The sequence below is a fragment of the Apteryx rowi genome, unplaced genomic scaffold (genome assembly GCF_003343035.1).
Source record: "Apteryx rowi isolate R43461 unplaced genomic scaffold, aptRow1 scaffold_37, whole genome shotgun sequence".
NCBI lineage: Eukaryota > Metazoa > Chordata > Aves > Apterygiformes > Apterygidae > Apteryx > Apteryx rowi.
In genome coordinates, this window is record NW_020450196.1 from 2,546,337 (window position 1) to 2,690,515 (window position 144,179).

The following is a 144,179-nucleotide window of genomic DNA, read 5'->3' on the forward strand; positions in this document are numbered from 1 at the left end:
GATGGATAGCTCATAATTGCTAATGCTTTATACAGCTCTGCATGTCAGCTGCAGACAACAGCTTGGGAATCATAGATTTAATCTTTCTCTTCATCCTCTTGTTTAGAAGTATATGTGTATTTATCAATAGTGTTAATTATTAACTGTCAAATGCAGCTTTTATTGGTGGAAATTAAAACAAAGAAGTTGTCAAATACTTTAGTTTGCAAAAAAAAAAAAAAAAAAAGGTGGGCAGAGATGGTCAGCTGTCCTTTTTCTATTGCTCTGACACATTTCTCACTCTGGAACGATATTGGTTTATTGTCATTTTCACCTAAACTACTCTTCACTATCTCCAACCAACTCTTTTCAGTTGATCAGAATCAAATCTAAAAGAGTTGTACATAATAATTTTCCCCAAATTTTGAAATACAATCGCCACTAATGCATTTCAATAGTACATAACCAACATATTATTTATCCAGATTTGGATGGAAAAAGCAAAGTCCCACCAAGTCCTCTCCCGATTATGATAATTATTTTTGTCCTCCCCTGCCTCTTCAGAGAGATACAGTCAATTAATCTGCTGCCATTTTACATTTCAGGGCAAAATTGTACATGGAGCCGTCAACACAACAGTACATTTTAGTTTCCATCTGTCAGTCTGAGAAGCAAATAGGGTGCTGAGCCTCAGCTTTCCTTTGGTGGTCAGCGATGAAGAGTGAGACTAGGAAGTCCATGAAACCACACACTCCAGCCTTTTTTTTTGGCCAGTGTTGTATGAAATCTGGAAGAGGCTGTACTGAGCCATCCACAGCATTTTGGGGGTCTGAGGCAGCAAGGCTGAAAGTACACAAGTGCCTTTGAATTACAGAAGTACCACAGCAGGGTCCATCTGGAAGAGTTTTTCCAATGGAAAAACAAAGCAAAACTGAGCACAAAGTAGCTCATGAAACATAGTAAAACTGGTTTGTGAACAGCAAATCCTCACTGATCAGGCTCTGTACACTATCTCATGCTCGTATAACAAGAGCTTTGTGCAGGAAGAAACAAGGTTAGCACAACATAAAATAGCTTCTCACCATTAAAAAAAAAACAACCCAAAGAAACAAAAAATGAAAAAAATCATCAAATTGTAAGTGCTATTAGTAGAGATACTGAGAGTGAAGCCTATGCCCTGTCACTGAAGTGGAATATAGCTGACAGCATAAATTCATGAATGAAAGTGTGAAAGTTGAAATATTTTCTGCCAACACCGCCAAATATAACCACAAAAACAGCCAGATAATTGGTTACTCACAAGAATCTGATGTACTGATGAAACATTACCACCACAACCTCTTTCCAAAGAGAAACTCCGTCCAATCATGCTCTCATGCTCCTTCCACACTCCCTCTAAAACAAGTGCCTCCGTCAGCAAGAAGGACATCTTTTGAGGAACAAGAGCACCACATTTCTAAAGGCCAAATTCTTCTGCATATCGTGTCAGTGAAGCTACTCCTGCACAAACACAAAGCTTACATGACAAAAGCAACCCCGGTACCACAAAATGCTTGACCAGAGGCCACAGTCTTGGTCTGCAGAATTGTTCCACACTTTCCCCAGACACACAAGCCCCCTTTCCTGGTACCAGCCAAAAGACTGGGCACTTAGACAAACCTCTCAGAGTTCAGAAATACACAGGATGGGGYCTCACCTGAAGGGAGCCCGAGACTGGAGACCCTCCTGTACAGCCAAAGCAAGCACTCTGCAGCCAAGGAGGAGGGAGGTAAATTAGCCACCTGTGCACAGGCTGAGGTTTATAACACCCCAATAACAAGGGCTCGTTAGCTAAAACCATGAACAAACTGCATGCCACTTGTCTGTGTTGCAGTTATCTATCCTTCCTGCTAACACACTGCACCCATATTGGAAGGAAAAAAAAAACAGTAGTGTTCCCTAAGCCTTTAAGCCCCTTGCAAAGAAATGCTTTGAATCTATGTAGACATAAATAAAAGTGTTCAGCTTTATGTGGCTAAAGGGAAAGGTGGCACTGGAGGGTTGTATTCTGGCTACACATAAATACTGTTTGCTTAGGCAGTGGCAGGACGTGAATGACTGTATAGTCAGCATTTACTTATCCACACATGGTTAGGATGACATGGGCATGGGAAACCACTCTCCGCTACCACCCTTCTTAACACTATAAAACAGTCTGCTGCTTCTAGATCTCACGTTAGGTTTGGGTCTACTTCTTTTACAAACCCCGTAGGGCCAATGGCAAAGCACAAAAATAAAACTTGAACCGGAAGGATCATGCTAGACAAGCCGTGAACAACTTAATGTCCAAGTGAGGAGCCAGGACAGGTTTCTTTTCTTTTAAGGAAATTCCTAATGGTTGTGCTGAGGAGAAGTTTGGTTTTGGCTGTAGAGAGAGTTCCCCCCATCCTTTTCTCAATATACTGTTTTTTTAAGGCAGAAATTATTGATTTAAATAAATAGTCCGCGAGATTGATGGATGCTTGTTAAAACACTTCGCCTATTGAAACACTGATGGAGTCAGTTTTCAACTAACAGAATACAATCTAGTGATTTTATTACCAAAAAAAGAAAAAAAATCTCACTGTTGACCCACTACATACAAATCACAGCAAATCAAATCCAGCTGTGCACAGGGAGGATACCACAGGCGGTGGGAAAGCAGACCAGGGCCTGCAGAGCAGCATCTTTGATCCCACTTGCTGCTGCTGGGCAGGATCCCACAGGTATGCGCCTCTCTCAACTGTGAATTAGAAGTCCGGGGCAGTTCTTTGCACCAGAAAACAGAGTGCTGGTGAGTTGGATGAGAGTATAAAGCCAAACACACTGTTGGCACTTTAAGAGCTACCCTTTTCCTTCCCTGCCGAATGCAGCCTAAAACATATGTAGGACAGATCCAGAGCCAGATGGAGAGATGAAAAAAATCAGGTTACTCCAAAGCAGCATTTCTCAACAAAGACAATAAGAGGGGCACAGATCAACAAATTATGGTTTCTAATGTGGGAAAGAGGCAGAGAGAYGCTAGCACAACGCAGGGAAGAGGGTTTTATAAAAGATGTTACTCAGTTCAGCAAAAAGCAAACTCCACTCATAATACCTCAGAAAATTCTGTAAAGAAAGCTTCCCATCTCAATGCACTCACTTTATAATTCTGCCCCAGGTGGCTCTTTCCAACTGACATGACATTGGTTACATCAGGGCGATCCACTCCATGTCTCAGGAAAGTCATTTTTGGTCTCATAAAGAAAGTGTTTGCTTTTTTGTACATTTTGAGTCCAGCTTACTTCTACCTCAGAAGTACCACGCCCAGGATCAGTATTGCTTCCGTCTGAGATACAAATGTCCTTAGTCCTTGCTGATGCATACCACTTATCTTTCAATACTTTCCTCATGGCTCTGAAATCCTTGAGGTGCTGACAAGTCTCTCCTCCTCTCTCTGTCAATCATCTGTTGCATTGGGTTGTGCTCTTTCAAGAGTTTGTACTGGTAAACTTTTTACAAATCTTCTGTCTATTCATATTCTGAAGCATAAATATTTAAGATACTAATTTTTTGACCTCTAACCTATTGCCAGCTTTCAATTCTCTAGAGAGGGAGTAACTCTGTCACCTAGAGATGTGAGGCCCTAGGCTTGTAGTCCCTGCAGACAGAGATAGTCTTGTGTGGTTGAACAGCTGATATCATGCAGCTCAAAACTGAACTGGTTGATAAACTCCCTCTTTATTCCAGCTTAATTTAGTCTCTGTTAGTGCTGTTTTATTTTGGTTCCCTCTGAGGACATGGGAATTAAGTATTTTTGCTTAACCTGTTCAAAGGCAGAAATGCCAGGCCTTCATGCCTTCTGGCTGACTGGAATTTTGGAACTTTGGACCTTCTGGGAAGTTGGTACCCTTCTAACATTTAATTTGGACATTTCTCCTTAATTCAGCTTTAGTTCTTCAGGTGGGTAACTGCCTAACAGATTTTGTTTTTCCTTGGAGATAGTAGGGCTAGTAAGTTCTCCTATTGCTTTGGTGTTTTCAGGGACACAAGGAGAAGCCCTCCCTCTGAGTGAGCTCTGTGGGGTGTGTATGGAGGACTTCTCCTGCACGCAGCTGATGGTTGTTGGCACTGACTACAGTAACTGACACTAGTGTAGTAACCTCTTTTGGCACTGATTGTTTTTGTCTATTATTGCTGAGTACAGTCTTCTCTGTTCTCTTCTGCATGCTTCACAGAACATACTAACTGCCCTACATGCCTTTCTCATCCCTGCCAAGGAAAAAGTCCCTTGCTGTCATCCTTGCATTTTGGCTTTTGAAATACTCTTTGATAATGGATTTTATACATAGGCCAATCTTTAGGTATTCATGACATTATCCATTCTTCAAATGAACAAGATGAATGAACAGGAGGTTCCTCAGTTCCTCACAGCTGATTCCCCTCTCCCACCCTTTTGTTCACCAAGTGAGAAATACCACCCCTGCGTCTCAAGGGCAAGTCTTACCAATTTCTCAGGGGTGCTCCCAACACCAGCATCTGTGCCAGGGGAGGTAGTCTCTTTTCATTCCCCTCATTATTTCCCCACAAAGCAGGCAGTTCCACTATACAGCACCTGAGAGGTTTCTGAACAAGTGCTAGTTCATCAATACTTCTGGTTCTGCCATACTCACAGGTACAATTTCACTTGCCTCCTCCTCCTGTACATAACTTCATGTAGTTCAGTGCCACTTTAAGCTCTTTTGCAGGCCTTATAACTCGTGTCTCCTTCCATCAGATAAGAAAAAGACAAATTTTACTATTACAGACCTAAGGAAGAACTAGTTTCCGCTCATTTTCATTCATAATCTCACTCTGCATGAAAACAGAGACCAAATCCTGTGTAATATGGTACAGCCCATCTTTATTTTCTGCATTAAGCTCCTAAAATCTCCCCCAAATTACAGTTTTCTCTTATCCTGATTTTATAAGGACACTGCTCATTTTAATCAAAATCAAACTGCAGAGATGGGAGAAGTGCAGCCCTCTCCCCTCACACTCAGACTAACACTGCGGTCGCTTCCCACTCCAGAGAAAAGGAGGAGTCCAGAGGGACACAGCTGGGCCAACCCCTGCCCCACGGAAGGCCAGGTAGCACACAGAGCCCCTGCTTCAGAGCAACACCACATCTGGGGAGATCGAATGAGGAGCTTGCAGGGGGAATGCCAATCCACTTAGCTCAGGGCTAAGACTAGACYGCCAGAGTCTGCGCCCTGCTTTTTCCCCACCACCTCCTGCATCAGTGTTGATGTTTGTGTCACTGCGTGGTGCACCAGTTCAGGGAACTGATGTTGATGAGTTTTTACCTTACTGAAACAACAATTTTCTTTCAGCCAAATCAGCTCCTTGATCTATTCCACCATGCAGTTAGACAAGCGCTAATGCACTAGAAAGAATGAGAATGGGGGAAACGCAACTGGGGTTGGAAAGAAAGGTGAAGCTGCAGCAGCCCAGGTTTTCAGCAGCTTAAATTTTTGTGGAACCACATCCTTAGTCATTCATGTGAAATAATTTTCACAGAACCACAGAATCACAGAATGGTTGAGGTTGGAAGGGACCTCTGGAGATCATCTAGTCCAACCCCACTGCTCAAGGAAGATCACCTAGAGCACATTGCACAGGATTGCGTCCAGGCAGATTCTGCATATCTCCAGCGAAGGAGACTCCACAGCCTCTCTGGACAACCTGTTCCAGTGCTCTGTCACCCTCACAGTAAAGAAGTTTTCATCATGTTCAGATGAAACTGTCTGTGTTTCAGTTTGTGCCCGTTGCCTCGCATCCTGTCGCTGGGCACCACTGAAAAGAGTCTGGTCCCATCCTCTCRACWCYCTCCCTTCAGATACTTGTACACATTGATAAGATCCCCCCTCAGTCTTCTCTTCTCCAGGCTAAACAGGCCCAGCTCTCTCAGCCTTTCCTCATAAGAGAGATGCTCCAGTCCCCTAAYCATCTTTGTAGCCCTTCRCTGCACYTGCTCCAGTAGTGCCACATCCCTCTTGTACTGGGGAGCCCAGAACTGGACACAGTACTCCAGATGTGGCCTCACCAGGGCTGAGTAGAGGGGGAGAATCACCTCCCTCAACCTGCTGGCAACACTCTTCTTCATGCACCCCAGGAGACCATTGGCCTTCTTGGCCACAAGGGCACATTGCTGCCTCATGGTCAACTTGGTGTCCACCAGCACTCCCAGGTCCTTCTCGGCAGAGCTGCTCTCCAGCAGGTCAACCCCCAACCTGTCCTGGTGCCGGGGGTTATTCCTCCCCAGGTGCAGGACCCTGCACTTGCCTTTGTTGAACTTCATGAGCTTCCTCTCTGCCCGCCTCTCCAGCCTGTTGAGRTCCCTCTCRGTGACAGCACAGCCCTTTGCTGTAGCGGCCACTCCTCCCAGTTTTGTATCATCAGCCAATTTGCTGAGGGTGCGCTCTGTCCCTTCATCCAGGTTAGTAATGAATAAGCTGAACAGTACTGGACCCAGTATTGGACCCTGGGGGACACTGCTAGCTACAGGCCTCCAACTAGACTTCATGCCACTGATCACAACCCTCTGAGCCTGACAGTATAGCCAGTTTTCAATCCACCTCACTGTCTGCTCATCTACCCTGCACTTCCTGAGCTTGTCTATGAGGATGTTATGGGAGACAGTGTCAAAAGCCTTCCTAGAGTTAGGGTTAAACAACACCCACTGCTCTCCCCTCTTCTATCCAGCCAGTCTTTCCATCATAGAAGGCTATCAACCAGGTTGGTGAGGCATGATTTCCCGTTTCTGAATCCACGCTGACTACTCCTGATCACCTTCTTATCATTCATGTGCTTGGAGATGGCCTCCAGGATGAGCTGCTCCATCACCTTTCCAGGGATGCAGGTGACGCTGACTGGCCTGTAGTTGCCTGGGTCCTCCTTCTTGCCCTTTTTGAAGGCTGCAGTGACACTGGCTTTCTTCCAGTTCTCAGGCACCTCTCCTGATCTCCAYGACCTTTCAAAGAYGATTGAGTGGCCTTACAATGACATTGGTCTGCTCCTGCAGCACTCATGGGTGCATCCCATCAGGGCCCATGGACTTGTGGATGTCCAGTTTGCTTAAGTGTTCCCTAACCTGATCCTCCTCCACCAAGGGAAAGTCTTCCTTTCTCCAGACTTTCTCCCTCGTCTCCAGCACCCAGCCAACATGAGGACTGGTCTTAGCAGTAAAGACTAAAGCAAAGAAGGCATTCAGTATCTCTGCCTTCTCTGTATCCTTGGTCACCAGGACACCCACCCCATTCAGTAGCAGGCTCACGTTCTCCGTAGTCTTCCTTTTGTTGCTGATGTATTTAAAGAAGCCCTTCCTGTTGTCCTTGACATCCCTTGCCAGGTTTAATTCCAAATGGGCCTTAGCCTTCCTTGTCACATCCCTGCATACTCTGACAACRTTCCTATATTCCTCCCAAATGATCAGTCCCACTTTCCACCTTCTGTACACTTCCTTCTTCTGTTTGAAATTTGCCAGGAGCTCCTTGCTCATCCATGCAGGTCTCCTGCCCCTTTGCTTGACTTCTTATTCACAGGGATGCTCCAATCTTGAGCTTGGAGGAAGTGATGTTTGAATATTAACCAGCTCTCTTGAACACTCCTTCCTTCTAGGGCCCTCACCCATGGGATTCCTCCAAGTAGGTCCCTGAAGCAGCCAAAGTTTGCTCTCCTGAAGTCTAGGGTTGCGATCCTACTTGGTGCCTTGCTGCCTCCTCGCAGGATCCTGAACTCCACCATCTCATGGTCACTGCAGCCAAGGCAGCCCCCAACCTTCACATCTTCAACCACTCCTTCTTTATTTGTTAGTACGAGGTCCAGCAGCACACCTCTGCTTGTTGGCTCCTCCACCACCTGTGTCAAGAAGTTGTCACCAATGCTCTGCAGGAACCTCCGGGACTGTTTGTGCCTAGCTGTGTTGTCTTTCCAGCAGACATCAGGGTGGTTGAAGTCCCCCATGAGAACCAGGGCCTGGGATCGTGAGGCTACTTCCAGCTGTCTGTAGAAGGCCTCATCGMCTTCCTCATCCTGATCAGGTGGCCTGTAGTAAACACCCACAACAGTGTCACCCATGCTAGCCTGCCCTTTGATCCTTACCCATAAGCTCTCGACTCGCTCTTCATCCACCCCTAGGCACAGCTCAATACATTCCAGTTGCTCTCTCACATAAAGAGCAACTCCACCACCTCGCTTTCCTGGCCTGTCTTTCCTAAAAAGCACGTAGCCATCCATGACAGCACTCCAGTCATGCGAGCTATCCCACCATGTCTCTGTAACTGCAATGAGATCAGGGCCCTGCAACTGCACACAGATTTCTAATTCTTCCTGTTTATTTCCCATGCTGCATGCATTGGTGTACAGGCATTTCAGAGAGGTTTTGTTCCTTAGTGTTATCATACATTGGTTTTAACAAGTTTTTATAGACCTTAGGTACAAGACAAGAAGAAAACGTGTGGTTTTATGCCATGAAAGGCTTTGAATCAAGTCAGTCACATCTACTTGATAAGATGCTGCTGTGAGCAGAAGCTGGTGCCCTGTTTGCAGAATCAGGACTTCTGTTACTAAACTTCAGAATCCAGCAATTGCTCATGCTCACTAACGTAGTATACTATTTTAAACAACATATTGATAAGAATGGTTTCCACCAACCAAAAAAAACTGTAATAAAGATTTACACCCTAGACTCTCCCAGCTCTGCTTTCACTGCCAGTCTCACATCAGAGAGTTGAAAGAACAGTCAAGGAGCCTTAATGCATAAAAGAACAATCCCTTTTCCTAATCACAAGCCCTGGTGGCTTCTTGCGTATAAACTCTACTGCAGAACTGACAGAATTACAGGCTAATAAATACAATCAGGAAAAATACTGAATGAAAAGAAATGTGGAATGAAACATATTCTTCTGTCAAAATTTGATGTTAAAGGCATAAAGACTCAAGATACAAATACRGAACATATCATATGTCATTGCCTCACTACAGTTGAGCAGATATTTTCTAGATTCCTGATTTCCTGAAGGCTGTGTGGAGCCATTAGTGATTATCTAGTTTGGCAGTTTTGTATAGCATAACCTGTAGAGATTTGCCCAGTTGTTCCTGCTGCAAGCCCATAATTTTTGGTTGAACTGGAGCATATGTTTAAAAGAGGCCTCTAGAGCTGATTTAAAGACTTCAAGTGATGCAGAACCACTGAGTCCCTAGGAACATTGTTCCAGTGGTTACCTGCCCTCAGGGTTAAACATTCACATTTCTGGATAGAATTTGTTTGGCTTTAGCTTGTGAACGTTTATGGAAGACTTCCATCCCAAAGGGTTTCAAAGCATTTCAAACATATTGAAATGCATTTACACAGAAGACTGAATTCCACCTGTTCTTTAAATGCAGACACTTTGAGTGGGAAACATCACCTTTTTCCCCAAACCCAACAGCTGTATCCAGCACTTGACCTAAAAACTCAGAATACAGCCACAGCTGACACATCATGATTAAGGTAGATTTAAGAAAACAGAATGCACTTAAGAAGCTCACAAGTATAACAGAGCTAACATAACACTTCTAAGCCTGCAGAAAAGCACCCTGGATGCAGAAATTAACAGCTCTTATCAGGAACTTAATATTGACCCTTATCCAAAAGATAATACAACTCCAGCTGCTGGCTGAACTTTTGCAACACATGACAGCTTTAATCCCACGACATTTCTGGTACTCTCACTGCATCCTGCAGTGAGGAACCTTTCCTCAAAGGTTTCCCATCGAAAGACTGAGCCTGTCTGCGATGTGAGTTGTCAGCCCAAGATGGCATGTTTAGAGTGACAGCTTCACATCTGATATCCTAGCTCTGGGCAGCAAAGGGGCATAATTAATGAAGGTGCGATCCAGAATAGTCTTTAGACAATAATTTGTACGTTTTGTACATGTCTGATGGAAGGGTCTAATAAGGCCAGCTCTCAGACTTCGTTTTGCAAGTGTTACTTTTACCTACAATTTCACGGCATGCAATTCATCTAACCAGGCTGTTATAAAATTGTCTTCATGGAAGTAGTATGAATTCCTGATATGGCTAATAATAATGTATGCCACTAGATCTCTGTCTCAGTATCTCAGAAGGAGATATCTCAATTAAAGAGCAGGAGTTAGGTGGGAAAAAGAAAAACAAATACAGATAACCAAACAATGAATGTGTTTTCTTTTTTGGTGTTATGCTTTTTATTTACAACTGATCCAGAAGAAGCCAGCACCTGGAGTGGAGATTATTTTTAAGATCCTTCTAATTATAAAATGAATTATTATTTTTAAAGGAGATTACAAACAAATTTTTAAAGGAGATTACAAACAAAATCAAGCTATCATTCATAGCTCACTGAGGCGCTGCGGTTTGAATCCCTTCCCAAGAAGGCTGCTTCCACTGTCTTTTTTCTTCAATGTCTATCCGCTGAGCATTCACCCTTGAAAACAGGTAGAAAGAATTTGTGACCAATTTCATCAGTTCCCTTAAACACAAAACCTGGTGGCTCTTTGTACGAAGCCAGGCATCTAGCAGTGCCCTTTGGTGTGTAACTGGTAGTGTAGGTGGTTTTCGCCTCTAGGGGAGTCCAAGGCCTGAGGCCTGGCCAGCGAGGCTTGCAGCTCTTGGTGATGGAGAGTGGATGAGGTGTGTAGTGGGTCTGAAAGGTGGTTGAGTAGTCTGTCGGCTCTGCTGGGCAAGTCAGGTCGGGAGCAGGAATGATAGGTTTTGTTCGCTTGCACTGCCAGGGCTTATAGTCTTCCTTCACTGTAGAAGAGCTGGTAAATGGTTCAGTACTTTTTTTAAACTGGACCAAAGACCGACACATCCTGGCTGGCTGGCCATTTGGATGCGTGTAATGTAACTGAGTAGTGGTGTGGAGGTCCATTTTCTCCACAGGAGGAACGTATACAGCAGGTTTTATGGTGAATAATGGAGGCAGTGGCCAAGTTTGGTATTTTTCCTGAAACTCTGTTGTAGAGGAAAATGGAAGATCATGATGAGGCTTTGCCTGGTATGGTTTTGCCAGCTTGGCTGGCTGACCAGCCAGCCCCTTGTAAGATATTTTGTGGGTAGTGAGGCCATCAAATGGGACCTCACTGGCCTTGTATTTCTCATATTTATGGACGTAGGGTTTCTCCAGAGGATGTAGCACATAATCCACTTTATAATTTGTTATAGTCTCAAAGGGATCCTTGCTTTTCTGGGCCAGATTCACAGGTTTGCGGCTTTTAGTGGCAACTGGCTCCCTGTAGAGATAGTCATCCTGGACACTGGTTCTGTAATCAAACTTTTCTTCTGATGGGTGATAAGTATCATCCGGTCTGATCATCTCTCTCTTTGGTTCATTCCATAGCACATAGTCACCTGAAACATAAGAGGAATCCTATCTGAGAGCTCAGTTGAAGCATAGGTTCTTTGGTGAGTTTAGGCATAAAACATGTTATGTTCTGATTATTACACTGGCTCCTTAAATATTTGTTGGTGTTGCTATGGTTGCCAAATCCTGTTGGTATCCTACTGAAAGACACACTGTAGAAAAAATGTTCTGCAAGAGAGTGCTAACCCCAGGAAAGCTTAGCATCTATAACAAAAAGACATCAAATGTCATGAAAAAAAGTTCTGCACTCACTTGCTACCTACAGARATGGTGAAATGCAATGTGGGGAGATCAGTTACACATTTGACATCTGGCAAATAAGATTTTTGTAGGTAGCTATGACTAAGTAAAATTATCTGTCTGCTGTTCCACCCCTAAAGACAGAGCTGCAGGGTAGCCCTTCCTCTTTGTACCTTCTCATATGATGATGACCTGCTTTCTTGGCTGTAAAGATGGGTTGCTGCCAGCCATTGGCTGAGTTCAGTATTTTGCAGTTCATCTGAGTGACAGCAACCTGTGCTGTGACATTTCCTCTGCTCTTGGCTTTGCTCTCTGCCATACTCCTGCTACCAGCACAAGCAGGAACCCAGAGAAAGCTTTTAACTCTGCGTGCAATTCTTCATTATTAATAACATTATGACAGAGCCTGCCGACCTGAAGCATTGTTTACATCACAGATGGTTCCTGCTCCAGAAATCTTACTATCTAAATTCACAACTAAGAAAACTCTGAGAAGCATTTTCAAAACATTCACATCCTCCTTTCTCTGTACGGTAGCGCAGGAAAGGAGGTGATGAGAGTTAAAAGATTTGCACTCAGTCACACTAGAAGTCTATGGCAAAGCTGCCTAACTCTCAGACCAGTGCTGCAGCCACAAGCCCAACTTTTTTTACTTCCCAGTAATCTTGTGCAACTTCCCCCTGGAGACCATTATGGTTACTAGTAGGAAGTTGAAATGAAACAGTCTTGGAGCTAACCCAAGTCTTTTTTTTTCCTTTTCCCTCCTTTCAACCACATTGGGAGTCATGAGGCAAATAAGCTTCCAGCTGACTCTGCACAGGAAGGAAGTCTGGATTTCAAAGTACTAGAGAGTAAATGATGCAATTAGGTATCAGGATATTTGAACTCTCCAATCCAAACAGTGTTATTCTTGTTGAATGGCTGTGGCTATAGTACTGCACAAACACAATTATACATAGGATGTGTCCATTAGAATGTGAAGTTGACAAATAAAAATGTCATTTTTTTCCCCCAATTAGGTGTCCATTTAAAATCCTTCTGGTTTAGATCAAGTCCCTTTGCCTTGGCACAAAGTAGCAGCCAAGATGAGCCCACACAGCCAAGGACTCCTTTGCAAGGTGGCAATAAGAAAGAAGAGGCCTGCAAGCCTGGGAGGGGTTCTGTGTGCTATGTCTAAAATCCTTACCCCACTGAAGTCAATGGAAACTCTTCCAGCACTGTTGGGGCCAAGACTTTGATGCTGCACAAGCAGAAGGACTGCCTCTTGTGGATACGTGCACTTGGACAGAGTGCTGCCTTCAGACCGATGATTGGTTTAGTTAGCCAAGATCATGGACAGGCATGTGTACAAAACCACAGAATAGCTGGGATGGAAGGGCCCTCTGGAGATCATCTAGTCCAACCCCCCTGCTCAAACAGGGTCACATAGAGCACGTTGACCAGGATCATGTACAGGCGGCTCCTGAATATCTCCAAGGATGAAGACTCCATAACCTCTCTGGGCAACCTGTTCCAGTGAGCATTCACCCTCATGGCAAAAAACTTTTGTCTTAGATTCAGACAAAACTTCCTCTGTTTCAGTTTGTGCCCATTGCCTCACATCCTGTTGCTGGGCACCACTGAAAAGAGTCTGGCTCCATCCTCTCRACACCCTCCCTTCAGATACTTGTACACATTGATAAGATCCCCCCTCAGTCTTCTCTTCTCCAGGCTAAACAGGCCCAGCTCTCTCAGCCTTTCCTCATAAGAGAGATGCTCCAGTCCCCTAACCATCTTTGTAGCCCTTCACTGCACCTGCTCCAGTAGTGCCACATCCCTCTTGTACTGGGGAGCCCAGAACTGGACGCAGTACTCCAGATGTGGCCTCACCAGGGCTGAGGAGAGGGGCAGGATCACCTCCCTCAACCTGCTGGCAACACTCTTCCTGATGCACCCCAGCATACCATTGGCCTTCTTGGCCACAAGGCCATATTGCTGCCTCATGCTTAACTTGGTATCCACCAGCACTCCCAGGTGCTTCTCGGCAGAGCTGCTCTCCAGCAGGTCAACCCCCAGCCTGTCCTGGTGCCGGGGGTTATTCCTCCCCAGGGGCAGGACCCTGCACTTGCCTTTGTTGAACTTCATGAGCTTCCTCTCTGCCCGCCTCTCCAGCCTGTTGAGGTCCCTCTCGGTGACAGCACAGCCCTTTGCTGTAGCGGCCACTCCTCCCAGTTTTGTATCATCAGCCAATTTGCTGAGGGTGCGCTCTGTCCCTTCATCCAGGTTAGTAATGAATAAGCTGAACAGTACTGGACCCAGTATTGGACCCTGGGGGACACTGCTAGCTACAGGCCTCCAACTAGACTTCATGCCACTGATCACAACCCTCTGAGCCTGACAGTATAGCCAGTTTTCAATCCACCTCACTGTCTGCTCATCTACCCTGCACTTCCTGAGCTTGTCTATGAGGATGTTATGGGAGACAGTGTCAAAAGCCTTCCTAGAGTTAGGGTTAAACAACACCCACTGCTCTCCCCTCTTCTATCCAGCCAGTCTTTCCATCATAGAAGGCTATCAACCAGGTTGGTGAGGCATGATTTCCCGTTTCTGAATCCACGCTGACTACTCCTGATCACCTTCTTATCATTCATGTGCTTGGAGATGGCCTCCAGGATGAGCTGCTCCATCACCTTTCCAGGGATGCAGGTGACGCTGACTGGCCTGTAGTTGCCTGGGTCCTCCTTCTTGCCCTTTTTGAAGGCTGCAGTGACACTGGCTTTCTTCCAGTTCTCAGGCACCTCTCCTGATCTCCAYGACCTTTCAAAGAYGATTGAGTGGCCTTACAATGACATTGGTCTGCTCCTGCAGCACTCATGGGTGCATCCCATCAGGGCCCATGGACTTGTGGATGTCCAGTTTGCTTAAGTGTTCCCTAACCTGATCCTCCTCCACCAAGGGAAAGTCTTCCTTTCTCCAGACTTTCTCCCTCGTCTCCAGCACCCAGCCAACATGAGGACTGGTCTTAGCAGTAAAGACTAAAGCAAAGAAGGCATTCAGTATCTCTGCCTTCTCTGTATCCTTGGTCACCAGGACACCCACCCCATTCAGTAGCAGGCTCACGTTCTCCGTAGTCTTCCTTTTGTTGCTGATGTATTTAAAGAAGCCCTTCYTGTTGTCCTTGACATCCCTTGCCAGGTTTAATTCCAAATGGGCCTTAGCCTTCCTTGTCACATCCCTGCATACTCTGACAATGTTCCTATATTCCTCTCAGGTTACCTATTCATTTTTATGTTTGAGTTTTGCCAGGAGCTCCTTGTTTATCCATACAGGTCTCAGGATCTTTGGGAAGGACCATTCTTGAGCTTGGAGGAGGTGATCCTTGAATATTAACCAGCTTTCCTGTACCCATCTTTTTTTCCATGGCTGTATCCCATGGGATTCTTTTAAGTCTGAACAGGCCAAAGTTTGCTCTCCTGAAGTCCAGTGTTGTTATCCTAATTTTTGCCCTGCTCCCTCCTCTCAGGAACCTGAGCTCCACCATCTCATGGTCTCAGTAGCCAGTGCTGTCCCAACTTTCACACCCCGAACCAGTTCTTTCTTGTTCATAAGCATGCGGTCCTTTCCTCAATGGCTCTTCTATCTCTTGTATGAGAAAGTTGTCACTGATGCTCTCCAGGAACCTCATGGATTACTTGTGCCTTGCTATGTTGTCCCTCCAGCAGATATCGGAAWGGTTAAAGTCTCCCATGAGGACCAGGGCCTGCAAACATGAGGCTACTCCTAGCTGTCTGTAGAAGTCCTCATCTACTTCTTGTTCCTGACTCTGTGGCCTATAGCAAACACCCCCAACAATGTCACCCATATTGCTCTGCCCCTTAATCCTTACCCATAAGCTCAGTTGACTCACTGAGCTCTCAGCTGGCTCATCACACCCTTGTGTAGATATTCATACACTTGTGTAGATATTCGCTTGTTGCTATTCTTGCCACTGAAACCCTCAGGCCACATACTGTGCTATTCCCAAGGACGTTTAACTCCCCTAGGTGCACACATTTCTGCTATAGGGAGTGGGAGCTGCCCAGGCGCTGCTGAGCTGGTGAGATCCTGACCTCATGCCTAGGCCCTGAACCAATTTTCTGATAGGGTACATCATTTTCCTGGAGAGATGGTCCAGCAAGGTGATCTAGGAGCATGCACGGAGATGTGTCATTACAGGGGATCTATTAATAAAGCATGTTAAAAAGAAACTAATGAGACTCAGTCCATCTCCAAGCAAGGATTGGTTCAGAGAYCTGGCATTTTAGATGCCAACCAGGAGTTATCAAAAACATGTTAGGTTTCCCACTGTCCTTGCTGGTAAACTAGTCTGTGCATTTTGGACATAACCACAGCTTTTGCAAAATATTCAAAATATGACAAGAAAGTCCATCTGTCTTCGATTTTAAAAATTTACCAGCTCCACAGATTTGGAGACCTCATAGGTATTATGAATTTATTTTACTTAGTGCAAGCCAGCAGTGCTTCTATCCCTTCAAAATACATTTCAATTTTATTGTAACTCTAATTCTTCTCCATAGATATTAATAGTTTCCCATGTAGCACAATCTTGGAAACATTAGGGGGTGCAGAAGGGAACAGAGGATACGAACCATATGTTATTGGAGGGTTAGGCACATTTCACTATAACCAAGCAAGACAGCACTAAAATTAGATTACATACCTGCAGATGGGTAAAAGCAGCTAAGTGTAGCTGGGAGATTAGGATTTTGAAACCTCAATTCTTTTGATAAAAAAAAATCAGGTTGCCAGGTCTTCTGACATTAATTGTGGTATGCAATAGCATCATCTTAAACCTACGGTGTAATTTGGGACATGGTGTGTGTAGTAGAAAGGAGTCTAACCATAGAGTAGGAGAGGTAATTTAATGCCAAAGCAGCACTCTTTTATATGCTGCTTAAATATTTGAATTATGCTTAATTGATTGAATAGTGTGTTATAAAATTGCACACTTTGAATGATGATCAGTAAAATCTAGCAATGCCTAGAGAGGAGTACATTGAAAACTTACACTTGAACCTGGGCCTTTAAAGACAAATTAACTCAATATGGAACTTGATCTTTGAGGAGTTTTGTATGGAGATTTCCATTTGCAGCATTTTGAAAAATACTACAAATTATAACCGAATGTGGTTGTGATATGTTTTATTAGAACTCTTGAGTAACAGTTAAAATGCTGACCTAAACACTGACAAAAGACAAGATGTGCATCTGGTTCAGATAGAGAGAACTTGAGCATATCTAAAGGCAGAAGATCCTCTGCCTGTRCAAAGCAGTTTTTCTTTATTGGCTTCAGGGAAGCTGTTCCAATGAACACCATCTGGTGACATAGCCCATGCAAAACAAAGTGTTCAAATTTGCGTAAATGAGAGTAGTTTGCACCTGAGGGTCACAGTCTTCACAACTCAAGTCATTCTAAATGGACAGTGTTTCCTGTACTCTTAATGTAAAAATTCCAGCTTATGCCATTGCAAACATGCAGCTGTACTGCTGTCTTTCAGTCTTTTCAGCTGGGTAATCTTAACACTACATTCAGACAGCTTTTATTTCCTTCCTTCCTTTATTATTCTGAGTTTAAAGAAGAAACTGTTTCTGTACATTGGGATAAATCTCAATGCCAGCACTGCATCATAAGCTTTTATATTTGCACAGCATAATGTAAATAAAGGATTAAAAATGATTTCAAATAATACACAAATGCTAGCTATCTGCTTAACAACATTATCTAGCTCGAAGCAATGTAAAAAAGTTAGGTAAGATCCTCTGATTTTCTACTTACGACTAACTACCAAAACTAGTACTCTTACTGTGACTGTATGACTGCAAGGTTTGTCCCCGTGCATTGAAAAGAGAAGTAGCGTTGATAGAGATGAAGGAACATAGTCCCCACAAAGCCAAATCACCTACAACAAACTACTGCTACTGAGAAATAAGGGCACAATTAGGTCCAGAGCTCATCTGTTTTTCCCARGGGTAGAGCCTGGTACTTCTGGATGTCCATAACTCCCAGGTATGTCTCTTGCACACCCACAGATTAACTCTGCAGCATGCACAAAACTGGTCCCACACTTCATGATCTGGTGTACATACACAGAAAGCATAATAACCACACACTTTTTTAATCTGTCGTCTTTGAAAGTGATGCTACCAGTGAAACCCCCAAAAAGCTGCAAGGGCACGTACCTTTGTAAGTGGTCCATGTGTCCACTTTGTCATTGTAGGTATRTTTGTTCTCACGGGGGAGACATGGAGGTACTTGACAGATAGGGTAGGGGTTATAATCTTGTCTATAAGTGGAGGTCAAATCCATACTCTCATCACTCTTGACAGTCTTTTCAGGTGATTTGAATTTCRGTGGGAACACTTCATGAGCTACGTAATCTCTCCTGCAAACAATAATGTCAATATGTCTTTTATCTGAAAGACAAAACTATGTTCCTTTTCCTGGACGCACAAATAAAAAACACTTTCCCTTACCTCCACAGCCTAGGAAAGTTTGGATAGGATACAAACGGTTATTGAAACACACAAGCCTTTTGCTTTTGAAAAAGGGACTTACACAGTTCTGTACAACCTCAGGCAGGCCAGGTTCTCCCTTCTCTCCACACAAAGCTATCTCTGTTCTACAGTGAAGTTACACCAGGGGACATAACTCCTTTTAAAAGTCCAATAGCACGTTTTTTATAATGTATGGAAAACATATGAGAGAGGGAACAATAGGCTTCCTAGACAATGCAATGTAGAGCAACTCAGCCAAGGATGGGGAGATACCAACAAAACAGTTTTACAGCACAACACTACATGAGGAAAGAAACATGAATGCAGCCAGAAAGTCAACTTCTTCTCATATAGCACTGTAAAAGAGCTATTTTAAGATAGTAAAATAGTTAAGTAGTGTTATTTAATTCCAACAAAACAAGATGGAGAAGAAAATAATATCACCATGCAAGATTCACTAACTTGAACCTATTTCACTTCCCAGATCCCTTGGCACAGGGCAGAGAGTCAGCTACCCGGCACCAGCAGGTTCAGTCTCTAATGTCAGAGTGCTTTTCCCCCAGCATGCTGATCTATTTGCAGCACTGGCAACTGGCCACGAGAAACCATCAGCTATTCCAATATTAACATGACACCTTGCACCTGGAGTGATGGTGGGTGGGCAAAAGACTCAGGCCTTTGACTTTAGTGTATTACATGTGTGTTTTAGCAAATAAACAAGGCTTTCAAACTCCTGTGTGTGAAGCAGAAGGGAGGAACATTAATGTTGCAAAGTATTGGGTAGAGGGGTAAAAAACAGAGATAAAGAAGTTTAAAAAAAAAGGAGCGTCAAGAAGTCTCACACGTCTTAGCCACTTGGCACCCTTTTTTCAGCAAAGTATAGCTTTGCCTAATAACAACATGTAGTTTTCAAGGGGGGGCTGGGAAAAGGCAAGCAGGAATACAACAGGCATGCAGCATCCTCAGTAGCAAGAAGGACTCAGCAGCAGAGAGGGCTCTTCCCAAGACTGACAGTATACTGCACAATCCCGTATTTGAAACAGTAGAGCCAGAGACATGTGACACATCACAGCCAGGCAATTCCTCACCAGTGTGTCCAAGGATTTTCTTGCAGTGGGAGTACCTTCTCATACTCTGGCCATTGCAATACAGCAGAACTTGCTTTGGCAATGATGGAGGATAAACTGATCTGCTGGTAAATCAGTGCAACCTGCATCCAAGACACCATGAAAAAYGGTCATGCCTGTATCTCCTGGACTTCATCAAGCAGGTTTGTTGCTGCAATATGACACCTGACATTCTGCAGAGGGCTGTTACAGAGGACTGGTGACCACTCAGTATTTGCTGACCTCACAGTCACCGCAGTTATTCTTTCTTACTCGTTCAGTCAAGTCATTTGGTCTGAGGAGAGTTTAATTACACAGAAGGAGAGCTTTTAGCCCTCTTTAGTGGGTGATGRCACTTTTCCACTGGGCCTTGGCACTTTCACATTGCATGTTTTTTCTAACCATAGTTCCTTGGAAAGGACAGTGAGACTTGCAATTTGTTGGCTAGCTTTTCAAGTTTGATACTTTCTCCTCTCATAAGTGTAGGTAAGTGTTAAGAATAGATGGAGCATATGCTTTGAAGAAGCAAATGTAAGCAGTTTCTATGCTTTTCTGCCAGTTTAATTTTTGGAAGCTGTACAACACTCCAGGAGTAGTAGTTACTATGAGCATCATTAGCCTTGTCTGAGCAAGGATAGTTTTGCTGTTTGAACAGGAAATTTCTAAGGACTTTTTGATAGACCTCTCATGGTTGCTGCCCATCCTCACTTTCCTGAAGATCATGCCAATGAGCCCAGGAGTCGGTCATAGGCAGACACAAAGACAGATATCTTTGTGGCTACTTCAGCTCATGCAGGAGATAGAAGACATATGTAGAAAACAAGTCTATGAAAGTCTCTTTGAATACCCCTGGGCCTTGCAGTAGTTGCTGAAATCTCCTGCATAGGCAGAGGCATCCCAAATGTAAATAGAAGTTAGGCATTTCAGCAACATTTGTGAGTTAGACTGACAATTCTTAAGAAGGCATTGGGAGGGGAAGCAGGTGGTAGTGCCTCCATGTCAAGACTAGGATGAGTATTTGTGGATGGTCTGAATACTAAGACTTACTAGTCCACTGACACTCACTAAAGCCACTGATATCTCCTGGATCTCTAACTAGCTGTAGCAAAGGCAGGAGTGGGGTTGTTCATGACTCTGCCTGGGATGACAGAGGAAGTAAATGAAGATCAGGCAGCAACCTTCGTTTGAGCAAAGGTCTCAGATTCAAATTGCAGAATCCAAGCCTTTTTCTCATGAGTTTTTCCTGTTGTCAAGTGCTTGGCACATCCCCTTACCAGCAGCAGGGAACAGGCTCAGCAGTTAATTCCATCAGTGAAAAGGGCACAATGCAAGTGTGAGGATTTATTTTGAATATTAACAGTCTGAGCAGCAATGTAGCTGAAAAGCAAAAATAGCTCAGCACTGGGCAGTGACTCCCTTGTGGGGCGCACTCACACTCCCTTTCCAGTCAACACAGTTTACCATACTCACATTTCCTTGGAAATCAGTCACTCGGGTCACACTGCACACAGTGCCGTACAAAACACAGAACATCAACAAAAAACCCTTCCAATATCATCCATATTTTCTCAGTCAACATTTCTATTGATTTCACAGAAGCCTTCCCAAAGCAGGAAGTGAATTAATGCCAAGACCATGATGTGCTCCCATGGCCCATGTGTTCTCTGGGCAGACCACACCTCCATCTCCAGGAAGCAAAAGAAAAATAACTGCTTGCCTCCACTATAACAACTGGCCTCAGACTCTGTTGTCCTTCATCACTTCTTTCGTGGAGCCCTCACGAGTGTCTGTACAACCCTGGCATTGTTCTCTTCAGGGTCCCCTTGTGAAAACAATGATTTTACTCCTCTCCATCACCCATCTCTCACACACACATTTTCTAGCTCACAGTCCTCACTCTCTTTCAYTTCTTTTCATACTTCACAGTCGAGATGCCTTCCATGGGTATCTGTGGCATCCTGTATTCTTCCTTGGGCTTGAATGAGTCTCTGGGATGACAGCTGCGATAAAAGGGGTATTTCTCCATGTACTCTGACAGAAAGCATGGCTTCTCATGGGTCCTGGAGGGCAGCTGTGGACAACGGTGGCATCTGCAAAGGAAAAAACATGGGAGTTAGAGACTCACAGGTCTTTAAGACAACTGATTAAAAATACCTAATTGTCCAATTCAGCTGCAGGATGCAACTACAAAATAGCAGATAAGTGAGCTTTGCAATGACTGCTACACCCTTGATTATTTAAAGTGCAAAAGCACAACCTGTACAAAGAATTGGTTGTTTCTGCCTACTACCGTAGCTTGCAGGCATGACAGCCAGTGAAGTCAATACAAAACAACCCAAGAAAAGTAGGTTTTCCCATGTGAAGAAAAAAGCAAGTTGATCCAAGATATAGCTTAGTACACTGAATTGTGCTGGACTGGAAATTCCATTTTATATAATTTTTCTTCAGGTTCTCACAAATTTATTATCCAGCATTGCCTACATATGGAGCAGTTATTGACAACTGAGCAAAAGGGTTACAGGTCGGGAGTCTCTATTCACTCATACTTGGGCAGCGCTGCTCTGACTTTAAATGGCCATATAAGTGCTGGACAATAGAGACATGAACCGTAATGGTGTAGGTGTGCTCCCACTAAAATCAGCAGCATTTGTTTTGAGATCAACAGGAGGAATGCCAAAGCTGCATCTCCCATGAAAGGCTGAGCATGCATGGTGAATGCAGATATTTGTACCTTGATAAATATAAAAAAACCTTTTACGATCAGGCTTCTAAACATCTAAAGAACCTCTCTGAAGATTTAAAGAATTAAATCAGTAATATCATGACTTTTTATTTGCTATTTATTGTTCTTTTAATACTTAATAGAATATTTCCTTTTAAGAAAAAGACACCTCTGTGGTGAGCTAGAGCCTTGTTATACAATTAGCTCCAGTGGCTTCAGTAGACCAACATGTATATGCGCCAGCCAAGGTCTTTGCTCCCAGTGAGAGGGCATATCTTCAAGGGGCAGCCCTAGCTACAGCGTGTTTTGAGATGTCAGAACCAGGAAAGGAGGCTGCCATTTGAGTGAACCAAAATAAGGGGGAATGACAGGATCCACACCTTTGGCCCTTTGAACATTTTCTGGAGGATGGTATCGAGAATGCTGAAAAGATAGCTTTTTACCTCCCAAAATAGCTACATAAGTTGTCGATCACTGGTGTTTACTTTCAAGGCATGGTTGTTTATGTCAGCTGGAGTTTCTAAAACTTCTGTATTAGTGTAARGATGTTGGTTCTGGAGACAGGCTGATATGAAACCAGATGATGACTATTAAAGCTGTGGTACTTTTGATTGTGCTCTCACCTATGGAGCTGTATATATTATGTATACCTGTGTGCTTTGCCAGGAGAGGACCAGTCTCTACCCTAACCTGCAGTGGCTTATGTAAATAGAATAGCTCCCAGGGATCAGTGGTGTTACTCTAGAGTGGCATTTTCCAAGCAACAGAAAGTATGGCATCCTCCTATCTATTTATGGATTTGAGTTGATATAGATCATTAGAAGGCTGTGATCACCTGACATGGTAAACAATAAACTCTTCAGTATGGACCCTGAGGTGATATATGAAATTAAAAATTCTTAAACTTAGCATTGATTTGTATAAGCTTCCTCTTTTAGGTAAACAAAACAAAACCAAAATTGCATCCTCTGTTTTTTGATCACAGTAAGTCATAGATGACATGGACATTATCAAAAAATGTAATCACTTCAGGGGGCTTGGCAAACTTCTTAATTAATACTGTCTGTAAATTCAAAGGATTGTTACCTGTTCAAAAGTTTCTTCTTCATCAATGTATTACCTCCAAGATTTCTGGTATTATCCAAAAGAAACAGGATGGAGTAGAGGGTTTTTTTGGTTTTCTTAATAAATGTAAGAGGGCTGTGCATAAAACCTTTTCTTTTTTTTTTCATTATAGAATCACTGTTTATTGTCTCCACCACTTCCTGTAGTAGATTCCCATAAAGCAAATCCTTTAGGCCATGCAGAACTCTCTAATATGATAGCTGGGCTACTGCTGGCATTTTTAGCCCAGAAATGATGTTGCCCTGCATGTAAAACCTGAAACACCTTTCAGAGACTTCGTAGGGCTGAAGCGATGGAGTTATCCTTCGTTGTTGAAGCAGAGACGATCTCATTATTCAATTCTGATCACTATTATTAATTACGGATGCTATCATAAGAGCAAAAATAAGTTGTCGTCAAGGTCCCTCAGTGCTGGACACTTTTCCAACACTCAAAAATCACTCTGGCCACAGAGTGACCAGGGCTCAATCCATTCCCCTAAGCACAGGTGCCCGGCACTGTCGAGGATGTCCTAGGTTGTGTGAGGCATCCGCAGCTGGCTGACAGAAATGACAGGACTTACAGCAGATCCATGTCCTGCTAAGGAACCACTGAAGTCAGGAGATCCTACAGAAATTTGAAGGCCCTAGATGCCTACTGTGAGATGACTGAATCCCATCCTTACAAAGAAAATGTATTAGGTAGGATTAAATTGAGTGTCACATCTGCCTATTGCATGCAGATGTCTCAGACACCCCAGAGTGCCTCAAATGGTACCAGACTCCTACAGACAGACAGCAAAATCAAGCCCTGGCAGCCCAGGCAATAGTGACCCAACAAACAGAAACTGTATTAATGCAAATGAATGAGATTGCCACACACATTCAAAAAAACTGTTCTGAGAAACTTCACTGGTAAATTTAATAGTATTTCTCCAAACACTATAAGTGGTTAACTGAAAGTAGATTTTTTTTTTTTAATGAGTTCAGTGACTTAGTTGTGTCTTCAAGCAAAGGGTGGAGAAAAAAGTTTGGTTATTTATACATTAGCAGTTAGAGCAGCCTAATAGGAGCAGAAACAGTGCTGAGGGCTAAGCAACCACAGTAGGCACATTTCAGCGTGGATTTACTTTAGACCAGCTCTAGTCTGGTCCTCTGTCAGAGGAGTCTGAGCTCATTTTTTCCATCTGAAAACAATCAGCCTGGGTGCTGCAAGACCTCTCCACAATGTGCACCAGCATGAAGACAGTGAGGACAAGCAGATTTATCTCAGAAGTTCACACCTGGTTGGAACTAAAACGCTACCATAGATTCACTTACTGCTGATGACCTCCTCCTGCTGACCTCAGCATGTACTTTTCCACATTCCAGCCTCATTTGGTCAAAGATAGGCTTTGGATCCTGCCCTCAGATTTCTGCCCAGAGACATAACAGTCTATATCACTTTCTGGTCTGATTCAAACCTGCTGACATCAATGTGAAGTCTGCCGATTAAGGACTTCAGGAGCCAGTCCACAGGAATTACAGAGAGAAGAGTCCTCTGTTTTTTGCTTCATACATCATTCCTGCCAAAGTAAGATTATTCCCTACAGGTCGTATGTTTTCCAGTGTTTTATTGAGTCCAAATTGTATTACTCAGTTGAAAGCGCTTCTATACTTAATGAAGTCACTATTAAATCAAATGTTGGACTATCAGTAGATGTCTGATTACCTAGATTTATATGGAGAGCCACTGATCTATGTTCAAAGTTACATGTACTTCTACTGGATTATTTTCCAAACTAGCACAAGAGTGGAGGAAAAGCTCAGAATGCTCAAATAAAATTCAGCATTTTTTTGACAAGCCTATTTTTCACTCTGATTATAAATCCTTCTGTGAAATCATGAATCAGGAGGACTCCTCTGAGTCCTAGTAGACTCATTTTTGCCGTAGAGAATTTTGGGGTTTGGACTTAGGGAGTAAGGCACACCATCCCTGCCAGTTACAATGCTTGAGGAACAAGATTCAGGATGAACATCTCAAAAAACAGTCTAAGGGAGTGGGGGCAGAGTACTGTTGAGTGCCCCACTTTCTTAGGAATCATGCAAAGTTCTAGCCTTCATATATCTTGAGGAGACACAACCAGGGAAATGAGGAAAGGATGAACCTGCTTGCTGTTGTTGGCCCATGAGACCTTGCCAGAATGGGTTTTGTGGAGAGGAGACAAAACCCTTCCAAGCACAGGCTGCACAGACACTTTCTGATCATGTTGTGGTCTTACAGCATTCTAGAAATTCCTCCCTTATCCTCCAAAGGAAAATGACAGGCCTGTTCTTTTACCTTCAAACCCGCTGGCCTCACTCAGTCATTAGGTGCACTTTCCTCCCCCTGCTCTCTTGAGCCCTATGACAGGGCAAGCTCCTCTTAAGCTTGGCTTCAGAGTGTGTCCGTGGGGCCTTACATTAGCCTTTAATGATAAAACTGAGCTCTGACTAGGTGGTAAGAACAGCTACACTGCCTCATGGTCCTGCAAACACTATGGATATTTTCAGTGGCCAAAGGAAGTGTTTCCCAGATGGGGAACGGCTGATGAGGAGTAAATGAACAACACCTCATTAATGTCATCAGGCAGCACCTGTCACAGCTCAGCTGCATGTGCGGGTGTGCAGGGGTCCCCTTGCAGCCCGGGTTTCCAAAGCGGCCGGCACAGAGGGTCGCGCAGCTCCGTCAGCATGAGGAGGACGGGCAGCCCTCCTGCCCCTCCTGACGATCCCATGGGAGTGACAGTTTGCAGAACCTGCATTTTTCCTCTTGCAGACGTGTAGTATTGCTAGGGAGCGTGAATGCTAGCGGACTCCTCAGGAGCCCAGGATGGGAAAACCTGAGCCTGGTGCAGATAGCCGTGGCCTCAGGCTGCCAAGTTCAGGGTCCCAGGAAAAAGCTAAGCCTTCAGCAGGGGCCACGCGACCTGGCAATACAAGTGGAAGGAAGAAGCAAAACAAATCATAATACCTGTTTTTTTGTCATAATAAAATTGCAGATACACCTGGTGAAGTCTGTGCACATGTAATGCTGAAAAATATTCAAACCTGGAGAAAAAGACACACAATACGGGAAAACCAGGAAATATAGCTAAGGCTGAAGTTTCAACAATGCAAAAACCTTAACCCTGCCTCACATCAGGGTCCCAAGAAGATCAGAAATTTTTCCCTATTATGAATATCCCAATCATGATTGACCAGGAATTCTGGCACCTTTCATTCCTTCATTCATGTCATTCACAGAGAAACAGCACCTCTCTGAAGCCTTCTTTGCATTCATATGCAGTATAAATGCAGTAGATTTATAATATAAGACATAGACAACAGCATTTTAAAGGCAAATAATTCCCAGTAAGAGAATTCCTGTTCTGAGTGAGGGATTTTGCCTCCTTTAGGAACATTTTCCACTATATGAACCTGCTGATTCCATGTGGCTGTACATGGTCCAGGTTTCCTATGGTGAATTAGCAACTATGTGGTGTGTGTAGACCCTTGATATGTAATGCCAAAGCTTATCACAGTAGTAAATCAGCCTGGCAAAACATTTAAAACTGAAATGAAAAAAATCTTTCTACAGAAGCCTGTGTAACTCGTTGCCATTGGTTGTCACGCGTTTCTGGGCTACAAACAGAAGGATGTTTGTCGGCTTCGCTGGTGGCTGCCTGCTCCACGCTTAAGCAGCTGCTTTGGCAGCTGTCACAAGGAGGATATTAGCCTGGATAGACCATAGACCAGATCTTGAATGGCAATTCCTATTTCTCCACAGGCTTTCACGGTGCCAACAAGCCACCTTCCTCRTGCCCAGCTCACACGGCAAGGACCTTCACCCCAGTTTTCACTCCCACCTCGCAAAGGGCCTTTGGTCACGCACGGTGTCGCACAAGAAGCTTTCTCAGCACCAGCCCCTCCAGCTCCCGATATACAACTGAGCAGCATCACTCCAGCCCTCTGTCACCATGTGGCACCAGCTGAAACACAGGCGGGTACAGGCTACAACAAACATTTCTTGCTACAGTTTGCACAGGGCACTTCAAATGTAAGAATAAAAGTATGAATGGCAGGTATTTCCCTTTCTGAGCTGATAGCACTGATTCCAGTCCCTTTAGTTTCATTAAATTGTGTCTGGATTGCACAGAGCATCTTTGGTAATAACACAAGAGTAAGTTTTTGAACCTTTCAAGAACTATAAACCAACATTTCAGTTGGTAGAAGAGACTGCAGCTCCCCCGCCTTCGAGGGAGCTGTGTTCATCTATACACGTCCTCACAAAATTATGAAGCTCTTTAGCCACTAAGAAGCTGTGATGAAACATGTAAAAAATGTATCAGCTCACATTAAATACTTGTTAAAGTCAAGTAGGATGATTTGGAGCCATGGCACAGGACTGGCATTCAGGATATCTGAATTTAATTCCCAGCGTTTACCACAGTCTCCCTAATTAGCTCAGTTCTCTGTCAGTCACAGTTAAAGTACAGCGTTCTCCTTCACAGGAAAAAAAACATGAATTTTATAAAATTTGTGAAAGTTTCAAGGTGACTCTCTCAGACTGATCTGATTTTTTCAAATGTCTGTGATTAATAATAAAAGATTACTATAGGGGGCTGAAAATGAAGATAGAATGGAAAGTTATTCTGTAAAAATCTTAATTTATTCCAGATATGTGTATTACTACTGCCAGTTATTGACTATAGAGGTAGAGGTCATGGGTGTGAAGATATTACTGCTTGAGAGAAAAAACATGAGGCCCAGGAATGGCTGAACTACGATTCAGGAGAATTAGTTTCCAATTTTAATTAACACCAGCCCTCAGACAACCACTAAAGTACTGCTCAGAGGGAAGAGCACTATATCTCCTTGATCACATAACCTACTTCTTGCAGCACTTCTAATTTCCACAGCTGATCACATCAAACCAATATTACAGAAATCTCTATTTTATGTGAGATGATGATGCTGTCCAAAGGAAAGTAGGAACGTAAAAATGTGCCAAAGAGCTGGGGCACACTCTATAGTGGGAATCCATTGCCAAGAGACAGACTACAAAGAAAATCACTGCAGGTGAGTCTTTATTCATGCAAACCTCTTCTCTTCCAAGCCAGAGGCAGCCTTACATGATTCAGTTCCATAAGGACAGACAGTGGATTAGATGGACGTGAAGCAGGAAGAATCTGTTTGCAAAGTATCAAAGTATATCGCATACAATTATTGGATACAGTAAAAATATCAGAAGAATGAAAACACCTTGTGGCTAAGTGCATACCAAAAGTACAAGCTTCTGCTTTTGGATGGTTTAGAAACAAAACTTAAATGCACAATAAAAGCAATGGATTCCTTGAGAGAGAAGTTTGAAGTCCTTCTGATCATAACAGTTCAAAGAAACTTTCATGTGAAACCTTTGTGAGGTTAATGTAATTCCCACCCAGATCAGAAACTTTTTTCTTTGTGTCATATTGGAACGTTACACTCTGGACCCCAAACCTCACTTTTTCCCCAACATGTAGATTTCCCAAGTGTTAGAATGGATGGATCAGTAATCACCTCAAAATAAATAAAATTGATAGTGGAGAAAGAGTTTTCACACATTTGCATGCACACAGTCTTAATTGTGAGTGCTGGTAAAATGTAACAACGGAGGAATACAAGTATATAGATGTACAGTGCTCATCAGTGACGAAGACTGAAACATACAATAGCCTAGTCCTCCAAATTCACACAAATTAGAAAACCTTTGCTAAGGATCCAGGGCATCTGGAAGGAGGCCAATACCCTGGAAAAGGACAAAAATCTGTGGCATGCTATTAAACATCATTGTGGTTGTCTCCCTCTTAAAAGATGCACAAAACCATCACGGTCACCCTTTCGTACTGACCAAGAGAACGCCAAGCAAGGTCTGTACTGAGCTCACTATGCTCCACATGGCTGCTCTCGCCTTCACTTACACCTCTTATATTGCTTTCTACAAACAAAACTGTTAAAAAGAATTTCTTTACTATCATCTTTCTACCAAATTCATCTCAAATATCCCTTCAGTGAGCAAGCATTTTACTGTTTCTTCAGTGCTCTCGCCACTATCATTTCGGGAACTTTGAATACATTTCAGAGCTCTCTGCTAGTTTATCTGAATTTCAATAACTGAAGGTTCATAAGAGATAATTTTCAGAAATAAATATTACTATCTTCATACCTATTTCATACACATCCTCTTTGAAATAAAATAAACAGAGATTAAGCATATTGACACATTTTAAAAATACATCAAGTAGAGAGGAAGTCTTAAAGAACCTGACTGTCATTAATCCAAACAACATCTGTGTAAAACCAGGCAATCGTGTACATTGAGTAATTCCTCTGCGTTGTCAGGGTTCGCTCATTCTAGCCAGATGCAGCAAAYGACCGAGGAACTGATGCCAAAGCTTCATTTCAGGAGCTATCTTAGCCAGAGTACACACTAAACATTTTTGGCTGTACTACTTTTGGCAGCTGGACCAAGACATTAGCAAAAGGAAGATCCAAGACAGTCCAATATTTTTTTGTTAATTACCTGTGGAAATAGTGCCCTTTAAAATTAGAATATGCTCTTGACAGGAGAGAGGTAGATAGATATCTCTGTCCATGGATAGTAAGTTTGGGTGAGTAATGGGTTTTACTTTCACAAGATGAATTCAGTGATTTATCTGTGCTCTCCAACTGGGACCTGAGCTTCACCCTCCGCTTCTACTTCAACTCCGCAAGACAGCAGTCAAAGTGTAATTAGACCTGTCATGAAGTACTATAACGCCATCCTTATTTCATGCTTGAGCACTCTCAGATTTCAGCACATTAACACATTACACATGCACGGCATATCACATTTTGCACAAACTCATTATGACAGATTTGCAAATTTCCAAAGCAAGACTAGTGAGGTCCTTTCCTGTATGTGTATAACCATGGCACCTAACCAGCAACAATGGAGCAAGAGCCATTTCTTTTACATCTTAATTTGTATAGCACTATCATAAATTAAGTAAAGGCACACACTTTACATTTATCAGAGATGAGACAGAAAACTTGAAAGATCAGGCACTCCGATATGAACGCCAGCAAACTCATGTGGTTTTACCTTCTGGAGTTGAACTGGCTAAAAAAGTGCTGTGCTTGCTTTCAGAACCGAAGTGGTAGCTGTCCAGTCATTAAAGATGCTGTGACCTTTGCTACTTGAAAGATGCATAAGTCTAAGAGAGAAATCACACTGTAAAACTATGCTTTTATGGCAGGTTTCTCCCACAAGGGTTAGAGTTAGGACAGAAACCGCTGCAAAATGATAGGATTCTCAGTCAGGATTATTCCTGAAGTCCTATGACCTTATTCTCATTTTGAACTGAGGCCACTTTACACTGTTCCGTGACAAGGAGAGAAAAGAAAACTTTTCTGAGCAAAGGATTGAATTTCTCGTGTCTAAAATAATAGGCTCACCATACTGAACTGTGTCTTCAAGTGTTTCTTTATTATAAATACAAGAAAAAAACTGTGCTATGCATGAAGACTTCTTTGATGCTTTCTAGAAGTATCTTATTTTAGAGCCTTTTAAGTCCAATGTGGGAAATATACTCTGTATTTTTTAAAGGACTGTCAGTTGCTGCAATACCAAATAGAGCAGAACAGATGAGTAAAAATCTTTGAAAAGGTTTTATCTGAATGTACGTATCAATAGAGATCATTGTAAACTGGAGTTTGGGACTGAAATTGCCAGAACTGACCTCAGAATTGGTGCAGAAATGCGGGTATTAGTACATACATGGTATTTCAATTACTGGTAAAAATGTAAGATGTGACGACCTAGCTGTCTGGATGCCGGAGAAAAACCCAACACTAAAGCAGGGACAAAATTTGTGTAGCTGAGTGTCATGGTAGTAGCCTGAATCCCTTTCCTTTCTTCGTGCACCCCACTCTTTCCCGTCTCCTCTCACTGTTACCTCACTATCTAGAAAGGATAAATTCTTCTTTCTAATTCTTAGCAGCCACCCTGTAGCCCCTGATCCTGCCCAGAATCTCAGCCAAAACCACATCTCGAAACCTGCCAGCCATGCATGCCTCCACACAACCTCCCCAGAGTCAGGGGAACTCTTTAATTTGCGCAGAGTGAAAATCCAGCCCCACAGCTTGCTCGCTTCGTCTATGCCTCTATCCTCCCCTCCCGTTTGTGGCTGTTTTAGCGTGTTGTGTAAACTCTGGTGATTCACCCAGCATGGTAACCAGGTGGCGTGCAGTCTGTACGCRTACGGACCAAAGCCTGGTCTCCTCAGCTCTGCCTAAGATTTAGAAATCTTATTTATAGAAAAGTAACTTTACCAATTTATGCATGCACTATAAAATTTAGGAATTAATTTCCATTGATTTTAGGGGAAAACAGTAGTTTTGTCAAAGAGGCAGCTGAAGTGGACTTCATAGAAATTGGGTCCATAGAAATTGGGGCAATACTTTCTAAATGTAACTTCTTTTTACAACAGTACAATGAGGGGCTATTCCACTGCCAGTACCACAGTCAGTATATTTAAAACAGTGTAAAACAGGAGAACTTGAGATGGGAATAAAATCCTGTGTTCTTTTAATAGGGCCCAACTAGCCTAATGCCATAGTAAAAATGAAGGCTTCTGCAAAACAATTTCCAAAAACATGCTTCAACCAACTGTTACAGCTTCCAAGAAGCATAAGAAAAGTGACGATAAAACCTTGCTGGAAGGTCTCCAGCATCTGCTTGCTGTGTGATTTATGTCATTTGTAACACATTCTGCAGAATTCAAGCCAAGAAGGTGGAAAATAGAGACTTACAAATGACTTCCTCATTTCTACATCAAATTTGTCCCTCTGATTGTAAAACAAAAGGCAGTTTTCTAATACCCTTACTTACTTTTTTACTAAATTTGCAATATGAAGCAATATGGAAAAGTCTGGGTAGCAACATGGCAATTCAGTCTGACAATATAAACAGTATGGAAAGTGTGAACAGATCATGCGGGGCTGTAGGAGTCCATCTGCCTTAGAGAACCACAGGGAAATTTCAGCTAACTGTTACAGAGACAGTCACCTTTCATATGTAAAAAAAGTTCAAATGGAGTAAGTCGAATGTCAGGAAAAATAAAGTTTTTTTCCTGTTGAACTATTCCCTGTCCAGAAGAATTCCAGCCATGAGGAAGCTGTCAGAAATGCTGAAATTTTTAACATCTTTCTGGAGCAACCAGTCATGTTTCACTACTGATGGGCTTCAATATTTCAAGAGTTATAAAATAAGAACACAGTCAGCCCTGTTGGGAGAGATTAATTTTCCAGTCCCATCCTTCCCTGTAGTAGAACAGCTTTTATACTTTCCTCTCTGTTTTACTATCCTAGAAGGCTTTCACCAGTATTAAATTAGGACTGGATCCTGAATTCGGTCAATTGTTTCAGCCCTGGCCTTTCTTGGTCAATATTCTCTCATCCTAAGAAAAGGGAAAAACAATAAGTACAGTGTCTACTCTGAACAGATTCTGTTAAATTCTCTTAGATAAAAGGCCATATTTCTGACGAAAACTCTGAGCAGTCTTCACTTTCTGCAAGCAGACACATAGYAGATATCAAATTGGACCTACTCGTAGTCATCATAGTGCCTTCTAAGCAACAGCCAAACAGTGTTGCATCTACCATTTCTTTTCATTGACTTGATTCTTTTGTGTGGGGGGGAATGGCAAGAGAAAAAGTAGGGATATATAAACCTTACATATAAATATATGATTTGTTTTCTACTATGATGCTTGCACTGGATATCTGTATCACTGTTGCATGTAGATATTTATTTCTAATTCTAAAGGCACACATAATAGCTGATAGTCACTGCTATTAAGCTCTTTATCACGAACACAGATGGACTAACAAAGTGCTGCTATTCATACTTCCCAGACAGAGAGCTAAGGCACAGAGAGATTTGGTAATATGCTGAAAATCCTGTGGAGAATATGTCAGGGTCAGGAACTCATTCCAGATCTCTAGAGGCTTCTAAAACCACAAGACTAAATTAATTTTTCAGCAGTAATGAAGCAGCAGAAAAGAAGAGATATTCTTTTCACTACAATCCTTGAAAAGGCCGTATCTTGTGGTATTCATGCTGTATGCCTAAAGGCCTTTAATAAGTCTAAATGCTGCTACTTCTGCTATGGGGACTGGAGCATGTGGAGTCTGGGAAGGTGGTGGACGGTGCCCCATTCCCACATCTGCAGATACAGTCTGTGGAAGGAAAAACTAAAAGCAAAGTCTCAAGGCTGTAAGAAGCTCTCGATAGCACCACCTTCTTCCTCCCCAGAGCACTGAACTAGCAGAATGTTATTAGTTACAATGAAGTGCTATAATCATAATATATCTGGTGTCGGGAGAAAAAGTATTATCATATATGGATGCCCCAAGAGTATGTGTCCTGAGTACATCAAGCTATTTCATGTGCTACGCACAGGGAGGAGGAGGAAATCAGGCGGAGGAAAAAATATCTGTCACTGTTATACTTCTAGGATTTACACTACCGAAACAAAAAAAAAAGTTATATATACCTTCCCACTTTCAGTGTTCCTCATAAAAAAATGAATTTCATAACATGCATTTAAAGGGAATTTTTGTAAGTGTACAATTCCTATTGAAAGCTAGCAGAATTCAGAGAGCTAAGCCCCTTTCAGACCTTTGACAATTATCCCACTTAAAACCCCAAACCTATATTTTTATTTACATACCTGTCCAATCAACAAAGAAAAACCTCCTCAAGCCAAACAAAAAAAATGTGTAATGGAAAGAGCTTAGTCTTGACAGAAAGACTAATACAACAATATAAGCATTTCTATACCTCTTCTTTAAATCTATTTAAATGTTAGTCAAATATTTAAATATGATTTATGTGGCACAAAAACCAGAATTTCAGAAATTCTTTGCGTGTGTCTCATCAAGTGGCTATGGAAATGTGTATGAAAATACTAATTAAAAAAAAAGTATTTCTTTTGGCAAGATATTTAGCAAAAACACAAGCTGCCATTTTATTCATTTTTGGAAATGTGGGACATTGAGTTTAGAATTCATAAAAAATACATTAAGACTATAAATTCTTCTTCAGTTACAAACCAGTACACTCAAGGCAAATACTGCACAAGAGTCGATACATTATGAAAGAGGTCAGACTAGATAATCACATGCATCCTTCTGGGCTGGAAATTTATTTACAAAACTACGTAAGGGATCTAGATACCCATCTTCCCACTAAAAACTATTGCTACTGATTATTTGCTTTCAGTGTTTAGAAGCATTTTAAAAGCAGGTCAGTGTATTTCTTGGAGGGTTGTTAATGCAATAAGAAGCAGGTTACACCCATTCAAAAGTCAGCCTCAACAGAGTATGTTCCCTTTGCCTTATTTCATTATCAGTAGGAGTACTCTTCCTGCCAACCTATGCTAGGCTGCAGCATGTCAAGTATTCAGTCACAAGGCCAAATTTTTTTGAATATATAAATAAACAATAGTAAGAATTACAGAGGGATCAGTGACATTTTATGCATAAGATTTGTGTGAGAATTCCACCAATACTTGCCCTTGCAGACAAAATGTTATTAAACGACCATTTACTTAGTTAAATGTTTCTGGCTTTGCCTTTTGCCAACCCCTTAGGGGGAAAGTAGGGAGACTACATTCTGCAAATCAATGTGCTAGAATGTAGTAAGATGTCTTGCTCATCTTGTTTACCCCAAAACTTTGGACAAACTCAGGATACTTTCAGATTACACAACTTCTAACAACGGTAACTTTGCACAGAGTGAATTTCACTGCTAATCAACAGCAGCTTGTAACAATTTGAATACTAGAACGCTGCCAGAAGGAAAACGAGGCCTTCACAGTGCAAACTGGGAATTTGCAAGATTAAAAAATAGAATTTGTCTCTCATAAATTTTAGGTAGGTTTTTAACTACCTGATTTTATTACAGTCAGGTTAATTACATCAGCAGGGTGGGTATGTCGCCCTGCACCGGCCAGGCACAGGGGCTCTGTGACGGCATGGTCCACCTCGCCCTGTTTCGCTTTTTCAGCACTGCTCCATGCCATCTACCAAGGCTGTAAGATGCTGAGGGCTGAAACCATCTCTTACTCTGTAATTTGGACAGGGCACTTGGAGTTTGACCCCGGTCAGTCGGGTTTTCTGCCACATAAACTGTGAATAGCAATAGACTGCAACTTTCTCATCAGTTTTATAGATGAAAGGAAACTTAAGGAGCACAACCACAGAGATCCACTGGCAGAGGCACCAGCGACCATATCACCAGTGTGGGGGACTGACATTTGCACAGTAAAACAATGCTGCTTTATGCCTGTTTGAAGCAACAAAAAGAAAGTCATGGTGGCGGTCATGGCTTCATCCCATCAGTGGGCTGCACAAGGAGAAGAAGAAGCAGCCAGACCAGAAATACTGTCCCTCTCCAGGCTTAAACCCCAGTCAAGCTGCAAAACACCCCAGACTGACTGCAGAATTACAATGCTTTCTGGTGGTTGGGTGAAATAAGCCTTGGTCTTCAGTAAGACATCTGAAGCACCAGCTGAGTCTTGTGCACCTGCTCCTGAGACATTGCCAGGGACTTGGACCAGAAAAACTGAAGGATCCTTTCTGCTCATCCCTTACGTTTTGCAGCCAGTGAGATCTGCAGGACAGTCCTATGATGTCTCCTCCCAACATAGATAGCAGCCTCCAAGAACAAACAAGGAGGGAGAAGTATCTGGAAGTAAAACTTCCCGGAGGTCCTTTCCCATTCATCCGTTGGAAGGGTTGTTGGAGACTGCTGTTACCAGCAGGAAACCACAGGACACATTCAATCAGAGATTAAATAAAACTAATGGTAACGAATTGCCCACATAAAGCCCAGGTTATTTTTCTCTTCCAAAATGAGCAGCCATTAATATAAACTAAAGTCTTGGTTCTTCTGTCCCTGTACTTGAAAAGGGAAAGTGGGCTGTCCTCCTATAGGTCTGTCATGCCCATATTTAACCCCAGACCAAGAGCCATGCATTTCTGAAAAAGTTCCTTGGCCATTTGAGAGCACCTTAAAGCAAATCAGGTAAGCAGTCTTCTCACGAAGTAGCAGTCCTTCAGCCAGCGGTTTGTACTTGCTGTTTGAAACCTTAGATAACCGTGATGCAATCGTTTCATAGACAAAAGCTGATGTCGCAGAGCAAAGACTACACAAAAGCACTGAAAGCTGGTATGAGCTGGAAAAAGGCAAAGAGGCAGTAGAGGTACTTTGTCTTTCAACCGCTGCTAACCTCACACTTTTTGTAACGCATTTGGGGCAGGAGACCAGCGGGTGAAAGAAACCCAGGTGGCACCTGCTTGCAGACGGTGGGGCAGGAGGTGGGACGTCCCCTGGTCAGGGCCAGGCAGCCCCCAGGGTGTCACCCTGCACAGGGCCAGCTAGCTGTGGCCGTGGCCATGGCCGGCATCTGCAGCGCATGTGTGTCACAGAGCAGAAAGCTCTGAAATCACTGTCCTGCTATACCCGTCCCACATGTAGCCAGTAAGTGTTAGCTCTGCCCTGGGGCAACCCACCCAGTTCCCCCATGGCAGCTGCCTATGATGCTTACCATAAATTACCTACTATTTTTGCTGAAAACTGGTGGGTATGTTAGGTTGTGCCTATCCTGGTGAAGGTACGTTCACTGCACTTTCATTTTCTCTGGATAGCCAAACTGAGTCTCTTTCTGATATATAACAGATTATGTTAAAATGGCCACACAATTTGGTGATTTTTTTTTTTTAAATGCATCTGGCCAACTTTCCAAATTACTTGTACACCCCACTGAGGGGAATTTAAATTACCCTTTTGCCTTTTATCCCAATCTAGACAATTGCTTCCCATGTGGTCATTTCTATGCATCAAAATGCAAATTCTTCTGAAAATTTAAATACTGTTATTGAAGAAGATTTATATAATCACAGATGTCTTGACACTGGCTTCACTAACTCCTGAATCAGAACCTCCAGCCCTCAGAGTGCACGGTGGTACTTTTCTGTTGATAAAACGCTTTGCACGCAAGGTTGGGAAACCCCGTAAGTGACAAAGCGCACCCATAGTTATATAGCTCTCATTCTGGAAGTGCAGGCAAGTATTAAAAGGTTTCTCTCAAAGATTTTGCAGTTCTGAAGAAGCAGGTTGTAAGTAGTTTGGGAGCACGGTAATGCCCTCCTCCAGCCCTTTTGCCAGCCAGTCAGCACGTCACAGGCAACATTTGGCTCATTTGGGTTGAAAACAGGGTCCCTGCAGACCTCCCGTCAGGACCATCTCTGCGGCAGCAGCCAGGCGTGCAGAGGGGGAGGCTGCAAGCCGCGAGCAAAGGCTCTCACGCCTGGCGGAGGGGTGGGAAAGACGTGGCGGGGGCCGGCAGCTGCAGAGCAGAGCAGCCGGGTGGGAAGGAGCCAGCGTGTGCGCGGGGAGGCGGCATGGGAAAACGCCTCCAGGCCTTGGGAAGGCCCGAGGAAAGGCAGCAAGGAGGGACGCCGACGGCCTGGGGCGACCGCAGAGACCCTGCGGAGGTGAGAGTTTGCCCACACACCAGGGGAAGGAAAAAGTGCGGGAGGACAGAGCAGCGGTGTGCAAGCGCTGGAAAGAGCAGCTAATTTGGAAATCAGGATTTTATTTGTAGGGAGCAATTGAATTCTATAACTCGGCAACTTGGCCTAGCTGTAAAATAACCTGGCAGAATATACAGCGTGCCTTTGGTGTGCTAAGGCCCCTTGTACCACTGCATTAACTTGCAGCTACATGAATTCATAATAGCCCTCTAAAAATAGGTGGTCTATTTAAAAAGCAAATATGACAGAGTGAAAGTGTTTGGAGGCTTTTAATGTTATGTAGTGCATATAATAACACTTACAATAAAAACATATGTGAATGCTTGAAATTTTTGACTCTGACATCCTTTTTTTTTTTCCTTGCTCTTGGCTTGTGCAAAGTTGTTTGTCAGACTGTCTTGAAAGCCCTTCAGTGGTGCTCACATGGAGTGCAAGTGCAAATCCTAAGCTAACTGAATGTCACACTTTAATGAACTTCTGCCACCTTGCACACTGAAAGAACCATTTTGAAACTAACATTGTGATTATTTTTTTCAAATAATTGTGCTGTTCTCACATTATGGAATTCAAAGTTTTCTGATATAGCACTTCTCTCGAGGAATATGTATCACATCCTATAACAATTAATGGAAACAAAGGTACAAAATTAAGCATTCAAAAGCTAGGAGACACCAGAATTATGGTTTCCCATGGAAGCTTAAGTCAGACCCTCAACCTATGTGCAATATGATACAGTTTAAATTATACAACCAAATACCAACTTTTACACAGGAAATCTATGGAAACACTGACTTGAGAATCAGTTTCAGTAATTTTATTTTTGTTTGTTTGTTTTGGGAATGTTTGCCTGTTTTGTTGCAACAGGTCAGTAAAAATAGCTGCTGGCATATCCCTGTTATGGATTTAAATTAGAAATCAGCATGTGAGAAGAAGTGGAAATAACACATAGTATTTATAGTTTGGCATATTGGACTCAGCCTAAAGTTTGCCACTGCGAGCTAACAGGGTGATGCGGGCAAACCTGTGAGACCTTGCCCGTACAGAAAACCTTTCAGGGTCAGCTTCACATACACATGGGAATCTGAGGGTTTGGCATCAGGTGTTATCAAACCATAGTGTAATGGATCACACGGGCTGTATGTTGTGTTTTATTTCTCATATAAGAAAAACATCTGCATTTTCCTTTCCTTATGTTCTTCAGAAGGAGATTTTTGCCAGTRACAAAGTTTTTCTGCACTATCTGAACACACTGCAAATAGACAGTTCATAAATGTATCTAGATTCTGACTCTATGTGCTGGGTAACATGATAAAAACTTACTATAATAAAGATTATGTCTTCAGGGTAAAAAACATCTCTGTTTCTCTGGATAACATAGCTTATTTTCCACTAAAGAGACGATAAAACATTTGTAAGAGCTGCTGAATGCCACGTTTGTTAATTAATATTTCCATAGGCTTTTCACTGAAAATAAGAAACCTTTCTGCATCATACAACATCAGACCTAATCCTCTCTCTACTTTTGTCGTCTTTGTCACAGCAGATGAACATCCACATTTAACTAACATTTATTGCCAGGAAAATTAACTCCAGGAAACAGAAGAAAATTTTTCGTGAACGGAAAGGCAATATGCAACAAATGCAAACTTATTTAAGCAACAGTTCTACTCCTTTGATTTTTCTTCTAACATAAATGCCCTCAAAAGAGCAAAGATTGTCAAATAAAAGCCTGTCACTGAAGTTCAGGAGCAAAGGCCAGGACTTGCAGAGAAGCCAGACAGACCTAAAACTATTTGACATGCCAGAGCTTTGCAGTTTCCTCTTTCTCACTGTGAGCTGTGGTAAACTACTCAGTTCAAAGTATTTAGCCCAGTACCTTCACATTTATCCATTTATCCAGCAGCAAGCAACAGAAAACTGTGACTAACATCAGCCTTCCCCTCTCTCACATGGTAAATAACATCAGAAACTGAGCAAGAAGTGCCTGGAGGGAGCGACAACGCGCGGTTCCTTGGTGGGATGCTGCCATCTCCTGGTCAAACGTTTGGGACACCGAAAAACCACGTGCAAAAACTTGGTGACAATCAATTCCTGCTCCCATTATCTTCGGTTTTATCTTACAGTAAGCCAGTAGGATATTACTTGGGGAGTAAAGACCCAGTGAGAAACAGGCTGATTAAAATTCTCTCCTGTGGGATCCTTTGCACAAATCTCTTAGCCCTGATTATTCTCTCCTCCCTGCACAGAGCTGAGCAGTCCTTACAAAATGACATGTGCTGGGATGTTAAAGACCCGTGAAAGTTCATCCTAAGGGGGATCTAGGATTCACATGCCTAAGGCACTTCTTCCCATATGCGTAATATAGAGCAGCAAATTCTTTATCTTTAAAGCTAAATTAGTGAAGAAGATAAAGTATACAGATGAGAAAGTTATCCAGAACAAAAGATGACCGCTATTTCCAATCCATTTAATCTAACTAGCTCTTGAACTCAGCTTGACTCACGTAACAAATTATTTTTGAGACAGCCACTACTTCAAATATTTAGACCAACATACTGATAGTAAGACTACTCAGAAGGCAAAGTCCTGCGGTTCAATTGAATGTCAAATATTGCGAGGGTACAAAATGCAGGCCTGCAAATTACTCTGGCAGACCATCCAAAGAAAAGTCAGATGCACAGTTTGCAGAATGCTTTACAAGGCTTACAAGAATAATACAGTGCATACACATGGTAGAGCCAGGCCTGTCCTTACAGGACAGGAAATAGTCCTCCTGGTGTGTTCAAATATAAGCTTCACCATAGCCTGAAGAGCAAAGATAAAATCCAAGGAAGGAAACTGAGAATAGATTGAAAGTCACAAGTTCCCAGGTGACTTTAGAAATCCAACATTTATGTCAGTAGCTATCTTCAAAACCCTGCCAAGAGCAATTATCTGTGCTGTCGTAGCACTGACCCTAATTTTATTAGAAAGAACCAATCATTTCTGACAGCTGTTTTCCATTAGAAGGTGCTGTTGTTCAATAGTCCATGAAAATAGATTGTTTAATCAAAATATTTTTACTGGGATGTTAAATGCTGGAGTGTATTTTTTTATTTCATTTTCAAATTTGCCCTTTTTAATAGTTTAAGGCTTTAATATTTTATTTCATGTTTCAGCATTTTATGCTCCTATAATACTCATCTTGATCCCCAGGAAGATGAAGGACCAAGTAATCCTGGAAGCCTTTTCCAAACACATGAAGGACAAGAAGGTGATCAGTAGTAGTCAGCATGGATTCAGACTGGCTGGATAGAAGAGGGGAGAGCAGTGGGTGTTGTTTAATCTCAACTCTAGGAAGGCTTTTGACACTGTCTCCCACAATATCCTCATAGGCAAGCTGATGAAGTGCAGGCTAGATGAGYAGACAATGAGGTGGACTGAAAACTGGGTGAGCTACCAAGTTCAAAGGGTTGTGATCAGAGGCACAGAGTCCAAATGGAGGCCAGTCACTGGTGGTGTCCCCCAGGGGTCAGTCCTTGGGCCAATACTGATTAATCTTTTCATTAATGATCTGGATGATGGGGCAGAGTGCACTCTCAACAAGTTTGCAGATGGTACAAAACTGGRAGAAGCAGCTGTTAGATGGCTGGTATACCAGAGGGCTCTGCTGCCATTGAGAGGGACCTCCACAGGCTGGAGAAATGGGCAGACAGGAGCCCCAAGAACTTAAACAAAGGGAAGTGCAGAGTCCTGCACCTGAGGAGGAATAAACCCATACATCATCATGGGCTGGAGACCAACTGGCTGGAAAGTGGCTTAGCAGAAAAGGTACTGGGTGTCTTGGTCAACAACAAGCTGACAACGAGCCAGCAACATGCCCTTGGAAAAAGGCCAGTGCTGCCAGGAGGCTGTTAGGCTGAGCGTTGCCAGCAGGTCAAGGTGATCCTTCCCCTCTGCACAGCACTGGTGAGGTCACATCTGGAGTATCGGATCCAGTTTTGAGCTCCTCAGTACAAGAGAGACTTGAACCTACTGGAGTGAAAACGATGAAGGGATTGAAGCACCTGTCGTATGAGGAGAGACTGAGAGAGTTGGGACTGTACATCCTGGRGGAGAGAAGACTCAGGGGGGATCTTATCCACATGTATAAGCACCTGATGCGGGGAGTAAAGAGCACAGAGCTAGACTCTTTGTCAGTTGTGCCCAGTGACAGGGCAAGAAGCAATGGGCACAAATACAGAAACTCCATTTAAACTTAAGAAAAAACTTCTTTACAATGAGGGTGATTGAATGCTGTAACAGGTTGTCCAGAGAGGTTGTGGAGTCTCCATCCTTGGAGATATTCAAAACCCGACTGGACGTTGTTGTGAACACCCTGTTCTAGCTGCCCCTGCTTAGAGCAGGGGGGGTAGACTAGACTGTCTCCAGAGGTGCCATCCAGCCTCAACTATTCTGTGATTCTGTGACTGTTAGAGTTGTGAATGATCTGCCTGCTATCCCTGCCACCACCAAGGACCCTAACTCACCTTTCCCTTCACCTACTTAACACTGGCTCTTTAGGGACCTTTTGGCCTGCCAGCAAATCAAGGACTGTGTAGATTGGTAAGAGCATGTGCTTGAGTGCATTTCTTATYATACATACTGCTCATTTCTCTACAGCTCTAGTCCCTCAATACAGCCTTATTGCATATAAATCCAGTTTGGCCACTTATTCATTTGGTCAACATGACATTAGCGTTTGGATCAGGACTGCACTTTTGAAGTGAGCTTTCTGGTCCTCTCCCCTTCTGCACTCTGGTTTGCATCACAGAGCACTTTTCAAGGGTGCATCCTGTCTTCTCTTCAGACTAAGCTAAATCATAAGGTGCACATGCATGCTTCAGGAGGGCACCTACCCTATCACACATAGGCATTCAGTACACAGAAGTATATTAGATGTAATCCAAAACAGCCCCTATCCTCCCCCTCCCAAAATATACACTGCATGCATGCCAGATCCTCAGCACTGACTGCTCTGCTCTGCAGATCTACTTTTGCAACACACTACTTTTTATCATATTGACATAAAAATGTGAGTTAAGCAGAACTGAGGAAGTTAGCAAGACTTCTAGGCAGAATAAGTGTATATATGTATTTTTCCTGGTGTTATATGATTTCTAAATAACTTGTGTTGTGCTGATGATGAAGCCTCTGAGCACTCTAGGTCTGACGTTTCAGAAGTGCTTAGTGCCTACATCACCTACTGGTTTAAATGGGATTTGCACATACCTGGCATTCTGCAGCATCAGGACCCTTTGCTGGCCCACCCCGTCCAGTTTTCATATTCTTCAAGTCAAGGTCTGAACAAGAATACTGTATTTTCCCAGACACCACCAAGAATAAACACCCCTCACTTCCCAGTCTTTAAGAAGCTGAGGGAAATTTTTTTCAGAAACAGATGAGACCCATTCTGCACGGGGTCCAAAAAGAGTTGAGTACCTGAAGTTTTTTTGTGCTTTTGAAAAGTCTCCCCTTAGAATGCTTAATATGAAGTAAACTTAAAACCTTTCCCATGTTCATGAACACCACAGGAATTTAGAAAATACCTCTAAGTCTTTCTTTGGACACCTCCACAATGATCATGTCGGCATTATACAAACTGAATATTGGAGTAAGCAATATAAAGCCAGTGGACCTATGTTGACTCATAGTACTATAAGGACTTATTTTAGTGATGGTATCTAATGACCTGATCCCATCATCTCTTCCTGCTTTTGGGAGATGAGATCAGTCTGAATCCTCTCTTTTCCCAGTTGAAGGAAAATACTTCATAAAAGAAAATACTTTTTCTATGAACACTGCACTGAAAGAGACGGGAACAAAAATAAAGGGTTAGGAAAACCATCCTGGAGAAACCAGAGAGCCTATGTTCCTGCAAATTCAAAGGACTGATGTCTATAATGCAGGATTAATTCTGTTGCACTTCATTCGTGCATTGTAGTGATGCACAGAACCAAGTAACGACCAGGTAGGAAATTGTCAGTCAGTATTAATAAGAGTGACAGAACTGAAATTAAAGCATTTAGGATTTCTGGCACTGGTTTTGCCTTAGTGTATTTATTTTTAGAACCAATTTGGTTCTAGGAATAAAGATCATTTTCTGCCAGGGTTAGAATTGTTTTTGTTGAATTAAATGAAACTCCAGCCTTTGCTAAAGCTGCTTCTAGACATGCAATTGCCAGTTTGTTAACAGTTTCCAATACAGCAAAAAATGATGAAGCCTTAAGTATCTTAGTATATGCTATTCTCACAATTAAAAAAAAATTGCTTAAAGCCAGAACTTCGTTAAAACTAATAAAAGAATCAGAGTTCTCTTGGAATAACTTCACTCAGTTCTGTACAATTTTTCCTGAGTTTGGCAACTGTCAGTCTGTTACTTAAGAGCAGGAAATTTGAGTGTACAAGTTTTAACCTCTGCTGTGAAAATGACATAATGAAACGGCTGAAAAGTGCGCCCTCAAGTGGAAGCAAGACTTCTCATCTCAGGGGACTTCCACAACTCCACACTTCAGGATATCATAATGAGATATGATATGATTAGATTCCCTCTAAGGTAGTTAAATCTCAGTGTTTCTATGGTGATGGACCTCATTTACAGAAGCTGTGTTTTGAAGAAGGAGGTCCATTCTGAATTAAAAACCTGTAAGCGTGACTATCAGTTTTGAATCAAACTAATCTCAGTAACTCCCACTGAAATTAACTGTCATTACAGTCAAGCAGCACCTAATTCAGTTTTGCTTCACTTTCCCCAGGAAAATCCCCAGAACAACAACAGCACACAATAATTAAGACCATTTTCTAACATCTTGAGAAGAGGACCTCAGAATAATAAGACAGAGATGAGTAGAACATGATACAATGTAAATAGATCCAATTTATCTAAAAAACAAAATCAAGAAGTCACACTCCAATTGCCAGCTCACTTAGGGAGCATTGCTACTCCTTAATACACTGATTTTGTAGAATTCCTACCCTCATACCTCCCTCCATATTCTCTCTCTCTCTCTCTCTCTCTCACACACACACACACACACACACACATATACACACCATACAAGAGAACAAAAGAAGCTTTGCTGTGGATTTGTCCAGTAAGGAATAATGATATATCTATTTATATATCTCTCCATACATATGTATACTCACACAAACACACCCGTAAATGCCATTTATAATCATTTGGCAGTTCCATGGTAAATATTCATAATGTGAAGTGGCAGAGCCTTGAGCATCTCTGAAATCATTAGAAGACTGATAGATCTCACCCAGGATTCATACCCCAGCAGCCTGCTCAGTATTGCATACACTGCACAAGCTAGAACAAAGTCAACAAGTCAAAAGAGAATCTTTTCCTTACTTCTCAAAGCTGTAAGAGAATAGGTAATCTTAACAAAAAATGATTTCATAGCCCCTACTTCTGCCTCCCCTAATGGTAAAAAAGAAATATTTTCCTTAGTCCACATCAACATAGACAAAACAGAAGACTATATAGATAGCTTTCTGTTAAAACTGTATCCTTCTGCTTTTATTCAAAATTAACATACACTTTATATTCATGATTATTCCTAGCACAACATAGGCATTTTATCTCTCAACTAGTGCTACCACTGACCACAATGAACATTTCTAAAAGCACCAGTTACAAGACTAACAGAGAGAACCTGTTGCTCATCAAGTCTTAATTGAGATTCAGGTTTCTCTTATTACTTGCAGAAATCATTGCAAGAACTACATTTGCATTTTCAGCACTCAGTGAACTAGTGACAGTCAATTAGATGTCATTGTAGCTTTACATTTCAATACAAATAGACTGCTATTGAAGTACAGATGTTTACAGAACATATACAAACTGTTATGTGCTATCCTGCATAAAGTTACAGCAGCCTATGGTTTGTTACAGCTACACCTATTTGATATGCTACTGCCCAATACTGTATCACTTGATATTATACTTGCAGGAAAGAGATACTCTGCACATTGGATTGTACCTTAATAAACAATGCTTACATTTTTTGGTAAGGAGAAAACATTTGTAAAAACTTCCAAAGTCAAGAAGATGACTAGGAGTATAACAGTTCATAAACTTGTCCTTTATGATCCTGCCCTACGTCCCAGCYTGGTAAGATGGACAAACCCGAACTGTGAAATAATGACTGTTCTGCAATGCTGCAGTAAATTATGGCATATACTACTAAGGAAGGGAAAGAGGGTATGTACTTCAGCTAGCTAATGATAATTCAGTGCTCCTAAATTTAGGAGCCAGAAGTTCTTATTCTTGGGAAATTACATAGCGGAATCTTATGCTCAGGATGTTAATCAAGAAATTAATTCCCCAAACTTAATGGGGAAGTACTCCTGGAGAGTATTTCAGGCTATGTATTTTGGATAAATTGATATGTATCTACAGGATATTTATCTATCTGATAGGATATGTATGTATCTTAGATACATTGTACATTATGAATACTGCCTTCCTCTTCACCAAATACACAGTTTTTAAGAAGTCACAAAAACATGCAGAATTTTATCAGTAGTTGTCAAATAACACCCTGCTGTCCCATTCCTGCAGCTCCACCTCATTAACTGGTAGATCACTGCTCTACAAGAGAATTTCACCCTAAAAATTCAACATAATTATGACAGCCTCCAAATAAAAGTTCAGCCAAAACCTGAGGAGCATTCACCACAAACAAGCGGGCAGCTGAGCTTCTGCTTACAGCACAGAAAACCATAATGCTCCACTTGTTTGCAAGGAGTAGGATTCCTAAGTGCACAGGTATTTTATCTCTGCTTGTAAATTATCATTGGAAACAGAGGCCCAGTCTCTGCAGGCAGTAAAAAAAAAAAAAAAAAAGTGTGAGCTCAAAACTCTCAGCTCTCATTTTTTAACACAGAACTGCTAATACAGCAGCAACCCAAAATGTAGTATAGGCTTTGATAAGATAGACTGTGATCTAGATATTATCCACATCCTTAAGCTTAGTTACACTAGTAGTTCATCCAGCTTCTGAAAGGTTACTGACAACCTCAAAGATAGCCCTTTACTTAAGTACTTCACTTGAGTAGAGCAACAGGATCCTCCCCAATACAGATTTTAGTGCTAGAAATTTAGGCCCTTGATAAAATAGTCCCATAACACAAAGGTCAAATAACTATTGCTTCTAGTTGCAACACATTTCCCAAAGTCAAATTAATTACTAACAAAAAAGGAATGACATATAGAGGAGGAGGAATGGAGAAAATAAATGCATTTGTATCTTAACAAAAAAAAGGTTTGATAAAAATACTTCAGCATGCAGATTATAATCTGCTTCATATAAACATTTCAATTACATTTATCCTTGAAATATATGTCATTGTTGCTCATGATGAATAACAATGCATAGGAGCCTGCTATGAACTCTGGATAGAAATTCTGTATTTCTTTTATCAGTTTGCTCTCTTCACAATTATTTAGTAACCTTAAAACAAAGGTCTGGTCTGTTTCACAGACTAAGGCATGTAATCTGAATTAGTCAAAGATAAAGGGTTTTTTCTAATCATAATTTTATTCTTAACCTGTAAATTTGGGAGAATGGACTTTATGCAAAAAGCCCTAAAGCTGACCATTTTTTTCAAGAAAACAGAGAAAAGGCATAGGCTCACAGGACTGAGACTGCCAAAGCTTCTAATGAAGCATGGTATTTTTAGTTGTCTTTTCCATATGTATAGCTCTCACCCTACATTTTTTCCCCACAGTCTGCACGTTTACAGAGGAAGTGTCACTTTGTACACAGTGACACAGACTCACCAAGCCAGTAACACCAGTTCAAAGGCAGATTTGACACAAGATTTGTGGCCAAAAAGTTGAAAGCTCTCCTCTTAGAGAGACAATTCACTTACATACAAAAAAAAAAAAAATTTGGAAGCCTCCCTACCACTTGTTTACTCCTATGACAAAAAAAAAAGAACATGGTTGAATATGAAGTGTGAAGAAAAATACCTCCTCTTTTTAAGAGATTTAAAACTGTTCTAAAATCCCTTATTTTTCATTTATAACATGCAAATATTAGCAGTGAACAGCAGCTGCAGCTCTAAGTATCAGTGCAGTCTGCCACCAAGGAACCACTACTCCAAGCTCCTCCTCCCAGCCTCTCCTTCTACATACCCACAGGAGCACAGCTGGCAAAGGCACTTCAAGGATGGGACTGCAGGTGAAGGCACAGGAGACATGTTTGCTGTGAAAACCAGTTATGTTTGAGGACTTTCCCCAGTAGATGCTCTATAGCAGAAAGCCTTTTCAGCAGTAGTCCCTGTAGACAATGTCAGAAATAGTTCTGAGGACCTGCAGAAGCAGGGTTGGAGCACATGACAGTGGTGCAGGGTGCACTAAACATTCCAGTTGATCAGATCCTTCCCTGGGGCAAAGTGCTGAAGTCCCTTAGGTGGCTTTCTGCACAGGGCTCTGTGGCTTTTGCTTTTAAGCTTCTCCTGACCAAGGCATGAAAGCTGCGAGATAATCACCCAGGGAACCTGTGTGAAGTCACAAGCTCCAGGCTCCGGAGCTCAAGTCAGCCTGGTTCACACAGCTGATAGCTGAGGTTAGACCTTCCAAGGCTTTGGCTGTTTGAGCAAGATTAGAGCAAAATTTAAAAGGGCTATTAAGAAACACTCTCATCTTAGCTATCCTGCTGCTAGTATTGCACTGGTATGAGCACAAAGTAGCAGCTAATGAGCAGAGCCTCTACTGCTGACATGCTAGCAGCTATGTTACAACTTCCATAATCAGCTGCATCAATCTCTTTTCATAAGATAGATGCCAAACCCTGCTTTATAAATAAGACGTCAAATACAGGTGGAGACTCTTCTTATGGAGACTTTTCTTACAAGCTATTGTAACTGACCAACAAACCCTTACAGKGGAAGAAGGCTCAGAAGAGATGGGCAAGGTACACATAAAGCTGAGGGTGTGACTTATTAACCACAGTTGCTGCACAGAAAGCTGACTTTATCTCAACACAAAGGAGACCAGAAGGTGACCTTTGTTTAGATAAGCAGCTATATCCATTGAGTGGATCCGCTGGTGTAAATGTTTCTCCCTGAGATATCCAGATCAAYGGGAGGGGAGAAAGCTCAGTCCGACATAGAGCTTAAAACCTGAACAACCACTAAATAATTTCAAAGACAGTAATGGGCTTGAGCTGGCTTCAATCCATGTATTCCTTCCCAGCAACTGGGGACAGCCAGCATTATGATGGTGAGCATATTACAAAGACTGGTAATAGGGATCACACCGATATTGTGTTAAACTGTATATTGCAATTGCTATATTTTACCAAGTGTGCACACACTTGTAATGTGATTTCAGTATATTGCTGTATCACTCTGCTAAATCCYGAATCCCGTGTAACATCAAATACTTTCTAAGTAAACTTTTATGTTAAGCATTACACTCTATATATGGAATATCTAAGAGAACCTGCTCAGAAAGTACTGGAATCTAACACCTATTTGCAACTGTTTTGGAAGAGACAAGGAGAAAGATATACAGGAAAAGAGCACTACTTAGAAACGCTTCAAAATTCCGTACACTGCAATTTCACTTCAACAGGACAAACAATTCATTTGTCACAGCCCTCCAGCCAGGAAATAGACCAAAGAAAATAATCATTGGATTATTAGTTGACAGATTTATTTAATGAAAGATGATGCAAATATCTGTCCTGGATCTACTACACAAAACTAACTGCTTTTCCCATAAAGATGCCATAACAGATGAGGCAACTCTTAGAGTCGGAAGTTTGTTTACTGGAACTTAGACTTTTACAACTTTTTTTGGTTATGGTATTAGTTAGTTCATAGCAAGATGTCATAAATATATACATAGATATGTATACATTTACATAATTCTATTAGCTAATATAAACTATGAGAAATTAAAATAGCATTAATACTACAAGTCACACACTTTTAGAATTTTAATTGAAAACTATCAACTTTATTCAGTAACAAAATATGCAAAGAAATATGCACTAAAGTGGAAGGTTAAGTGGTCCTTATCAAAGGGAAAACTGATGACAATATTTGACCAGAAGTCTCAGTGAGAAAGAATAATCCACACAATGAACTGCACCAAATAACATATTTTTAGAGGCAAGACAGACATTTAAAATTTCCCTGTTTCCCCATTTCTGAGACCTACTGTTTCCCCCTTAAAAAAAAAAAAAAGAAGAATTAGGCTGTGTTCAGTTAGTCCTTGACATGATATTTTTAAAAAGTTATATATATATACACACAGATGAAGGAATATACCATTCTGTATTCAAATAAGAGTCTACACACATAATGTTACTATGGATGAAATGAAATTGGAGGAACCAGAGCAGGCAACTGACATTCTTGAATGAGGAATCTGGAATAGAGTTTCCATAGGAAATGGGAAAGAATGCAACCTCCCTATCTGAGCAGCATTTGAAGAAGATGCTATATACTCAAGTGAACCATAATTCTACTACTTATGGTTCCGCTTCAGCTTTACAGATTCTGTGACGATGAGGGTTCCTTTCCGTCCAGCTTCTCATTCGACTGCTCTTTGTCTGGAAGAAAAGTGTACTAGTTATGACTCTAATACTCAATAAGTTGACAAAGAAATACTGTTTTGAAAGTATTTGGCACAAGTTACAAAATACTTTTAATTGTTGGTAACTGTTCCAAGTACAGCAAAATTATCCCCTATCAGCACCACCACTTCAAGCAAAAGCTAAGTGATTTCACTACATCTGTATATCAGAGTTAAGCGGAAAGCATTGTGTTTGCCTTCCATATCAAGAAAGAGTTTGGCAGACTAGTTCATGTTGCTTCCTATACTGTCTGTAGCTTAGTCCAAAATACCCATTCCACCCTTCTTTGAAGAGAAATTTTTTCTGTCACAGTCACTTTGACAATCTACTACTGCCACAGCCTTATCCAATGCCTCCACAAATACTGTGTCAAAATAGTACCAATAGAATGTTGTTACATATTACACAGAGGTAGAAAGGATTCTCTGTGTCTTGGGAAGTCAGTCTATGTTATTAAGAATAATGTCTTTTAAAGCTGTAATGAGCAGCCTTAGAGCAGCAGAATTAGGTTTTTTTCTTACTCCAGGTAAAATTACTTTAAGCCAGTATTAAGCAATCCAACCTAAAAAATCACTTACAACTAAGTTTATGTATGATCTGAGATATCACATGCAGCAAGTTTTACTCTTCAAACATTACTTGAAAAACCATTACCACCTTTTGCCTGATAATTTCAGATGGTAAACCTATGCATAAAATAGGATTAGATTCATGGTTCCTTACTGAGTTAAACGCCTAGTATTCCATTAAAAATATCTGCTTCAGTGATAAACTCTTCTGTACAGCCATTAATAGGTCATCTCTATTTACATATTTCAAAAATTAGTCTTGCATGAAACTAAACACTGCACTAATGGTTAAATAAACAAGACACTTAAGAGATTAGGGAGCAGGGAGAAAAATCAAGATATTTCATAATATAAGGTATCACAGACTAGGAACTGACTTTAATAGCAAAAGTTCCAATCTTCTACAGTGAAGGCAAGTTTGTTCAGAGCAAATGCACTATTCTGAATTTAAGCTGGAATTCTAGAAATGTATCTACAGGTGACTCCATTAAAAAAAGCTTGGAGATGCATTAAGGTTTTTTTTTTTTTTTTTTTTTAAACACACCCTAAATAACTGGAGGTAACATCAGAGTCAGATGAGCATTTTTTCTGCTACTTTCAAGATGTTCCTAGGACTAGGGGAAGGAAGCATATTTACTTTGCTTCTATGTCTTATTTTCTGTAAGGAATAAGCAGAGGAGTAATTCACCTTCCTACACATTCACAGCAGGGTTCATCTGCTCATACTAGGATATCTAGGGGAGTATATCTAGTGGACAAAATCCTGTTGTGAAAACACAGAAGACACTTACCCTTCAATTTATGCATGAATTCAAAAGGGGTTTTGTGTATCATTGATGCCTTTTCCTCCAGATCTTGAGAGAACATCAGTAAAGGTGACAGAGAATGTTTTCTTTCAGAAAAAGATAATGGCGATAGCATTTTGAGAAAGTCTTCATCCAAACAAAATAGTTTTTCTAGAGGAAGTTCATCTCTTTCTGCATTTTCTAGTGCAAGACCTAGCTCTGAGCTAGAACTCAGAGATTCATCTGCATTTTCTAGTGTAAGACTTAGCTCTGAGCTAGAACTCAGAGATTCATCTGCAATAAGTGTCTGAAGCAGTTCATCTTCATTTCCAGATAGAGTCTTTTTCAGTGCTTCATATCTGCTGAGAACAGACTGTAAATCTATCTGAGCAGCTCTTTTACTTTTTGTGCTACTGGATTTGTTGTCCAGTATATCAAAATCAGTCTCTGAGCTTGCAGATTCATCAGGATTTATGTTATCAAGTTCTGAGAGAGTCTCGTGCAATATCCCAAACTGGGCAGCTTCATGACTGTCAGAACTTACCACTGGAATTGAATCCCATAGCAGAGTTCTATCCACACAGGAATCCTGAAAGTGGTCTGGGGATAGAACAACTGTTCTCCTCTTGTTTTCTGAATAACTATCTCGAGTATTCATGCTTTTCTTTATATAGGGAGTTGCTTCTGGATTTTTCACAAAACTTTTGTTCAAAACAGTACTTTCTAACTCTTGTTTCTCAGTTCTCTCACTCTCTGGTATTCCAGTTGTTTCCTTAACTGGAGATTCATTGATATGATTTATCTTCATCTGCTTTTGAGGTGAAAAAGCTATACAGCGTAACTGTGACTTCCTTTCTGATGAAGGAGAATCAAGGTCAGATGCAGGAGATGAAGAGGTAAAACAGGCTAAGCTAGAGTCAACCTTATTCTGCATTACAGGACTAGCATGCTTTGGAGCTTCTGTCATCATTATTTCGGATGAGACTATGTCTGACGAGTCCTCAGTCTGAATAGCCTTTCTCCACGAGCTTCTAATTTCAGTAACTAAATGGTAAAAAACAAGGTCAAAATTTATTACTTTCATACCATCAAATCAATTCATCTTTCTTCTGTCACTCTAGTAACATTACATAAACACTCTTTCTGGATTACTTAACTGCTTTATATTGTTTATGCTTAGCTTTCCCAACCATTTCTCCCCTGAATGGAAAGGGGAATCCACACCAAGGGCTGATGGAGGTGGATGGAGGAAGGGAGTGGGAAATCTCTGCCAAGTCAAATTCACAGTATGCTGTGATACACCAAGTGAGCAATTAGGAAAACTTACAGCTTCACCAAACAAGTTTTTTCTTCTTGGGTGACATGTACTGTGGCAATAAACTGGTCACATTTTTTATTCAATCCCTGATTATTAAAAAAAAAATTCTAGACTCACGTAGATTTTCTGGAGTTCGGGGAATTTGTCTCCTTGTGATAAATGGGTTAGAAGCCAGTGAGCTAATGAGATCTTCCAGCTCCATTCCTTTATCTATACCACTCTGAGGTGAGTGAGATGTCACTGCTTTTGCAACCTATAAAATGTTAGGGAACAGTAAGTCCTGAAAAAGCATAACTATAACCTCTTTATTTCTGTCAACTACGGCTCCGAGCAAACCCCATTCTCCAGATGACTTGAGGTGTTCAGAACCTCCTGATTCTTCTGCAATTTAGAGTAGTGTTTGGGCTTACAATGGGCAGGGTGTACAGAACAGCATCCTACAAGCATATGATTAAGACATGGGATTGACAACAGAATTCTGTTTAAGTTTTCCTCATTTTCTATTAATCTATCTTTAAAATAAGAAAAATATACCTAGAAAGAACGTATGAGACACTAGTCAAAAACTCCATAGGCATAAAGACCAGAACTATAATTACATAAATGTGAACATTTCAGCAGCTGAAAGTTAACACCATTTCAGTGAAAGATGCAACTTATTTTCCAAACCAAGTTGTTGCACACTATATGAAAACTCTTGTAAAAGAATCTCAGTTAAATCTCAACTAAAGCAAAACACTTAAATCCTTGCTTAAAACTCACAAGGCACCTGCCAAATATCTTGATTATATAATTTCAGAAACAAAAATGACTGCTAAATTGTAAATATATGCAGTAGTTCATAGATTTAAAGATGAGAGCTGATAGAAGGCCTACCTAATTGGTTACAAAAATGATCTCTATTAAAAGTGGTATTCACTTCAAGATCATGTAAGACTACATTAACTACACAAGCTCCATGCTTTCAGGATCTACTTCATTGTGTAATCTTCCCCTAAAGTTATTAGCAATGAGTACCACCTAACAAAAATAATGGCTTTTTGATGCATGCGTATTAAAAGAGATATTTTGTGTTATCTTTTGTCATCTGTTCTCTGAACTTCTAGGCCATTTAAGTAACAAATAAACCCAAGAAAATTAATTAAAAAACAACTTTTCCTAACCTCTTCTGCCAGCTGTTCTCGGGCTTTCTCAAGAGAGTCTTCTTTTCTGAGAGGACTCTCTCTCTGTTCAACATGAGCATCTGTATTCTCCCATGCTTCTACAATGGTAGGCTCATCCTTTCCATGTTTTAAAGTATTTGGAGAGACAGGCTGTTCTTTCCAATTGCAAGTTTCAGTATGCAAGTCCTAGAAAAATACACAGGGATTATTAAACATTTTAAACTCAAGTGTCAAAACTAGCATGAAGGAACTACTATACAAAATCCAAAAAGCAATGGTCTYAGTACTTAATTAATTAAAATATTTCAAAATCTTAAATTCTAACTAAACATAAAATATTTTCACCCTCATTGTATTTAAAGTAGCACATGAGGAGTGCCTAGGATAGAGTACTGTACAGAACATGTATGACCCATCCTCTGCAACTACAGCGGACATGCTGCAGTACTAACAATTGTACATCCAAATTGCCTTTAGGCCACATTTATATCCCTTAATCTGACAACTATCAGAGGATTCATTAAGCTCTAGGAAAGAACAATAAGACAATGGTATTTGCTTCTGATTTCCAGTATAACACAGGTCTACAGAGCTTCATTGATCCCCAGTTGTTGAAACAGTCTCTAGTGTGAGCAGTGCTGCAGCTCAAATGATTCCTCTCTTACAATCTAGGACTGATTTGGATCCGTAGTAAAGTCAAGCTTCAATTAATGTAAGAAACACTATTTCCAAATTTAACTTCTTTGATAGGCAGGAAGCTACTAAAGAATAACCTTTTCAAGTAACTCGTTGCTGTTTTCAGATGTGCTTGTCAACTCCAAGGACACTGAGGAGAACCTAAAAACAAATTGCAATTTTAGAAACAAACAAAACARGTGGCATGCAAGTCCTAGAAGGAGCCAATTATGTATTGTGTGCCCCGTATCTGTCCGTTACGATTTCCCTCAGTTCGTCCCGGTCATCAGAAGGCAAATTTACTATAGGGAGAATATGTGACAATTAGAGCAGATTTAGCCCTAGTTGTGTATCATCCTCCCAAACTATTCAAGTTACAAAACTTCTCTCTTGATTTTCAAACAGAAAGGTTTTTCTGATACATTTCTGTAAACAAGTTTTCTGTATTCTGCAGGAAAGATTTCTGCAGACGTCATAATGTACTTTTCCTTGGCATTCTTCCTCTGAATCACCTCTGGCAGCCAAAGGCCTATTCACATATGCACTTATTAATCACAGAATCACAAAGGCTGAGGTTGGAAGGGCCTTATACATATTACACATATGCATACTTATACACATTGATAAGATTCCCCCCCCTCAATCTTCTCCACGCTAAACAGCGCTCTCAGCCTCTCCCCCTATGACAGATGCTCCAGCCTCTTCATCATCTTTGCATCCTTTCACTAGGCTCACTCCAGTAGCTCCATCTTTCTTGTACTGGGGAGCCCAGAACTGGATGCAGTACTCCAGATGCAGCCTCACCAGGGATGAGTAGAGGGGAAGGATCAAGTCCTGTGACCTGCTGGCAACACTCTTCCTGATGCACCCCAGGAGACCATTGGCCTTCTTGGCCACAAGGCCATATTGCTGGCCCATGTCCGACTTGTCCACCAGCACTCCCAGGTCCTTCTCCGCAGAACTCCTTTCCAGCAGGTCAGCACCCAGCCTGTACTGGTGCATGGGGTTATTCCTCCCCAGGGGCAGGACCCTGCACTTGCCTTTGTTGAACTTCATGAGCTTCCTCTCTGCCCGCCTCTCCAGCCTGTTGAGGTCCCTCTCGGTGACAGCACAGCCCTTTGCTGTAGCGGCCACTCCTCCCAGTTTTGTATCATCAGCCAATTTGCTGAGGGTGCGCTCTGTCCCTTCAATCAGGTTAATAATGAATAAGCTGAACAGTACTGGACCCAGTATTGACCCCTGGGGTACAACACCAACGACTGGCCTTCAACTAGACTTTGTGCCACTGATCACAACCCTCTGAGCTCTGCCATTCAGCCATTCTCAATCCACCTCAGCGTCTGCTCATCTAACCTGCACTTCATCAGCTTTCCTATGAGGATGTTGTGGAGACAGTGTTAAAAGCCTTACTCAAGACAACACCTGCTGCTCTCTCTGCTCTTCTATCCAGCCAGTCTTTCCATCATAGAAGGCTATTGGGTCAGTTAAGCATGATTTCCCCTTTCTGCATCCATGCTGACTACTCCTGATCACCTTCTTATCATTCATGTGCTTGGAGATGGCCTCCAGGATGAGCTGCTCCATCACCTTTCCAGGGATGCARGTGASGCTGACTGGCCTGTAGTTCCTCCTTCTTGCCCCTTTTTGAAGGCTGGAGGGACAGTTGCTTTCTTCCAGTTCTCAGGCACCTCTCCTGATCTCCATGACCTTTCAAAGACGAGTGGCCTTACAATGACATTGGTCTGCTCCTGCAGCACTCATGGGTGCATCCCATCAGGGCCCATGGACTTGTGGATGTCCAGTTTGCTTAAGTGTTCCCTAACCTGATCCTCCTCCACCAAGGGAAAGTCTTCCTTTCTCCAGACTTTCTCCCTCGTCTCCAGCACCCAGCCAACATGAGGRCTGGTCTTAGCAGTAAAGACTAAAGCAAAGAAGGCATTCAGTATCTCTGCCTTCTCTGTATCCTTGGTCACCAGGACACCCACCCCATTCAGTAGCAGGCTCACGTTCTCCGTAGTCTTCCTTTTGTTGCTGATGTATTTAAAGAAGCCCTTCYTGTTGTCCTTGACATCCTTTGCCAGATTAAACTCCAAATGGACCTTATCTTTCCTAGTCCTATTCCTGAATACTCAGACAACGTCCCTATATTCCTTCCAAGTGGTCTGTCCCTGCTTCCATCTTCTGTGCACTTCCTTCTGTTTGAAATTTGCCAGGAGCTTCTCATCCATCCATGCAGGTCCCCTGCCTCCTTTGCTCAACTTCTTGCTTATTGGGATGCATCATTTTTGAGTTTGGAGGATGTGATCCTTGAATACTAACCATCTCTGTTGGATCCCTCTTCCTTTTAGGGTCCTATGCCATGAGAATCTTCCAGGCAGGTCCCTGAAGAGGCAACCAGTTGGTCAGTCAGCCTGAAATTGACAAGGTGGTCCTGTACTAATTGCCACATCAGGTGGATGTGATATGTGAGCAGTGGACTACTGAAGTATTCTGACAAGCTTCCAGAGATGTATGATATTCATCTCTAACATAAAAATTTATATTATTTCCATCCCTATCTATTTCTTGTTAAAAATCATACCTYCTTTTTGGTGTTAGTGTTGACTTATCCGTCACATTTTTCAGCATCTCATCATCTTTCTCATAACTTATATCACAAATTGATTCAAAAATACCTAGAAAAGAAATGTCAGTTTTATTATTGCTTCCATTTTTTTAAACTGATGTTTCCTAGATGATCCAAATGACTCAGATTACTTTTGTAGAGCATCCATGATTACTTATGAACACCTCAAGAAAAACACATACATACACAAGCAGTGCAGGGAATTCTTTATTCCTCTGCTCAGGTACCACATGCAGCCATAGATGCCATTAGCAGCAGCACCTACTGAAAATGTTTCTGAATGCATGTTTTAGAGGCATGCCTCTATCTGCTCCCCTCATTCACCTTTTATCATGCAATCCACCTTCCCCCAAACTACAGTCCTAAACCCATGTCATCATTGCCCCCCTGCTCTCCACACACACAGGCACCTAAACCCTGCAAAGCAAAAGTCTACCCATTTATTTCCCCCATCTCCTGCAAATTGATAGTTACCTCCATGGAAATACTTATCCTTCAGAGTTTAGATTGGTGCCTCAGTCCAAAGACAAGACACACTATATACAAGTGTTTTGCACATTACCAGAGGTACATGTACCCCAGTTCAGGACTCTCTGGAACAATATATGTTGATTTTGGTGCAGATTTCTAGTAAAAAGACAAAGTTTTGCTACAGAAGTTCTTTAATAATGCAAATTTTGACTTCTGAAAACATAAATGGCATTCTCTTCTGCAATCATCTCAACAATACCTGCAAATCTAAACCAAGTTCAAGAAGATAGCTGAGGTTAACGTATTTTAAAAATGCTCACCATGCTAGTGAGCAGAAAGTGACATTAAATTACAAGTTCTTTTTGTAGTGGCTGGGTTCTCAGATCAAGCATCTTATCCACAGAGTAGAGAGAAAGCTACAGATACCAGTTTCTCTCAAGCCTGCTAGTATTACCGGAGTGTCACAGCATTATTGCACAGTGCTTTAATCTTCATAATTTGTAAGGCAAAGGGCCTTCCATTGTCAATTCTGCAGCCTTTCACTTGCAACTCCCAACCTTCTACCTGCATACCCTCAGGTTACTGGGGCAGTGTTTTTAACCTTTGTAGCCAAAGGGCTCTTATCCCTATCAAATTCCAATACTTCTGTCAGCTATGTCACTGTTCCCAAAAGGGACTGCAACTGATGTATGAATCACGCTTTCTGCCCTGCTCCTTTTCCACCCTTGCTTCGTAGCTTCTAGTTTAAAACTCTATGCTACAGACAGTAATGATTTAAATAGTAAGTACTACCCAACAATATACAAGCACAAGGCTTATAAGCCTATTAGCATGTGCAACATCTGATCAAAGTGTGCTTTGATCAGCACTATTAACCTAACGAGCAAAAGCAATGGGAGAACAAGAAAGGTCCTGATCAAACTGCACAGTTACTGTAGTAAAAGTATTTGTGAGAACACCCACAGCACTGAAAAGAGGAAGCCAGAGGAAGATTCTCACATGAGAAGACACCAGTCATTTCTTTTCCCATCTGACCACTGGAGACAGATTTTTCCTTTCTCTTTTTCCTATTATTCCCCCCACCTAAAACAACTTTTACAGTTAGAGTTTATGTATTCTCCGGACCCCATGAATAAGTCTTTGTACATGGAAACCTTGAATCTGCAACATCCTTTGTTATGTTGAACACCAACTACCAAACAGCACCAGCATTATCTTTTCGCTATTTCAAAAGCTTCAGAGAAACAGTTTTCACTATGTCTTATTTCAAAGTAAGGCTATTCTGGAAAGCAATCATTCAGCACTAGATTATCAAAGTTTATCAAAGAAACTTGCAAACATGAGCAGGGACTCTTCTGGTCTCCAAGGAACTTCTAAGAATGGTGGGGCCAAGAGAAGTTTCTACAGTTCACCAACCTGAAACTGATACTGGATGTTGACAGAAGACACTATTCTCATAAGCTTCTTCTGTTGCAGGATGAAAAGAAAGGGGTGCCATAGCTGGTAACAAATCGAGTTCCTTTCAGAAAAAAAGTTACACAAGAAGAAAAAAAATGCATCTCAACAGCAATTAACAGTTATTTGCATCAGTATTTCCCACTTATCAGTGGTCAAATTCAATGCCAAAGTTTTGCTGTCTCTGCTGCATATGCACGTATAGTTACAACCTTTGGTCTCAGTATTGATATGAGTGTTAGAAGGGAAGTTATTGTTCATTCATCAAGAACATTTTAAAAGGGGAAGCAAAGACTCTGCAGATGTTTATGACTGACAGCAAACAAAACCTCAGTTTCACAGGATGRAAAAAAAAAATCAGTGAGCTCTTATGCTGATCCACTATCATGACAAGATGGTTCTGTCTCCCATCACAAATTAGGAATCAACTGTCATTAAGATGAACATATCTTCAAGAGAAGCTACTTGACTTAATAAAGCAATTTCTACTCTATTTTGCTTAAGATACATTATCTGAAGATTTAAATATCAATTGTTGCAATGGAACAGACTAGCCTGCATGTACATCCTCTCTCAGATTCACCTCCTCCTCTTCCCAGAATTAGATTAAATGAACACTACTTACTGGGTCCTGATCTGTAGTTAAACAAAAAGGAGAGCGACCAAGACAGCTTTTCCACTTCATTTGCCACTCCTTCTGTTTTTCAGAAACAGATTCACTTACTGACAGACAATACTCCTGCTCTATCTTTCGGCTGTAACACAAGAGCAAGAAAAATGAATGATGAACATGAACACGAACACATCTATTGGCAGAGACATTTCTACATAAAAATGGAAAATGTGTGCTCCCCTTATCCTGAGAAACCTTAAGGATGTAATAACTTATTTGTGCATGTGGTAACAGACCAACTGAAATCCCAGCTCTTTAAAAAAAAAAAATGCTGCTTAGTTACCTTTGTATTTCTTATAGTAAAATGAGAATAACTATCCTAACACATACAAGCCATGAAATACAAGCTTAAACTTTCCTTAAACAAATCTCAGATTGAGTTCTAAAATCTCAGATTTGATTAATACACCAGGAAAAACAGGATCAGCTAGCAAACGCTATCCTCAGGAACAAAGCCTAAAATAGTCATGAAACATCAGGAAACAAGGGCAAAAAGCTAAAGTTATTCAGAGAAAACTTTCAAGTTGAAAATTATCTAAATGTGTAACCAAGACAAACATAAGTTTCTCAGCTTCAAAGTAAAGACTGAATTAGCTTATTCTCAGTATAAATTTCAGAAGGGCTCCAAGACAGGAAGACATGATCCTCAGACTAAAGAATAAGGAACTCCAGAAAATTACCTCATTGTTTTCAAATCCAACAGTATTTTATTTTGGAATTCAGTCTTATTCTCAATACTCTGAAGATATGGATTTGATTTAAGTTGATTAACTTCATCTCTAACGATCCTCAGGGCTTCATTTAATAATTGAATGACTGTTAAGAAATTCAGTTTTTCTGCTTCATGTATGTTTCCTATGCACAGCTTCAAGTATTGCAAGCAAGAGAAAAATGAATCAGCAAACAGATACAATGGATCAGTATCAGACAATTATATTTTCTGCATTTAGTGCAAGGTCAAAGTTTCACTTTGTGTTTCGATTCAGTTCCCAACTGTCTCATTTTTCAAAACACACTCCAAATATCAGTCTCAGCTTTTGTATTCCAGATTAGTATCAGTTACTTGAAAGCAGGCTATAAATGATACGAAATAACCTCACTTCAGCTAACCGGACAGTCTATTTAACCACTGCTCAAAATGGTACAGGTCTAAACAGCACCTTATGCTACACACTGGAAACAAACACCCATTAGGAGCAAAAGTCGGACTGGCTAACCTAGTTTTAACATCTGATCAACAAAAACTGAAGTACTACTCAAACTTATCAAAGCAGTTGCTGAATTCAGGGCTTTAAAAAAGTTCATAATTGAAGTAACTGAGACATCATAGCAGCATAATCATAACGAACTTCTTTATCTAACTGTATCTAACAAATTAAATATACCTTCTCCCTCCTTCAGCAATCACCTCTTATTTTATCATCCATGAAGTAAAACTAATCACCCCCCCCTTTTTTTTTTAAACTAATTACAGTCATGGGTATGATTACAGTCTTAGGGATTTAAAAATATATATCTAGTCCAGCATGAATGACAAAAATCACTTACCCTGTACATCTCACTTTCAATTTTGTCAGTCAGCAGTTGTGGAACACTGACAGAAACATTAGTTCCATCTAAAGTGTACTGGTCAACATGACCTTCAAGCACAGAATCTACAACCTCCTTTTCCTTTTCCAAAGATGTAAGGGTATCCATTATAAATGTCCACATACTGCGGACCTTAATGAGCAAGAAGGACAAAAATGTTGTTAGATGTTTGCCATAACACCTATAACGGTAGAGTATCAGAGCATAAAGATAAGTGAAAAATAGCTAATATAGTCACAGGTAGAGAAGCAGAAGTACCAGTATCTGAGAGCAAGTGCTGGAGAAATGTTGAAAGAAATAGTAATCTGCTGCAGTAGAAAAATGCTCACCTTTTGAATTCTCTCAGTTTTGTCAATTTTGCTTTGTTCATTTTGTTTCATCCTACATGCACATGCAAAAAAAAGAGTTCAAGCGGACTACAATGAAACTATAGTTTATAGTATTTCACAGAACTGTATAAGAAATTGATTTTGTAGATGGTAACTTAGTTATAAGGAAAAATACTCACTTCAAAAACTGTATCTGCAAGTCTTCATATTCGGATCTTAGCCTCTTTATTTCTTTAATTAGCAAACTAGAAAGAAAAGTAACAGGTACAAACACAGAGGGTTTTTTTAATCTAAGTTTTTACTCTACTAGTCTCAGAATTCCCTAACTTATCATGCTCATTCTTTCCAAATTTGAATGCTTATGCAGTTTTGGAACCATGCAAAAATGGATACTTTGGTTCCTCACTCAGAATTTGTGCAGAAAGACAGCAAGGAAAACCATTAAGATAGTTGTAAATTAAGCTGTCATTTATTCTATTGCAATGGAACAACAGTTACTAGGCCCAAGAACACTACTGAAATTACTAGAAAGATATATTATCAATACAAACCTCTAAATATATTTAGAGGCAACTGTACAATATCCAGATACCTGAGTTTCAGAAAACTAAAGCCACTAATATCCAGAATACTGGAGTACAAATGGCTGCAACAGCCAAAGTTTTCAGGTCTCAAATGCCATAGCCCTGCTTTTTATCATTTTTAAACACTTAAAAACAAAGTGACCTGATTTTCAGAAACACTGGATACCCAAGTCATACCTAGTTCTAAAGGATCTTCAGAGTTCTGATGCCTTGTTAAGAGTGGAAAAAATAGATAATTAGTTTTTTTAAGATAACAGTCAGGGGGAAAGCAAGGCCATTAAAGCTTTCCAAGCAGGGAGAGAAGAGATAAGTCACAGAAAGCACAGATTCACAGAAAAGTCTAGAAGACTGATCTCTGGAGATCATCCGGTCCAAGTTTCCACTGAAAGCAGAGCCTTCAATTAGGTTATCCAGACCCTGCCAAGTCACATCTTGAATGCTTCCAGTAAAGGAGATTCTACCACTTCTCTAGGCAACCTATTCCAGCACTCTCACACTGAAGATTTTTTTTTCCAAATGCAGCCAGAATTTTCCCTGAGGAAACTTGCACCCATTGCCTCTTGCACTGTCAGCATGCATCCTTGTGAAGAGAGTAGCTCTATCTTCTCTATAACTACCTTTTATGTATTGGAAGATTGGGATTAGACACCCCCACACCCCAAGCTTTGTCTTTTTTGGACTAAAGAAACTCCATTTCTTCAACCTTTCATCATGCTTCAAGTTCAGTGACCCTCTAATCACGCTGGTGGCCCTCTGCTAAAATCTTCCCACGCTTTCAGTGTTTCTCTCAACATGGTGGGGTGGGGAGGGGAAGGCATGGGGGAACTAGAGCTGAACACAATATTCTTGGTGTCACCTAAGACGTGCCTGGTAAAGTAAAATAAACACATCCCTTGATCTGCTGGCTATGCTCCTGTTCATACAGCCCAGGATACCGTTGGTCTTTTTTGCTGCCAGGGCACACTGCTGGCTCATGCTCAGCTTGGGGTCCACCAGGACCCTCACTGCAGGTTCTTTTCAGCAGAGCTGCTTGCCAGTCAGTCTACAGCCTGTGTTGCTGCTTGGGATTATTCCCAGACTTTACACTCATCTTTATTAAGTCTAATACAATTCTTGTTAGCCTAATCTTCCAGCCCATTRAGGTCTCTCTGTATGACAGCTCTTCCTTCCAGTATATCTACCTTTCCTCCCAGTTTAGCATTATCTGTACATTTAGCAAGTGCCATCCAATCCTGTTATCTAGATCTCAAAGATACTGAGTAGTAACGGATCCAGTATCAGCCCCAGAGAAACTCCACTCATGACTGTTTTAACCAGTTTTGCGCCATCTTGTACTCTGGCTGTCCAGTTCGTATCTTATTAACAAGGATGTTTAAGGAGATGGTGTAAAGTATCATGGTAAAAATAAAAGGTAGATTATGTCCACAGCTCTCCCCTCATTCACTGAATAAGCTGTTTTCATCACAGAAGTCAATTAGGCTGGTCAAGTATGATTTACTCTTGGAAAACCCATACTGACTTTTTTTTCCAATGACCTTCTTGACCTTCATGGCCTTCCATGAGAGCTTGTTACATAGTTTTCTCAGAGACTGAAGTGAGACTGACTGGTCTGTAGTTTCCCAGATCTTCCTTTTTGCCCCTTTTTGTAGGCAGGCATAACTGCCTTTTTCCAGTCATCTAGGACTTCCCCTGATAACCTCCCAAAGATGACAGAAGTTTTGCAGTGATGTCAGCCAGCTCTCTTTGCACCCTTGTATGCATCCCATCAGGTACCAAAGATTTGCATGTGTCCAGTTTGTACAGATGGAACCAAGCTCAACTCCTCTACCATCAGTAGTTTACTGTTCATTTCATCATTGCTACTTGGCATAGAGGCTTGGGGGCTGACCTTACCAATGAAAACTGAAACAAAAAAATGCATGGAGTACCTCAGCCTGTGACACTTGTAACTAACTTGCCATTCCATTCAGAAGTGGACCTAAATCCTCCTTGTACTTCCATTTGCCACTAACATACCTACAGAACCCTTTCCTCAGGCTCTTGCCAGCTTCAGCTGAGCTTTTGCCTTCCTAATCACATCACCGTACAGCCAAGCAATATTTCTGTATTCCTCTTTGGGAGTCATTCCCCTCTTCCATCTCGCATATGCTTCTTTTCTTGTCTTTTAAGCTGAATTGGTAGCTCACTGTTTTAACCTGGCTGTTTTCTTGTTATGCCTGCTCCTTCTTCCTCTTAAGGGGATGGACCAGTCTCGTGTTTCAACACAGCTGTCTGAAAGTCTTTAAGTATTCCTGAGCTCCTCTGCCTTCTACAGAATCCCACCTAACAGTTTTCTGAGCAAGTTCAAATCTGTTCTTCTTAAATCCAGCATCTTTAATCTTCCATTTCTTTTCCTCATATTCCTTAGGATCTTAAACTCTACAGTCTTACGGTCACTGCAGCCAGAGATGCCTTTGACAGTAGGGTCTCCAAATAAGTTTCTCATATTTGTAAGCAGTGAGTCCAGAACAGCATCACTCCTAGAGAGCACATCCAGTGATTGCAATAGGTAACCATTCTTAACGCTCTCCAGAAGTTTCCCAGACTGCTTGCGCACTGCTGTGTTGCTTTCCCAGCAAATCTCAGTTCAGCTGAAGCCCTCTATGAGAACCAGGGCCTGCAGGCCTGACACTTCTTTGAAGGCTTCTTCAATTTTTCCTGACTGGGTGGTGTGCAGTGGACACCCACCACGAGGTCTCCAACATCTGTACCCCTCTGATTTTGAGCCAAAGGCATGAAACCAACTTGTCCTCTTGTGCATAGTTAGTTCAATGCACTCAAACTGCTTTTGCCTACAGCACAATCTCTCCTCCTTCTACCCCTTCCTGAGTAGCTTGTAACTGACCACTACGTATTTGTCACATGAAGCATCCCCCCCAGTTTCCATAAATTCTAATACTACAGAACTCTATCCCTGAACAGAGAGTTCTGATTCTTCTCATTTCCCAGATTGCAAATGTTTTCCCATATGCAAGAGTAAAGAAAGAGAGTGCATAGTTCTGGTGAAATATTTTTTTTAATTGTCCTCGCATAATCCTTAATTGTGTCCCAGCTTGATAAAGCAGAGACCAAATACATCTTGAGACAATCAGTTATTTTAAGACATGACACTTCAAATATTAAGAAATCATACTGCTATACATGCAGAACTCCTTGATCCCTCTAATACCTAAGCAATCACATCTTTCAAATACATCATCTCCTAACAGAACTACACTACTTTACAGAGGGCCTTCCACACAGCAGAAGGGTCAGTTAAGGGAGGTAAAGGGAGGGGATGGAGCAGAAGACAGAAGCTCAGATCTCAAAGCATCTTACGAGGTAAAACAGAAATATAATCTGTTCATAACCTTTTGAAAGACTAACAAATAGGAAAGTTAGCTTCTATGAAAATAAACAATTTTTTTAAATGCATTACTTACTGTGCTCTTCTCCTATATTTTCGAATTATAAAATCTTCCTTTTGAACAATTTGCAGAAATTTATTATATGCAACTCTGTGTCTTGCTTTTGCCTTGTACAGATCCTCAGGTCTTAAGTCTGCAGCTTCAGCAAAAGGTATACCAGTGCCTAAATGAAAGTTAGTATTTGTATTACATAATTCACTTCTATCAAATTAGACAACTTTCTAATCAGTCTAGTTTTAAAAGACTCACAAATACAGATTCTCATTTTTCCTTGGCTGAACTTAAGCATGCAATGTACTATTTTTGCTAATTCTTTTCTGTTGCATACATTTTTCCTTCCCTCACTCTCACCCCTTTTCCCCTCTTCACTATGCCACCAAACACTACAAAATGCCTACAACAGATAGGAATTCTCAAGGATGAGAACTAAAACTGCAAGAAACACCACAGGATGAAAAACTGCTTTTGGACCAAAGCCCTGCTGCTTTGCGTGCACATATATTGCTAAACCCACATGCACATATATTGCTACACCATTACATACATAAACCTTCTAGAAGCAAGAGCCATAAAGCAAGAGAAAGCAAAACAATCTGCACTGTATATCAGCAGTAGCTCTGTGTGAGTGTACTGCAACCCTGTGAGAGATCTGGAACTGAGCAGCCAACTCAGACCTGCTTAAAGCTCTTGGCATTCATTAAAGTCTTAACAGAGTCACCATCAAATATCACAAATCAAGTACTTTTATTGTTTGGTTGCACTTACCTACAGAGTTCACTTTCATGTCCTGAATCACTACATATCTTGCAAACTGATACATTAGATGAATAAATTTAGGACCACCAGGAGAAAGAAATAAAGATGTCACAGTTTGTGGAAAAGTGTTTCTGCATTCATCCTGAAAGAAATGAAATTGATTTTAACACAAAATTATCCAAGAAATAATGCCTAAGCAAAGCTACCAAATATTTAGCTGAGTATCAAAACACTGCAGATGTGCTTACTAGCAAGTTTGATGCAAAGCTGGACTACTTTGCTAACATGATGACAACAACTCCAGTCAAAGGCAGAGACTAAAGCCTTCTGGATATTCCGCCCCCCCCCCCCNGTATATGGAATGGACAACAGTTTCAAGACAAAGACTGTAATCAGTTTGAGGCAAGTGTTAGAGATACTCTGCTCTTCTCACTCCTAACAGGTAACCCCTATCTTTGGGAAAAGCACTCAAGTTTTCTTTCACATTTTCTATTGATGCCATTAATCAGAATACTTTGTTCCACTTCTGCCTTACTCAAATTTTGCATTGTTGGCATTCACCTTGTCTGTTATTACTCAGAAACCAAAGTGTTCCAATACATAAAGATTGCATTTCTAGCACTATCACCAAAACAAATGCATGATGAGAAGGACACGCAAGAACTGATGATATCTTCAACTAATTTTGCTTTGTCTGTTTTCCTCAGCTCACCTTAAGCTGTAGTCTCCTTCCCCATACATAAAGCCTAATGTTAAAAGTTTTTCATGTATCTGAACTACCACAACTATCACAATAATAAACATCTTCTCAGGCAACTTAAGCTAACACCTCTCAAGGTGAAGCAAATCATTCTCATCTGGAGTTAAGGAACTTACTACAGACTTCTGTTTAATCTTATGTAATCCAGATCCAACCCAATCCATCCAAGATTAAGGAATAAATCATCTGAACTTCACCATACCACAATTCTCTCCTCAAAAAAGTTTAAGACAAACCACATGAAATAAGACACCAGCTAAAACTGAATTCTTTGGTAGAAAAACCTTACTTAAAAATCTAAAGCACCATATGTTCTCTCAATAGAAGAATGAAGTCACAGAAACCACTAGAATATTAATTTCCATTCTTCACAATACTTACCGCAATATCTTTTAGCCAGGTACAGCATTGTTTCCTAAATTCAGGATCTGCTTTTTTGTCTGTTGGAAAGGAACAGTCTCTTCCCATTTAAAGGAAACAAAAAGAAAAAACAATTTCAAAAATTATTCACATATAATGGTTAATTTTATAACTGAATAAGAACTAATGACTAAGACAAAGATTCTAGTAATGCCTCCTGGAGGAGTCAAAGAATGAAGAGTTACACCCTACACCCGAACAGCTAGAAGGCTGTTAAATGACAAAGCTTCCTTGCCATAGCATGTTGGCTGTAGACTCTTTCAGATTTGTCTGCAGTTCTTTTAAACTCAGGAGAAGGAGAGAGAAAAATAACAACGGTCTGAGGGCTGGAACTTTTCATACCAAGGCTCCCCTTTTAGTCTTTTTTTTTTTTTTTTTTAAATGTGTAAGCTAAAATAGCTCAGCTACATAATGAAAACATTAAGGAAGATGGGGTTTTTGTCACATTGACTATTCTGGCAGCAATCCACAACTGGCAGAAGTTTTCCAGTCTTTGGTCAGGGAAAAGAATGGGAGAGACGGACTACTTTGCAACTATGGAAATTTTTACTGAAGTGGCCAAGTTAGAGCTACTATCAGAAACTGTTTTGATTAAGGTAAGTTGTTCTGGCACATCACAGAGTTGTGACCAAGGGAGAAGTTTCCTGAGAATATTTGTTTTTCAAAAGACAAACCACTTTTTCTTCAACAATCCTGTAAGCCATTCTTGACTCTTTCCCAGTATTATTACTAACTGCACAAGCCCAATGCTTACCCGAACATTTCTACTGCACGTGATGGATTCAGCTTAGTAAACAAGAAGAGTGCAACGACATAAAAAGCATCATTGTTTGGAGCATCAAACATGTCCCTAATGAACAAACAAATACATCAGAAACAGCTAGGCAATCAACTTCACACAGCATTTTTAATATTTTGTGTTCTTAAGTGACCAGTATTTAAAGTGTTGTAAGTTACATATTAAATAAAGTATTTTTGCATAGTTAAAATATACACCCCTAGCTTACATAACGAAGTTGAAATGATCATGGTGGGGGCGTTTTGTCTGAAACAAGTTTTCGAATCAACGTTTGGCGCCAACCAGCCCCCTCGTTCCGTGCGATTGGGCAGGATGCCCCAGGCGGACAGCACGGGTTATTTCTGCTTCTGGGTTCCATTTCCTCAGACAGAGACAGTGCAGACCACTTATGCGGTTCAGCTCCGTCCTCCGCGCTACGCGTTCCCAGCGGACACGCAGGAAGACGGCGGAGTTCCTCCTTCCCATTGTATGCAGAGATGGCAAGCCTCAGCAAGCGACAAAACCCCCTTCCGCAAAGCGCGGGCCTCCCGGCTGTGAAACAGCGGTCCGCCAGGACGAGCACCGTCACGGCCCACCCCAGCCCAGGGCTGGCGGAGAGCCGCTGCCTCAGGCGCAGCCCCGCACGCCGGGCCCCTCGGCAGCCAGGCCCCGCTGCCGAAGGCGCCCTCCCGGCTCCCCCCACCTGGCACTTACTCTCCCAGCAGGCAGCTGCCGCCGACGAACCCATCGGCGGCCTCCGGGTCGAAGCCCAGGGCCAGGAGATAGAGCCAGAGGTGCTGCTTCTCCCAGTCCGTGTTCTGCTGCGGCATCATGGCGCGAACCCGCCGGCCGGCCGCCGCCCCGCCGAGCCTCAGCACCCGCAGCCAGCGCGAGAGGGGGAACGCGCCACCCCCAGCACGCGCCCGCCACCGCCGCAGCCCGTGGAGGCCGCCGCCGCCGCCTCTCCGCCCCCGCCCGGCCACGCGGGCCGCCGGCGGGGGGCGGGCCGCCGTCCTGCCCGCCGTCCTGCCCGCCGTCGCGCGCCTCACCAACAGTCGTCAGAGCACCGCCTCAGCGCGGGCCCTGATTGGCGGCAAGCGAAGCGCCCGCTAACAGCAGCCGCGCGTGCCCCCCCACGGCGCCTCCCGGGAGATGTAGTCCGCGGCCGCCGCGGTGGCTCACGGGAGCTGCCGTTGGCGGGGACGGAGCGCGCGCGAAGGGCGCGCCCTGCCCCTCCCTCTTGTAACGGGTTCAGGGCGGAAGCCGCTCCCTTGGCCTAGGCGGCCGCTGCGAGGTCGGGAAACCCTGCCCAGCATTTCGAGAGGGTTTCTGTATGTGTTTGAAGGACCTTACCACCTGCTCTCACTGACCCAAATCCTCAGCTAGGCCTTTCTGTTTTCTTTGCCCCTAATCAGGCCACAGCTGGGATRATAATCTGGGCACCAGAGAGGCTGGCAAATATCTGCCCTTCAAAGATACTGAGACGGCAACTGGAGAAGGTCCTTAATGATCTGACCTAGTATTAATCTTGCTTTCAGCAGCAATTTGGACTAGATGACCTCCAGATGGCTGTTCCCACTTGAATTATTTTATAATCAGATCACAAACATTAATACAAAAGACAAGGAAAAACCCACACCAGCAAAAGGTTATATAACCCAAACTTTTATTTCAAGGCATTTCCAGTGACTAGACTTTTAAAGTTTTCACAACAATCAAGCATTACAATATTAGAGAGTAGAGGTGCCAACCTCACAGCTATATTGCACCAAGAAACACTTCTATGCAGAATCAGCAGGTGTACAAAAGTAGCACCATGTAACATCTCCAGATCTCCTGCAGCCACCCCCATGACACCAATGGGATTTCTGCATAGGGAGTTCAACATGACCTGTATATAGAAACCTAAGGACCTTGCCTCTAATCGAGTTCCTAGGTACCCAAATCTCCTGAAATCACACTGTGTGCAAGCAAATGCAGATTCAGCATTTCTTAGCACATATTTAATTCAGGTATGTTCAAAGATGTTCACTCTCACCAGAAAAATTACCACTTTCAATTCACTTTCTTCTCCATTATACTTTCTTTGAAAGTGCTTTTGTCCCACATCTGTTTGTATCCCTCCTTTTCCTTCTCTTTTTCCTTGCTCTTTCCAGTGTCTTCCCCCTTCTTTCTCAGCTGTCTTCCTTATTCTTGTAAGACTTTTTAAATCATTTCTTCTAGTTTCAGGCCCCACTACTGCTAGCATCAAGATGGCCAAAATTCTTGCACGCAGAAGGCGCGTAGAAGGAAATGGAGTCCTTTCATGAGTAAAGCACTCTTGCCAGATTCAGAGCCCAGCATGAACCACCTGAGAGAATCTGAGCCAGCCAAAGTCTGTTACCCCTTCCAACAGCAGAGGTAGATGCAGAAGCACTTTACACATAGGCCGAAAGGGGAAATTTTGCCAGCAAATACTAGTCAACTCCTTTTGTTGGCAGCCCTTTGTGCAGAGCACTGGCTTGTTTTCTTGGCTACTGCTAACAGAACAAGTATCAATACAAATCATCAGCAAAGATTAGATCAGTGGGATACACCAATTAGGCTATATCGGGCTTCCGGGATAGGAGTTTGACACCCATGCTATTGAATTAACCTAGCATGCATTCCTTAGGGGAAAAAAATCAGAATTTTGATGACGCTAAGTGAAATAGTACTGGTTCAACCCCTCCCCCCCCCCACAACCTGGAAAACAAAAACCCAAAGCTAAGTAGATTCATCTTTATATAAGTTAAACATTACGACAATACACAGGATCAAAAAGACATTATTATGCCTTTTCTTTATTCACCTCTTTGCCCTGCAGTGAAAGGGCCATTTGTGCGTGAAAAGTCTTGTTGATCATCTTCATCCAAATCCAAAATGTCTGGGATATCATCTGACTCTGAAGACAAGTCTGTAATAGTGAAATCTGGAACCTGTGTAGGAAGGAAATTTGAATCAATTCCAAAGTAGAACTAAATAAATTTGTGCAGCAGTTGTGACTGAAACCAAGAGGAGATGAAGGTGCTCAGCATCTCTAGAAATCAGACCCAAAATACTGAACACAGATTGAAATATGCTAGTCACATTTAACATGTATTCAGACAGACAAAACATTAAGCAAGATGTAAATTAGTTGCTTAGGAGACAGGATTTTATAGTAGAGGTGGAACAGAGCTGAACTCAGTTGACTGTATTTAGCGAAACAGTTGACTGGAAAATTAAGAATCAATGTTATTTAACTTGTTTTTGCATTTCTTCTTTCCCTGGGCACAATGGGTTATATAAAGGAACCTGCCTACATGAGGTTGAGGCATATTGCTCTATACTGCTCTGCCAGCCTACCACATCAAACTTTTCCTGAGGAAACATGCATCCAAAACTGCAAAACTGCTTGGCTTCTGTTCTAACTGGATGTATAGTATTATTCTGTACTATTAAACTAGGTTAAACAGTTAACCACTGTTAAGCAGGAATTGCCAGAGACATTAGTGGATACATGGATGTTACACACCTCTAAAAAAGTTGGCTAAGACACTTACGGACTTAAGTCCCAACCCTTAAATACCATTAGTAGGAGTTAATTTACTTACATCTGATTTTTCAGAAGTGCCTAATGAAGTAATATAGGCACAACCAGAAATTTTCCCCAAGTGAAAAATACACATATGTATAGCTTGATTCATGGTTGGCTTTATTATTGGTGATGTGAGGAATACTTTGAGTCAGGCACAACAGCATTTAACAACTGCTGTGCGTTGACAGGGCTTTGGGTTCTGCACATACGAAGCAGCAATAACTTGAAGAGGCATCTAGGCATTTTTTTAACCTAAGCTCAATGCTGACTGGAGAGGTAGTTTTAGACCATTCCCTAACTGCAAAAAAMCCTCACTTATGACTGACTTTCATGAAGGACATTCTGGAAATCTATGCTTTGCCTGCTGTGAAGATATATCTGAAGAACAGAGAACACGAGGAACAGATTACTGCTGCAACTATCAGGTTATGGATACCTAACACTGATGGTGAATTACTCAGTTCCTGGGAGATTAGGTGAATATAGTGCACCAGTGACTTAGAAATACTAATTAAAATAAAATAGAGATTCAGAAGAATTTGAAGAGCATGTCACATATCAGGCACAAGTATGAGTTCAGTGAAATGCCCAGTTCACTCTGGGCCTGAACTTGCTCCAAACAAGATCAGTTATCTTGTTCTCCTAAAAATCTAGAGACACTAGGAATGGGGGAAACCACATCTTTCTACCAGCAAGACTTATCTTGTACTTTTCTGCTTATAGCAGCTTATCTACAACACTGTAATGCACTTAGAGACAAAAATATGTTTTCTCATTACACCACATGATTCTGTATTTCCTATTGCAGTACAAATGGAGATATTTTAACATGTGTAAGATAGGATAGGTCATGGGGAATTTAGAGTCCCTATGCAAATTAAGTTTAAAAATGTGCCCAAATAGATAGCTTAGCCAATCTGTTTTATTCTGTGTTTACACTGAGCAAAGCACATGACCACACTCAGTAACAGTGTCTGATCAGTGATAATTTTCACTATAACCTAGGTTTAAGGGACTTCCATTACACATATCCATGTTGTTCCTTTTGAGAATAGGATAATCAGCCTCTCCAGTTTAAGTTTTCTGCTTTCTTCAGTCTCTTTAGCATACACACTACATGCAGCTGAACTCCTTTACAGAACTGTAAGATGTCCATAGCCATAAAAGGATTTTTGCCCCAGGTGTTGCGGACAAAGGGACCTTCACTTCCATATTACCTTTGTGTTTAGTTGTAGTTTCATTTCATAGTTGATGGGAAGATGAAACAAAGCAGTATATCAATTCTCATAATAAACAGTAAGGCTAGATATGACTCTTCTTCCCATAAGTCTTCCATAAGAGGCAGTTAGATCCTCTTACTACTTTGTGCAATAATGCAAACATAGTCCAACACCTTGCTGTCTCAACATCCAAATTTAAATATCAATACTAACATATTTCTAATGTATCTATTTTTTTCTTGCTTAAGACACTTAGAACTGAGCCACTAGCAAGCACCTTGAGATATCTCTTATTCTGTAGTTTTAGAAGCACTCATTTTTATTTTTAGTCATCAGAAATTCTATCATCCAAAATAAATCAAATTTCAATCTTAGTACAAAAAGAAATACATTTAACAAAACACCATGCACAATGGCGAGCAATATGTTGCATGCCAGGCTTTCTGATCATGCAAATCGTCAACAGATAATGCTGGAAAATCAAAGTTAGAATATGTTTTCTCTTTTTAATTAGACGGTTCAGACAAGATTTTTTTGTTACTAAAAAGTTATCTATTTTTAAGACACAGAAATGATTCGTAAGTTGTTTCCAAAACCGTTTAACTGTTTTACTAGCTGTATAGTATTACCATAAGTTGCAGATTGGGAAGGTATTAATAAAAATATTGTAATAGTAAAGAACGGGAAAGGTTTCAAAAGCTTACCATCTTTCTTTATTTTGAAGACTAGCTATATTTGTGCTGAATTACAGTCTTTATTGAAAGATTTATATAAAGTATATATCCTTACCATCTTCTGTAAGTACTAAGAAATGGCAGAAGTGTTTTGTAATATCATTCTGGCATTAACCTAAGTTGCATTTATTTTTACTGTAGCATTCTATTGTACAGTCTTTTTATAGCTTTTAAACATATATCAGTTTTTATGCAAGAACTTTAAGATGTAATTTGGATTTCACCAGTGCTTATTCTGCTATGAACATGTTATGCTAGGTAGAACTATTTACAAAAATTTTAAATATATGGATTTATAATAAAAGTTTATCAGCAATGATAGAATAATGGTATTATGTTAAATGAGCCTGGAAAGCAGAAGGGGAAGGCTCAATACTGTGAATGATTTTGAGTGAGCTCTTGAAAAGAAAAAATCATTTTTGAATGCTATGGAATCTTATCAGTGATAGTTTTCTCATTAGTATTCTAAACTATACCATCCCAGTTTTTATGCAAGTAGCAGCCTTTGACACTTTTCTCACTTATCTAGTTATGTGCCTTGCCTAAAATGGCATCACCTGTTTCATACCATCTTCAAGCCATCTGGCCCACCTGCTCTTCAAAAAGCTTCTAGAGAGACTCCACACCTCTCATGTTAACCCAAGCTATTTTCTCAAGTGTTTTTAGACTAGGAGCAAGCAAGTTTCTGTGTAGTGTAACTGATTTAAAACATGTAAGTATAGAGAAACAGGTAAAACAGCAGGGACAGTTTGTGAGTAGTGTGTGCCCTGTTAATCTTTTAAGGTTTTCCTCCTTTCATTTTGTTATTTTTGGCAAATATTAGAATGCAGATCAGCTTCATTCCACAGGCTTTCAAATACTGTGGCTAAATAGCAAAGATGTCCGATTCATCCCTGCCTCCAGCAGACATTTTAACAGACATTCTTTCTAACTATGCAGGGAAAGTTTTTATCAGATTTTGTCAGGTGACTTTTAACTAGAACAAAGCCTAAGGCTATGCCATCCTGGATTACCAGCTAAGAAGATATCCACACAAACTACAATTGCATTTCAGTCCAAGCATCCCACGTGGTAGATCTAATAATTTAAATCCAAAATTTGCATTTGATATTATAAACCAGGAACATCCTAATTTGCTGTTGGGCTCTGGACGGTTTTTAAGAGTATCAAACGGAAGTAAATAACTTCTCCCTGCTTTTTATGTACTTTTGTTTAAAAATAATTTTTCAGGAGCCAGTTCAGCAGTTGTTCAGCTCCTTTCATTTAGGTTAGCTCAAGAGAAAAAACAGCAGGTATGGGAAAAACATTATCCAAGAATTGCTAAGGCTTCAAAACTTCTGAAGTCTGAAAATTCAACCCTGTCTTCCTCCAAGGAGGAGTTCCTAATTCCATTGGGGTGTAGAAACTTATTTTTCTGTTCAACTGCTTTCTAAAAGAACAAAGCAGCATGATGCAAGAGTTTGTGTACAGCATTTTTGTGGTTGCCTATCAGTCCAAACACTACATAAGCACTTAACCAGCTATTCTTTTATTCCTGGCTACTGATCACAGGTCAGCTGTCAAAAAGTCCAATAACTTTTACATAAACCATACAGTAATGCATGGTGAGAGAGAAAGAATTTGCAAGACTAGGCTAGTAACTTTTCTCCTAGATTTCTGCTTTATCTGTTTGACAACATTTAGTAAAGCTAGACAGGTACCCATCTCCCGAAGACAGTAGTAAGCAGTTGTACAACTTAACGTAGAACAGAAATATGAAATACTTTTACATTAAAATTGGATGCTGCTGTTTATTTCCAGGCCCTAAGTAGTTAGTAAGCAGTTTGAATATCTTGTTTGATTGATGTATAAACATGGGAATTCCCTTCACTAACTATGAACTGTTCCCAGACACCATGAGCTCCATTCTGCTCCTGAGCTCCCCTACAACAGTAGATGCATTCTACAAACTTTATTTTAAATGGAAATCAAAAAGGACAGTAACTCTAGGTGGACTAATTCTAGATGGAAGAATTCCAGAAAACTTAACTCATGCCCTAACACTGGGAACAGTATCTCACTGTCTCATGTTACTTTTGAGTTAAACATCCAGCTTACAAAAGCAAGTAGTAAAAGCTAGAAATTCCAAAATCTTGGTCTGTAGTCCTCCATTGCCAGGATTTTGTTTAATATTGTGTTTAAACCTTAATAACGTCTTCCTATCACCTAGTTGAATTCTTACTTAACAGCCAAGCCCTCCCCCATTAGAAGGCTAGGCTGTATATGATTTGCTTTAGTACAGATACCTGTGCCCAGTGGAGGTAATATTCCATGTAGCAATGTGCCACCTATTCCTGATTAGGTGACAAACATTGTTTTAAACTCCATTTTTGCTTTACACTATCTGTGGCCTCTTTGAAAGCAGAGGCTAGTATTGCTACACTAAATGGTTGCAATTCACAGTAGCACAGGACATGCATTAGAAACCACATACACTACTTACCTGGACAGCCCTAAATGAACAAAAACTTATTTCTGAGCAACCTAATTCTCTTCCAGAGGAATTCATAGGATTTATTGAGGAACTATTTCACCCAAGTAGCCAAGTGTTAATGTGTGTTAGACACTCAAGCTCAAAAAGGATAAAGTTAAACAGATTAAAGCTTGTTCTTTCAGTTGAGGAACATACACAGGCTACAGGCGGCAGCCAAAGCAGGTAGTTGGGAGTCTCACACACACAGAGAACACCTACTTTGAAGGCAGGACAGCTTTTTTTTTTTTTTTAAATCCATATTCTTCTCCAGTCACTGTTAGAACATCCATCAACTCACAAGCTAGATCATCAGCAGGTAACAGTAAGCACCAAAAAGCAGCAGTACAGTTAAGACTCAGTGGAAGGATAGATAGGAACTCAAAGGGATGAAAGCAAATGCAGCAGCATCTGCTTTATCTACATACACACACACATACACTTTCAATATGTGTCTACTTCATTTGCATTTCAAGCTTGCCTTCTCCTGGACCCAGTCTGCAGGAGTCCCAGAACAGCAAGTTATATTTATTTTAGACACCATTCAAATAGAGACAGACTTTGGCAGCTGAAGCATTTATTGCTAACATACAAAATGAATTACAAAAGATCACTACAGAAAACAGCAGGCACCCCAATACAAACAGCATGAATCTTGTTTTTATACTGCATATTAAAAAAAAGAAGTGAGCTTTGATAATGATTTGATCAGGTTACTATGTAATACAATAGAAAGTTTATATAGTTAATATTAGCAATGTCACAGCATTTAAGTAACTCTGGCTGACTCACTCAAGAAACCTCACTTTCAGCTTTGGAATTCTGCACCGGCAGAGCTATTTTTCATGAATCACATGGTAGTGCAATCTGAGACAGCTGCACAGTCAGATCCTTAATAATCAAATGCTTGATGTGCAGCAAGCATGGAATTCAAGTGTACTGAGCTAGACTGCAGGGCTTTTAAATGCATGTCAAAGCATGTAAGGCTTTTGTATTATTCCGATTCAGATTAAGCAACAAACCAAGCGATTTTAGCCATGGTAGATTTCATTTGGAGAAATGGTATTTAATAAGCATGATGAGGTTTCTTAACTTAACAAACAAGGTGTCTTGACAACTGTAAGCTGCTGAAGTTTAGGCACTTCAGGACAGTTTTTAGAGAGGCTTTACTAGACAGGACAACACAGCCCATTTGTGGGAGACTGTCCTTTCTTTTAATCATTTCCCCGCTCCCATGTATGGATTCTGTTCCAAGGTATTTGACAGCTACAGTTGTTAGAGTCACTTGTTTGATCAGTCTACAGAGTACATGTATGCTATGCACTTTATTCAGTAGCATGTTCAGGCTGTTTGTCTTCCTGGCTGGAATTTTTCTCCCCTTCACCTTTGCTCTCAGCATGCTGAATGCCAGCCAATTCTGGGTAAAAGGGACCTACCAGCCAGTTAAGCGGTGTGTTGTTAACAAGATAATCCATCACATCATCCAGAGACTCCTTCATTTTCTTCAGTTGTCCTTTGCTAGCGGTAAGGAAGCTGTCTGACAGTTCTTGGAAGGAAGTTGCTGTCCGAAAGCTCTGGTAGACATCACCTGCCATTGACCCAACACTGTAAACCTGGTCCTGCACATTCTGTGGAAGCCCCTGTATGCTTGAAACAAGTGTGAGGCAGGTGGTCTGAAGCTGCTGAGTGAGGCTTCGTGCAATAGCTAGAGTTCTTGACTCAATGTGCTGGAAACAAAGCATAAAAGCACATCAGTATCTTGATATCACTTTAGTAGCTTTATGTTGAAGATGTATCAATGAATGAAGAAAAGGGATGTAGGCAAAATAAAGCTATAGCAGATAATAAAACAAGGCTTAAGTCAGAGACAGAACTTGAGAGTACTTGATATTTCTTCAGTGTTCAAGTACTTTGTAGAGCAGAAACACCAGTAGCTTCTCCCCAGCATTAGATAAACAAGCTCTTGTTTCAGCTCTGGATAACAAGCCACAGCAGGCAAGTTTATTCCAGTCAAAGACTCATTGTTTAAAGCTATATACATAATCCTCAGCAAGTCTGTGCCTCAGACTGCTTTATGCAACAAACCGGTATTTCTGGTCCGGCCATCTCAAATGAGTGAATCCAGCCGATCTAGATATTAGTATCCCAACATGTTCACAGGCTAAACAGGACGAGGTTTCTCCTGAAAGGAGAATGGACCCCAGAGTGCTTGCAGTAAATAGAGGACTCCCAAACTGTTAAGTGAGACTATGTTTCATAGTTGTCACTGGCAACTACCCTAAGCTTTAGCATTAATTCCACATTTGTACATGGAATACATTATGCTGTTAAGATGCTGTGTACCTTTGGGACAATGAGTTCTTAGAGATTACCTTGACAGTATACAATCCATTTATTTCTGATATGCATTTACACCTATTTACCTCAGCACTATGCGATTCATCACCATCATTTTGGCCTGTATTTTTCTTCCATTCTACCCAGGATTGATATAGCTTTTCCTGAGCATCAAGAAGTTTCTGATTGGCACTATTCATGTTCTTTCTGGCATACTCGATCTGAAATACAGTCAAAGGAGAAGTGAAGCAAAGAGTCCCAACAGTTTTATTAGGGCTACCCTACTTTACCTACCCTGTAACCTCTTTTTTAAATACTCAGTTTAAGATAAAAGGCTTTGGGGACTATGAGAATGTATTCCTGCTCTTCAAAGAAAAGTGAAAACTAGAAGCAGTTTTAAGACATCTTCCAGTCTACCCCTCTGCCTCAATTATCTTAAAATCAAGTTTATTTTTCCTCCTTTGCTACTAGCCTCCTGCACAAGGAATTGAAAATGTAGAGGGTCAGGACTCTTTATGAACAGTTGTTCCTGTACATAAGGACATGTTGCTAGGATCAGACTACTGAAGAATGCAGGAGTGCTCAGAGATGCCTCACAGCAAGAAGCAGAGCAAGAACATAAACAATACTACAGTTTATTAGCAGAAAGCACTGAAGTGTTCCCAAATTGCACAGAACTTTCCTAACTGAACAAAGCCCATAGGTATTCTTTATCAAAATTAGCTCTCTAAAAGAGGGATGTCTTTGTAAGCATGTTACTTTACTTCTGCAGTGCTTAAAAACTACAGGCAACTGCTGGTTAGTTCACGGCTCAACCTGACTGAGTACCTTTCCAGAAAGGCAGCGAAAAGCTTTGAATGAGATGTGCTTTAATACTTAAAAATAATGCCTTTGATCTGAGAGAACAGTCAAGAGTTCTCTCATGTGACTAAGTGTGGGGGGTTTTTTTAATACAGTAAAAATATGCCAACATCTGCTTTTTATACCCCAAATAAAAGCTTAAACTTACCAGATTAACAGTGTGGTTGAGCTGAGAGATTGCCTCCTGGCTTCTGTGCTTAGCATCTCTAACTTTGTTTAAGGCTTGTTGGTAGGCACGTGCACGAACCTTTGAAGACAGGGATCCTAGTCTAACATAGTAACTTGGCTTTTGAACTCCAACTTCAAATCCTTCAACTTTTGCAGCTTCTTGCTCTAGACGTGCAGAAAGAAGAAAAAAATATATACCAGTAGAAGAAACTTAGAGGTCTGAGAAAATTTCAGTTGTTTAGTAATGACTGAATGCTGGACTTTTTTAGCACTGGGTAGGCCGAGAGTCCACTGTATGTTGAACTCCTTCCTTGCTTTCCTCCATTCTGCTTCCCTCCCAAGAAGATGCTATTACAACCAGCAAGGCAGAAGTTGCCTTGGGAAGATAGTGTTAGCAGCTGACCCTCCCCACTATGACCATCTAATAATGATTGCCTGCTTCTCTCCAACAGAAGCATTCCAACAAGATCAAGCCTTGAATTTTTCTTACCTAGCTCCTCTTCTGTAAGTGGGAGATACTGGTCTAGAAGAATCTCCGATTTAGTGAGTGCACTATCCACTCCACTGCTAACCATTTGCACCACACGACTTCCCAGGACAGTGTTAATGCTGCCATTGACAACTGACTTGGTCATTTCTACACTGTCTTGCATTGCTTCTTTAGTCTTGTCCACAACTCCAGTGATTTTGTGAGCAACAGTTTCCTTGGCACCAGTCACAGTGGTTGTTACAGCTTCCCGGGCTCCAACAACTACATCCTTGGCATTGGCAACAACCTGCCAAAGAAAATAAGTTGATTCACTTTCATATTTGCTATGAAGAACTATATAATCCAGGTACAAGCTTTAGCATAAGCTTGTTTCAAGCCAGTTATTTAGGAGAACTCTGTGCTGAAGACATATGGACAGAGCAAAATAAGATATGACTGTCATGCAGTCTTCAGCTCAAAACTCTTCAGTGAATGTACTTTAGACAGTTTGCTTCACACTGACCAGGAAAAAAGAAAATGGACCCAAATCTTAAAAGATGAGTACCAGTGAACAGCAGCTATAGATACATTAAATGGTAAGCTACTAAGAAACTGAAGCTTAATGACCTTGCAAATGTCAGACTGCTCTACAGAAATATCCTCCACTTCCTCACTGAGGCATAGCTGTTTCTCAGTCTTGGTTAATTAAATCTTCTTCCCTCCTCAACTCCCCCCCCCCAACACACACACTTTAGTGATAATAGAAAAGAGTGTCTAATTCTTCTACTTTCATATGCATATTACAGAGGTCTTACCTTGTCAGTGGGTTGATTCAGTATAGGCAGTCTCTCTTCAATTTTGTCTAGACCCATACACGCATAGTTGTTGGCAACTACAACTAGAAGAGAAACAAGAGTTATTGGGTTTTACTCTGTGTTTCACCTTAGTATAAATAACTGGTAGATAATTCCTGTGGAAACAGAGCTTGTGCTGTAAAATGCTTAAAGTAGTTTCTTCCTTTTTTCAGTAAGGTTTGAGGTTGCATAGGCCTACAACAAGGCAGGTTTTCAGAGTCATAATCAAGCACCTGGAAGCAGAGAAAGCCCTTTCAGATACCTTACAAACAACCTTCAGCATAAGCCAAAGTATCTGGCCTTCTGCCATTTAGTGAAAATAGGCCCCCTAGTTAGAACAGCCTTGCAACATAGTTGCCAGGTTTCACCACAAGCCGCCCTCTGAAGTAAGAGAAAAGTACAAAGTAGCATTTGAAACTAGGTGAAAGGTTAGGTAGGTGTTGCACAAGAGACTATATAACCAAGCTATCTTGCAAATCAAGTGGAGCCAGTCAGTTCAGTCTTAAGAAAGCCGCAATCTGCTTTGTCTCTAGACTGTTCTCGTTTTAATCATACCCATCTAATCAGTTACTCAACAAGCAAGACAAGTTTAGTCAGCTATCTGACTCAGCATCCTAGACCAGCATGCCTATGCCAAACTAAGCACATCTGAGTATATAAAACAATCCGTTGAATTAAAGGCAGCCCAGCTCTGTCTTACTTTGTGGTTCCAGCTTCTGGATGATAGGCATAGCACTCGTCATGGCTACTGAAGTAATTGTCTTCACTCCTTTCTCTGCCATCTCACATACTGACTTCAAATAAGGATGGTTATCCTTTGTGGTGATATAAGCTGTGGACACCATATCATAGGTGGAGCTCACCAAAGGAAGGTTGACAACCCTTGATACGACATTCTGTTTAAAGACAAATAAGTTAGTTGACTCCTTGTTTTTCTGAACTGCACATAAGAACTGCTGGACTAACTGAAACATACCTGCTGTGGATCAATTGCTGCTAATGCCATTTTGAAGATCCTGAATCTCAGATAGACTGTGAAAAAAAAGCATAACAGAGTTAAAACATTCTCATAACCACTTCATCAAATCACCACACTTTGAAAGCAGCAATCCTTCTGTAATCAACCCCATGGATCAAAGGGATTAGGACATTCACATTCTCATATGCAAGAGTTGCATTATATTGTAACAGTTTAGAAATCCAAAGCTTTGTTGCCTAACTACTTTCATTTCTTTGAGCAATAGTAAGTAAGGCACATGCATGAGAGATTCTGAGCTACAATGGTTCATTATAGAATTACCAAAGAGTTACTTACTCTTGGGTTACTTTGTTAATTGTCTATTCTTTAGGTGAAATACACCCACTTCAGTTTATCTGTTGAACCAGGATGAAGAAAAACCCAGTGAACATTTGAGTCAGCAAGTCACTTAAACTAATGCTGGAGGCTTAAAGAATCCGCCCCTTGTATATGTTTAATGAGATTAGATTTTACATTAACATAAAAGACTCTTGACAAGCTTGAAATTTGTGTAGTCCCTGTTGTCCAAACCTTGAAAACATTTTGGAAGCTTAAGGTAAAGTGCACATTTCACTAACTTCAGCTCAATTCTCTTACAAGGCATTCCACCAAAACTCAGAGAGTTCATTATCTCTAATGCCGTGTCTGATAACTGGGCAAGGCTCCCACAACTTAGCTTGCTCTAAAGCTAGCATTTCTGTAACATATAGGTCATAGAATTCACCCGCTACAGAAGATAACTCTTCCTCATGCTAGTTTAGAATTCACTATTGCCCAGCCCTGAAACAGACAGCAGAGAGCAGCCATCCATCAAGTCTTCACTACTCTCAGCTCTTTTCTGATGTGTTGTCCTATAGAGAAAATACTAACAGCTCTCTCCATTAAAAATAAATAAATAAAATAAAGGAGAGGGGAAACATATAATCTAGCACCACATAAGGACAATACACAAATATGACTACACAACAGCACACTATCATGCAATGTATGTACACAGCCTGAACTAAATCTGCAAGAAGCACTTTTTGCTTTCTTTCCTATAGCAATTTAAACTCCCTGTAGAACCTGCACAGGTCAAGGGAACAGAGAGGTTTGCTGAACATCAGTCCTTGAGGGGAACAAGGAGTCCAGAATCTGAAGGTTTTGCTTTTTGATTTGTCAGAGTCTGACAGCAGCTTCCATTTCATATGTACACAAATGTTACCACAGAGGAGAAAATTAATGCTCTTGTGGTGAACTACAGCTTTTCCCTAGTTGCATAAGGGGGAACAAGGACAAAGGCGTGCAGTGAACATTTGAGGCATGGCACACATGCCCCACACAAATGGCTTAATGTAACTCCTGTAATGTTATCAACCACCATATATAAAACATGTAAGCATGTAACAGACACGGGTTCCAGGAATAACAGAAAAGTTTTCTTTCCAGCTCTCAAGTACTGAAAGACCTGCCTTCCTTCTCTCCCCCCCCCCCCAAAAAAAAAAAAGTCAGCTTTGCTTGATATAGTGGAACCTTTCTCACACAGTATTACAAGTCAGATACTTAAGAGGACAATTACAGTTAACTTTGAACTGCAAGGCATGCTGTAGGACACGGAAAGGGGCTAACAGCACAGAATCTGACCTCTGAAGGAGAAAGGATCCTTACTTTAAGGCTTATCTAATGTTTGTAACATCTCATCCAAAAGATTCATCCACACATGACACAAATTTGGATTTTACACCCTAAGGAGTTAGACTAGCTTTGATTCAGTTTTAAAAATGCTTAAAGCCTCTGAAACTATAGACACAATAGATACAAAAGTTATGGAGAATTTAGAAGATTCTTGAACACAGTTTCAGCTACTTAATGACCTCTGGTGAAGAGTCACATTGACTTGACCAGAGGAGTTAAGTGAGACATCCGAGTCAAACCCCATGGCACGAGGGTGTATTTCAGAGACAGCACAAGACCCTGAACGGGAAAATGAATAAACTGAGTGAGTCACAAGTTTCATTTCTACTTCCCCTCCCTCCCCCCCTGCGAGAGGGAACCAAAAAGCAGAACAGCACGATCAGGCCACCCCGAAGAGGTGAGGGAAATGATCCGGCAAATTGTGGTGCCCAAGCGGGGCAAGGAGCCCCAGCTTTCGGGCACCTTCACGGCCCTCTCCAGGGACGGGAAAGCCCGCCCGCCGCCGCCGGAAAGTCTCAGGACCTTYTAGTCCTGGGAGCGCCTTGAACAGCCGGCCGAGCCCGGGCGCCCGACGACGCCCGGGGCTGGGGAGGGAGAGCGGCAGCAGAGGGGCTGCCTGCAGTGAGGCGGCCGAGCGCCGCGCCGCGCGACCGGGGCTGGGCAGCGGCGGCCGCCGCGCCGCCACGGGCTCCACCATGTTGCGGAGCCAGCCCCGCGGGCGGGCGCGCCGCCATCGCCGCCGCCGCCGCCGCCACCATCATCATCATCATCATCGTCGTCGTCGTCGCCGTCGTCTCGCTCCCCGCCTCCTACGGGTCACGGCGCCGCGCCAGCGCGGCCGGTGGCAGCTGCGGCCGGGCGGCCATACTCACCCGGAGAGGAGGAAGAAGATGGTGCTGCCCGCAAGCTCAGCGCCGCCGACCAAGGAAGCGCGGCCTCGCCCCTCTTTATGGGGAGCGGAGCGGCCCCGCCCGGCCGCCCTCTCGCGAGAGCAGCGTGCATCATGGCCGCCGCGTCACCCGCCGCCGCGCGGCCGTTAGGCGTCGCCGCCGGGCAGTAACGGCGGGGCGCGGGCAGCGGGGGAGGGAGCGGCCGCTTTCAGCGCCTGCCTGCCGGAGCGGGGCTGGCCAGGTCCCCCGGCGGGCTTGCTTCCTGTCGGCGGCCGCCGGGCGCCTCTCCGCTGACTCCGCTGTAGCGCGAATCCGCCTGGTCGTTAAAGCTCGGTGCACCGTTGTACTGAACCGTTGTACGGTTCATGCTGCTTTCTCAAAACAATGCTTTGCAAGGGTTTGGCCTAGGTGTTGTTCCACAGGGCTGACAGGTGTCCTGTTCTGTGGACAGAGTCTGTCTCCCGTGTCAGCCCTCCGTGCCTGGCAGGATCCTGGAGACCAGAGGAAAGATGGAGGGAGTTCACCTACAAAGCAATTAGCTGAGACCAAGATAAGTGAAGCTCAGTGTTATTCTAAGCCACTGACAGACTTGAAGAACAGAAATTTACTCTTCCATGCTGTGGTCAAACAGCTTAGCAAGAGCATAGGTCCTCCTCCAGAAAAGAAATCCCATTAAAGGAAATTCTTGTTAAACCAACCTTGCAGAAAACCAGCTCTTACTACTCTAATATAAACATACTGAACAATAGTTGATCTAGGCTTTCAGACAAGATATCTAGATCCACAAATAGTTTTGTCACGATATATTATAAACAAAATCCCATCTCTCTCCTCTCATGTAAATCATTCAGGCCAACTGTTTGGGGAAAGAATGAGGCAAAAGATATATCTGTCTTGGTCTTAAATTAAGAACTAATTATCTTTTTTTCTTCCCCCAGCACCTCTTAACCAGGAATTATCCTACATAAACTGAAACATGGAATGAATTGAAACTGTTAGTCTATTGATTCTGAGACTGCCACACAATTAAATATCCTTAAGCAAGTTCCCGGTTTGAAAGACAAACTAGTTTCCAGTCTTCTGCTACATTATAGTATCAGTTAAGCATACTCATGGAAAATCATCTCAGCAGATTTAAAGATACATTTGGTACGCTGCAACTTCACTTTTATCAGACAAACCAGATCCACAGCAGTTACGGATACCAAATAGGTAGGGAAAGGTAGTCTTGAGAAAAGGTTCAAATACATATTTACAGTTTAAGCTGTATTTAGTTTGCTGTTAGCAATATTGTGTATGAACAAAACAGTCTGAAGAAGGATTCAGGCCTCAARGGTAATCATGCACTATAAATACATATAAACAAATTCTTCTTGAGCCAGCCATTTTGCACAATTTTTTTCTCCTACATGAAAATTTAGCTTCCTTCCTGGAAAGCTTTATTTGTTTTTAAATGACAACAAACCAGTTTATCTCTAAGCCAAAGAATACTGAGAGCTACTTATGCTGTCTCTGCACTCTAAACAAAGTTGGCCATATAAATTCTGTTTTAACTTCCACTGCTCAAAATTTTTTCTACCTAGCAATGCAAGTTCTTCCAATACAGAGTATAGTAAGAAGTATAATTTTCTGCCCAGGATGGGGAAGGAGGCATCTTTCAAACTGACTACCAAGAGCAGTCAGAGCTCTGGATATAAGGAAGAGAAGACAACCTCTTGCAAAGACTCAATAGCAGAAGATACAAACCACCTCTTATTATTCACTTGTTATGTATCTTCACATGTTGCAGTGCTAAAAAACATCCCTCATCCACAGCTGCAGACATCCTAATTCTTGCTCCCAAAGAACACTCTTTTCCTGGGTTGGGGAGGGATCTTTTTTTAAACACATTTCAGGAAGGCCTTCACAGAATGGTAATTCAGTTTTTTGCTGCAGAGAAATTACTTCTCTCTTCCTCTTCCAGAGCAGAACAGATTAGAAGATTATTCTGGAACAAGGAATGAATTTTCACTTCTTTTAAGTGCTTTCTTATGCCTCTATTAGGAACTGTACCAAACACTTTATACACACTCCATTTTTTCTCCCTTCATTGTTATCTGGGACCTCCATTTGTCTTTCACAGACAGTCACATGGCTCCTCAAGTGCAAAACATTCAAGGCATCCTTGACAACCACAAAATGGATTAATCCCTTTTGTCAGAGATGTCCGTACTGTGTTTACAGTATTCTAGGGGTTTTAGTTACTAGCATGTATCATCATTATTTGTAGTATAGGAGTACTTGGGACACACACAGCCTAGGGATCCACTCTGCTAGGATACAATGATTAGAGACAATTACAGGCTAGAATTCAGATTCTGGATATGTTTTTATTCACAACTAGGTTCCCTTCTGCATTTAGATTCAGTGAACTCAGAGGGGCTTAGCCAACCCTCATCCAAAACTCTGAAAAAGTAGGAACTTGCACCATAAGATGTTTGCCTTGGTAACAAGAGTTTGTTTTACTTCTGGGATGGATCGGATTCCTCAGATATCTTAAGAGACAGGTGTCTTCCCAGGCAGGACTGGGAAAGAGAGAGGCAGGAGAGTTTCAAGTAGACCAGCAGTAACAAATAACACAAAAGCATGCCAAACAGCTATCGGAGGAATGCAATAATAGTACATCCTACCCTTCTCTTCCCCTGGGAAAAGGCAGATTTTTATAGATCTTTCATTCTTTCAATCAGAATAATACATCAGCACTTTTATCCATCCATGTCCTTTTACTTAATATTTTAGAATAAAATGTGTACCTATCTATCCTTAACTTCAAGAAAAAAAAAAGTATGAAATCACAGATCAGGCAAATACATCTGTCTCATGGTGCATTTCTTCTTAGCTCATTGTAACTTTCTCTGTGATAGACAAAGCTCAGCTTTCAGTCTCACAAGCCTTGTAACACATCTCCCTGAGGGACAGTAGCAACAGGTAGAATTCAGGTCCTCCAGCTTTTCTTATGACCTGACTGCAGGAAACAGGAGGAGCTCTGCTCCTTTAGCTACAGTGTCAGGGCGCAGCGTGGGCTGGGGCTCCCTGCAGGCTGGGGCACCAGTAGTGGGGGGGGGGGTTCTGGTGGTGGCAGGGCTGGACCTCACAGCCAGGGCCCATCCCACCACCAGGGTCCATCCCACTGCCCCATGAGGGAGCAGGGCAGCTGGGCACCTCTACAGGATGGAGGAAGGGCTGAGGCTGGGCTGGGTAGTCAGCCCATGAGTCAGGGTCCAGATTACACCACGTGGGGATAACGTGCTGATAAGCATCAGACACAGACCTGTCATGGCCAGGCAGAGCCATGGGGCCAGAGCAGGGCCAAAGCCAGGCCAGGTGGTTGCCCACAGGTCAGGATCGGGGTCAGCATGGCCCATGGCCAGGCAGGAGCTTGGCTGTGGCGGGGTTGGAGATCGGCTGGGCTGAAATGGGGGCCTGGGCCTGGGCCTGGGCAGGGTGGGGGTAGGCTCCAAGGAGGCCTGGCAGGGACAGTGAGGGTTGTGGGTACCCCTCGACAGACATTTCCAGCTGGTTGCAGCTACTTACACTTCAGGTTTGAACCTCAGGAGACTAGGGTATGTCTGTTCACTGTTGGCTAACAAAGTGACAGAGAGGCCAAAGGGAAGAGCAGTTAGAATGCTACAGGGACATGATGAATGGGCTGATATTAGTCTATTAGGAACAGATATAGTCTCACATGGTTAGCCAGAGTTGACTGACAGCTAGAGAGCTAGTGTATTTGCAATATCTGATACAAGGATCTTCACTTGGCACTGTATCTGGTGGTACAAGGGATATCACGGAGACCTAAAAATGTGTGTGTGTGGGGGGGGGGGGGGGACTCGGGGGAGAGAGAGGAATGAAAGCTTCAGATTTCCAACAGATTAAGGACACTTTTACTTAAAAATAGACATGTCTTCACATCAGGATAGCTACTCAGAGTCTCTACTAGGATGACTGTCCAAAACAATGTAGTCAATTTTTACTTCAGTATAAACAGCCTGAGTTAACCCTCTAACCTCCTGGGATAGACTTTGACTACAGATGTTCACATGGAAGTCAGGCAATCTGGTATCATTTTTTCTGTGTATATAAACTGAGATTATCTATAGTTCTGTTTAAACAAGATAATACATAATTATTGCAATAATTAAATTTTGTTCCATGGAAACAGCAGCATTTCAAACACTGTCATGTCAACAGCTGCAACTTACCATCTTTAAAGTTGATAATGCATCACAATTATCTTCAAGTAACACACAGCTGGCCATGATGGTGTCATTAATATCTCAGTGTTACTGCATCTGTATCTAGAATTGTCTTGTTTCAAATCCCAGTCTTGTAAAAATGCATGTATATATTTCATGTATATAATTGGCAATTTAGCAAAATATTTCATCATCTACTTTCAGTTTGTACAAAGGTAATGAGATATGCCCTTCAGTACTTTGCTGAATAAGGCTGTAAGTAATTTCACTGATTTCAACATACCTATTCACATGGTTGGAGCTCTTGCAGGATCAAAATTGCAAAGACCAAATAGTTAGTGAGCGACATTGGGCAGACAAATCAAAACAATCAAACAGGAGAAGGATTAGAGCAAGAGGAAGAAAAATGTTTGATGAAGAACCCTAGATGTAGTTACCTTCTTTGACAGAGAACTCTGTGTAATCAAGTTATTTGTCCTTTCCAGATTTTGATGACAGGCATTTAGAGTGGTTATTAATACAGTGAGCTCTCTCATCCACCTGCCTCCTGGCCATGCAGGGGCCTTGCCAGCATTCTGTCAAGGTGTACCTTGTAGCTCACTAAGGCTGAAATCAGGCATGCTGTATGCAGCCAAAATGGGAGAAAAAGATACCATGTCCAGCTGCTTGTTACCCCTAGAGAATTATCACTTCTTCAGATTTCCACGCATGATAGCTTGTATAGTTGCTGCCTTGCCTGATTATGACTAAACATTATCATAAACATTTTTAATGGGCATCTTTTTCTAACCCAGGTTATTTTACCTGAGTTAGGAGAAACCATCTTTGTTCTTGGTCTGCACAGGAGAGAGCACAGAAGGATAACCCTCAGCAGCAGTCAAAAAAGTGTGTCCAATTACAGCTTTAGAAAGCTGGCAGGCTTTAAAGGGCTGCCTCCAGCCACAGTTTGAGGTTGTTTGGAGTGAGCCAGAGGCACAAGACAACTCAGGCATACTTTCTGTGCCTTTACCTGTAAAACTTGCGCTTCAGTATTTCTCGGTATGCAGGATTGCCCTAAGGCTACTAAGAACAATAAACTGTTCAGGTTTCCAAAAGATAGATGGTTCAGGGGCCATAACACAAATGATCAAGTCAAATTATTATAATGGTTCCTCTTGCCCTAAAGATTTCTGATATTCAAAGCATGTTTTTCTTTTCAATGTTTATAAAAGTTGCTTTGTCACAAGAGATGTAAGGGATTCTCTTGAACTGGGAGTCAACGTACCTGTATGGGACACATTGAGCCTTTTATCTGTGAGAAAATGTGACCCTCAAGGTTGTCTCCCCTCGACTCTCTCACTTTTTCCCTTTCTGATCCCATGTAATCCATTTCTAGGCTTTGCAATCCTGCCTTGCACCCTGCTGTCTTTGGACTTGCAGCTAATTCCTTATCCACTTAAGTTGTCTGTCTCCTTTACTTCTTGGCTCTGGAGATAAGCCTTTTGTGTGTACCTATATGAAAAGCTTTCTCTTGGTCTAAGTTAATCATATCAATAGCTTCCTTGTTGTAACTTACTTGTTTTTTCCCTCACCAGGACAGGCTATTGGATTTGTAAGGCATTAGCCTCCTTTTGTGAGTCCACACTAATTGTCTTTATAAACAATAACATCCTGCTGCTCTGCCCAAAAGTAAAGCATTCCCACCTTCTGCTTCCGAGCAGCACGATTCGCAGGTTTTCTCTTTTGCCTGCTCCATTTCCTCTGGCCTGTGCTTATTTTTTGTGTGTCTTATCTATTTGTTACCTGTTCAAAGTTTATTCTTCTCTTACCTTTACAGCAGTGACTGAGTTAACCTGGTAGCTGATTCAAAAGAGAGGAACTGGGAACTCTAAACTTTTAAAGAAAGCTAAAAGAGAGCAAAAGTACTACCAATTATAAGTAGGCAGGTACCATTGCCCATATAGTGAGTACAGTACCACTCCCACCACATATGGGAGAGGTTTAAATAAAACAGAAGAGGGGACATGGCCAACTCATGTTGGCATGTGATGGACAGGGAGTCAATTACACATACCTACATACTGTACAGGAAATTTTTATTCATTCAGCTATTGTTGTCCATATCCCTTCCAGATGTCTTTCAAAAGCTAGGCAGCAAGATGTTGCCATGATAACATGCAGCACTCTCAGAAAGATCACAGCACGTCTTCATGTCTCATTGTAACATGTATGTTAGAACTCCCGTCAGACCACATATAGTCCTGTAATTTCCAGGCTTTGCACAGTCAAACATGCTAGAAGGGGCCAATGAGAGGAAAGGCAGTCTGTTTTAAAAGACAAATTACTTTATGATGACGTATCAGCAGGGAGGAAAACCAATATTCTATTTATTTGACAACTATCTAGGTATCATTAGTTTACAATACAGAAAATTTTGTGCTGACATTAACATGATCACATTACTGTTCATTTATATTGTATTAACATCCAAGTGACACAGTTAGAGATGAGGATTTTGTTTTGGTAGGTACAACACAAACACAGGACAAAAAGATCCAGACCCTGTTCTAGAACTAAGGAGTAGGTCTGTTATTGGTAGGGGATAAAGAAGAGCAAATGATGAGGATTTAAACTATGTCAATATCATACTCAGTGCAATTGAGAGCACGGAGATGTAACCATAAGCCACCAATTGAAGGTATCTGTGGGGACACATCTGGTGTCATAATTTATAGCTGCCTAAAAGCTGCAAGAGAAACCATCTGCTAACCAGAGGTCAGAGAACTATGTTCTAAAGCATTTCTGACAATGACACGCCTTCTTCACATGCTACACATGTCCTTAAGAAAAGGGCATAGAGCAAGGGAAGCATGGTTAGTACTGCTAACTCAGTACTACTAAAAAATCCCAGCTGTCAGTCTTCAGACTCCTTTGCACTTTTCTTAAGAAGACAGCCGCATTCCAAAAATGTTCCTGTGTGTTTATATGAAATTATCTTGGCTTATTTATCTTTGAGAATGTCATGCTGTTTCATCAACGTTAATTAAAAGTCAGTATTGTAGCAGTTCTTATTTAAAATCAGTGATAACAGTGTCGTTCACGAATTCTCAGCATGATGCATACAAAATACTGTCCTTTCAATATTATGCTGAGTTTCGTACAATTTCTTTTTCAAGGAATTTAGTCTTATTGTGTTTTTTTTTTATAATTAGCAGACCTAAAATGCAGATTCCTACCTATACAAGTATAACTGTTATGTATAACATTAAGCTGCAGAGAATAATAGTTATGATATACTTTAGATGACATGGAAATGACATGGAAACCTTGGGTACAACACATCAAAAGAATTGTGCTGTGACTACACTACCAGTGTATGAAGCTACTCCAACAAGCTTCGCTCACTTCTACATCATCAATGTGCACTTGTTTTTCTCTGTATGTTATGCCTATGAAAAACACATTGCCTATATATAAGGCAATCTTTTCAGTCAGAAATTGTGACATAACCAGTGAACATCCTATTGGTGTATTTGGAACTGCCATTTCAGAAAATATCTGTGAGATTGGGAAGGAGAAGGGGTGAAGAATTATTAAACATGGGCAATTGCTCTGCTAGAAACATGTTCTCATATCAAATATCAGTACATTCTGTTTAACAGACAGAGAAGAAGAATCTCTGTTTCTGCATGAGGCTTTACTTGGCAACTGTTGGTCTGACAAAAAACTGTGCAGCATAATAGTGCAGCATAAGTAATAATCAACCACCGTGATAAAAGCTCTCATGCTAGTGAAGCCTGTATTGTCTAAAAGCAACACCAAGAAAGTTTAAAAAAACACAATAATAGTTTGTTAAATGTGGTGGGTGATCTTTCAGGAATTCATTTTGATAATGTTAGGAATTATTCTGGTGGAGCACATGGGCAACTCTGAGGGTAATGGCTTTAAGTCTCAGGGATCAACAAAAGTGGGACTGCTCTTTAAGAGAAACAGGCCAGGAGCCGAGGGTGACTGCAGCACAGGCAGTGCCCTCAGCAACACAGTGCAGTTGCTGGGTCTGAACAGGGTACTCRAGCAGGGCCGGTTGGTGATAGTAACAGGTCCCATCAACAGTCCAGTAAAGTAATCATCACATGAGGCCAGGAAACGACTCAGCTCCTAATTCAAGTCAGGAAATCCAAACAACAGTTCAGGAACACTAGGAGACAGGAATGGAGATAGGAATACCTACAATGTAGCCCAGGCTACGACTGGGTGCCCAGCTCCTGGGCCCTGAGCAGAGGGTGCATGGGTGAGTCCCCAGTGAGACCAGACAAGGCAATTAATGCCTGTAAGCACACTCATGGCCCTGATATTAAGTTGCAACTGAAGCCCTTAAGAAGTCCTACAGACACAGAGATTCTTGCATTTTCCTCCACATACCTTCTAGGTGTTGATAACAATTCTGGATCAGCTGACAGAATCATAGTTATCCTAGAAATAGAGGGCTAAAAGGTACTTTAAGAAATCATGTAGCTCACTATGTGTCTAAAAGCAAGAGCGATAGTATCTATCATTTCTGACAGAAATCTCTCCAAGCTGTTTTTCAGACTCTGACAAAGTTTTATAACCCACACAGGCAATCTGCAGTGTAACTCTGATGTTTAAACTGAGTCTCTCTCCATACAGTTTAAGCACATTGATGGCTGTTCTTTGCTCCACAAAAATAGAGATCAGGTGTTCCTCTTCTCTTTTGTACACTAAAGAACTTCAGTTCATTCAGCCCTTCCTCTTTGGTCATATTTGTTAGCCTGATGAGCCTCATTCTCTTCAACTAATTCACCTCTTTCTGAAGTACTGTGCTCAAACTGAAACCCTCCTAGCTCAGAGTACACCTTACAGTACCTATTACCTGCATCTCACTATGATATTGACCTTTGTCCTTGTAGTAGAACAATGCTGACCACATGCAGCTAGGCTGTGATCTGTTATAATCCTCAGATTCTTCTTTGAAAAACAACTACCTGACAAATTTTTAATTATCCTGTACTTGTGCAGATGTCTGCACAATGTGGAACATCTTGCACTCAACCTTAGTAAATTTCATCCCATCTTTTTATTTAGACCGTATCTCCAATACCTCCTGTAGGCCATATTCACTTTTAAATCCCTCATATTTCAAGTCATCAATTGTGGAGTATATTTCCTTGTTTCAAGAGGACAACAACCAGGGTGACACCCAGCTTCAGATATCCAGAGCAAAATTTAATGCCCTTCAAAAGTGTTCAGTGAGTTACTGTGACCCTCTACAGGACCTGTTATAATTAACCAGATAGCTTCTGACCCTTGCAACATGAGAAGGTATGACTGAGATTACTCGTTACATAACCTACCTCATTTCCTAAATGAAAATAAAGCTTTTTTGTTCAGTAGCTCTGCAAATATCTAACTATACTTTAGGCCCCACAGTGCTAAATAAGGTGCAACCTATGTAACATAACATACAGCTGGTCAGGATGTAGGAACTAAAAAGGCTACTATTACTACTTATGACAGGTACTGAAAGTGGAAATGACTTATCTGAAGTCACATAGCAGACGACTGGCAATGCTGAGAGCAGAACTGAACTCCACCAAAAAACACATTGCTTCACTGAGCAATAAAACATTTAATAGGGTTGACTTGACAAGTAGCACCCATGCAAGCCCTCACTAATGGAAACACTTTCATTGTCTGAAAACACAAAGATGAGTTAGCTCTCTTCGAAACTGAAAAGTAATCAAAAGTTCCTTTGTTCCTGTGCTTTCTTCTGCACCCTCCTCAAGTTCAACCAAACACTGACTACATCCAAGAAGACTTTTCACGTATTTGGACCCATCATTTCCCCCAGGAGTTTACATCACACTGTACTAGAAATTTTCACATTCAGAGAGCATTTGAGATTGGCAATTGCTTTTTTTTTGAATGAAATCTTAAGCTTGACCACAAAAAATGCAGGCTATATGATTGTGCATATTCACTTAACTTTCTAGAATACATCTATCCATTGTGGCATATGGGAATATAGCATAACTAAGTTTCTCAAAGGTAATCCTAAAAAAGTTAAATCAATCTTTGTGGCTGTAGCATAGGAGTCTCTATTCTTTAAGTTTGATTTTCCTTATTCATCTTCTCTGTACAGCCCCATTCTTCAGTCATGGTACTAAACCAGAACCAGGTCATATTACTGCTGTGCTCAATGCTGTCTGTGGACGCCAAAGCAAATAATGAATAAAGATTGGGTAGTCTGTCTTGATACGACCACAGATCTGGCCATTTCTTGTGCCCCACTCATTTTCAAGTTCCTGAACTTACACCAGGAAAGGTCTGTAAGGAAAGATGGATTATTTTTGATTGATACCATATGTGAATACTATTTTCTTTTGACAGCTTTCTATCTTCCCTCAATAACAAAGAATACTATTCCATGCTCAGTTTTCCTTATGACAGAAAAAAAGTTGCCAGAGGTCTCTAACGCATAAAGGATCAAACCCTAAATAAAACATTTACTGGCTGAACCAATATAAAATGATTTTTAAAGGGCATAAGCAATCTCTGCAAGATCCCAAAGGAGAGTTGTTCAACAGAAACCCAGTTAGCTACCCTTCCTTAAAGGTAAGGGTATCTCCTTTACCAGAACGTTCCTATTTAGAATAGCACTTTCTCCCCCTCCCCCATAGGCTATTATGTAAGACTCCCACCACAAAAGCTAAGATACTTCCTGTAATTCTCCACCTAAACAACATTCTGTTATTCTTTTTTAGAAACTAGCAACTCATCAGCAATTTACTACTCCTTTCTCAGCTGGGACTGCGAATTTCCTTTATTAAGTTCAAAGAGCTTCCTTTCTGGAAGGGTATTTATTCTCATACATTACAAAAAAAATTAAAAGGAGGAATGCATATACAAAACACTCAAGCTTTCTCTACTTACATTTTCTTTTACTTCATAGAGAAAGAGAAAACAAGTCCGGCCAGTCAGCTACTGTACAGTTTACATTACTGACTTTAGTGGAATGCTGACTGATAAGTTAGAGTATGCTGACTTAGAGCAGCTACAGAACTCACTGCAAAAGCTTTTGGAAACAGAATCAAGACTCAGGTCTGACTGTGAGAAAATTCTTCTTTTTGTGTCTGAGAAGGTTTCTGCTGCAGTCTTTCTCCTGCTTCTTTACATCTTCCTTTCTTGCTACTCTGAGGTTTTCACAAGTTCCTGACCTTTTATCCCTCACAAGTTCCCTTTGTAGCTTCTCTCTTACACAATGATAAATGGGTTTCTCTTAGAGTCCTGGGGAACATTGGAAAGTGACCTTTTGACAGAATATTGGCTTTGAATATGAGTTACTGCTGAATAACTAGCACATGGAAATGTTAACAAAATCGGGTTAAACTCCACTTGGCTGCTTTGATATGATCTATAAATAATGACTCATCTTTTGCTGTAGTACAGAGTTCATCAGCCTGCTAAGTCAAAAACTCCTATTAAAACAGACTATTAAGTGCTTACTGAACTGTAGTGCACAGAGTTGGCATGAGATATCAGAATTATTCCACGTGTACATAAGCTGATGTATTCTGGTCAGTGATACAGGGAGTAAGAATCAGCAGATGAAGGTTCAAAACGCACTGGTAATGCAGAGGGCCTCTCCCAGACTTTAGACTGGCCAAATACAAAAGATGTGTTATCCTGAAGTTCTATCATCATATTAATATGGTTCCTCTCAAACTCATTAGCTTCACTGAGAAGAAAGGATATTCATTTGGACATCCCATTTAACTACGATAGTTACGTGGCTTCCAAACTACAGCTGTTTGTCTCCTAACCAGATTGGAGCACAAGGCTGTGGAACTTGGGCCAGTCTGTGTTGACCTGTTCTAAGTTATTATGGAATTTGGGACTGKTCACTTGATTTCTCCATATCTTCTCTAAAAATGCTTGGCAAGGACGCTGTGAGGTTTAATTGGTTGTTTACTATTGAAATGCTTATTTGGTGTTCAGAAATAGAGTCCCTCATCCGATGTGCTCAAAAGCAGCAGTGAAGCTAACTTAATAAACCCATAACTCTAATGTAACTGTTTTTCAGATAAGGATCTTACTGTACTTTACAGTGTGTAGAGCTGTCCTTTTTCAAAAGGAAAAACTTGGGCAAAGAAATAACATGACTTTGCACACGGAAAAACCCTTCCTCAGCTCTGGAACTCCTCTGGAGTTCCTAAATACTCAGCATCTCTAAAAAGCTTGCCCAACTTGGCATTCAGTATCAGAGGCTGCCTTAGAAGCTGAGTTCTAGCATTCAGTGTTTTAATTTCCCCACCTGTAGAATAAAAATGCTTAGTTCACTGTTACGTATATGTAAATATGAGACAGAGTTAATGACCTTGAATCCAGGAGGAACTTTTGATCTGCTATCCTACATTGATATGTCTGTCTGACTTAACAGAAGCTCAGAAATATGAGGAAGCCAAAGAAGGAAATACTTTATAAACCAGATCCTTGTTTTTGATAGCATTTCAGATGGAACAAGAGTGACTGAAAAGAGGAGGAGGAGTAAGTACACAACTGGACAACTGACAGCTGAAAGGGCTGAACCTTAGGCTTACTAACCATATCCAACTCTTGTAAATGAGTTCTCCTGACTGGATAAACAGGATTCATCCCTGAATGACTCAAATCTACTCCAAACTGATCTGTTCAAGTATTTGTGAGGCCCATCCATGTTGATTTCTTTTTCTTCCACAGAATTTCCTGGCTACATGGTTTAGGGGCAATGTTTGTGGGGTTTTTTTTTTTAAAGAAGAGAACACACATAACAGAGGGGCATAACAGCATTGCAGCTGGTAGCAGCTCAGGGCTGTTTGAAATAACTGTGTGTTATGGACTTGCTGTAATCTGCTTGTTAAAAACTGTTTTTCTCAAGCCACCCAATATGTTAAGGGACAGTAAACAACAGCTGCTTTGGCAATGATTTTAAATTCCAATTTGATATTTTAATCCAGGATTTAATTGTCCCCAAGGTCAAAATTTCTCTTCAAGGTCTTGCCCCCAGAACACAATCCAAACATCTGCACTGTGCTCTTCTGGGGTTGAGAAGGGCTAGAAAGTTGCAGAAGAGCTGCTTTGGAGTAGTTGTTTTATCTCATTGGCTTGAGTAATGTACTGTCCAACTTTTAAACCCAACAAAATGCCTGTGAAGTGACTCTGCCATAGTCATTTCATCACCCACAAAGTTTACCATGTGCAGGGATATCCACAGATAGACCTGAGGCAGACTTTACGGTACACACACAGGTCCTGAAATGTTGCTATTCTGGGCAGTAGAACTATATTGATTCTGTTGTAAGGGACTTATATATTGGTAGGGGATGAGTTATAGAGCTTTCCACATAAAACTGATTTTGGTCATTAGTGCCTTCACATCTTTGTTTCTTAACTGTATAACTGACCTTATTTCATCAGCGGCAAACATCTGAATAAATCCCTGCTTAGGAGTTGAATCAATGCCTATTGAAATCAGTGCAAAAAGTTCTATTAGCTTTGAGGTATCTGCATCAAATCTAGCATTTTTACATCTTTTTTTTAACAAGAGGGGGAGAAGTCTTCTTAATCTGAGCAAGAATGTATTCTTTATCTGAACTAACTAAATAGAAATAAATACTAATGAAAGGAAAGTGTTTGTAGATTTCACAGCAGTGAGAGACTGTGGGAAGCCTACTTCTTAATCCGTTAGCTTGTGTTAAACTTATGCTTTCACTGATTTTACCTCCAGTAGGTTAATTTAAGAACACTTTTTTTTTTTTAAGAGAAAACTGAGAGACTTTAGCCAGCATCTTGTCTTCCAGATCCAGCTGTGCAAGAGGAGGAGGTTATTTTCCCTAGCTACTCATCTTTGTCTTGCTGTAAGAAGTTACTGCTTCCTTAGATTTACAGGCAAAGGAGGCCCTGAGAATATTTCTTAATTCACTTCTGGCAAGATCAGCTAAGGTAGGTTCAACAGGTTCAAGACAGACAACAAGCAACATGGGTTAGGCTACGGGAAGATATTTTCCAGTGTTCTATCTTCTGAATTTCAAGGAAAGTTATAAAACAGACACTGAAGGCTGTTTATGGCCAACTGTTTTCCCAGTTAAAGCAACAGAATACACTCATCAGCAAGTTCATGAACTTAAGCCTGTAACAGCAACTGTAATGGAGAATAAAGGGAGAAGAAAATGCACTTACAACAGAATAAAAATACTGTTTCCAAAGGCTTAGCTGAATTTCTGAAATTGGAGAAAGTTCAGTTCTTCCACTAACTTTGTGAAAATAGTATCTGAAGATTTAAAGAAACTGACATTCCTCCCACACGCCTCCTATTCCTTCATCTGGCAGTCTATAACACCAGAGTAGGATTTCCTCTGTCATCAACTTTCGTGAATATTTTTGGATAGCTCAGTAATTATCCATCTTAACGTATCCACCTGTATCAACTTTACACATAGTTAATGGATCAACTATATTGATCCTCTATTTATTGTGAAGGAGAGCAACTATATTTGTTTTAGGATACTATAACTCATTCCAAAACCTGTAAAAAATTCACTGAAGAGGAGATGAAGGACATTTTGGCTAGTGAAACCACCAGGTTCATATTTCTCTGATGTGCCTGCAATGAGACAAAGTGCAAAGACAAAATGACATGGAACAGTGGAGAAAACCTACTAACCCAACCTGTTTCCAGCTATTCACCATTCCTTACTGTGGCAGGTGTCAATGACCTTTCAGATCTGCCAAATGAGCAAATTGTGTAATACTCCCTAACCAATATCTATAAAAATAAAATAGGTTATTTCAGATAGATTACATAACTCACCTCACCTTGACTCAGGTAGGTTAAAGAATATTCACACAAGCAGCTCAACCGGTAGATCTGAAAGTGTAGTGACCACTAATAAAGGATTATGATCTCTTCCACCAGTACTGATGAAATCAAAACAGGTTGTATTTCCCCAGTCCAAAACTTTAAAGATGCAGTAAGATCACCATGGAAGAAACCTGGTAGAATCTTACTCTCACCAAAGTAAAAATTCATATGCAAGTAGTCTTTATCACAGTTTCCTACAGTTTCCTACAGTTATTCAAATTAAAACTTTGAATGAAGGCTTGGCATAGTACGCAGACAATCAGTTTCTAAAGCACTTTTCTGTAACTAAATGAACAATAGATTCTGAACCACTTTTAGCTATGAGAAACACTACAGTAAGCCACTGAAACTGTGCTAATACAAGATTTCAGGTCAAAGGTAAGGATGGTTGGAATTACAAGTGTAGAACAAGAACAAAGCTCATTTGCTGGAACTGTATATTCTGGTCATAAAATAAATGATGTAAGTAACAGAGCAGTTTGGCTATAAAATGGAAAGATGTAATGGAACACTGAAATCTTTCAGTCTCTTTCAGGGAGTGCATCAACCCAACAGCTGATATGAGAATGGAATTTTGTTTGTAGGTTTTCTTTAGGTAAAATCCTAGAAGGCATATTCATCATTTTGACAATGCAGTTTATCTGTTACAGCATGGCCTAGTTCCCCTCTTTAGTCAGCAGTTTGCTATAAGCAGACTTAATTCTAGTTTCTAAGCTCCTAATTTCCTGTGTCTGGGCAGTTACTGTTTCTAGTTCTGCATCTGCCAGACACGTTCACAGGCACAATTCTTTCATCGGATACTTTGCAGTCTGACTGCTTTATACAAATGCCCCAAATCTTTACAAACACTTGTATACTAATACACGCAAAATTAGTGAGAACTCTGCTTAACTCTACATGCCTTAAAGCAAGGTGGCAGGAAAGCATCATTGCTTAGCAATTATAAGGGTTGTGAGAGCATCCCCCCTCCTGGAGGTTTGGCTGCCTGGCTTCAGGACTCCAGATGGCCTGAGCTCACTCTCAGAGCACAGAGAGGGCCAGCTGCTCCCTGTGGGCTGAGGAGAGTAACCAGGGTCAGACACAGCCTGGTGATTGCTCAGCAGGGCCATGGTGACAAGGCAGGGTCAAAGTTAGGCCAGGAAGCATATCTGTGGGTTGGTGTCTGGGCCTGGATCAGCAGGGGATATGGCCAGGCACAGGATGTGATACAGAGGGAGCCATAGCTCAGGAAGGAGTCAAGCTCTGGAGCTGCAGCCAAGGTCAACCCACCCAGGATCAGGTGGGCCCTGGCTAAGGCTCCCTGCAGTGCATGCTTGCTCCAAGGTCACCAAAGGGAGGGGGCAACCTTCAGCTGCGCTGTCACTATGCCGGCCCTGAGGCAGGCAGCCAGACCTCCAGGAGGGGCAATGCTCTCAGGTCCTTACAGCAAATATATTTCTTAGTCACTGTCACCAACAGCTGCTGAGAGGAGAAAAAAAATAACTTAAGACCTGAGAACCCTTCTCATTCTCTGCCAAACCAGCTTGTTCTTGCTCTTTCCAGCTTCTTCTGGCTCTTTTCTGCTTCTGCCAGCTACTTTAGGTTTCTAAACTTAAGCTTAAAAGCAGAAGGATGAGGCAGAAGGGAACCAGAAGGGAATGGTCTAAGTTACCACATGCTAGCTAAAAAGAGGTAAGAATATGTCTCTTTTTTTCCTTAAAGAAGTTAGGCCAGTTGGCTCACAAGTTCATCCCAGTTTAGCTGCTTGTTAAGTAAACAGCATTAGGGTTGTGACTGGTCTTATTTATTCAAATAAGAATTAAGGCAGATATCCAATAATAATGATTTAGTTGTTGAAATTGCTGATAGAATTATGTAAGAAGGAACAAACAGAATCATCTGGGAGTGACTTTTCATCCAAATCCCAGCAAGCAGGTGCTGAGCCCACAGGTGCACACAGATCCATTTGAGCTTCGCTGTCTTTCCTACCCCTTCAAAGAGGGAAGATCCCAGAGAGCTCCCTTTCTGAAATACCCTGTTTTCTGAACACCTGCAGAATACTCTGTGAGAGGTTATCTGCTCTTGGTGTCTTAAGTAGGTGGGACCCACTTTAATCACTACTTATAAGAGTATCACTAGTTTTTCTCCCTCTCCTCTGATCAAAACCAAGACTTTCGCACCCTTTTAGTCATGATCAGCTTTTATTGAAGGCTGCTTCTTCTTTTTTTTTTTTAAGCTCAGTCAACATTGATATTCTAGCTAAACTACTGTAAAAAAGAAAAGACTGCACGTCATGAAAAGTTAAAACCCACTCCCTTCCCATTGCTTACACTTAAAAAGAAATCATTTTTCTTCCCTGACTTCCTTCAGAACTGTTCATCTAATTCTGAAATCTTCTTTTGCTGAGGAGCTACTCTTTCTGGCTGTGAAGGCAACAGTGAGTCAATAGGTAACAAGCTGCCTAAGTGAGTCAGCAGACCCTGCTTCCCCATTTTCTGTCATTAGTATTCTCTAATACAGTAGGATGTGTCAGACAAACATTGTCAGACTGCTATATATAAGTACTAGGACTGCCTCATACTTCAGCTCTGACCTTTCCCCTAGTTTCTCTGTATTTTCTTCTTGTTCTCTCCCCGTCTTTTACACCAAAATCAGTGCCCTTATGACTTTAAAACAATAAAGAAAGGAAACATACAGATTAGAGTGATCTTCTCCTCCATACTTCGTTACTTTATCAGCTGTCTGGTAAGTAGCTACATTTATACAAACATTAAAGACAAAACCAGTCTGATAACAGAAATACAGTCATTGTTTTCCTCTAAATAATTAATATCAGTATTTCAATCTTTGCTAAATCCTTTCAGTGGAGCCTACTGATAGTGTTGTCTTTCTGATAAATTTGAAAGATCATGGAGTCTCTGGCAGAAACAAACATCACGTATTCCTTTACATGCACATAACGTTTTTAGAACAGCTGCAATTAAGAAAAACAAAACAAGACAAATAACAACTCAGTGTTATTTTAGTTGATTCATAAGAAATTTTGGAACCACTGACAGTGACATCTATAAATTTCTTTCAAAAGAAGAAACATTAGCCATTCCAAAAACACAGCAACACCTCAAAATGTAGTATGCCATTCAGTGCATCAAATGTCCTCACGGAAATTATGCCAATAACACTAATTAATCATTATACTCAGAATGAATTTGAATAGGTAATTCATAAAGAATGTAAACACTTAATTAGGAGTGGAAGAACTTTTTTTTTTTAAGAGCCACTCTACTTCTGACAGTCCTGATTCTCAAAGGCGATTTACAGAATACCTGAAAAATGTGATCTTGGGAAAATTCTTAACCTCACTCAATTTTGGATTATGCTTTCAATGATCTGTCTAACATCTCTCAAGGAGCTGGCAGAGATTTGAACAGGTACTGCATAAATACCTCAGTATTTGGAGGCCACACTGCTTCTACAACAATTATTCTGAGGAAGAAGGTTGTATTTTCTTCAATTACTGGCAACAATGGTTCATCTGGATTTGAATGAAAACATAAAAATAGAGCATTATGCTATGAGATGGCTGGTAGTCACAAGCTGAAACACCACATTAAATATGAAAGCACATGTAATTTAATCGTTTTGATGCAAAGGCTCAGGCCCCACTGGTGATAAAGGAAACAGCCTCACTCACTTTTGTCTTTGCTTTTGTAAAATGACTTAACTTTCACACCCATGTTCACATCACCTTTTCAGAAGAAAACTCTTCTAAATTTACTCAAATTGCTTGGGTCTGTTAGCCTCCAAATTCTAAGACTGTACTTGGACAAAAACAGTGAAAATTGAGCTAGGGACTGTTATAGTACCTAAGTATACAATGTATAATTATGTAGTAATTGTGGCTTTAGCTAGCATTTCAGTATTTTTTTCAGATACTCCTTACCAAACATAACCAATCTTTCTAGGTTTTCTTGGAAGGCTTCAATCAAAGTATATAAATAACTTTAAATGAATACATTTCTTTTCTTGCTCTTTGATACGGATTACTGTGTGGGATTCTATCTTAACTATTTCATAACAGCATTAACTCCACCCATGTTACTTAAGTTCTTTGCATATCCACATAACACTTAGAATCAGTGATGTGGGGAAACTTCTATAGCTATATCATGGCTGGACCATACTTAGTGCTCTACAGTGAAATGTATTAAAATAGCTGCTCAAAATTCCTGCAATTTATTACAAATCTTATGCTAGCTTTTATGTATAAAGTACAATAGAGTATCTTCAACAGTAGACAATTTTCAGATCATATTGCCTGCTTCTTAGAATGCTAGATATTTTGTAAGTTCTCTTTCATGCTCCACATGCTCTGACAAGCTCTTGAGATAAGCATATTATTTCTTTGTTACTCTTGAGTACAAGTTACTTCTGCACAGCTGTATGACTTTAAATGTAATTTAAATTATTTATTTAGAAAAAACATCCTATTTCTCTTTAATGACATCTTGGATACATGTAGTAGCAATATAATCTTTTGCTACCGTTTCCACATACCACTTGGATATCATTTCAGAATCATCTTCCAACTCCTACATTATATTATAACAAATATATAACAAATATATTAAAAATAATATATTTGCATCATTTAGATTAACAGTATTGATATTTTCTCTCCTTCTCCAGCACCTCTGGAAGTTACAAGAAATTATGATTGGAGTTTTCTGGTTGATTACAGCTCCCACTGATATTAATGTAAAGCTTACTGCATATATCAGTTAGAACAGGTCTTTTGAGGTAAAAAGTGAAACAAGAAACAGTAGTCAAAATAGGCCTCAGCAGCTTTATAATATTTGCATGTTGACAACTACATGAAAGTTGGTGTTGAATATCTCATTTTTTCCCCTTACATTAGTAAATTGTACAGCATTTTCTGCACTTGAAGAGCCCTGCATATTCCAGTCATGTCTATCCTAATTACTGTGAGTACCTAAAGACTTGTTTCCATCCACCATTCATTCCACTAAATAGAATCACAGAACCACTGAGCTGGAAGGTACCTCTGGAGATCGTCTAGTCCAACCCCCCACTCAGTGCAGGGTCAGCTACCGCAGGCTGCTCAAGACTGTGTTCAGTCAGGTTTTGAATAACTCCAAGGATGGATACTTTGCAAATTCACTGGGCAACCTGCTCCAGTGTCTGACCACCTTCACAGTGAAAAAGCTTTTTCTTATGCTTAAGTGGAATTTGCTGTATTTCAGTTTGTGCACATTCCCTCTAGTCCTGTCAGCAGGCACCACTGGGAAGAGTCTGGCTCCATCTTCTTTATACCCTCACCCCCAATCAAGTATTTATACACATTGGTAAAATCCCTCCGAGCCTTCTTTTCTCCAGGCAGAACAATCTGAATTTCTTCACACTGCTCTCGTAAGATAGATGCTCCAGTCCCTTAATACCCTTCATGACCAGTCACTGGACTCACTTCAGTGTGTGTCGATGTCTCCCTTGTACTGGGGAGCCCAGAACTGGATCCAGCACTCCAGATGTAGTCAGGGCCCTGAGTGCACCAACAGGTGCTAATTGCCATGACCAGCTTGTAACTACATTTCCCTGTAAGTTTCCTCTGCAACCTCTTTCCCTGCTGAACTAGGGGTTCAGCTGTATTTGTTTAAGATCTGCTCCCATCGATGCAACTGTGCAACCCTGGATGAGACATCTGTGAAAACAGTCACGTTGGGATAAAAAGTTGTGGGAAGCATCATCTGGGGCCTCCACCCATGCACTATCTGCCCATTGGCTCAGAAACTGGATTTAAACTCAATCCCTTGCTTTTGATCTCTACTTCCCTACTTAATCAAGGTAAATTATGATGTGGGTATGTTCTGCCTGGCTTTGTACCTGACTGATCCTGACCTTGCCTTGTGAAACGAAATTCAGGTTTATGTTCATTTAAGTTACTGTCTTCAGAAATTATGGGGTAGCCCATCCAAGACTAACAGAAGAAGATAAAACTGAAGACTCAATTTGCCTTCAAAATTCTAGGAAAATCTTAGAATTCCAAACAACAGCGCTTAAAAGTTATTTTGCAAACTGAGTAAACAATACAGAATACACTTGGTTACAATGGTATTTTTTACATTTTTTTAAGGATAGGTATCTGTTCATCTCTTTTTGTAAGTGCAGTTCCAAGGGAATTTTTGGTTGAAAATGCTTTCCTAGGTCTGTCCTGGTATTATGCTATGGTACAGCTGAAATCACCACTAACTCTGGTACATTACCTTCAGTTAAAGTATGCAGGAGATATATAGCACACAACCTCTCACTGTCATGAGTCTGATCAAAGTTTCATACACTAGCAACAGTTATGTTGTTCAACTCCACATACATCAGTATTAAAGCATACAACCTGTACAAGAGGGAAACACATTGGTTTAAGAGGAAATGATTCAGAAGTAAGTATACTATGTTGTGTAAAATATATATGAAAGCTTTAACCATATTAGCAAGACAGAAGTGTTGCCCTGTTGAGCACACAAATATTGTTGGCGGGAAAAGTTAATTCCTGTTACATTAATATTGACAGAGATATGTTGAATGGTAGGTTAACTAATAATACTAAGACTAACAACTTCTGTCCTTTCCTGGTTACCTGTTTACTTGTTCTCTTCTAAGAATCTTTGCTATTCCTACCAAACACTAAGGGGTGGCCAACCTTAGTCACATGGCTATTGTGACTGTGCATTCCTCGAGGGTGAGCAATGTCATCCTAAAATACACAAATTCTCCCAGACTTTTCAGGACTTCTCAAACAGAGTAGTTTTCACTGTGATAAGTGGCAGGGGGGGACTCTTTTTCTAGAGGTGAAGAGCCTTCAATAGATTGGGACATCTAATTGGTATGGTTTCACTTCAGGAGAAAATAGCCTCTGAGCCAGGCTCCAAAATAGTAACAATCAGCGGGTGTCATGATTATCATTTCAGTGAAAACAGTATTAGACACCACTACACCAAATTATGGTTTGCAACCTCTGTCTCTCAAATACCACAAACCAATCTGTTATCTGGCTGAAATCTTTTTTTTTTCCCAAAAGTACTGTTTTCTCTCCAATAAATTTTCCATTGTAACCAGTTAGAAGCTTTGTCTCTGCCTTTCAGGTGTCATCTAGCCAATTCAACAATATTCTAGGACTTACAGTTCACAGGGTTTTTTCCTACAGAATACAAAAATCAAAATTATTAAAATAAATTAACTTCTACATTTGTAAGCCACTTATAGAAAGAAGCATGGGTCACAAAAGACAGAAAGGAAAGTTTAGAGGATTAAACACTATTTGAAATATTTCCTCATTGAATACATCACACATTACTAAAAAAATTGCAGAATCCCTACAAAATGCTATAGTATGAAGGGCGGTGGGAGAGAACAGCCAACAATCCTTTCACATTGTCTCCACAGAATATTAACAAAATACACACTTAAACTGGGGCTTTCTCTATGTATAATTCATAATCACAAGCATATTTACAGGGCTTTAGAAGGAGTAACTGTAACTTGAAATCTTTTTGCTTGCTTCTGCAGAAGTAACCCTAGTACTGACATATGTATTACTTGTTGGCTTTCCTCCTCCCATCTTGCAGAAAAATAAATCCCATAAACCACAAATTTCTCCCTTCCTCCCCTGCTCCAGAACAGCTATATATTCTGTGAGTTAGAAATAAAATTAAGACACTTGTACTTCAAATTACAGCCTGCTATTGTAACTGAATCTGTATGCAAAAACAGTTGTCCATGTAAAGCCCATGTAACATCAAAAAGACAAAATACACCTAAATTCCAAACTGTCAGGCCTCCCTCGTGTCATCAGTTTTAGCCTGTTTTCACAATAAAAAATTATATTGTAAAGACATCTAGGTATTAAGGTCCATGTGATAAACAGGTTTATCTCAACTGGTATTTTAGTGCAGCAATCCAAACACATGACGAATACATGAGATCAAATCTAGTAAAGCAGTTAAATATTCATTTAACTTAAAAAAAATACAGGTAAACACACTGATCTGGGGGATTTCAGTACCATACAAACATGCTTAAATTCTCTGCTGGCTCTGGGCTACATTCCTTTTGGAAATTTTGATGGTCTTAAAGAGTCACTATGGATTAGTATTAAGCATCAAAACACTGTGATACAGATTTCACGTTCTATAAAAATACAGCTTGACAACATGCATAATTACAGAAGCCTTCATTCTTACAATTCTACTACTGTACTTTTCATTGTACATTTAAAGTACATGTACTTTCTTTGTACATTTTCAGCTTTTCAGATAACACTGAAAGTAATTTTAGTGTCTGCAGTTTCCTGAGAACAGCTTGAATAAAACTGCCATTCTACCAGGGAAAACTGAAAGCATGTCAAAACAACAGAAGGGAGGATAATTTGACCAGGGGTGGGAGGGGGGCGGAATGAAATCAGCTTTTCCAATTACAGGATATTTAGCTCCACCTAATGGTCGAAAAGGAAAAGATTTWCCTGTCCAGTTCATATTTTCTGTATAAGCAGTGTTCCAGGACGCAAATTAATAGTGTGCATTGAAGCAATACCTAATTATATTAAAATATAACTAAGAGTAGGACCTACAGCAACAGTAATGAAGAAACAGTGGTAAGTTTACCTCATATGAACAACAGTTATTAGACATTTGTTATTCTTGGAGCTATGTCAATGTTTAGCATTGCTCTTTCCAAAGAACAGGACGTGCTGAATGTTACTGCCTTTGTGTTTTCAATAATAGGCAAGCTCCTTCGAGTGCAAAGACTGACAGCAGTTGAAAGAATTACATGAATTTACATTGATGAAGAGCTGGTCATTATGTTCTGCTTTATTGGCTGAAGCTTTGTTCCATATTGTAGTAGGTATTTGTGTAACATTTTCTGTGTAACGTATTAAAAAATAAATCCTTCATGCATGAGTCTCTAAGATCTATGCACTAGCTAAATAAGAATTTTCAGCTTTTTGCTCACCAGGGGCATAGATCATCAGGCCAAATCAGTGATATGCTGCTGACTTTTTTTTTATGTAAATATGCACAAATTCTGTATTTCACTCCAATGTATGCAATGAAAATCATCTTTCTTGTATGTTTTGAGAAAGACAATGCAAAGGAATATAGGGTGGCATACACTGAATTCTTAAAATAAACCATGTAGTCTGAATATTATTGCAAAAATACCAATCTGTAAACTAAAGTATATTCTCCCAAAGTATCATAAATTACTACAGAAGGTTTGAAATATTTTGTCCTTTTCCAAAAAATAAAGTTGTTTTCACATATATAATATCTGAATCTGTATGCATTGTATCTTCACTATGACATACAGAATATCTTCAATAGTGGCAGATCTGTACAGAAGACTTTTTAGCATTATAGTAGCTTCTGAGGTAGGTCCTGAGAAGTACCTCGAGCCTGGGGCAGATACAAAGTAGGTCACCAAGAAGGGATAGATTTGGGCTTAGTAACAAATTCTTATGAAGGACCTGCTTACAAGTTGCACTATGACACTGACTTGTTTAGTTGTTTGCTCCAGGGAGGGGTAATTCTGCCCTAGACCGCATGTGAAAACAGATAACCTCTTGGTAATTTGAGGAAAGATGGATATAAGTGACACAATTAAGATTGTTCTTAACCTACTATCTAATAAGAGAGTGTAAAAAACAACTCACAACATGCCATAACTTCATATTCATGAAGTTCATAATTCATAATGCTGTTAAATAGGACTATAACTTAAATACACATTCTAGCTGCAGATAACACCACTTTCGTTCCTTGGGAGTTTTCTATGTGCACTTTCTATTTAAAAACAAACAAACAATCCAAGAAAAAAGAAAAACCCAAACCCAAAAAAGCCAACAGGAGGAGAACAGGACTAGTTAGACATAGGGAAGAAAAATGCTCTAGAGAGATCTTAACATGTGCTAATACAAATACCTTTTAATAAGCTGCAAAAATAAAAAGAATCATATTTTTAAAAGTATTAGGTTGCTCAAAATTAAGAAGAGGTTGCTGTTCCTAAATAATAGCTATCCCAGCTAATTTATTATAACTTATTATTAGGTTGTCATTAGTACTATTACATATTTATATATACATAGTGGATATTTAAAGATATGGTGTTCTGCACAATTTTACAAGTGTTTATAGGAAAAATGGTAAATTCACAAGGGAAATGCATGCAAGTAAGGAATATACAATATGAGTTTCTCATGAAGTTACTTAGTTGTCCAGATTCTAATCACACTAATGCTCCTCCATGTCCTTTAATAATGTAAGGAGACTTTCCATTTCTAGAGTTTTGCAAACAAGAATGTTTATTATTTTGGAAATGTGATTTTTTTCAGTGTATGATTAAGTAAGTTATGACTTCAAGCTACAACACAGAACTATTTTGGAAGTAACTTAGATTACCATACATACATTGTCCAAATTGTCCATATATGCTCGTAATTTAAACACCAAAGGAAAAGCTTCTGCTTATATATAAAAGGATACAATTCTGAATCTGTAAAACTCCTTTTCAAATATTAATCATTATTTTAATTTAAATATATTCAAAATACCAAAAATGAACGTATGATTCATGGTGTATACCTCTCACTTTTTGGAATTACCAAAAAATATCCAAAATTTATATGAAGTTTGAGCTTTCATCATATGCACATTAAAAAGAACACATAAATATTACTGCAGCAATTATGCCTCAATAGACTAACAGAGCATATGACATTGGTCCATGCTTTCAGTTAAACCTCATTCCTTTAAGCCTGTTGTGGCTATTTAGAATAGTGAACCAGGAAGAGGGCAGTCTCATATGACAGCAACCAAACATTATATAGTGTACTTTTTCAAAGTAAACCCTGTTTCTTAACTGATTAAGTCACTGCTGCATCGGTTGCTTTGTGGAAAAAAAAAAAAAATCCTTAAGCACCTCAAGGCATCACAAACTAAAGAAAATACATATGTTATCATCTGCAAACTTTTTTCCTGGGAGGCTGTTGTTCAGAATACAGCTGGCAGAAATAAGTCTCATGCAGGTATTGAGCTTATTCACTGGAGAGATACAAAGTTCCTAATATTGTGATATTCAGTCGGGACAGACCTGACAAAGAAATTTAGCCTCTTGGCCTTGTAATGACATATGAAATATATTAGCTTACATGATGAAATAATGGGTAATTTGCTTTGCTTGTGAAAGATCACTGTCTGAAGGCTTCATTTTTCCCTTTATAATCATAAGACATATGTATGTAGTCAAAAGTAGGAATTCAGGTACAAGGGAACAACCCTGATATAGTTACAATTGTCTACTTAAGACTGTAAGATGAAAAGAAACGAGGAAGAAAGAGTAAATGGATTACTTCTTCAGTAATGAGCAAAACCACATCAATTCACGGCTGAATATAGATGTTTGCCACTTTCAGATGTGCATATTAAGACAGTTTCTAAGACAGGACTCACAAGACTAAAACTTGGGCCACACATGGGCCAGGCTGATTACCTTAGCAGGCAAACATAAATTATTTCTGAACTATTTCCCATCAGTGTATTTCAGCCAGTGCCACATACATTTCTTCTTGCTCTTACTCATTTCATTTATAAAATAACATTTACTTTTGGACAATTCAAGGAAAGTCTGCTGTTTGTGTGTGTTTGGATTATCTCAGATTGGAACAGAGTCTGAGCTGGGGTTTGCAATGTTTCATACATCAACCCACATAACAGTTAAATGCAGTCTGAAAACACTGTTTTATCAAAGAATTTTTTTTCTATTTGAGTTCTAAATTTTCTAGTTAGTCAATAGTACTGCATAACTGTAACAATGCTTGGCACTTTTGCTGTGTTTTTATCCTGATATCTCACAGTATTTTGCAGAAATTATTATTTATACAATATTATAATTAGCATATAGTCACTAAGAGATTTATACAAGCAAGTTTTAAAGTCCAGGGGCTTTGTGCCATGATCTGCCTACTAGATTTTGCTTTCTGAAAAGATATACATGAACTCAAGAAATACATGCATGTGGAGTGTATCTGCACATTTCACAGCCAAGTGGCACTGAAACGCTCATATATGTAGGCTGTCTCTTAGCCATGCAATATCCAACACAACTGGGGAAGAGGTGAAAAATTTTAGCAAAGATTTAGCAAAAAAAAGCATAATGAAACAGCTACTCTTCTGAAAAGAGCAAAGAGAAATACATGGAGCAAAGAGAACACAAACTTTTAAGGTCATGACCAAAACACCACCCATAAATTGCAGAGAACTATTTATTTACTTCGGAAAGATGAAAGGCTGAATCACTCCTGAGCCAGCGACAGAAACCTTGGGAAGGGAGATAGCTTATCTCATTCCTCACTCATCTGATGCCAGAAATATGTTACAAGGTCATTCCCCCCAGGTTTTTCTTGTAGGAAAGATACAAAACCTGAGAGAGGCCTCTGGGAAGACTGCAGTCTTTTGTGCTCATATGAAAACACCATTAGCTGAGAAAACAAAAGGGATGGGCAACATTCATCTATTTAACTGTTTACCAGTGGAGCCCTGAAGAGAATTACTTCAGTACTCTAAAATTCTCCAATAGGATCAATCCACTTCTACACACAATGCAGCCTCTGTATGCAACCTATTCCCCTCACATCTGACCTCCTGCCCTTTTCCCTGTAAAGCACCACAGTAAACGAGAGAGGAACTGTGAAAGGACCAAAAAAAAAAAAAGAAAAAAAACCCAACCTGCATACACACCCATCCGATGTATTTACATAAGCGCCTGAACAAAAGACCGAACTCCGCTATTTTCATTGACTGAATATTTTTCCCCTTGAGCGAAGGTTCTCAGGTATGCACTTCCAGGATTAAAACGGCAACAGTTGACTTGGCTTCTAAGTCATTCCACCAGAGGTAAGCTTTTATACTTTTTTTATAGAAGCCTGAACTGTTCGGATGAGGCAACTCTATCTGCTGTCCCATACCTCCAACAGCACTCATCTGCTTCCACAGTAAATAGACCTGCTAAGAGTATGCAACTAAACACTTTTGAGAGGTGATTTCTGAAGGACTCTTCAAGCTAGCTGACCAGCCTGTGAAAGGAATGCTTCTGCCCTCGCTGATGCCTTTCTTTTGCTAGTAAAAGCACTTGTGCACTCACAAGAGGACTGACCAACTCCAAACTAAACTTGCTCTTTTTTTTTTTTAATTTATTGTTATTGCCTGGCTTTATTCACTGCACAAGGGCATAAACCAGCATAAAGGAGGTAATAAGAAAACTAGGAACTGGGGATTTGGGTGTGATGGGGGCCCCCTCTCAAACTGAGTTACAGTGCTTGTGGAATCACAACCTGAATTAATGGGTCTCAGATTGCTTTAATACACATGTCTCTGCAGCCATTTTAAACATAGTCTTCATTAATATGTAGATGAAAATCCCAGCATGAGAACTGCCTAATAGGAAGCTCTGCCCTCATATGTAATCTTGTAGAGTAGAAGGGTTGAGGCCACATGACTATCTGAGATTAGATCGGGGGGATGTAGCAAGGAAGAATCAACAAGAGGAGGGGTAGAATCAGAGGACAGAAAAGCTGTGGGAAGGCTGCAGCCAAGCAGTAAAGACTTGCAGTTAACTCTCAGAGAGAAAAAAGCCCAGTCCCAGTAAGGAGTAACTGATGTAGTGAAGCTCCCAGAAGTCTCGGTTCATACTAGAACACCCTCACAACAGCTGTAGCCCCATGCACCCACGCTTCCATTCTGCACTTCCCTAGTGTAAGAACTGCTGCTCCTTCAACCCTTAAATGAAAACAGCAATATAGTGATATAGTTTGTTTACTTGGCCCTATTTCCTTTCCTTTTTTTTAGTTTTCTAGGAGTGTACCCATTTCAATATTATCTGTGAGACTTAACAAAGAACTTGCTATTAATATTTACAAAGCTTTCCACATCTACCTTTTACCTTTTTGTTAAGGTTAGATAAAATATTAAATGAATTTTGCTTTGGGTTATGCACTTCCAATCAGTCCTCACTGGACCAATAAAAGGCTAGTTGACTCTGCTTTATTTTTAAAAAAACTGAGACTAATGTCAAGATTACTCATAGCTGTTGAAGCCAAAAGAAATTATTAGCTCATATAACCTTCTTTAGATGACAGGAGTAAACAATCCCTTTCCAGAGAAGCAGCCAGAAATGAAGTATTTACCATAGTTCAGTGGGTTCTACTGGTTATTATTTTACAGTAAGGAACTATGCCTCATTTCTCAGTTGAATTTGTATGGTATTATATTTTAACCATTATTTCTTGTTACATTTCTCTAAATTAAAAAGCCCTATTTATTCTTTGTGAAGGTACTTTTTCATTCTAATCAAGTCTCCTCCTGGTATTTTGATAAACTGAACAAGTTATTTCAGTCTCTTTGTACAACATCTCCTCCAGGTATTTTCAATACATTTACCTGAAAACATACAGTCTCTAAACCAAGTTATAGATCTATTTTTTCTAACACTGCCTTTTCAGTATAAAATACCAATAGTTATCTTGGCAAGACAGTATACTCCAAGGATTGATAACCATTTCTGCCACAGACTATCAGCATCTTCTGTTTATTATGAGTCACAAGGAAATTCTCCTTACTTTGACCGTTATTTTATGTATCTGTTACATACATTATATAATATGATTACAAGGGTAAGAGAAATGAAATCAAGTTCATGGTCTTTTAGTTTTAATACTCTTTGCATTACAAAAGTCCAAATGGAATACATATAGTTATCCTTGATGACTATTCTGACAAAACAGTGAAGATTTAAGGTCATTAGAACTTCAGTGTTTATGCTACTGAATTGGGTTCAAGAAAACTGGTTTCTTGAGTGCCATTACATATGTCAAAATAAGGATACATTACTAAACATGGTCAATAACACATAGTATCTAGAGGTCATAAGGCAGGTTAGATAGGTAAGCAGCACAGCAAGTCAGCATAAACTGATCCAAATTCTAAAAAAAAAAAAAATGTTCAGGAGTTAATCTGATTTATTAATTTATCTGAGCAATTAATTATCAATTAATCTGAGCAATCTTACATCACAGAAATCATAAATCAGAGTGTACTTAGAAAACCACTGTCCTTTTTGTGTTTCCCTAGCTCAGGCTAAACAGTTCACCTCTGCACACAGTTTATGGAACATTCAGTTCAAAGGGAAGTGATACAGTGTAACATGAACATGCTAAAAAAACAAAGCAAAGCTAACAGTGAAGATAGCACAATGGAGATTCCTAGTAGAAATAGATGCTGAAAGAATATTGTACTTATTTAAACCTTATTTTCAAAACCGCGAGGTTTTTAGCTGAAACAGTAACCTCTCTTTTTCAACTACCGAGGATTCATATAAGAAATAATGCTCATGGGAATCATAAGCATTTTAAAAGCTAAGAACCATAATCTTCTAAGATGGAGACATAAAAACTGTAACCTAGAGCTTTTAAAGGGAAACGGAACATAATGTGTCCAGAAGAATGAAGAGAGAAAGCTTCAGGAAGATAAACATCTTAAAAAACCCTGCCTCTTTTTGCAAAGAAGATCAAGATAACTTGATTTTTTAAAYCAATAATTTCAAAATATTTGTGAGTTTGGGCCAGCAATCTAAGAGTGTAAGAAGGCTGTATAAAGAAAGGGATCCTTCTGCTCCTTTGCTGTTATTTATAAAGATCTTTCCAGCAAGAATAGCCTGTTTAACTAGGGTTTTGATCTTACAGTACAGTGACAGCTGGAGGAAGCTTAGATGACTGGATTGAAATTCTGACACTTTCAGACAAACTGTTGGTTTTCAGATAGAGGGTTTTGCTGATACAGAGTTGTCAATTACAGTAACATTTTTAATTGGAGTGAAGCAGATATACACATTTTAAGCTGAAGCTATGTATATTCATGTCTCTGTATGCCACTGATTAAACGATTAAAGCCAGAATGAACATGCAATTCTTCAGTTTCCACCCTCTGTCATACAATCTGAGTGGAATGCTGCAGAATCATAACCAGTTGTACAATAAGATGAAACACTTGGACTCAGCACTTGCTGTCTTACACAGCTATTCACAAATAAACAATGATCAGGAACCTCCACATGCTACAGTGACAGCATTGCTTCAAGCATTTTTTGAACAGACCCTGATTAGCAGAACTGCTTGGGACTGCAGGCAACCATATGTTCTTTTCCTTATCCACCTTCTGGACAAAACCACTATCACATATGCCAGTTCTAAATGCCAGGTAAGATCAAGTGGTCTCCGGCATCACATTCACAATTCATAGGACTGTGGAGACAATTACAGGATTAAGGAATGAGGTCTTCCTGTGAGGCCTGAGAAGAAGAAATTGTCAAGTGCTCGGTCAGCATTCTGTAAAGATAAGGTATTTTTATTCCAAGGGACTCAAAGCAAGTTTATCATAGACTCTGTCTGCAAGAATCTTCACCTGTGCATGTCAGAAACAGCCAGAATAAACATATCATTTGCTCCAATGACGCTAAAATACAGAGGCTTCCATTGACAACAAATGGATGTCATGACAATTCTTGAAAATTGCCTGAACCTGTATTGAACAGAGGTTTTTGTGCTATTCAGAATGAAATGAAACTGAATGATTTGCTGTCATGTCAGATTCTTACATTATAGGCTATCAGCATAAGTCAGCAGCTCTCTGGCAGATGCATGCAACTGAAGTACTATTTTTTGAACAAAAATACCATTGATGCTTAGATTAGCTGCTCTTGTTAAAGGATAAAGAGTAAGGGCAGGCTGGATCAAGATATTCATGATATTTCAGAAAAATCACTCTTAGCTGCAAGGAGCATCATGTACCCCTCTGGGTCAGAGAGGTCCAAAAAGACATAAATCAGCTCCCTTTCTCTTGGCCTCACTTTGTCCCTTGGGTAGGGTTAACTTACAGGAGATGGCTTGAGCAATATAGGGGCTTACTGCTACCAAAAAGATGGTCATCTTGTTTTTCCTTTCTACAGCTGTCTGCCTTTATCTAGTGCCAATTCTGGTGGGTTTTTTTGTTTTTGTTTTTGTTTTGTGAGCGTATTCAACTCACAAATACTGAAGAAAACTAACCCATCAAAAAAACCTTGAGTTTCTGATGGGTTGGTGAATTGAACTGGTTTAATGGAAGGTCTGGTTGCTGTCAGAGCTGGTGTGAAGGGACAGAAACTTGTGGCCAGAAGAGAAGAGGGAGTCTTTCCTTGCTGAGAGCTGTCTCTCAGAATTCCACATGAAGTCTCCAACACTGATGCACTCATGAAAGGTGGACAGATCTTTACAGGAGACTTGCCAGTGTGAACTGTGTACTTCAATCAAAGCCCACTGTTCTCTATTTTCAGATGTATGTATACTACTGGTGTGAAATTACTGTTTACACTGGTTGAGTGAAATCTCTTGAAAACTGTATGGATGAACAAGACGTATAGTATCACACCCTAATCTTTCAGTAGGACTTTAATAAATTGTACAGTAAATTTGGCACTGACATGTTGCAAAGCAATAGTAACAAAAGAAGGCTTAGCCCTTAACTGAAAAGATGCAAGAGCTTTAAAGTAAAATGAAATTAATATTTTTGACCTCTAATACTTCTCCTTTTGAAATATTTGAAATATAGTTGAAATATTTGAAATATACGTGCTAAAACCTGTTAAAATTACAGAAGTGCATTAACTGTACCATATTTATTCAGCACATAATTACAGTATTCTGCCCCAACGTTCAAGCAACACTGCAGATGTAAACAGATTTTCAGTGTCTGATGACAAATATCAGCATGGATAACAGCATTAAGCTTTAGTGTCTTAATGGATTAATACAAAGTTTGCTTGACTATGTTGTTGTATGCATACTCTTAGACTTGTAAAGTTTCAAAAGCCTATCCTGTAGGATGTCATAAATGTGAAATCATGAAAGCTTACTGAAACATTCATTGCTCAGATAATGTTTTATCCTTCTGTGGGTTGGATGAGAATGTTTAGCTTTAAAAACAGCCATTGTTAGTATGGTGCATGTTTGTTTAAATACAGTAGCTCATGCACTTTCCGAATAGGGATGTTCTGGAATAGAAAGTGTCCCCCTTTTAAGTATCAACTCTCCTGTACGATACAGCCCTGTGACTTGTTGCACGAGGCAGGACAATTCTGATTTATCTCGTCAGGAAGGCTCCAAGGCAGCAAGCTGCAGTGCAGTAAGGCATGTGCTTGAAAATCCTTTGAGTGCAGCACATCAGTAGGCACCTACCTGCTCCTGCCCACAGTGCTGCCCCATCTTCTATCTGCTACTCATTCGTCCAGGGAGGTGAGTCCGTCGATCAAATAATCATTCTGCCAAGAGAGAGCACCCCGCCGTGAGCAGGAGGGACTGGGCAGTGTGCCCTGCCAGGTACTGGGCGCAGGGGTGGAAGAGCCCTTCCAGCAGGCCCCTGCTCACCGAGCGGGACCCCAGGGGTGTGAAAATCCCTCCCCGGGGCCTGGGCATGTCCCTGCTGACGCGTTCATACCAGGCAGCTTCCTGCCTTCCACAGAATGGGCCTAGCACCATTCGGACAGCGAGAATCACTTGCAAAGCGAGGAGCCTTGCCTCGGCAGGTGGCTGAAACGGCTCACCGTGTTCCCCATCACTTATTTTCCGGTACCAACCGACCACTCGCAGGCCCCCCAAGCCCCCCCCCGGGGTAGAAGGCCCGCCCCAACACCGCGGACCGGCCCCGACGACCCCAGGCCGGAGGGACGCGCCGCGCCGCAGCAGCCCCCTCCCGGACGCACCCGCTCGCGCCGCAGGCCCGGGCGCGCGCGGGCGGCCGCGGCCAACGGCCAACGGCCAACGGCCAACGGGCGGCGCAGCGCCACCGCCCTCTGTGACGCCGCTAACGGCTCCCCGCAGCTGTTGCGCTCGGGCGCCCCCTGGCCGCAGCGCGGCGCTCCCTTGCCCCGGCCGCCGCCACCGCCTCCTTTCGGGGCGGGCCCTGGAGCCGCCTGTAGGCGTTTGCGGGGGAGAAAGTAACATGGTGGCTGCTTCCTCCTGAAACGGGAGCGGCGGGGGGCCGGCTGCTCCTGAGGCGGTTCGGGCGCAGGGAGAAGCTGCCGGGCGGGAGCGCCGCGACTGTTGGGGCGGGCCGGGGTCTCCCGGTGGTGGCTGTCGGCCGGCTCCGCGGTCGGAGAGCCGGCGGTGGTGGCAGGTGAGCGGCCGCGGGAGGGAAGGAGGGAGGGAGGGGGCCTGACAGGCGAGGAGGGAGCCGGACCCGGCGCCGCGTCCCTCCTCCACCGCTCCCTGCCCGGGGCGCGGCGGGAAGCTGACACCAAAGTGGGGAGGACAGGGGCAGCTCTGCCTTCCCGTCCCTTCCCTCCCCCTTCCACCTCCGCAGGAAATCTTCCTCTCTGCCGGAGAGGGAAGGACGTGTGGGGTGTTCCCCTGGCGCCGAGATAGTCTCTGGGAAGGGCTCGTATTTCACCTCCTTCCTTCCCTTCCCCAGTAGAGCTGCCTAGCTGCTGTCCTCGCTGGGACTAGCCATTGCCCCACACTGCGCAGGGTGGGGGGGGGGGCGGAGGTGTTTTCTGTGTTTTTTTTCTTCATTATTATTGTTATTTCTGAATTCCGTGCTCCCATTCGTCGCAGCTGTTTCGAATGGGTGTGTTTTGTTTTCTCTGTGCCTTCTGGTGTGCGGCGTGCGCCGTGCGCTGGCTGTCGCCCGGCGGGTGAGGGGTTAGCTGTGGAGGAAGGGCGGCTGAGGCAGCCGGGCGCAGGTGGCAGGCACTGCAGGTGAGTCTCTGGGCAGCTCCCGCATTTATTTCTCCATTTTTCTCCCTTTTCATGTGCCAGCTCCGCCCCTAGCTTGCTACGTCAGTGGATTTAACCTTTGCTTGAAACGAGGCAATGAAAGCCCTTCAGTAGTGCTCAGGCAGCGGTGAGAGCCCCAGGCGTTTAGTGTGCTGTTTCTATAAAGTACCTATTGGTGCTGTAGTGAAATGCTAGCGTATCTGAACTGCCAGGGTTTGCTCCTATGTTGAAATGTAGATTGTGAACAACAGTTAGACCACTGGATCTTCTTCCCCAGGGTTGTTCTTCCCCTCCCCCCACCGTGATAAAGGCACCATTACTAATAGTCATGTTATGTTTTGGAAGCTGAGAGTGTCAGTAAGACCTTATATAACCTCCAAATTAGTTCTGCAGATTAAAAAAAAATTGCTAGAGCCATGGCTTCCAGTCAACCTGTACCATCATCTAGGTATATCTGATAGTAACTAGATAATCTGGGGACTACTGTGTAGCAACAGGGTCTGGTGCCGTCCTGTAAGAAGTTTTAAATGTAATATACACTGATTAGCTGTGCTGTTAATACCAAACATCCTCATCCTCCTGAATGTTCAATACATTGTTGATGCTACAATCTCGGATGGCATCCAAAAGGTGAAAAAAATTATATTAAATCTAGATGAAATACCTGTTCTATAAAGATGTTTTTTGTATAACTGTCTCTTCCTTTGCTGCTAGGAATGATTAATCAAGCATATTCCAAACATGGACTGTCTTACTTGAAATAACTGGTAGGGGACTGATTTCAAATTTAGTGCCTGAGGCTAAACTTTCAGATCTCTTGCATGAAGGCTTAGTTCATAAACAAATGGGATGCTTGATCTGACTTTTTTTCTCTGAGCTGTGGTTGGTGTGGCTTTTAGGGGATTTTTTTTTCCTGTATTTTTTATTTTCTTGGTTTACTATGATGTTTTTGACCAAACTAAATTTGAGCCCTCACTTGTGCTTGTTAACAAAAAGACAATGATTTGCTTTTAGTGACTTTTGTTGGGTATTTTCTTGTGTCTACTAAACACAAGATTAGTAAAAGTTTTTACATCACTTTTATAAGGTAGCATGTTAAAAGTTGAGGGAGTAAATTCTGTTTTCTAGAGGAGAAAAAATGATGGAAGGCAAATTACTTCATACCTATTTGGAAAATGCTCTCGAAACATTTTTTGTTTGTTGGTTTTGTTGTGAAGAGCAGTGATGAGCAATCTTAAGTAACTAGCTTGACTAGCATATATGTTTCAAATATGTGGTACAAAGAAATGTGACTGTAAGTCTTGGTCTTGGTGTGGGTGTGGTTTTTTTTTTTTTTTTTATTTGCTGGTGCTCTGTACTACTCCCATGAATATGAAATGCTAATAATGCATTTATCTTGAGCAGTGCAATGAAAGAGTATGAGAGAAACCAGACTGTAAATATTGAGTAGCCTACGTGATTTCAGATTTTTGTGTTTAAAAAAGGTTACTAGCACACATACACACTTATTACTGTTTAAAATCTCAAAAATTAGATTTGTTGGGAAAGTAAGATAAAACTTCTTAAATATCTATGGATAAGTATAACATTAAATTTGGCAGTTCTTTAAGTTAAGGTCAGGCCCTCAATAGCAAAATAAATGTAATGGGATCTCTGGCTGTATTTATTCTTGGACCATATCTTCCATGGTGTTTTTGTTTGAGTGTTTTAAATCATCAAAGATTGTGTGTGGGATTTCTTTTGTAAGTAATTTTTTGATAATTTCTTATGAATTAAAATGTTTCCTTCTCTGCTGTTTGAATCAAGCAAAACTGGTATATCCAAACAGTGATATGGATCATCATTTTGACTCAAGTTGTATGAATTCCCATTTGGAGTAGCATGGCTACGTATTCTTAAAATACAGTGCTCAAAATGGTATCTTTTTAAACTTTGTTTTAAGGTCTGGTTTTGAACCTCATCTAGTGGAGATACTAGATTTAGAATACAACCCTGATGTGCCTTTTTTTTTTTCTTTTTTTTGGACAACTGAGATTTAGACTTAGCCTTGACACACACATCTGTGTTTGTTTAAAAATAATAAATGAATAAAGTTGCAGTAAAATGAGGTGGGAAAGGTAGTATTGACAAAGTTGTAACAGGAAGATAAGATAGTCTTTTTGACTTTTATGTAAGATCGGGTCTCTTATTAAGCTTTTCGATAGACTTCAATGACAGCCATAGGCAGAGAGCAATCCTTTTTTACCTTGTATAAAAACTATTTAGCATGCTTGATGGTCTTTATATTGGTCTCATGTAGTAGTGTCTCCTTTTCTGACTGACTTAGTCTTCTGAGTGAGCCCCCCTCCCGCCGCCCCCCCCCAAAAGTGTTGTGACTTCCTCAATCCAGCATCTTTAGCATCTCTTTGTTTAGAGATAGCTTTCACTGTAGAAATCTGCCTGTCTGTCTGTCTATTGGGAATCTTTTCTCTTCTTTTCCTTTTTTTTTTTTTCCAAACTCCCTCTGCCTCTTGTCATCCCAAAGAATGGATTATCTATCTTCAGAATACCATTTTCTGGAATATAATTCAATATACTTGGATGGTATTTAAGATGAAGATCTTGGGGTGGGGGAACTCTGAAATATTTTGTGGGGATCATAATCATGTTATTAAATTGCTTCCCACATGACTGGCCAGATGGTTGTTCATTAGTGCTTGTTCAAATTTTTAAAATGAGAGTCAGTTTGCCTTCAGAGCTGTACTGTGCAGCATGAGACCTGATTTCCTCTCATAGTGCTTCTTTGAGGCTGTAAACTGAAGTCTTTGGGCTTTGATCTACTTTGCAGCTTCTAACTGCTGCAAAAATCATCCCTCTTTAAGTTTAATATTGAACATAGTGTGTTGCCTTCAGTTAYGCAGAAATGTGATGCTGCTTCTTTCCTGCTGGATGAAAAATAAAATAGTGTTGTTGACAGTACTCCACTTCAGTGATGATAATAACAGTGATTTGTTTCTGCAGATTTGTGGAGATAAAGGTTCACAACTTTGACCTCTGTGCAAATAGTTTTTAGAAGCTAGGTGAGTTAGTTCAAGATGGTTCAAGGTTCTGTCAGAGTGTGACTGTTTCCTATTCAGTTATCCTTGTGACTGCATCTGTCACAAATTGTGTGCATACAGATTTGCTAATTCAAAAGTTTTTAAGAATACACTTACACCAGATAATGCATTCCAAATTGGAGTAGAGCAGAAAGATGAGTCTTGGTTAGCATTTCACAGTATTCTATTTCTTGCTGTTTACAGTTTCTTCAAGGGTATAAATGTGGTCCTGATGTTTACTGTTTCTTTTGGCATCCAGTAGTGAAACTTGAAAGAGTTTTCAGAATAGCAAAGGTTATAATAATGTTCTCTGTCTATGCGTGTTACTTCTTGTTTTCACTTTTTTTTTTTTTAAGAGCAGCGAGGCTATTATTCAAGGCTATTAATACAGAGAACAGTAAAAATGTACCTATAATTTCATGTCTAAAGGAATGTTTTAATGACATGCAGACAAACGTTTACTTCATTTTAGCTAATACAGCCATCCAGTTTTGCCTTACTCTGCTTTCATCTTCACATTTTGTGAAACTCTGGTTTCTTTCCTTTACTCTCAAAAAACTCACTAAAGAGACTTGATGCTTTTCATACATCAACCAAAAGCCTGTCTCTTTTCTGTCTAAAAGATGTTAAAAATAGTGTAAATCAGGAATTGACTTGCAAATTAAGCTGTTCAGCTCTGGCTGTAAAAGCTGAGTTTACAATTGCAAGCCTGCAAAATAGTAGAAGCTTTCTTCCACTTAAGATGAAAGTGTTTTGCAGCAGTGAATAAATTGCAGTTCTGCTACAAAATTTAGCTATTTTTCATGAGACGCAAGTAAGCCTTATGTTCTTGCTATCTCCCAGGACCTAAACATTTCAGTGATAGCTTTTGCGTTTCTAATTAATTGCAACCTTTTGTAAGTAATGCTTAAACTGAAGTCGAGTCACTAGTATGTTCTTCAGTGCTCCTCTTCCTCTTTCCAAGTCTTTCATGATGAGGCATTGTGTGACTGGTGAAAGACTCCGTTTCTTTTCCCCTTGTTGAGCATCCCAGTGCTGCTATTCCTGGTGTCACATAGCATGGCTCCAGGCTTTTTTTTTTTTTTTTTCCTTTGGGGAAGAAACTAGACTCTCCTCGAGGTAAGAAACTTAGCACAGGTGAAAGTCTTGTGAGTAAGATATTCTCCAACCTCATCTGTATAATGTGTAAAGTATATCTTTTTGCTTCCAGAATGGAGAATAATACAGTAAATCAACAGGTTGGATGCTTTGGGGGGAAATATTTATTTGCAGTGGGTAGTGAAGGACAGTAGTAAGTAGTTAGGGATTAAAAAGGTGGCTGGAGCTGAAAGGATTACAATAATTAGTGAGAGCGAACTAGGATGAGCGTATGAAGAATAGTTTGTTCAAGCGCTTAACGTTTCAGGAAAAGCAAGTAATCAAGGCTTGTATAGCTATATGCATGTAAGCCCTGACACTTTTACAGGATAAACGGCTGAATTTAAGAGAAAGTTATAGAAAGGAAAAATAAGGCGAGCTGCTGAGTCATAGCAACAGGTTATTTGGTCAGTTACTCTAATCACTGAATGAGACTATTGCAAAATCTGAAAGCAGGTCGGGCCGGTTTTCAACAGTTGATCAACCGGCTGTCATTGAAAGTAACAGCAGCAGTTTGTCTAAATTAGGGAATAATTTGTTCCTACCCTTTCCTTATTTTCTTGCCACTTTGAGTCCTCCCAAGTAGCATTTTAAGTACTGAGTGACCCTAATGAGAATATAAACTGTTGGGTATCTAGATGCAAGTGTCAGAAAATTACTCTTTGAAGTTAATGTGAAATCAAATAAATACACTTTTTTTTTTTCCCCCCCCCCCTTTTTTTGAAGGCACAGGCAGTATCTTTTGCAGGTTTCCTTAAAGTAAAAAATTAAAAAAAAAAAAAAAAAAAGCTGCATGGTCACCAAAGAAAATCATTTCAGGGATATGGATGGCCTGAGCAGAAGTTTAATGCTTGTAAAGCATACTGCTCTTATACCTGCTAAGCCTCTGAAAGCACTGACAGGGTGACTGAAGAGGGATATTCACTGCAGTTAATTTAGGCTATGGAGGCCCATCTTTCTGGTCTCTCTTCTCTTCCTGCGATCTCCCACTTACTTCTTAGGGGATAATTCCTGGTGAAATCTTAAATTTAGGTGCTCTAAGTTATCATCTGAAACTCCTCTTTCCACTTTCTGTGCAAGTAGTCTAGGAAAGCTAACCATGTGAGATTAAATTTTTTTTAATTTTTCTTTCTAGAAAGATCTCACAAAGGTTAACTAACAAAATTTGGATATAGCAGGGGGATGAATACAAATCTTGTAAGCTTTGTAAATCATGAAGTATTGTTATGTGTAGATGTGGTTTGTTATTGAAATGGGGATTAAATTTTAGGAAAAAAATCACTGGTGCAAATATTTGTCTTACAGGCCACATCAAGATTTGCTTTAAGTTCTGGATATTAAAGTATAAGCAGGACGTAAAAGGGAGGACTGTCTAACTGCACAAACGTTATTTTTTTTCTATGTTTTTAATGAAACTAGAAAAAGCAAGTCTACACATTACCTGCATAATGTTTACTTGACTCTTGAAGTGAAGTTAGACTCCTCAGTGAAATGTTTGAGGGCATGCAGAAGTTTCTTCTGATTGTAAATTCTTGCATAACTTTGGGGATACACCTTTGCTTAGCTTTTTTTCTTTTTTTTCTTTTTTTTTTTAACTCTGCCTTAGGGTTTAAGGAGCAGTACTCTCTGTGTAGGATAGATTTTTCTGTTCCCTGAATAAAACAGAAGGAGCATAGCACTAGTGCTTTCTATGCTAACAGGCTATATAGGCAGAGTTGTGGGTTTTTTATACGTGTACAACTTAGTTATTAACAGAACAGACTCAGCAAAGCCATGTCTTTGTTTGCAATCTTGTTGCACCTACACTGGGGCTTTTATCAGAATATATGTTCCTTTCTGAAGAGTAGTTTTTTGTGCATTTCCAGCTGTGATAGTACAATTCTTCTAGGAATAAGCCAGATGTACAATGTGCTTGATAAGTGAGAAAGGATGTTGCTCAGGAATGGGTAGACCAAATAGAAAATTTATTTTTCAAAAAACGCACAGTACGACTCATGCATTCCTAAAAAGGCAGTGTCATTTCAAATAGATGTACGCTTTGTTGCCATTCTGCTTCTAACATTTGTTGTGCACCATCTTCTTGTAAGATAATTAGATGTGAAAGCCTTAAGTTCCTTTGGCTTATGATGAGTCACTCACCACAAATGTAATGACTAGTAATGCAACAGTTTAATTTAAAGAAAACAGAACAAATCCTGTCACGTTGTTGTTGTTGTTGTTGTTGTTGTTGTTGTTGTTGTTTAATATAGCCTTCCTCCTTTCTTCAGTGAGATCTCAGATGTATGGTGTATCTCAAAACCTTTTCTTCTTAGTCTTTCTGATTGGATTCTTTTAAAAATTAAAGAGTCTTATTTGTAAATCACTCCTCTAACTTCCAGCTGTTTTCCTAGCTATATTAATGAACAGATGATGCACAATCTGAGAAGGGAAATTGTGCTTTGAGCTTCAAGTACCTCATTATCTCTGTACCTTTTTTAAAAAGTCTTTTCCTTAACTGGCATGCTTGCTTGGTTTACAGAATTCTTTTATAGCATTGTGGCGATTATAGCACAGGTAAAATACCACTCAGGCTTGAAATTTGGCCTACAATATCAATGTTTAAGACCAACTTAATGGATGTACTTCTGCAGATCTGTCTGGATTTGCTTTTTTAAGCAAAGGCTCTGGTGTTGTTCAGAATACTTTGTTCAGTGATAAATGTCTTTCTCATTAGCAGAAAGTTTTTCCAAGTTGCAGAAAAAAAAGTTGGTTTCAGGTTTTGCTGCTGGCTTTTAGGTATCCTACTGAGCTTTTTTTAATCCTTGAAGAATTGTCACAACTCTGTTATATTTGCCCACTTCCTGAGAGAGGGTGGGAGGGAAATGCATTAGATTTCTGAGTTAAGACACTTTGCTTTTGAGTTGTCCAGGCTGAAGAGTGCAAAGATATCTTTTATCACTGTAGCTGCACTCCTGCTCTGTCTGTACTGAGTGTTGGTGCTGCCCTAGTCCTGCAAACATATGACAGAAGAAAGAGGGGAAAAAAATGCTCAGGTCAGTAGAAAGCATTAAAACTGGGTTACAGAGGGCTCTATGATGCTCCCCTTGGAGCAGGGACTAAAATGCTGGTGGCCCACCTAGCACGTTAATGGTGTGGCTACCTAACTATTGTTACCTGCCTCCTCCCAGAGCCAGTAATGTTAAGTTACTGTACAATGGAACAGCATTAACATAGGAGAATGAGGATGTAACCCTACAGCATACCTGGTAGCAGGTAATGATGGCAGTTTTACTTTCTTGCAAAGTGGGAAATGTGAATTTCAGTCCACCCTGAGCAAAGAAATGGATGTAGGTCTCTCATATGCCCAGCTGTTGGGCATAGGGTAGAATGCTGGGGTTGTGGTGTTGTGCAGTTTGTTTGGGAACAAACCTTGGAAAGGGAGTCCTAAACAGTTTGGAAAAAATGGAGACCAGTCGTCTAAGTAAATCAAATTCATCCATTCCTAGATGGTTAAACTATAAATACTAGTCCTAGCAACTGTGAATTATGTCCACAACAGTCACATAGTTTACTATGAGAAAGAAAATGGATTTTTGAGGAAAGGTATTTTCTTTCATTTCTAATGTATGTTACTAAATCAATATTAACTATATTAATATCAATCAATATTAATATCAATAATATAAATATTAACAACCATGAAGAATATTTTAAATGGAAAGACAAGTGCATGAGTTAAATTATGACAAAAATGGATTTTGCAAATAATAAAGGTAATAGCATGAAGGGCACAACAATGTTAAAAAGTAAATCCAGTTCATTTTTTTATATTGCTTTATCTTTGCACWATAGAAAATTTGACTTAATACTCAACTTTGCTTTCAGAGTTCTATCATACATAGGTTTTAGGTTCTCTGGAGGGTTGTTTCTCCACATTTTTAGACAAATGTGTTTGTCATTGCTAGTAATACTGGTTGAAACTTTCAGAAAGATTAGCTTTTCTTCTTTGATCAATGTGTGTATTTAACTAAGCTGGTATGTTCTTAATAGTGATCTGACTTGAGTACTTCTTTTACTGTTCCAAATCTGTATGTTTGATCCCAGAAAGTCAAGTTTCCTTTAAATATTTTGTCTGAGAACCACACCAAATAAATGCAGTATGGATATTTTGAGTGTAAATGATACTATTATGAGAATAGTCAAAATATGTGCAATGTCAAAYTTCATACATACTTCCATCTGGTGAATGATAAGACTAGCTCATACAGAAAATCTCAGGCTTGCTATGCTTTGACAGCTTTTGGCTTTACTGCTTGAGGAGAATAGTTTACATTTGTCTCTGTAAGTGTTATCATTTTTCTAATGTAGTCTTTGTTTCATGATGTCCTGTTTTTCTTCAGAATTTCATTCAATACACTTATTTTGATACTTTTATGATCTCACATTTGACATACATGCAGAAGACTGGAATATAGCCTTTGATGGATTCAGATACTCTGTTCATTGAACATACATTCTGGAAGATAAGTGAGCAAAAGCAAGAAGCAAGGATTGATTCCCCGGGCCTTTCAAGGGATGTAAGCATACATAAGTTTCTTTAAATATCTTGTAGAATTTTGAAAGGGAGAAGAGTTTTCTGGGTTTTGTAATAAAAAATTAAATGTTCAGGTTGTCTCACAAGTGAATGGAACTTCTTTAATGGAAAAACAAGATAAAACATAAATCAGACTTTCTACAGAATGACAAGATTTTCTTATCTGTAGATAAAAATGACCTTTGTCAGTACAGACTTAAGCAACATTTTTATATTTATTATGGAGCAAGAGTTGTAGTCATAATGAAGTGTGTGAATCACATTACATGTGTTATTTCTCACATACACATTCTACTTCATGACTCTTATTTGTGAAGGCTTTTCCATTTCCATACTTTTAATATTAATATCTTTAATAGCAGTTAGGTGGTTTGATTGTCTTTTTTTTTTTTTAACCTGTGTAATTTTGACTAATCTGGAGTAGTTGCATGGCTTCTCTTGTGACTATTCTTAAAAATGTGGTTGAGATAAAAGAGGTAAACATGGGAGGCAATCATTGACCATTACTGCACTTTTTTAGATTACTCTAACACATTTCTTTATCCTTTATCTAGGAATTGAAAGAACAGCTTAAATACCAAGCAAGGGGCTTGTTTTCAGGAACCTCTACTAAAACATTTAACAATACATAGAATGCTTCTGAAAGTTGAAGGCAGAAGTTGTCAGGCACTATATCCCTGCCTAAACTTTTTACATTTGGTTTGTGTTACTGTACAAACTTCGTAGTGAGGTGACCTGTGAAGAGACTGATGTAGATTGCTCTAAGGCCTACCTTGTATTCTTACTGCATTTGCTGCAGATGTGCTACTGCAAACCCTCATTGCAAATGTGCTGCATATCAAGATCTCTCTATGCCTGGTGATCCATAAAAGTTCCTCCTCTAAACTTCTTGATGCTGAAGCATAAGATAAAAGATGCATAAGACAAAAAACATGAACATTCTAACCACTGTGAAGTGTGTGGTTTGAATGGACTTTTTTAAGGCATCTTGGCAAAGGAGAGTTTCTTAGTGGGAAACTGGCAGGAGGATTAAAAGACAGACTTCTGAAGTGTTAATAATCTCCTTCCAAGTTTGAAAAGTGGAAGAAAAAGAATGAAAATGCTAGCATACAACCCAGTGACTTGAGGCTGGAGACACAGGCCCAAAAGAAATGGGAGTCATCCTCTTGGTAACCAGGAAAGGTGTTTGGTAGTGTGGGGATAGGCTACAAAGCTCTGAAAGTGTAGATAAAGCAGCTAGTGTTTGCAGTGGCAAATCTGTCATTACAGTTTCTGGCAGTATAATTTCAATGCTAATACTTAACCAGTTCAGTGCTTWGTAGAGAGGACAAAAAGAAAGAAAACTCTTATGTATACAGTTTACTTTGAGTAACCTTTCAGGTGAATTTGAAATKAAACACTTTTTTTTCCCCTCTGCTTTCTCTTCACCCTCTCAAAATCAAAACAAAGCCCAGCCCCTCCTACTCCAAAAACCAGCACCAGAAAACACCAAAAAATAATTTCAGAGATTTGGGCTCTCAGAGAGCATTTAGCCACTGGACTATTATCTCTTGACTTTTTCTCTACTGTTTTATTTTTGTTTCAGGCTACTATATTTGGCTTTGCTCCAGTAGTTTCCCATTACAGAAAGAGTTTTCCAACAAAGAATGTTTCCAGGGCTGCAGATGTTTCACTCATTACGTAATACTGAGCTTGGCTAACATTTAAAGTTTGCAACTGAGGCAGTAAGTGCTGTCTATAAAGTACTTCTCCTGCTCTGAGAACTCTTTTTTTTTTTTTTGGGGGGGGGGGGGCTTTTTTTTTTTCCAGTTCCTGAAAGTAATTGTCATCTCTCGTCATGTGAAAGAACAGTTTGGGTACAACACTAATGAAACAAGATGAAACTGGCTTACTGAATAAATAAATACAGCAGAACTGCTTGGTGATTATCATTCTTCCTTTCTCACATCTTTTCCATCCCATTTTTTTGTCTTTGGCAATAGAACTTAATTTATTGGTACCAAGCATTCCTTCATTGTTTCCAACTGCTTCTTCTCTAGTCTCTGTATGTCACTTCTGAATTTGTTTTTGGCCTTACATATCTGTAACCACTGCAACTTTTATACCATTGAACAATTTGAAATTACTATACAGTATAAAAACATAAGCTGTGTGGGAGAGATAGGAGAGACTGGAATAAGTTTTATTTCCCTGCACTGCTTTCTCCTTCTGGGATTTGAGGGGCATTTTCACACTCTTGAGCTTCCTGGTCCACAGAGTTTATTGATCTAGTGATATTTTGAATCAGTTGTAGTTCGTAAATAGCTGTTCAAACCACTACTGCAAAACTTTGCATTTGAAAGTTCTGTTGGGTTTGATACATTTATGCCATTGCATTATTGCTTCACTTTTTGCAGCTACAGTAACTGGATTTTCTGACAGTCTGAAAAAATCTGACTAAAAGCACAGTTCTGTTTCCTAAGACAGCATCTTGCATTGAATTAGTACATTACTTTTGTCTCTTATATGAATAATTCTGACTTATTAAATACTTTGGGACTGGTTTCTTCCCTTCCTTTGATAATTTTTGCTTAAGTAAACCAAGGAATTGCACATGGGGGGAGAGAGGGAAGCATACAAAATGCAATTAAAACTCAGGATAATGGAGAACACGATCATATTCTGTTAGAGGCAAAATTATTTTAAACTAGTCTCCCATTTGCATTTTTAAAACAGTTCTGAAAAGTTGTAACTTCTCAGAAACAAAATAGACGCTTTAATATGGTGCTATCAGAAAATGGTCTGGTCCACAGAACTAGTACAGAATCAAAAGTTTTTCTTTGAACATGGCTTTTTATGTCTGATAGCTGGATTGTTGGAAACTTGCACAATTTATTTACAGTACCAGGCCTTGATACAACTTGTTGTGTTCAATTAATTGATAAAAGCCATGGTATAAGAATACTGCAGTAAATATAATTGACATGCCTCTTATCTTTCACCTTGTCCTTAAGTTTATTTTTTCACAATATTGTAGACTTCTGTAAGATAATCATCTTGTAGCTTGTAAACTACTTGAACTGCTCTACAATTACATTCTCAAATGTTTCCTTGAAAACCATTACAAAGGAATGGTCCTGTATTTGCATATGTGCATGTTCAGACCCAGTCATGGGTAACATCCAGCCATTCTTGTTTCACAGCTGGTTGTGTTAAGACAGGTAGAGCTTAGGCATTGCATTTCTATGAAGTTGTTTTTGCAACTTAGGTTTGTTTTTGTTTTGTTTTTTTAATGCTATGTGATTTAGCAGGTGACTGCAACTAATGTTTCCTTTCATAACTGGGGACAATATAACTTTCCAGAAAATGCATGTTATATTGTCATCGAATGCACATCTAAGAATTATTTTTCTTTCGTGCTGATTATTGGTGGCTAATAATCTGTGGATTACTTCCCCCCCCGTATTTTCTCTTTAAATCCTGTTCAGTGCTAACAGTATGCTTGGGGTAACACTACCTTACCATGTCCTTAATTGTTAATTGACATGGTATATTCTTATACATAGTAAAATGTGTTTTGTAGAACCTGTATATAGACATGTCTATGTAACTTCCTTAGCATGTRTTGCTAATGACATCTTAAATGTCTGATAACTTCCTTGGTTCACCCAAACTCATTTAACACATTCTTGAACATTCTAGGTTATCGTGTTACATTCTGTAGTGGTTTTGAATCATCTGTGCTGCCATATGCAACGTTTGATTTCTGCTCTTCCACATGCTTCAAACTGAAATGTGTTACACCAGCTGGAGTTGCACACCTGTCTGAGTAGGAATGGACTTGCTTAAAAATGACTACAATATGAGCAAGCATACTGATGTGAACTATAATAGTGAAGACATTTGTGAATAGACAAGCAACTGGAGTGCGGGCTACTTGGGAGCCCTGTGTGCATGCTCTAGTACATTATGGTTATAATGTATTAGTGACTGTCTTTGCATACGCTACTTACATTTAAGCTTATGCGGTGTGTTTGTGTGCTAGGATCATATCTATATTTTGTGTTTAAAAATACTGTTCAAAACAAGTTTTCCTTGCCAAGTGGAGTTCATGATCATATTGCCCATTGCTTTTTAAAATGTCAAATACTAGCTTCCGTATCTTGAAATCAGTTTAAGAAAGACAATATTTACAGCAATTGGAACAAAAGCAATCATTCTGATTTCTTAAATATAGTTAATATTGAGGACTACCTTCGTAGTGTGCTTCTGTAATTGTGGAATACATCAATACAAGTAGGAAATAATTAAAAAAATTAAAAAATGAAGAAAGCATTACAGTTGATACATTTCCACTGTTGTGAAATTCTAAAAAAATAGTACAAACTTTACATGCAATAGTTGTTTCAGTCCTTTGGCCTTTGTATTTAAATTTGATTTCTGTGAACTGCAATAGAAAATTCTTAGTGTTCAAATCCTCACTGATATTTAAACTAGTATCCAAACAGAATTCAAGCTTTCAGGCTGTTCCTTCTCCTCTCCCAAGTGACTGAAACTTAATGTTCTGATTTAACATTACCTGTATCCCCAAAAGAATGATTTTTTAAATTTTTTTTTAGTGTAATCAATTTCTTCATACAAACTTTGTCATGCCTTTGTGTTTACAGCTACTACAAAATACTACATAAAGGCTTTGTTACTTGAAATGTGCGCAGAAAGAAGCAGGGGGGAGAGATGAACTGAAGGGGTAGTGCAACCTTACTTTATCTTTTTGTTGTCAATTACAGTGATTTAGCTTGTTCTAAGATGTCTTCAAAGGCATTTGCAAATCTTTTTTTTTTTCCCCCCCATTTTCAGTCATAAAGTACAGCTGATACCACTTTGTCTTAAGTAGTATGCTGTTTTGCTGATTATACATTTCAACTCTGTAACATGTATGTTAACTATGGCTTTTGGTGTGGATCGTGGATGTTTCCAAAGTGACTCACTTAAAAACATTTCTTTATTGGTTGCTGTGGTATAAAGTTAAGATATGATACTGCATAAATGAAGATTCTTATATACCTGTACAGCAGGAAGACAAACTGATCTTCCACTTCCTACCTTCCCTTCATCAGTAATGTAACTTATTCTCAGCACAAGATATGAAAATAGTATGTTRAGTAAAGAGCTAGGACCAGATTTCTCTCCCTTCTCTACCACAGCAATGAGTGTTTCTGCATTTTTAGAAACAAACCTTCCCTCTTCTTTCCCCCTTCTGATTAGTTCATTGCAAATAATGGAGAAGTTATGTGTATAAAGGCTTAGTCACATTGCTTGTTAAGTTTTGTACTGGGGAACAGGGGTAGCTCTGGTAGTGTCTGTGTTACAGACTGTATAAGTTTTCCCTAGCTCAATGTTCAAAAAATACAGTAATGCTTGTCTCTTACTTGGCAAATTTACTGGCTGCAATCCAAGTGTTGCAGATGACTTCCTGACACACTGTCTTGTATCCATCCGGTGAAATAATTTATCAGATCCAGTGTCTTCCCTGGTCATTAGGCCAGTTTGTTTTAGGAGTAAATATTAAAAAAGAAGGAGTGTTAATTTTTATTTTAATTTGTTTACTGCCAATAGCCAAGTTTAATTTGTTTCCAAAACAAAACACTTGTTTGGAAGCCCTGAATTTTGTTTAGCATGTATTTTGCCGAAAAATCTTAACTCTGCAGCCTTATTACAGAATAGATGTTCCAGCCACAGCATACAAAAAGTGCTGAAGTTGTTATTCAGTCTAGAGTAAAACTTTTATTTTCCATGCAGTCTGTCTGGTTCAAAAACTATCCTCTGTTATAGGGATAATATCACACCTTTTATAAGTGCTTCAGTCATTTGTGCATGCCCAGTGCCACACAGTAATTGCCATTGTAGTTTGTGGTCATTAACAGCATCAAAAAGAAAATGAAAGTAAGCTTTGTAGGTTACTAGATTGCAAAGTCATGGGTTATTCATTAATCACTTGCAGAAAAATCTTTAAAATGGCAGTTCTGTGACCATCTGTTCATCAGTATTTTCAGCTATTTAGATAATTTGGACCTTGACTATGTTGAAAATGGGCTGAAAAAGTACTTTGTAGTTAAAATGTTATTATTTGTGACTTAGGGTTAAGACTTTGATTTAGGGTCAAGAATATGTTAGTTCTGAGTCTTCAGATGGGTTGTGAAGGAAAAGGTTATAAGAAAGACTTTTTCTTAGAAAGAAACCTTGAAGACATATCTTCCTCTGAGGAAGCAGAGTACAAGATACAGTAAAACTGTGTCACTGTATGTAGCAGTAAAGTTTCTTCAATTGCAGGGAGGTTATTTTTTGTCTATAAATGGCTATTGTCTCCTGTTCCTTAGGTATAAAATGTGGATATCTTTACTTTGAAGTGAATGCATACACACAGGTTTCCAAGAATAGCTTCTGCTTAATAATGTCATGTGTAAGCATGACATTTGTATGTAAATTATCAGATTTGTCTTTTGTAACAAACCTTCTTTCCCACTTGTTGCTACTGTTTGCAGCTTTATGCAGCTTATGTTTCCATTAAGTCAGCTTGCCAAAAGTGTATTTACGTATTCCATTTATTTCTAGATTTATGCTGACCTTCTGATCCAATTTTGGAGGATAATTTACCACTGAAGTATCTTTAGGTTTAGGGTGGACTGGTATCTAGAATTCTAGACTTGAGTTGTTTTATCACTTGTTCAGAGAGAGATCTCATAGTTATGTCATGACTTACTAGAAATGAAAAGTTTGTGGTAAATAACAAGCTCTTAAAAAGTGGCCTCTTGTCTCTGCTAAGATTAAAGGTTCTGGTAAGGGGGTGGTTTTTTTTTTTTTTTTTTTCTCTCTCTACCGCCTCTTTTGAGTATGTCTAAACTATGCATTAGAGATTGGTTCAGAAATGCCAGAGTTGTTTTTGATTCAACATGCTTGGCCCGCACTTATGGGAACATTGCAATGTAGTAGTAGCAATTTGATCCTGAAAATAAGATAGCTGCAACACTGCATTTCTGCTCACAGTCTAAAGAGCAGGACTTAGCTGAAGTAAAATGTTAGGCTTATATGGTTATGTTGTTTGTGGTTCCTAAATTCTTGCTGCATCTGCTCTGTACTCCATTATTTGGTGTGAGCTTGGGTTTGGTTGTGCTGATGTCCAAAATGCATTTTAAATGCTTTCTGGAATACCTGGAAGACTTTTGAGGTAATATGTTCCTCCTTGACAGATCTCCTGGTCCCTTTTCCGAGAAACTTTAATAATGGTGTGAGAAATGAATGAGATGCCTGAAAACCTGACCTAGGTTAATAGCACCTAGAAGCAAAGCAGACATAATGTGCAAAACAGATTTTTCTTTCGAAGAATACTGTCTTAGATTGACTTAAAGCACTGAAATGAAAGGCTTATTTCCTGCTCTCTGATTTTGTAAATAGATAAAATTTATTGCACATGAGTGTCCTGTATGTCCTCTTATAGCAGTTTTCTAATATTAAATAGTATTTGTAGAAAACAAATGCAAATTTCTAGGAAATCTAAGGTGTTTGTATACTAATTCTGCAGATATTCCTTTTTTAGTGCAATAATTATTTTCTTATTCAAGATGAGCAGACATGTACTTCTTTGTCGTTTCAAGCTCAAGAACTTAAGTACTGCTCAGAATCTTCTTATGAAGAATTCTAAAGCAAACATTACTTGACTGCAATAGCAGGTGTAATAATAAAGCAGATGATGTTGTTAATGAATTGAATTCAGAAGAGTTCTGCTAAAATAAATGCAGGTCCTAAACCATTAAAATAAATATTTGCTATTGCTCAGAGCATTACAGGTAACTGAAGCAAACCTCCCCAAAAGAATGATTATTAGAGAAGTCTCTCTTTTCTGTGTTTTGCAGGTAGCACAGAATAAAACTTTTATGCCTAAGGAACAGGAGCCTTCAGCTGGTGATCTCTGTAAATGAAGGCTGAGAACTTTAAATCAGACTGATCTTCATTTTGGAATTGAAAAGCTTGTAACTACATGATATAGGCAACATAGTTATGAATTACACTATAAGTACCATAGTCATCTTTGTTTCATTGTGGCTGCTTGTAACTTGCGCTCACAATTTTTTTCATATCTTTGTAAGAACAACACTTTATGTGGCGATTCTAGCTAGTTGAAAATACAGGTAGTTGCAGTATAGCTGTATTGGAAGAAAAATCTAATTGATGTTTCAGAGAGCAGTCAATTAACTCTGAAGTAATTTCTAATAATGTGGTATATTTTTTCATAATTATTTGTATTTTAGTGATCGTAAGAATGGAAAACTTCTCCCAAAGGCAATTTCACTATAAAAATCTCTCCCTAAGAAAGAGCTCTGACCTATATTAAACTAATAGTTGAGTCTCTATATTGTTGATGGAACATCATGGGAGCATTTTAAAAGTTATGTTGCAGTTATGAGAAAGACTTGTCTTTTTAGAAAAGTCAAACTTAAATGGACTATTGGAGAGGAAGAACTGAATGCTTTTCCATATTTTGGGGGTTTTAGTAGTGCACGGAAATGATTTATTTTGCTAAACATTTTTTGCTAAATTTATATTCAATTCTTGACAAATGGATTTAAGAAATGACTGATTAAACTCTGCTGAAGATCCTATTTCTGTTTGTTTTGGTGGCTATGTTGTAATTTACAGGTGTGTGTTTATATCTGTAATGCTGTTGTATTAAAGAAGATAACTATGGTTAGTAAGAGTTATTCCTTTAAGGTCTCTTTTGGGAGGTCCTGTTGCTTTAAATCTTTGCTGGAATAGAAAAATAAGTTCTTGAAGAGCTGAGTAATGCTTACTTGAGATCTTACTTCTCTTATCCTTGTGGAAAAGGAGAGGAACTGTTTTGAGGGACTCAGAACATTCTGAAAAAGTCTCTTAATGCTGTGCTGACATATGAGACTTGTGTGCCAAGTTTCTCAGCTGCATTGTCTTGTGACTCTGACTTCTGCCTGCCACATACTACACAGAGTTTCCATAGCTAAAAGAAAAATAAAAATCATAGCTAAAAGGGTATGCTCTTTCATAACCAATTGCTACAGGTTTATTGGCCCCCAGTGGTAAAAACTTGGGAGTAGATTCTATTCATTTGCATGCTAACTTTCTAAATTTTAGCATTTAATTTTTTAAGTCCTTTTTTTTTTTCCCCCTCCTCCTTTGTGTACTTGGGAAAGCTAAACTTCCACTTTTAGAAACATTCTAAGGGGGTAGCACTGCAGCATGATATCAGAAACTACAGGTGATTAAAAACGCCAGCTATTGTGAGACTTTTGATGTTTGCTGTTGTTATCGTTACTGTTTTATTCCCTACTCTGTGCACTAAGAGTAAATGTGGGTGAGGGATTTTAATGTTTGCATTGAGAGAGTGTGATACTGAGCTGCTTGAACACATAGCAGATAGTAAAAGGCTGGATCATTTTAAAAATACATTTTGGCTTTAGAAAGCCCTTTAGATAATGCCAACCACTTTGCTATTTTCAGCAGCATGTCTGTAATTATGGCTCAGGGTGGGTGGGTGTGTTTTGGGCTTTTTTTTTTTTTTTTAAGAGGAGCAAGGAGGAGGGGTTTTTTTGTTTTGTTTTTATTCAGTGGAAAAGACCGAAACGCTTTAGGCTTTACTTGCAGTTTTATGGTTAATCCAGTGTGAGCCAGTGCTGCTGCTGAAAGGTGCATACTGCTGCTGCTTTTGTGCTAACACATTGAATCACTGGAGAACTGCTATGGTTGAAGAGTAAACAGGCCTTGCTGGGCTAGCACTTAGCCAGAACAGTTCCTTGATCCAGTTCATTATAGCTGCACAGACTCTAGTTCTGAATAAAAGAAAAGGTGGGAATGAGCAGTGGCAGAATGAGGAGGGACCATYTCTTTTAATGAAAGCACTGGTTTATCTGAGTTTAAATCAAAGCCATAACCCCCTGCAGACTTAGTTATCTGTAAAGGGCTTATCACTAATGCCATACTATTCACAACAGTATTTAAACAGGATCAACTGCTGCAAGTCCTGTAGTCAGAAATCTTTCAGAAGCTTCACAAGGAATTATGGCTTTCAGGTCACTTTTTGTGTTCTTCCGGAAGCCTAGGCACCAAACGCCTGACAAAAGTGAACAAACTTTTTGTAGTTTCTGTGGATATAAGATCTGTATGTTTTATGACAAAAACCCAGTCATGTAAGTTGCTATCCCAATACTTTTTCAGGGAAGCCAGACACTTCTGTGTGTCTTCCCAGGATCTCTGTTTTCAGATTACCTTATAAAGCTGTTAGCCAAAAGGTTTAGAGAACACTGAAGTGATGTTGTGAAAATCACTGTGGAAAAATATTGCAGAAGAGAATATTCTTGAAGGGCATAAGTTGTCTTCTTTCAAGATTAAAAGGATTTGAGAAGTTGTCAGTTCAGCGTTAGAAACACAAAAGTTGAGGTATTTGGAGTAAAGGGTTCTACAGATTTGTGTGAATATAAGCATTTTGTGTTTTCCTTCTCCTCCCTGCCTTCCCCTCCCGCTACAAGAAACTGCAACATGGTGGTAGGTACTGTAGTTGTGTAATCTTACATCAATATTTCTTATAAGCCTGCCGGATGTGAATAACTGATGATAATTTTCCTTCAGCTGACTACTCAGAGCACTTCTGATAAGTTTTAGAAGTCTTGTAAAGTACAAAGAGGGAAAATACCTTTTCGATATGACTTCTCTAAGAGCAGAATAAGAGATGGAAGAGGAGGCAGATTGCAAAAAATAGGATTATACCTTCTTCCCCAAACCACCCTTCTGTTAGCAAAGACTAGTGTTTCTGCAATTATCAGATTAGGGTGTAATAAATACATGAAACTTTTCAATTTTAATCCACATAGTGTTGAGAAATACTCATGGACCATCACTCCTTTGTAGCTAGGAACTCTACAGCTATGGCTGACTTGTGTTCAGAGGCAGAAACAAGACTTCTATTCTTGTTTAAATTTGTAGATGAAGCCCAGAAGTTCTCATGATGGAAACACGGGATCCAAAAGTAGGTGGTCCCTAACTCCATGTAAGTGTAGAATAGTACTGAGTGTAATTGTTTGACAACTACTGTTTTAAGTATTTCTCTCTAAACTCTTGAAAAGATTGGAATTTCTTGAATTCTAATACTTGAGATTGCACCTGTGATATTTGGGCACAGTATGGCAGCTAATTTTGCTCTTAATATAAAATTGTGTTTCACTACTTTAAAATTAGATTAGTGAACAGGCTAGTGGAAAAACAACTTTTTCCGTATCTGGAATGTGCAGCTGAGCAGTTATGTGTACTGCCTGATCAGCTGATGAAATGTGGTTTTGGATGTGTGATTTTTGTAAACATCTTCCAGATGTTACAGTTGCCAATTACATGTCTCAGGACTGCACTATTAAGCCTAAATTCTGAACCAAAATGGGTAAAATGTGCCGAAGGTGCACTAGTAAGCATATACTGTGTGTTGTTCTCTCTTCAGTAAATAATAGTGTGATTCTGTAGTCGGATTACTCAGAGTGATGGTAGTAAAACATAGATGCTTTTAGTAAGAGGTACTTGCATTAATTTGTGGCCTGTGAAGAGTTTGAGTGGTTTAATATCTTATGCTGAGCAACCTTCTGTATACCTGCTCTGGTAGGAGCTTTTTCTTCCTTATCACTTAAAGATAGGTTGAGAAGGTTCTTGTTCTAAAATGAATCTGTTGTGGCGGTAGAACTGGAATCAAATTCCTATAATGCAGTCTTTTTGAGCAGCAGAAATGAAAGGGTTTGTTGTGGAATTGCTCTAGAATTTTCATGAAATCTCTACAAATCTACATGGGAATTTTTTTATTTGCTAAAACCTCTTTAAAGGCTTTGAACTGTAATAGTTGTTGAGGGAAAGAGTTTAATGTTAAAGCAGAGTATTTGATTTCTCTCTCTTTGTTTTCCCCAGGAATTACTGACGTAACCATGATAGAAGACAAAGGTCCACGAGTGGCTGACTATTTTGTGGTAGCAGGACTCACTGATACAGATACTGCATCTCTCCTGGACCAAGAAATAAGCCGCCATGAAACAAAGTCAACTGGTCCAAAGGCTCCAATTACAGACATTGCTGTGATAATTAAATCAGCTGGTGAGACTGTTCCAGAGGGATACACCTGTGTTGAAGCCACCCCTACAGCCCTTCAAGCAAACTTAAACTATGGGAGTCTTAAGAGTCCAGAGCTTTTTCTTTGCTACAAGAGGGGCCGGGACAAACCACCTCTTACTGATATCGGGTGAGACTTTTGTAACTGTTCAGTTCATCCTTCAATAATAAGTTATTACTCTTCATAGATGATAATGAAAACAGGTATCAGAATACTTTAAAAAATGTATTTTCTTTGTATCTATATTGTTTATTGTGTGTAATATTCTCTTTCTGAAACAACTTGGGGGAAAAAGTGGCAGTCTTCTATTGAACCTGTCTCCTTAAAAGGAGTGATAATGTTTAAAATGATATATAATGGAGCAAATCAAATACAAGAAATGAAGTGCAGTTTTAGGAAAGTCAAGAAGAAATGGCACTAAATTAAGAAGTGGTGTAGTGGAAACCCAAAAATACAACATTTGATCTGAATCAGAAGACAAAAAGGGTTACTTCATGCAATGCATTTTAATGCTTAATGTGAAAGGTACCACTTGATAATGGAAGGACATTGAATCAAAGTGCTTAAAGTTTATCCGTCTACCTACAGTCTTGTAGTCTGCCTTACTGTCAGATCAGCAAATTTGTGAGGTTGCTTAAAAATTCTGACATGATTGGCTACAAACCCTGGATTGTGTAGGCTCTTGGCAACTCTGATGGTACTTGTATTTCATAAACCACAGCTTTTTGATGTCTGAAGCTTAAGTTTCTACAGAGTTCTTAATACTGTATTTAAATACTTAAATATATTTTGCTCTGTTACATCACTGATGTCTACGGGACTTGTAAATGTTTTTGAAATTAGTTAACATTTGATCTCTTGATTACATGCAAAAACTCCTAGGGGCTATATTCTCGTAACCAGTAAATCGAAACTATTTCATCATTCTCCAGAAATATTTGTAAAGTCTTTTTGCTGAAGCCTAAGACAGACTATGTTTAAGTCAGTAAACTGTTTTATTTATGTGGATTCAGAACTGATTTTTAGAGTGAAAAAAATCTGGTTATTATTGGTCTCAGACACTTATTTTAAAAGAAGATTGGTGTTTCAGAGTTAATGCTTACTTTGGAAAGTATATGAGGTTGCTGCTTTTTAACTTCTAAAGGTTGAAGAGATGAATTTTAAGATTCAAGGTTGCAATACAAGGGAAACATTTTCACTCTGAAATTTGTTAATTCTCAGCTCTGAAATCCAGTAAGTAAGAAGTCTTTCCCTTGTTTTCTTGGTGTCGGCTTATCTGGCATATGTGCTCAGCTGCAAGCTGGTGCTCCTATATAGGGTGTTATATGAGCAAAGTAAATTTTGGGAACCTCTGTGACTCTGTAAATAATGTTTTGGAGGTAGACAATTTAATAAACTTAGGTGCTTATTAAAGTCAGATGAATATGTTTGAAGATTTGTTATCAATAGATTAATGTATTGAAAATGGGAGAATTTAGGCTGGTAAACTGCAGGGAAGACAAATTTCAGAATGGAACTATCTGAACTGTGTGGTTGGGCATTATAAGTGCTTGAAGTTCAGTGCTTAATAAATGTAGGTAGGCAGAGAAACTGGACAGAGAAACTCTGAACTAATTTTATGACTTTTAAGATACTGAGTTTATTGTAAGTATTCAAGGACCAATATTGAAAAGTCCCCCAAGATCTTAAGGTGGTGAATGTTGTACTCTATACTACTGGATTCTTGAGGTAATGTTCAATTTATGATAACCCATGCAGTACTATTGTATTGGATTGTCTGAATTGCTACATACAGCACTGCTGCTGCTCTCATTTGGGAAAGTACATTGCAGAATTCTGTGGGGGAGAATCAGAAAAAGACAATGGATGTTGAGTGAGGGGAACTGCTACAGTGGTGATAAATTAAGAATGTGCATGGTTTTCCTTATTTAATATATAAATAAGTAATAAAGTGGGACTGGAGACATAAATATATTTGTATCTATATCTAGGCTATACAAAAACTAGTTAATTTCATTTTTAAGTTTAAGCATGTCAAGCATAATGCCAGAATGGTAGTTGCATATATGCTCTGCAATTGACCTCCACTTTATCAATGCTAACTTAAAAGTAGAGTCTAGCTGGGGAAAAACTAGTAGTGAAAGTAGTAATGAAATTAGTTACATAAGATCTGTGCATTAAGGGTAGGTTCAAGTTGTATAATAAACCTGGTATAGCTCATAGCTTGATTGTCTAAATTATTTTCTGATAATCTCCAGTAATCTCCTGTGTTTTTAAAATAGTCTTCTTCTATGTGTGTGATTGACACTGCAAGATGAGAAAATTGTTATAATGGGATCTGAACTTGTGCAATTGCAGTATACAGTTATTTTTGAATTATATGACAAACTTCAGTAAGTTTCAGCAGGAGGAAAAAGTTCTAAAGCAGGATGAATCCTAAAAGTATATGCTGAAATCTGCTGGTTTATGGAAGGGTCTTTGCCAGCACATATTTGTTTTCATGTCCATCACAGTTTTAGGAATTTCAGTGCTTGGATTGTTTTCATAGGGAACAGTAGATCCTGCTGTGCAGCAAAATAGGAAAATAGTAGACTGACTAAAAGCTTTCATGACAGATGCACTTTTTTAAAATATTGGTGAAAAGTATGGTATTTGGCAAGTAGCATGCATTTTATATTTGTTTTACACAGAAAAATTTAGTTCAGATGTCACACTCAACAAATCATAGCAGGCTTTTCTCTTTGAGCAGTGATGCATATGAACATTTTCCCCCTGCTGTTCCTGTTGTTTAGAAGCTACATGCAAAAGATGGTTAGAGCAAATTTTTGTGAGTTTCAGTATGATCAAATGAAAGTGGAGTTGAGGCAAGAGATGTAGTATATGTCAAGTGTCTAGTCTGAAAGCAAATTTATACTATTCTCTTTTTTTAAATAAAGAACCGTATGTGAAAGAATATTTTATTCTTATTGTAAAAAAAACCATTGCTAAGTCAGCTCACATGCTAGGTGGACATAGTAAATAAAGGAAGAGTATATACTCTGAAATGGTCTAATCCGTAATCTTGTGTCCAGCTTGTTAAGATGTATCTAAAACTTAGTTATCTTGCAGTCTTAGCATTCAAATGATTATTGATAAATATGTGTGTGTATATATACCTCTTTCAGGGCTATTTCAAGGTAAATTGATTAAA

The 144,179-nt window shown here is 40.2% G+C and overlaps 5 protein-coding genes, 1 long non-coding RNA gene and 1 other non-coding gene across 19 annotated transcripts in view; 2 read left to right on the forward strand and 5 right to left on the reverse strand.

The window, feature by feature from the left end:
• Positions 1-195, forward strand: part of ADAMTSL1 (ADAMTS like 1) — a 202,462-nt gene extending 202,267 nt beyond the window's left edge. Inside the window, exon 30 of the mRNA XM_026073568.1 lies at positions 1-195. This exon is cut by the window's left edge and continues 5,002 nt beyond it. The gene's annotated coding sequence lies outside the window, so the exon portion shown is untranslated.
• An 8,197-nt stretch (positions 196-8,392) lies between these two features.
• Positions 8,393-48,218, reverse strand: SAXO1 (stabilizer of axonemal microtubules 1). 5 transcript variants are annotated; one of them, XM_026073512.1, is made up of 5 exons: positions 47,898-47,978; positions 21,202-21,372; positions 19,265-19,386; positions 17,862-18,064; positions 8,395-11,389 (listed from the first exon to the last, which is right to left on the reverse strand). In XM_026073512.1, exons 2-5 carry the CDS (start codon positions 21,325-21,327, stop codon positions 10,437-10,439), a joined length of 1,404 nt encoding a protein of 467 aa, XP_025929297.1. In that variant the 5' UTR covers positions 21,328-21,372; positions 47,898-47,978; the 3' UTR covers positions 8,395-10,436. The 5 variants fall into 5 exon arrangements, with proteins under 5 accessions (XP_025929298.1, XP_025929300.1, XP_025929301.1 ...); XM_026073513.1 differs by lacking the exon at positions 19,265-19,386 and having other exon boundaries at positions 8,393-11,389; positions 47,898-48,218; XM_026073515.1 differs by lacking the exons at positions 21,202-21,372; positions 47,898-47,978 and adding an exon at positions 20,753-21,185 and having other exon boundaries at positions 8,393-11,389.
• A 1,181-nt stretch (positions 48,219-49,399) lies between these two features.
• On the reverse strand, positions 49,400-71,595 carry HAUS6 (HAUS augmin like complex subunit 6). 3 transcript variants are annotated; one of them, XM_026073481.1, is made up of 17 exons: positions 71,578-71,595; positions 68,724-68,819; positions 67,931-68,009; positions 66,799-66,931; positions 66,049-66,196; positions 62,183-62,248; positions 62,004-62,055; positions 61,633-61,806; positions 60,765-60,949; positions 60,037-60,166; positions 59,373-59,475; positions 57,441-57,534; positions 54,958-55,021; positions 54,185-54,370; positions 53,139-53,274; positions 51,710-52,747; positions 49,400-50,325 (listed from the first exon to the last, which is right to left on the reverse strand). In XM_026073481.1, the coding sequence occupies exons 2-17, from the start codon at positions 68,813-68,815 to the stop codon at positions 50,264-50,266; spliced, it is 2,742 nt and encodes a 913-aa protein (XP_025929266.1). In that variant the 5' UTR covers positions 68,816-68,819; positions 71,578-71,595; the 3' UTR covers positions 49,400-50,263. The 3 variants fall into 3 exon arrangements, with proteins under 3 accessions (XP_025929266.1, XP_025929264.1, XP_025929265.1); XM_026073479.1 differs by lacking the exon at positions 71,578-71,595 and adding an exon at positions 69,462-69,659; XM_026073480.1 differs by lacking the exons at positions 68,724-68,819; positions 71,578-71,595 and adding an exon at positions 69,462-69,659.
• Positions 55,093-55,222, reverse strand: LOC112969852. Its single transcript, XR_003254813.1, has one exon.
• PLIN2 (perilipin 2) lies at positions 70,397-85,191 on the reverse strand. Of its 2 annotated transcripts, XM_026073482.1 has the most exons (9): positions 85,062-85,191; positions 82,474-82,529; positions 82,198-82,393; positions 81,459-81,541; positions 80,665-80,950; positions 80,155-80,339; positions 79,232-79,366; positions 78,245-78,535; positions 70,397-71,704 (listed from the first exon to the last, which is right to left on the reverse strand). In XM_026073482.1, the coding sequence occupies exons 1-9, from the start codon at positions 85,189-85,191 to the stop codon at positions 71,570-71,572; spliced, it is 1,497 nt and encodes a 498-aa protein (XP_025929267.1). In that variant the 3' UTR covers positions 70,397-71,569. The 2 variants fall into 2 exon arrangements, with proteins under 2 accessions (XP_025929267.1, XP_025929268.1); XM_026073483.1 differs by lacking the exon at positions 70,397-71,704 and having other exon boundaries at positions 77,369-78,535.
• An 18,459-nt stretch (positions 85,192-103,650) lies between these two features.
• LOC112969851 lies at positions 103,651-119,092 on the reverse strand. Its single transcript, XR_003254812.1, has 3 exons — positions 119,046-119,092; positions 118,522-118,604; positions 103,651-103,725 (listed from the first exon to the last, which is right to left on the reverse strand). It is a non-coding gene; the product is annotated as an uncharacterized LOC112969851 (long non-coding RNA).
• Positions 119,093-119,234: 142 nt separating this feature from the next.
• DENND4C (DENN domain containing 4C) overlaps positions 119,235-144,179 on the forward strand; it is a 71,187-nt gene continuing 46,242 nt past the window's right edge. For 4 of the 6 annotated variants that reach the window (XM_026073503.1, XM_026073504.1, XM_026073506.1 and 1 more), the window contains exons 1-2: positions 119,236-119,458; positions 140,791-141,118. In XM_026073503.1, the coding sequence (XP_025929288.1) occupies positions 140,808-141,118 (311 nt within the window). In that variant the 5' untranslated portion in view covers positions 119,236-119,458; positions 140,791-140,807. Of the gene's footprint in view, positions 119,459-140,790; positions 141,119-144,179 lie in introns of all 6 variants that reach the window. The other 2 variants (XM_026073502.1, XM_026073507.1) reach the window with 1 other exon arrangement.

Coding starts and splice junctions, on each gene's coding strand:
- PLIN2 (XM_026073482.1), bottom strand. CDS start 85,191: ATGCACGCTGCTCTCGCGAGAGGGCGGCCGGGCGGGGCCGCTCCGCTC. Junction 80,340..80,664: donor ACTTACAGAAGAGGAGCTAG/GTAAGAAAAATT, acceptor CTGCACGTCTAG/AGCAAGAAGCTGCAAAAGTT. Junction 79,367..80,154: donor TCAACCACACTGTTAATCTG/GTAAGTTTAAGC, acceptor ACTGTATTTCAG/ATCGAGTATGCCAGAAAGAA.